The sequence below is a fragment of the Schistocerca nitens genome, unplaced genomic scaffold, assembly GCF_023898315.1.
Source record: "Schistocerca nitens isolate TAMUIC-IGC-003100 unplaced genomic scaffold, iqSchNite1.1 HiC_scaffold_375, whole genome shotgun sequence".
NCBI classification, from domain to species: domain Eukaryota; kingdom Metazoa; phylum Arthropoda; class Insecta; order Orthoptera; family Acrididae; genus Schistocerca; species Schistocerca nitens.
In genome coordinates this window covers 393,533-515,428 of record NW_026045909.1, presented here as the reverse complement: position 1 = coordinate 515,428, position 121,896 = coordinate 393,533, and the positions used below count along the sequence as shown (strand labels likewise).

The following is a 121,896-nucleotide window of genomic DNA, read 5'->3' as shown; positions in this document are numbered from 1 at the left end:
ATCTGTGTGGCTTGTTTTGGAAAATAGTAATTACTATTTCATTACATGGAATGACAAGTCGCAGGTAGTTCACACTTAACTGTTCAAAACCTAAGAATTTGTTTAGCACACCTTCTCGAATTTATTAAGTATGTGTCAGATCACATTAGCAGGGATCAGATTTTCCAAAATACACTGTTCTCCTCATATCTTTGTGTATTTTGCAATATCTTTATGATATTCTTTCACTGCAGTTAGTCTCAGCCCCTCCCCAAAAATATGAAGTTAAATTAGATAATTTAAAGCATAAGAAATGAAAAAAATGAATTAATACATTAATTTATAAAACTTGAGATTGATATTTTACGCAAACAAATGAGAAATGTATTAAGATGTTTCAAAATGACAGAAGAGGGTACGTGGCATGAAAGAAAAAATAAGAGAGATGAAAGTGCAAAAATAATGAGTGAGAGGAAGGCATAGGGTACAAAAATTCAACCAAGGGAAGGGAAAATTTTCAAGATATGTATATCTTTCCTTTAAGATCTCAATTTCTTGAAGTCATTCATATTGGTATTACTGAAATACACAATTTCTCACCAATCTTACATTTCTCACCAATCTTACATTTCTCACCAATCTTACATTTCTCACCAATCTTACATTTCTCACCAATCTTACATTTCTCACCAATCTTACATTCACTGTTCACATGGTTCTTCTAAGTGTTAAATGAAGCTTAAAATAGCTATTCTCAACATGCAGATGGAAATTACAATGTATTTTCTCATTAGTTTCCTATTGTTGTGAAAATTTATCTACTACATTTGGTGAAAGTTGGAAATAGAAGGATCAGAAGGACAAAGACAAAGTTGATGGCACAGCATTCTTACATGCCACACGAACCTTTTTCAGTGAATAATTTACTTACATGGTGGAACTGGATGGGTGTACACATTTATCGTATCTACATTTTCTGTACATAGAATTACACAGAGATATAAATTACACAATAATTTACTTCAACTCATCAACATATGGAACACAATGCAGCTGACCAACAGCACCCATAGACAACTTGCCATTTGCAATTTTCTTCGCAACCTGGAAAGAAAAAAAATGTTGTGTAATTGTAGGAATACAATACGGCTAACTACTTACCAACTACTTTCCAGTTGAAGCATGGACAGTGAGATATGTGATTAATAAACAGATTATTTTAGAACTAGAACATTGTGTGTCACTAAACAGTTTGCGTACGAGCAGTTTCACTCAACACCACAAATCACAGCACTATCAGATACATGCATGTGCCATGAAACTGTAATAACCACATATACCCAACAATGTAAGTACAGTAAAACTGTACTTTCAAACTACAACAAATAAACAGAATAAAATTCTTTCAGGAATATAAAATAGAGAATAAAAAGTATACACAACAACTAACATAAAATAGAAGACAACAGTTCCTCTAGTACTTTCTTATGGTATTACCCTCTAAAATTTAAAGATAAAAAGTGATGAGACAGATGGTTCAGAAGTAACGATACCATGCAGTACACAGAAAATGGAGGATTCAATCATATTATTCATCTGCAGAACTGGTTGCTTCAAAAACTTTGTGTTCTGAAACACAGTAAAATAACTATTCAATCAGCCAAGCAAATACCTGAAGGGAACATGTTGAAGCACAGTTTTTCTTTATTTTCTGAGTTGGAAGAGTGTCATTCTATTGAATAAAGTAAAAGTCACTGTTACTATTTCATTTCTGTGCAGCTTTATCTTCAGTGTTTGTGGGAATGAGATGGGAGTCAACAATGTGAGAGACACTGCATAGTTAAACTGGACTTCTAGTTTCTGCATGGCAACTACAGTGATGTAATCGAAGAAATTACCCCGCGAGCATGCACTTCTGCTACTATGGCATGCAGGTGAGCATGCTCAATGCCAACGTTAAGTACTGTAGAATTGTGTGTAGAATCTAATAAATTAAACATCTCGGAGGCGTTCAAATTCTAGACACATTCATACTGAATATAACTAGAGGTGGGGAGGGAGGGAGGGAGGGAGAGGAGAGAGAGAGAGAGAGAGAGAGAGAGAGAGAGAGAGAGAGAGAGTTGGCACTCTAACACTGCTCAGTTACAGCCACACCACATGCTCACATGCTTTGACTGACAATGCTGGAGGCAGTCCTCTTGTGTGTTAAATTTCTGGTTCTGCCGCTTTCTTGAAAAATTTACTCAGAAACAAGGTACAGTGTTGATGTTCTATGTGTAACTCCAGGAGTGGTTCTATAATGTCACCCTTAATTACACTAACTAGAGATCTGCAATCATATGGGCACTGACACAAAACACACAACAAACTGATCAGCTACATCAGGAAATGCATGTAATAAGTGGAATCCTCAGAACGGTTCTCCAGGCTGCCATTTCATTCCAGGCTGTTAATCTGCATCTCCCTACCATTAACCTTCCCATATGAACATTACTATATTAGGTTGGTATTACACCATCATATTTCTTTGTCAAAGTTGATATATCAAATATTTTCGTCAAATAAATTTGATAGTGCAATACAGAACTTTGTCAGATCTCACCTTTCGCCACAGAAATATGATCAAATCTAGGATTTCACTTTAGATTTGATCACGAAAGTCATTCGTCTTCTGTTCAGTGTGAAATGTGATCGCTTGGAGTGCTGGCATCGCTACAGCTATCTGATGCCTGTAGTGGGTTTGTAAACATGGCTGCAAAGTTTAGTTGATGTGATCCTTCGACTCTTTATAATAACCCTGCCTCGACAGGGTGGAGGAGTGAGCAAGGGACACAATGCATGCTATTAATCATGTGCTGGTGGGTTATGCTGCAGTTGACTTCAAAGCCACCACACAACTGCAGCCATCAACCTCTAAATTGGGAAACACCAAGGCAGCTTTTCAGCGAGCCGGAATAGAGAATGACACATATTAAAATAAAATAAAAAATTCTTAGTCCTCCATTCTAGTTAGTCTATGTTTGAACTCTGGATGCCACAAGTTAAAAAGTACTTCATCTCTTTCATACTTTTCATTAATTTTGAAGTAGTTCAAACACTAATTCTGTTAATTAAATTATTCAAAAATAAAAATTGTTCTTAATATCCACCTAGTGCACTAAACATTTATCTTCAGATATTCCTTCTTCAGTGCTTTATAAATCACTTCGCACATTTGTGGAATTATTTTGGTTAATGTGCACTGTGGTATTCAAGTTCCGCGTAGTAAATTACAGTAGCTCTCTCCCATAGCAAGAAATCAGTGTTATAGTGAACCTGTCTTCCGCACACACAGCATTACTCAGGTGAGTATTCTGCTTTGTAATATTTTACTGAGAAAATACTGAAATGCACATTCTTCCATTTGTGAGTAATTTATAAAAGACTTGACGTCCCACACTTGCAGCACTTGTAGCAAATTTTGATGACTGCTTTTATTATCTTGACGTTCAACCAAGTAAGTTTCCTTTCTTTCCGCCATTGCTCTTTCACATGCATACACAATGCAATCGTGGTACACATAATAACCAGTTATTGTTGTCCACCATCCTGAACTTTGACAAAAAAATATGATGACAGTGTAATACCCCTTTTTAGTGTCACGTCAAATATCTTCGTCAACAAAATTTTACAAATATTTGATCATATTTCTTTGTCAAAGATAGTGTAATACTGCCCTTACTATGGTACAAAAAATACACATTCCAGATGCCTGGCATACAATAATATGCACATTCTTAGAAGAATAGCAATGAGGTCACTGATGGGAACAAATGAAATAGAAGAAGAAATAATAATAATAATAACCATTATCATCATCATATGCATTACAACAAGAGAGTGATTTTATGTATTTAACCAAAAAATACATGTTGTCGTTGTTGCGGTCTTCAGTCCTGAGACTGGTTTGATGCAGCTCTCCATGCTACTCTATCCTGTGCAAGCTTCTTCATCTCCCAGTACCTACTGCAACCTACATCCTTCTGAATCTGCTTAGTGTATTCATCTCTTGGTCTCCCCCTACGATTTTTACCCTCCACGCTGCCCTCCAATACTAAATTGGTGATCCCTTGATGCCTCAGAACATGTCCTACCAACCGATCCCTTCTTCTGGTCAAGTTGTGCCACAAACTCCTCTTCTCCCCAATCCTATTCAGTACCTCCTCATTAGTTATGTGATCTACCCATCTAATCTTCAGCATTCTTCTGTAGCACCACATTTCGAAAGCTTCTATTCTCTTCTTGTCCAAACTATTTATCGTCCATGTTTCACTTCCATACATACATAAGTTCTACTATTTACAGTATCAAAACATCGAATAGCCCACACAACACACGAATGTTGGGGAGTCAGACAAATGGAGTGCCTCGTCTGATTCTTCATGTAGGCTCTTCATACTGCCAGGGAAATGTCTGTCAGAACACTCATTTACAATGTGGCTCATTTTCTGAATATCACCACAGTTAAACATAGTGAATGTTGTATTTGCATATAACTTCTCCAGTCCATCATTCACCAAGTTGTACTCACACCTCCCTAGGATGACGTAAGCCTGGAACTGAAACAGTTGAGTTGTCAATAAATTCATGGTTCTGTGTTCTCACTGTTTGTCACTCATTCCATTCAGTGGCCAAGCTGAACCCAGCAGTATTTGGAATCATTCACATGCTGGTCTTCTGTATTTGAGGTGTTTCTCAGGAAGCGACAGTAAATCTTCAAGAAAAGGCATTGATTCATTTTTAGAAACTTACTGACAAAGATTTCAATCAAAGTGAGCTGGACAGATGTTCGATAGTACCGATGGCCAGCACATGATAATACTGATGGCCAGCACATAAATATCGATCTAATTGTGCCACTAATGGTCTCATAGCTGCATTCAAGTTAATGTCAACTTTCTTCATGCGTGATGTGAAGCAAACAAATTGGTGCACAATAGTTTGTGGTGAAGTACATCAACACAGCAGATGCTCTGCGGAGGGGATGGGAAAGGGGAGGGGGGCGAGGGGGAGCTAGAAGCTACTCATAAGTGGTGGGATTGACAAAATATCAGTCAAAATGGACCTCACTTCAGGTCATGGTTTTAGGAAGTCATAATCCTGTCAAAGTAGTTGATTAATACAAGGTGGTTATAATTAAACTTTCACCACCTGAGCCAGTGTAGATCGAAAACTATTTACCTTATGGGTATCCAACTTCAGAGGAATGGTGTTCTGACTGCGTGCAGCAGGATTTGAATTGTTGGTAGTGTTAGTGACATTACCTGCTGTTAGGTGCTGGTACTGGAAGGCAACTTACTGTTGAAACGCAAGAATCAGTGTGCATTACAGCTGCAGACAGTCAACATGCAGACATAACATGAGCAGGGCTTTACTCGTAAAGTTGTTTTTATCACAACAACAGCAATAGTGCTCCTGCTCTTCAAGAGCAACGCCACATTCAAGGAAAAAGAAGAGATCCCCTTTCCTCACCAGGGTTGAGTAACATGATTTGGAAATTCAAATTAGCTGGAGATTTTGGAACTGGTCCTGCGAGAAGCTAATAGTCAATTGCGCTACAAACTGTTGCAGTTATTGTTTCCATAGCTGAGAATGCTGGACGCAATGTGCTATCTTCGAGCAGAGAAAGAGCTGTCACAACAGCTGAACATTACATGATCCACCATTCAAAAATTGCTGCGAACAATCTAGTACAGTTCCAAGCCGTCATGGATGCAGACAGCCATCATACTGAGCAACATTTGTGGCCTGGAATGTACACATGGTATGCAATTAGCACACGTTAACCTTTCATGTGGAAATTAAAATACATTTCTTTCAATGGTTTATTCATTATTTCTCATCCACTTGTCCTTACAAATGTTTCCACCAAGTTTCCCTGTCCTACAATCCCTCTCAAGTAGTGGAAGTTTAGTTATAACCATGCTGTACATTCAAGACCACGACAGTACTGAAAAAATACTAATCACAGAGGAGTTACTTATGCAAATTCGTCACAAATTGGTATTCACACAGGGATCAACATAAATTGCAAAATTGTAAACTTTGGCAGCCTATGTATGAATGTGTGATGCTGCAGCACAATTTCACCATGCAGATGGCAAGGCTAGTTAACAGTGGGCATGTTGATACTAAGAGCATAAAGCCTTTGGGAATTTCATTCCGTGTACTCAGTTGTATAGTAACTATGCCTCACAGGCAGGCACATGAATAATATATGCAAATATCAGCATTTGAGAGAGGACATGAAGTGGAGCTCCATGAAGCTGGTTGGAGTAATTGGTGAATCATTTAACATTTGAATTGGAGCAATGCCACTATTTGACTATGTTGGCAGGAATGTGTGAACCATAGCCAAACAGAGCATCAAGAAGGTGACAGTCGACCTAGAGATAGATGACAGAATATGAGGACCAAGCAATCTTCAGAGAGGCACTCAGAGCCCTTAATTATTCATCACCACCACCCCGACATGCAACTGGTTTTTCAGCGATCACACTTTGACAGGCGGCTCACAGAAAGGGTCTAACCTCACTGCGCCCCTGTTGCAAATTACCACTGACTGTACACCAACAAGCCCATTTTGCACAGGTGTCTGGCGCATTTGGCATAAAATCTCACTGACTGGAGAATTGTCTTGTGATGAGTCCCGCTGGGAACTGAGCCCCGCTGACCAGCAAATATATATCTGGAGACACTATGGACAGTGGTGAGATACCAACCTGTGTCACTGCCTTATGGCCCGACAATCAGGAGTGATTGTCTGAGGCTCCATTTCATTTCATAGCAGGACCCCTTTGGTTGTCATCTGCAAAACCCCCACATCACAGCAGTATGTCGATGACCTCATTTTGTTGACATGGCAAGCTATCCTGGCCTTACATTTCAGCAACATAATGCCCCGTCCACACATGAGATTTTCTACTGTTTGTCTTCATGCTTGCCAAACCCTACCTTCATCAGCAAGTTGCCAGACCTCTCAAAAATTCAACTGAGAATGTCTGGGGCATTATGAACAGTGGCCTCCAGCCAGCTCATGATTTTGATGAACCAGATGTCAATTGGGCAGAATTTGGCACAATATCCCTCAGAAGGGCATCCAACAACTCTTGTCAAACAATGTCAAGCTGAATAATTGCTTGCATTAGGGCCAGAGGTGGACCAACACATTACTGACTTGCTCAATTTGTGAAGCTTTTTCTCTTGAAAAAAATCATCCAGTTTTTCTGAAGCTGTACTCATTTGTTTGCCTGTGCATTACATCACATCGACCAAATTCTGTCCCATTCAGGTAAGTTCTTCATGATGTATTGCTTTTATCTCACAGCGTATATTAAAAAAACTTCAACATGCAGTAAACAACTTCAAACAATACACTGTCTACTTGACAAGTGTACCTCAAATACATCTGCAACAATCAGAGTCACATTTCACAGCAGATCCTACTAATTTCGTTTGTTCTGCGACATTTTTATGCACTGTCACTGCAGTCTTCTTCCATGGAGGCTGGCCCAACTCCGAGGCAAGGGTCCACAGCTTTGATGGACCATTAAGAACAGCAAGTGTGGCCAAACACAAGTTGCCACCACATCATCCTGTCTAGTAGCAATTCTGTTTCCATTGCCTTTCAGTTAACATGCACAAACGTGGAAACCTCACACTCAACAGACGTGTTCCACCTTCCGATCTAAGTTAAATAAATTTTCTTCATTTGTTGGTCCTAAATACATTGTGCAAAAACTTTAACAAAGTGATTGTTATACTACACTGTCAAAATTTGAGTACTGCTGTTAGTAGATTTAATGCGAGCGCAAGTGTGTGGCTGAAACCTTAGCAAGGATGAGTTCAACATCAAGGAAAGTGGCATGAGATATGCACCATGTGAAATTTTATTATGACAATGCATTTAGAGATTCCAAAAATTTCAACAGGACCGTCTCACTTTGAGTCCACATGGAAAAGATATCATCACTGTATCTAAACAAAATCAGGAGCAGAAAGCTTATAGATCCCATGAAAGCCTCATGCCAGCAATCCATGAAGGGGTTCACACAGGAAGGAGCCATCCTGGTATCTACGCCACCCGATCTGTTTGTTTGTCTGACCCTCAAAGGTCTACTATCTATAACAAACTTAGCTTTCTGCTCTTACTATTTCATGCTGTCTTTTCTGGAATCTCTGTGTTGTTTGTTACCATATCTTCCACATTTAAGTTCTCAGGTTTTCAAATCACGTCCAGTGCACACATTAACAGTCAGCCTTTCCTTCTCAGCCCGTCCAGTACATCTTCCCTGACCTGTGGTGCACAATTCTTCCCATTTCCTAAACCTCATCAGTCCTCTTCCTTCATGTCTCTCTCCCTTTCCCTTCAACCCTTCTGCCAGAAGGAGCTTGGGCATTTCCAGATGTTGTGTATGTTTTCCCCTGCCGCTAATTTGTGAGTAGATTTTTTTTATCAATCCATATTATATTTTCGAACACACTCTCTTTGTTGATTTATTGAAATGTTAGACACACAAACGGTTTTATATGCTAGCTGAAGCTGGTAAAAACTGGGAATCAGTCAATGAAATACAACTATCAATTCAGTAGCTCCCATCAGCCACATAACAGAGAGTCTCGTTAAAGTGCATGTACAGTAATGAAATGTGTTATATTTGCAACTTGACTGTCGGTAAAAACTGTATCACAAGTTGCAGCATGAAGACAGGAAATGCTATGGGGGAAAGGAGGGGGGAGAGGGGGTGCTGGGTGAAATGCAACTTTCAGATCAAATGCTGAAAATGTTTTTAGCGAAATCAACACGTATTTTCCTTACATCTACTAACAAGTCTCAGGACTGATCTCAAAATTGTGCGATGGCAGATAGTACACTGCAGAAGAGTTTTCTTTCTTATCAACTAGCCTACTTACAGCTGTAACATCGGCAGGCGAGATGCTGTCTATGGTGGCAGCCAGCTGCTGGCCGGTGTGCACATCCCCCCTGAGTAGAGCCTGATAGCCAATGCTCTCCAGCAAGTTATCTCCGCTCTCCTCACTCATCAGGACAGCAGCTTTCAACTGCTTCTTCGCACGGTTCACGTCATCTGCAGAAACGTTTCCTCCTCGGAGTGTCTGGACAGCTGCTTTTACAACCTGGTCAGAAGAAAGATTTTGCAGAAAAATTGGAAAATCTTGATCTTAGATCAATTACTGTAACATAGTAATAAAGCCAGCCGAAGTGGCCGAGCGGTCCTAGGCGCTACAGTCTGGAACCGCGTGACTGCTACGGTCGCAGGTTCGAATCCTGCCTTGGGCATGGATGTGTGTGATGTCCTTAGGTTAGTTAGGTTTAAGTAGTTCTAAGTCTAGGGGACTGATGACCTCAGAAGTTAAGTCCCATAGTGATCAGAGCCATTTGAACCATTAATAAAGTCACGCCAAACTTTAAAAATATAACTAGTAACATTAACAAAGAAGAAATATAGCAAAACTTGTTCACTCAACTACTTAATGTGTAAAGGAGCTGCATAATTTATCTGCAACTCATTCTGACATTTCAAAGATATTTCATTGATCTTACTTTGTTTAAATTCTACTGGACCCCTTTGACAGGGGCACAATAGTTTATGACATTCTAGAAGTTTTTAAGATGAAAAGAACCATAACAATAAAATTTTGAAATACAAAATTTTAGAACCTAAGTAACTACAAAATCATTATGATAATGATTAATTAAAATAAGTTTTTCTATGAGATGCATTTACTCAATTGGTAAGGTATCAACAGTGCTAAATGAACTGTGCCTTTTAACCTTTTGATGACAGAAACAATACACACCAATTATCAATAAAGCAAAACAGCATAATACATTATACAACAGTGGCTGTGAAAGACAGGCAACTAAATCAAACATTATTATTATTATTATTATGATAATGATGACGATAAAAATTTATCCCTCAATTACATAATGGAGATTGGGCAAAAAGAAACTCTTCCTAAAATTAAAATTGGAACAAAATCTTCATTAAGAACAAAATGCCTGGGGTTTGTGAGTAATTTAGCTCTCAGCTTAGCAGAACTTTGTGCCCTCATCACCACCCTCCAAAAAAATTACCTTAAAAATTGAATTACAAGGATTCTTCAAGTAAACAGAGAGCATGCCCATGGAACCATGAGTACAAGTCTTCATAAACAATCAAAAAATTACCATTGTTCCACAGTTTAAACATCTTTGAGAAATCATCAAATACAACTTAAATGAGAAAGGAAGATGTATAAATAGAGCCAACAAAATGAGTTTCATATCAGCGCACACTCCGCTGCAGAGTGAAAATCTCATTCTGGAAAATGATAAATGCTCAATTTCTAACTTGGTCAAGTATAATAAGAAATACTTGTCAACAGACACTAAGGTCCAACATTACAGAAGTGTGACTCTCCCAGAAGCCACTTATGCTTGCAAAGTCCAGTCCCAATTCACAAATTAAAGAACTGATCAATTCCTCAAAACTGAACAACCCTCAGAGCTTGCATAAATCAAAAAATACCATGTTGAAGGCACCTGGAAAAGTCCCCCTCCCCAGAGAAACCACTGAGATAGTGTGTCAACTACCCTCACAATGAAGAAGAATATAACTCTTATTTCCCCCAAAACTGGATCAATTTAAACCAAATTTGGTACACACAACGCTTACTGCCTGGAAAGAAGTACTGTGGGGTAAGTTAACATCTAGCTCTCATAGGAGTGTGGGTGGTAAAGGGCTGGTAGCACCTGACATCTACGCTGCCCTGCACAACTGGCATGCTGTGTGGGTAGTATTGGAACGTGTTTCAGGGCTTATATGTGCAGATGGGCACAGCTGAGCAGAAAGAGAGGGAAGCAGGAGGGAGGAGATGGACAGTAAGAGTGGGGGAGGGGGGGGCAGGAGAATGAGGAGAGATGGAGGGAGGGCAGATGCAGATGCAGAGGCAGGGGGGGAGGGAGGGAGAGAAAGAAAGAAAGAAAGAAAGAAAGAAAGAAAGAAAGAAAGAGAGAGAAGGAGGAGGAGGAGGGGGGCAGGAGGTGATGGACAGAGAGAGAGTGGGAGGAGGATATGGAAAACAGAAGGTATGGAGGAGACATGGTCGGATGCCTATGGAACTTCTTACATGCACACATTGGCAAGTATGTAAATGTTAGAGTGTTTCAATTTTCTGTAACAGGTAAAAGGGTCACAGAGACATCTAGCATTGTTCCAGCCCCAATAGAGTATGGAAGGGGTGCACTCTGTGTCAGATTTTGAGTGATCACTGAAGGACATGGAGCTGTCATGTACTCTTGAAAGGCAGCATTATCAGCATCTGACAGCATTATCAGCCTCTGTCAGAGTTTAAAATGGGTCTCATGGTGCATTGCCACTTGGTCAGGTTGTCAAATTCTGCAGTACCTGGATCTATGAGGCTGTGGTCCAATGTTCAAATGCATGGGGATATGGAGGCAGGTACACACTGACTGACCACATCCAAGCTCTGTGACTGCCATATGAGACAAGTAATGGACTACCCACATTATTCTGCATCAAACCGCACCACTACTCAGAGACTAGCAGCAACCAGACTAAGGAATTACCGACACATAGTTATGCTGCTTTTAACCTCATAAAAGGAACAACAGCATTTCTAGTAGTGCTGTGATTGGGAAGCATGGACTGCTGATGAATGGTGTTACATTGTGTTTTGCATGTGTGCATTACGATGGATGAACGTCATCGGCAAGTATGAAGTGAGCAGAAGAAAGGTCCCATTCCTACATTATTTTGGACAGGCACAGTGGTGTTACAACAGGGAGCATGGTGTGGGGAGCAATTGGCTACAATTTCAGATCACAGCTGATACTGATTCAGAGAACTCTCATGGCACAACAGTGCATCACATACATCCTCATGGGTTACCCCTCATGTGACTGTATTGGGGTGGCATTCTTCAACAGGACAATGTTCCCCCACGACATGTGCCTCTATGAACTGTCTATGTGATGTTGAAGTACTCCCACAGCCAATAAGACCCAAGATCTGTCCGCGATAGCATGTGTGGGACCAGCTCACATGGCAACTCTGTCCCAGGGACGTATTGAAGATATCGAAGACCAATTACAACAATTGTGGGCAACATTGCTTCAGGAGAGGGTACAACAGCTTTATGGCAAGCTTAGTTCACCCACTGTCTATGGGTAGCACCTTTAACTAGTAATAAAATCCTGGCCCGCCCGGTTGGCTGTGCGGTCTAACGCACGGCTTTCCGGGTGGGAAGGAGCGCCTGGTCCCTGGCACAAATCCGCCCGGTGGTGAACCGGCAAGTCTGTGGATGGTTTTTAGGCAGTTTTCCATCTGTCTCAAGTGAATGCGGGCTAGTTCCCCTTATTTCGCCTCAGTTACACTATGTCGGCGATTGCTGCGCAAACAAGTTCTCCATGTACACCACCATTACTCTACCACACAAACATAGGGGGTTACACTCGTCTGGTGTGAGACGTCCCCTGGGGGGTCCACCGGGGGCCGAACCACACAATAACCCTGGGTTCGGTGTGGGGCGGCGGAGGGGTGAAGTGGACTGGGTAGTCGTCGTGGGGTTGTGGACCACTGCGGCTGCGGCGGGGAGGGAGCCTCTCCATCGTTTCTAGGTCCCCGGTTAAAATACAATACAATACAATAAAATCCTGTGTCCCGTGTTAGTACCTACCCACTGCTTAAATTTTCAATTAAAAAATCATCAGCACTGGTGGCCACGGACTTGTGAATAAGAAGTCACCCCGCTCTGCCAATGGCCTTGTCACAGAGGGTGGAGGAGTTGATGCAGGTCCAGGGCACTCTCTCGCCCTTGGCATGAGAAACTGCCCCTAAAAGGTGTAATCATCTTCAATGATCAACAGCATGAGGATGCAGAAGGCAATGGAAACCACTGCATTAAAAAAAAGTTCATCCACAGGACATGTCGTCTGTAATTGAAAAAGTATCATGATGATATCATCATTGGCAAAAGGTTCCAGATTAGTCCCCCATTCAGATCTCTGGGAGGGAACTGCCAAAGGGGCAATGACAATGAGTAAAAGACTGAATAGCCGACAACGGGATAACATTCTACAAGTTGTAACTTGGACTGCCAGATGTTTGAAAGAAATAGGAAAGGTAGGAAATCTGAAAATGGAAATGCAAGACTCAATCTAGATCAGAAAATTGTATACCGTATTTACTCGAATCTAAGCCGCACTTTTTTTCCGGTTTTTGTAATCCAAAAAACTGCCTGCGGCTTATAATCGAGTGCAAAGTAAGAGGAAGTTCTGAAAAATGTTGGTAGGTGCCGCCACAACTAACTTCTGCCGTCGAATATATGTAGCGCTACACAGGAATGCTTTGCAGGCACAAAGATAAATACTGGCGCCAAAACCTCTGCGTCAGTAAATATATTTAAAAAAAGGTGGAAGATGAGCTTTTTTTCTCCACCCCGAGTTTTGACCACTGCATTTTCATACATTATCCAAAGAGGTAAATACAAATTCCGTACTGTTCACCTTCGAATGTAGCAGCATTTCAATTTACTACTAAAATTCGACTGGCAGGACTGTTTGGGATGTTTGTCAATATGGCCCACTCTACGTTCTGAATTTTTTCTCTTCACCATAAGAATAATACGAATATAAAAATTTTGCCATGTATTCTTTCATGTTTGCTGCTGTCTCATTTAAATCTTGTCTGCCTAATAAACTACGAAACTAGTGTGAGACAACAGCAAACGCGGAAGAATATACATATCATGTCATGTCATGTTTATATTCGTATTATTCTTATGCCTAACAGTGATGCAGTCAGAAATGAAGCACGGCAATTGACTAGATTTTTAAATCTAAGATGACTAATTTCTGTGCAGAATGTAATGTACTAAAGAGGCGTCTGCAAAGATTTTCAAACGGAGAAACATTTTAGCTAAAGTCTCATTCAGAACATCTTCTATCATACGCAGTCTATTATTTGGTTCTTGTTGATCATTATCAAAGAAAGCAGCAGTGTAAGTAACAACAAATAGCAGTCTCTTGCCATTGTTTCGCTAATGAGACGATTCCGGCGACAGGCCGTAAACACTCATTATCAGAATGCGACAAACAATGCATGACACAGTACAGTAATGAAGTTTCAGCTTATAGTGACGTAAACACCTATAACAAAGAGAATTGCACTTATCAGATCAAAGAAAAATAAGCAATTGATTCAAACCTGACAAGCATGTGAAAAAGGAAGGGTACCCGTATAAATACGGACAAAGCGCCTGAAGCATAGCAATGGCTACCTGGTAAAGCTTAACTGCTAAGCTTACAACTCGAACCAAACTACAGTAGCTGTATCGTCATTCATTCGACCTAAATTGTGTCTCATATTACAATGGACCAACTTTGTTTCTATTTGGAGGCGCGGCCTAAAACTCTTCTCCCCCCCTTGAATTTCGAGTCTCAAATTTCAGGTGCGGCTTAGATTCGGGAAATTTATTTATTTTTCCCTTGATTTCGAGTCTGATTTTTCAGGTGCGGCTTAGATTAGAGTAAATACGGTAACCAGAACAGGAAAGTACGGCAGAATGTGTACTACTGTGAACAGTTCACTGATATGGTTGTCATCAGATTCAACTGCCAACCAGTACCAACAACGGAAGTTCAGGTATAAATGCCAACATTGAAAGCAGAAGATGAAGAGGTGGAGATAGATACATAGATAAACAGATAGAACATTTGAGGATACTGAACAGGTAATTCAGCATGTAAAGGGAGATGAAAATCTAGTCATTGTGGGCATTGGGATGCGGTTGTAGGGAAAGTATTAGAAAAAAAGAGTACAGGTTAATATAGGATTGTCTGTAGGAATGGGAGAGGAGAAAGTCTAACTGAGTTCTGAACTAAATTTTAGATGGTAATAGTGAATACTCTGCTCAAGAATCAGAAGAGGATGAAGTATACTTGGAAAATACCAGGCAACATGGGGGCAATCCAACTGTATTACATCATGTCAGACAGAGATTCTGAAATCAGGTATTAGATTGTAAGGGTAGACAAGATTCCGTCAGAATTTCAAAAATCGTTGGGGAAGTGGCAACCACATGACTAGTCAAGTTTGTGTGTAGAATCTGAGACTGCCAACGTACCATCAGACTTCTGGAAAAACTTAGAATATTATACAAAAGAATGTAAAAGAAAATTGAGGATCTGTTAGATCGTGATCAGTTTAGATTTAGAAGAGGAAAAGGCACCAGAGAGGCAGTTCTGATGTGATGTCATGCTTAATATTGGAAGCAATATCATCATCATCATTTAAGACTGATTATGCCTTTCAGCGTTCAGTCTGGAGCATAGCCCCCCTTATAAAATTCCTCCATGATCCCCTATTCAGTGCTAACATTGGTGCCTCTTCTGATGTTAAACCTATTACTTCAAAATCATTCTTAACCGAATCCAGGTACCTTCTCCTTGGTCTGCCCCGACTCCTCCTACCCTCTACTGCTGAACCCATGAGTCTCTTGGGTAACATTGCTTCTCCCATGTGTGTAACATGACCCCACTATCTAAGCCTGTTCGCCCTGACTGCTACATCTATAGAGTTCATTCCCAGTTTTTCTTTGATTTCCTCATTGTGGACACCTTCCTGCCATTTTTCCCATCTACTAGTACTTGCAATCATCCTAGCTACTTTCATATACCGTAACCTCAACCTTGTTGATAAGGTAACCTGAATCCACCCAGCTTTCGCTCCCATACAACAAAGTTGGTCGAAAGATTGAACGGTGCACAGATAACTTAGTCTTGGTACTGACTTCCTTCTTGCAGAAGAGAGTAGATCGTAGCTGAGCGCTCACTGCATTAGCCTTGCTACACCTCGCTTCCAGTTCTTTCACTATGTTGCCATCCTGTGAGAATATGCATCCTAAGTACTTGAAACTGTCCACCTGTTCTAACTTTGTTCCTCCTATTTGGCACTCAATCCGTTTATATTTCTTTCCCACTGACATTACGTTCGTTTTGGAGATGCTAATCTTCATACCATAGTCCTTACATTTCTGATCTAGCTCTGAAATATTACTTTGCAAACTTTCAATCGAATCTGCCATCACAACTAAGTCATCCGCATATGCAAGACTGCTTATTTTGTATTCACATATCTTAATCTCACCCAGCCAGTCTATTGTTTTCAACATATGATCCATAAATAATATGAACAACAGTGGAGACAGGTTGCAGCCTTGTCTTACCCCTGAAACTACTCTGAGCCATGAACTCAATTTACCGTCAACTCAAACTGCTGCCTGACTATCCATGTAAAGACCTTTAATTGCTTGCAAAAGTTTGCCTCCTATTCCATAATCTCGTAGAACAGACAATAACTTCCTCCTAGGATCCCGGTCCTATGCCTTTTCTAGATCTATAAAGCATAGATACAATTCCCTGTTCCACTCATAACACTTCTCCATTATTTGCCGTAAGCTAAAGATCTGGTCCTGACAGCCTCTAAGAGGCCTAAACCCACACTGATTTTCATCCAATTGGTCCTCAACTAATACTCGCACTTTCCTTTCAACAATACCTGAGAAGATTTTACCCACAACGCTGATTAAAGAGATGCCTCTGTAGTTGTTACAATCTTTTCTGTTTCCATGTTTAAAGATTGGTGTGATTACTGCTTTTGTCCAGTCTGATGGAACCTGTCCCGACTCCCAGGCCACCTGTGTAGCCATTTAAGACCTGACATTCCACTGTATTTGATGAGTTCCGACTTAATTTCATCCACCCCAGCTGCTTTACTGCACTGCAATCTATTGACCATTTTCTCCACTTCCTCAAATGTGATCCTATTTCCATCATCATTCCTATCCCATTCTACCTTGAAATCTGAAACATTACTGATCGTATTTTCACCTACATTGAGCAACTCTTCAAAATATTCCCTCCACCTGCCCAAGGCATCCACAGGATTCACCAGCAGTTTTCCTGACCTGTCCAAAATACTTGTCATTTCCTTCTTACCTCCCTTTCGAAGACTGCTAATTACACTCCAGAATGGTTTCCCAGCAGCTTGACCCATAGTCTCCAACCTGTTTCCAAAGTCTTCCCAAGATTTCTTCTTGGATGCTGCAATTATCTGTTTGGCTTTGTTTCTTTCTTCAACATAACTTTCTCTGTTTACCCGAGTTCTAGTATGTAGCCATTTTTGATACGCCTTCTTTTTCCTTTTACAGGCTGCCTTGACTGTGTCATTCCACCAAGCTGTTTGCTTCATCCCACTTTTACACACTACTGTTCCAAGACATTCTTTAGTCACTTCTAGTACTGCGTCCCTGTACCTTGCCCATTCCTTTTCCAATGACTGTAATTGACTACATTCAACTAACTGGTACCTTTCTGAGATCGCTGTTGTGTACTTGTGCCTTATTTCCTTATCCTGAAGTTTCTCCACTCTTATCCTCCTACATATGGACCTGACCTCCTGCACTTTCGGCCTCACAATCCCAATTTCACTGCAGATTAAATAATGATCAGTGTCATAAAAGAATCCCCTGAATACACGTGTGTCCCTCACAGCCTTCCTGATTTCCTGATCTGTTATTATATAGTCAATGACAGATCTGGTTCCCCTGCCTTCCCAAGTATACCGGTGAATGTTCTTATGTTTAAAAAAGGAGTTTGTGATTACTAAGCCCATACTGGCACAGAAATCCAAGAGTTGTTTCCCCGTTCCTGTTGGCCTCCATATCCTCTCCAAATTTACCCATAACCTTTTCATACCCTTCTGTTCAATTTCCAATCCTGGCGTTAAAATCACCCATGAGCAGAACACTGTCCTTGTCCTTTACTCTAACAACTACATCACTGAGTGCCTCATAAAAACTATCCATCTTATCTTGATCTGTCCCTTCACAATGCGAATATACTGACAATCCTAATTTTCTTGCTAGACACTGTCAGATCTATCCACATCAGTCATTCGTTTACATACCTTATTGCAACTACGCTGGGTTCCATTTCTTTCCTGATGTAAAGCCCTACACCCCATTGTGCTATTCCTGCTTTGACTCCTGACAGGTAGACCTTGTATTCTCCCACTTCCTCTTCTTTCTCACCCCTTATCCAAATGTCACTAACAGCTAAAACGTCCACCCCATCTTACTTGCAGCCTCTGCCAGCTCTACCTTCTTCCCAGAATAGCCCCCATAGATATTAATAGCTCCCCATCTCATTACCATTTGTTTGCCAAGTCATATCTTAGGAGTCCCTGGTTTGTCAGTTAGAGGTGGGACTCCGTCACCTCCAAAGGTCCGAGGCATTTTGCTCTGATTGTTGCCAGTATCGTATTTAAAGTACCAGGGAAGCGGGTTGCTAGCCCTACTTGCCCCAAGTCCCATTGGGTTTTACCCCTAACGGCTGAGGGACTAACCGGCGGATTTGGTAGTCTTTGCCGTATGAGCACAACGGTGACCATGACTCAGAATATGTCCGAGATGCCCATCCTTATTCCAAAGTAACTGGTATCCTGACTGTCGGGGCCACTTACTTGGCCACTCATACGATGCCCGTGGTTCATGAACTCTGACATGACTACAGGAACCCACACCATGAACCACAATATAGAAGAAGGGAAAAATAAAAATAAAAAAAAATCACAGTATGTTCATTGGATATGTCAACCTGGAAAAGGTGTTCAATAATGTAAAATGGTGCATGGTGTCTGAAATTTTGAGAAACATGCCGGTAAGCTATAGGGAAAGACATGCAATATACAACATGTATGAAAAACAAGAAGGAACAATAAGATTGAAAGGCCAAGAATGAAGTGCCCACTTATTTCCAAGATTGTTTATACTAAGCTGCAGAAATTTCACTGGGAAGCCCTTACATATCCTCTTTACACTTCCAATCTCTTCCCAAGCTATATCCACATTTTTGATGCCCTGAAGAAAGACATTTGTGGCCGTCAATTTGCTTCGCACTAAGAGGTGCATGACTGGATACAGTCTTGGTTCTGTAGTCGACCGCAAATGTTTTTTCATGAAGGCATTGACTGTCTTTCCTCTCAGTGGGATAAATGCATTAACAGTTACAGCAATTACTTTTGAAATAATGAGCAGTTTACTAACTATTGTCTCATTTTCATTTGACTCCCTTTTTATCACCACATGCCCTCTCAACGTGTGAAGTTTCATTTTCTTTCCTCCTTCCCTTTTGGGTACTTCTTTGTCAGGCAGTGTAGTTGGCATATTAGTAACTTTTCAAGCAGTTATCACTGTGAAAAGTGTGTATAAAGAAGTGATCCAATAAACAAATCTATTTTATAAATCACAATAATGGTCAAGCAAGTGAGAATTCCGTGCATATCTAAACAATTATTAAATACTTAAACTGCTGAAAAAAATCTTGTCACATTTCTATAATGGTTGCAATGATAAAATCTCCTGGAGTAGACATTACTTTTCAGACTCTAAGCATACAGGATTGTCAAAAAGCTTGGAGTTAAGATAAAAAAAACTGAAATGTTGCACCGTTTCCAAGTTAATTAGTATTGAGGTTAGCCTTCAGGTCACTACATGTGCAAATTCAAGCAGTCTACCAGATATACTTAATGCCAGCTGCTCTCATAGCAAAGATGATAGCGCAAGACATTGCTCAGCTTTTGGCTCAGGTTCAATCCTTACTACCATCCCATATCCAATTTTTATATCAGACTCTTGATTGGTTTTAGGAAACCAAACCAAGATCATGTTTAGTGATGGTGCCTCTAGCACGCCACTTCAGTTTGCGAGCACAACTTGAGTAACTTCAACGCCAATTAAACCAATGGCTTATACAGCTGGCTCACAGCCAGTCACAAGTTACAAGTCCATTATTACATTGTCAGCTGTGAGAATGGCCGAGCAGCTACAGCTTCTTTTTAGTGTTTCTTCTTCTCTGTTAATAGATGGCGTGACGGGATATCGTAGGATATCTGAGAAATCAATCTATTTAGTGTGTGTAACACACTATTTCCTTCGATATTTTGTGACTTATAAGCAGTTTTTTCACATTTTGTTACGTTTAACCCCCCCCCCCCCCTCCACCAATCCCATCTAGGAAAAACCCTCCAGAAATTCTGTTGTGTGCAAAGCAAGGAAGAAGAAAAGTGATACATGGTTTGAGTGTTAGAAATGTCTAGTGGCGTTGCACATGTGTATTTTTTTGGGTATGCTACACCAACCTCTAAAACAGTATTATCTTCACTTCTCATCCTTCCAATAAATGGTAAGGAGAGATCTATGAAGAAATCCTATCAAAAAAAACTATATAATTCTGATTGAAATAGTAAATGTATGGTCAACTATGGAGAAAAATATTAATAAGTCATTGGGTTCATTCTGAAAGGGGGGCAATGTACCTAATTCTTTTTCTTAACAGTTATTTCCCTGCAACACCCTTGCAAGCCTTTATGACAGTTTCTGACCACCAAGTACAGTATTGCAATGTGCGCCTCTCTTTTGTATCACTATGAACATACAGTAGTTACTTGGCAGATTTTTCCACCCTAAGATAAATGTCTCCTTTTTTTCTGTTGATAAGACTAAAGGTAACCACTGGCTGGTCATAACAGGTCACAGCGATACAAAAGGCTACTGCGACTGTGTAAAATGAACATATACTACCACTTAATCTTCATGGACAGTACATAATTTTTTTTCCAACATGTGTGTCGTCTAAGCATTCTGAACAACATTTTGTTTACATCTACATCCTCCATAGCTTCAAGTTTGAAACTTGTCACTCTTACAGTCCCGATTCATTGTATGTCCACAATTGACACTTTCCCACTGCCAAAATTTTCTGTTACCTAGATGACTTTAACCCGGTAGCCATGGACCATACGACTGTTGTGGAGGTTTCATTCACTGACAATATTTTAACTGCATATACCAGGGGTGTCCGACCCACAACCCGCATGCGGGTGAAACAAAGTATCAATGCGGCCCAAGAAAAGAGCATCTATCACACGATCGGTAAAAATATAAGTAAACGAATGAATTTCAATGACATTTCTTTTAAATAAAAGATTGATAAATTGATACAGTCAGGAAAACATCTTTTATTTTATGGCCAAACTTGATGTTATTTTTTGCTGAACACACTATATTTTTTCCAAACGTGATGTAATTTTTGCCAAATTCACTGTTATTTTTGGCAAATTCATTGTTATTTTGGCAAATTCAGTGCTATTTTTCACCAAAGTCAGTGCTATTTATCTTAGCCTTGAGAAAATTAGAATTCCAAATGTAATTTTAACACTTGATGTAATTTTAACATTTGATAACCATCAGTTACGAATATGGAAAAATTAAAAATTTTGTGATATTTTGTAAAAAGTGCGATTTCATGCTATTTCAATAAAAACTGCTAATTTTGCATTACCCCCTCAGCGATTATTGTTAACGTTATGTAAATTATGTGCAACCTAAAAACACCTGTCTTCTTCCCAATGTGACGCAGATAAGCTAAAATATTGGATACACCTGGTACAGACCCATAACGAAAGTAAACCTCCAAAGTTCTGACACCAAAAACACAGTCTTTTTCTAAAGCTCAAGCCACTATCACTTATGATGATATTGGATTCACCCATGGCCAACTGCACATGCTTAACAAGAGTACTTACATTTAGACAGCAGCCACACTTCCCACATGGTAAGTTCCCTGCCTTGCAGCCTTAACATCCAGACTAGCCTACCTGTTTGGATGCTGGTACTTATATAAATACATCACATCTCATCTCTGGTAACATTGCTAGCAATTATCCTGCCAGCAAAGATAACCAACACATTACTCAAACCAAAAACAACTATGGATTGTTTTCTCATTACCCCCTATTGTCCTGGCTAGAATATATTACGCAACTTCTTCTCCAGGGCTACCTTTTCTGAAAATGTTTCCTTAGTTTATACTTCCCTATCTTTGTGACTTCCCCAGCTGTGACTTGGCTACACTTTCTTGCATAACTACCTGCATCAGACTTATTCTGTCAAAGGGAGAGCAATCTGTGGAAAAAAGTACTGGCATGTAAGTCAACTTTATTGAAACTATTGTCCACCATTTACATTGGCATAACAACCATCACGTTATCAGTCTGGATGAATGGATACAAACCGAGAGCTTACACTCGGAATGCACACTATCCTGTAGTGAAGTACTCCTTGAAACAATATCTGTACCCTTGATCTTGTTTTATCATGTCTCATCCCTATACACCCCCCCCCCCCCCAACAACAACAACCACCACCACCACCACCACCACCACAGTTGCTCCTCAGAATATCACAAACAGGAAATTTCTCAACACCACGTATTTGGTTCTTGCCACTATCCTGCCCTCAACTTACAATATTCTTTCTAGTCTCATTTTCCTTTCGTTTCTTTCATTTTACTACATTTTTTTCTGCTCTGTAGTATTTTTCCCTCCATTTTTTGATCATTCAGGACATATATCCACTTGCATAGTGCCATCTCTATATTTTCTATGTTCTCTGCTGCATAGATCTCATCTGCTACAATAAACAATTTTCCCACTTTCAAACTGTCCCATAAGCTTCTCTTGATCCAAGTTTTTAGTGATCCCTACACTTTACCAGTATCTTTACCCCTTCAACCTTTTCTCTCTTCTTCCAACAGAAGCTCATGGTACAGAAAGTAAACAAGTACATATAAGTTTTCATCTATTATTGCTTACTCAGTAGATGTTATATCTACCTTATGTAGAAAGATCTTCCAGTTCACTAGTCACTTTCATATACTTTAGTCTTATCATAATGTAGCATTTCAAACCTAAAGAACAAAGAATCTTTCGCTACATAGCTGTATGTTGTTTTGAAAATACCTGACAGATTAAAATTGTTTGCCAGACCAAGATTTGAAGCCAGTTTTTCGTGGGCAATGAATATTCTTACTGACTGAGTTATGCATGCATGAATCTTTCTCCACAATGTCCTTCCTTTGAGGAATGCTAGTAAAGTAGGGTATGCAGGAGAGCTTCTATGAAGTCTGAGGAGTAGAGAGACACTGGCAACATGAAAAGTTGTGAGGGCAGATCCCAAATCATGTCTGGATAGCCTAGTCAGAGAGAGTATTACCCATCAAAGTTTTAATAGAAATTAATGTAGGATGACTAACCTATGAAAGTGCAAAAGTGATCAGTATCACAAGTAAATAAAATAATCACCAGACACTAAAACAGAAACTTACCACACCAATGACATTTGCTGGAGCAGATGCTATGAATCCAAAGAGTCCAGAATCAGTGAATGAAACATTCAGTGCGTTGACAGCAAATGGGTCACTACCTGCTGCAGAGGCAGCAGCTTTCTGCAGTAGAGATCCTGAAGGATTTCCCCACTTTACAGAGGGGCCCACTCCTAATGCATACTGTAGCACAGAAGCTGCCAGCACCTGCTTTGAGTCTTTTAAACTGGAAAAGTAATCCAAGAGAGACACAATATAGCAATTTATTCCATTTCTAACAAAAAATGTCAAAATTAATAATAATATTAATAATTTTCCTGCCTCTTAACTCTAGAAACTGACAATCCCTGGTTTCAAGTAAACAAGGGAAATACTGGACAATCACACGCTATCATTATTTGGGAGAGAAAGGCTGGCATTATCCCAGTTGGTAACCAGTCCACCTGTCAAGAGACAGCAACCAGGCACTCAAATTTTGGGGGACCCAGGCAAACATAAATGCTGAGACAGTCACAGTTCTCTGGTAAACTTCCATCTAGAATTCACAAATATATTGTGCACCTTCAGCATCAACACACTAACTCAATCCTCAAAATTGCACACCCTAGCTAACCTGACAAGAACTCCACACACTAGCCCTCCAAGAAACATGATTCACCAATGACACTATAGACTAGTGGCTCCCAACAGGTGGTCCATGGACCCCCAGAGGACCGCAAGCTATGCCCGAAGGATCCCCAAGATGCTATTAGAATAAAAAATATATTAAATATATTACAAATTATAACAAATTTTTTGTTTTGGCCACTTCCTGCATTAGTGAATGCTAACTTCTGCATTTAGTGTCTTCCTAGAGACAACTGACACTAGCACACTCTAGTGTTAAACTACAATTAGATAGAGGCAAATAGTTCTGCTGTATGCCGTTAGACTGCGCGTGCTGTCTCTTTGCAGCTGACAACTGACAGTCACTTTACACAGAAACTCACATTTCAGACGACAATCGGCCATTGTTAATTTACTGCCAGTGCTTTCACAGACCGTGTTGTTTGCATATTCAATATTCTGTATTAAAACAATAGTGTTTGTAAAGCATTGTTTTTCGCGGAAGCTACAGTTCGTGTGGTTAAAAATGGATCGTCGGTTAAAAAGTGGTTCGTTAAAACAGGAAAGGCCTACAGATGAAGAGGAAGATAATGCATTTGATGTTCAAGCAAGTAAGTCAGTGACTCTCGAACCGAAGTTGTCAGTGTCCATCGAACCTAAATCGTCGGTGTCCCTTGAACCTAACCCTTCCCAGATCAGTGTTAAGCTTACTGGAAAAATTAGAAAATATAACTCTGATTACATGTACATCGGTTTTACGTTCACTGGACCTGAGCAACAGCCTAAACCTCAATGTGTAATTTGCTATGAAAGCCTTTCGAATGAATGTATGAAATCAGCAAAACTCCGGCGCCATCTTGAAACAAAGCACTCAGAGTTCAAAAGCAAGTCTCTAGATTTTTTCAAAAACAAATTAGGAGAGCTGAAAACATCTCGTAAAACAATTACCAAACACTGTGGTGCAAATGTAAATGCAACCCTTGCATCTTACGAGGTGGCTCAGCTTGTTGCTAAATGTGGGAAAAACCACACAACTGCTGAGGAACTTATACTGTCATCAGCAAAAATACTTTGCAAGAGAATGTTAGGCGATGCAGCTGCTAAGGTATTACAGGAACTGTCTCGCTCTCAAATAATACTGTTCAAAGGCGAATTACTGATATGGCAGTTAACATCAAAGAAACATTGCTGGCTAGACTTTTACATGAGTGACATGTACACTCTACAATTGGATGAAAGCACAGACATATCAAAAAAAGCTACAATGTTGGTTTTCGCACAATTCTTATGGGAGGACCAAGTGTTTGAAGATTTTCTTTTTCATGTGAACTACTGCATACAACAGCAGACGATATTTTTACTGCATTAAATAATTATCTCAATGAACAAAATGTCACCAGGAAAAGATGTGTAGGCATGTCGACGGATGGAGCAAAGTCAACGGCTGGCTAAAAAAACAGGACTTCTAGCTCGTGTCAAAGCAGTAGTCACTGAGGTGAAATGGACTCACTGTTGTATCCATCGTGAAGCCTTAGTAGCCAAAAGATTGCCTGAACCTTCGAAAAAGATACTTAACGAAGTAGTTCAAATCATCAAATACATTAAAACTCAACATCTGCAATCCAGATTATTTTCTTCATTGTGTAAAGAGATTGGCAGTGAGCATGAGCAACTTCTTATTCACACAGAAGTAAGATGACTTTCTCGAGGTAGGATTTTGTCAAGATCTTTCGAACTTAGAGACAAAGTTCGTGTCTTCCTTCTTGACACAAAGTATGCAGATTTTCTCACTAACTTCTCTTGGCTTTGCTCAGTTGCATACTTAGCTGATGTGTTTGAATACTCGAATGTGTTAAACTTGAGTTTACAAGGAAAAAATGTAGACATGTTCAAAGTTGAGAATAAGATCAGTGTTATGGTCAAAAAGTGTCAGATCTGGGCATCAAGGACAGAAAACGAGTCACTAACTAACTTTTCTACTTTAAAACAATTCTTGGAGTCATCAGAGATCTCTGCCTGACCAGATCAAGATCAATGTAGCCAAGCATCTATGCAGCCTAGCCACCACTTTTAGAGAGTATTTCCCTGAACCTGATCCTGACGACAGATGGATTCGAAATCCCTTTAGCTGTGAAGAAACAGGCAAAATCCAAGGCCTCACAGAAGAAGAGCAAGATCAACTTGTGGATCTGTCCAGCTGTGGTACAATGATAAACATTTTCATCGGTGATAAAATTACACACTTCTGGGCATCAGCACGCAAGGACTACAAGAAACTCGGAGATACAGCAATGAAAAAGATCCTTCCATTTGCAACCACATATCGGTGTGAGCAAGCATTTTCGTCCATGTGTTTCATGAAAAACAAATATAGGAAGCGGCTCAACATGCAGTCAGATTTCAAAGTGAAAGTTTCAAGTTTGGAACCTAATATTTAAGAAATAATGGACTGAGAGGTCAGATGAAGTCATCTCACTGTATTTTTTCAAATAAATAATACCTTGTATGAAATTAGTGTTTTCTTATTTTTCACACGTCTACTCAATGCAATCTCAAGTGTAGTACACTTAAGACCAATACAATCAGTTTTAATGTTTTCCTGTCATTTTCAGTTCATACTCAATTTTTATTTTTTAAGGAGTTTGTTATACTAAGCACCCAGATTTGAAGACAAAGATTTTGAGCAATAATCAGAAATTTAACAATAACAATGATAGCTAAATTGAAAAAGTTTTAATCTCAATATTTTTTCAGTAATGAATATGTCATTGTTTTTTCTAAGCACCAGAAATAGAAAACGTATAAAAAGACTCTTCATTTGGCGTTTTTAGGTAAATGATACTGTGATATGACAAGGTAACAATCATGCTCAATGAGGGGGTCCTCGAGAAAATTTTGTTGGGAACCCCTGCTACAGACTATAGTAACTATTGTATTTTAAAACAGAAACTGAGTTACCAATGGCACTCCACTTCTGGGCATGGTCTTTGTGATACATAGAAGCCTCCCCATAAACAATCACCTCATGACTATGCGCATACAATCTGCCAATAAGAAATTCACATTCATCAATGTTCATATGCCCACTAACAATAACAACAGAAAGACCCACAAAACACTGAAAACTCTGGGCCAAAGTCACGAGTGTCGTGGCACAAATCCCTGCAGAAGAAGTGAAGATTCTGCTGGGTGGCTTCAACAGGCAAATCGGCAAAGAAAGAAAATAACAGAAAACACACGTTCACAAACAAAAATGGCCCAAAGACTTGCCAAAATTACAATTTAGAAATCATATCAAAATCATTGAGAAAAGTTCCATGAAAACAAAAGACTTGGAGCATCCACATACAAGAAATTGGTGAGTATCACATTGATCATATACCTGTTTCCTACCCAGTACAGAAAGAAATCTACAATGTTCCAGTCAGTGGAGGGGCAAACATCTGTTACGACCACAATTTAACAAGAATAAAAGTCAATTTACTCTGAAGGAAATGAGTCAGAAAATAATCATACCCACCAAAAAATCTGACAAGCAAAAGAATGGAAACCAACTTTAAACAAGAAGAACAAGTTTACACCTGAGAAAAATTCCACAGAAATGGCCACAGAATTAACAACACTGGAAAAGAACTTCAGACATGCCTGACGGGATTCAAAATATGTAAAAGAGCTGAAAGAATGCAAAGAAGTTTTCCTCAACTATAAGAATAAGAAAATGCTAGAAAATATGCAACACCTCCATGAAATCAGGAAACAAGTGATGAAAATCATTAGCCAAACCACGAGGAAATACATGAAAGAACAACTGGATTCCAGCAAAGAAAATTTTTACCACCTACAAAACACAAGATTTCTATAAGATTTTTACAAGAATAATTTGAGAACATACCCCTAAAAATTTAGGTTTCAGAAAATTAGAGGTACGGCTAACCCTGAGCAATCAGGTAAACTGTCAGGAAATGGCAGAGTATTTTTCTGAACTCCTCAGCTGCTTCTATGAAGCTTGAGAAGCATTAGAGATACTGGCAGATTCCCAAAGGATATCCCCACTTACTTCAACACCTAATCCATACCACCCTCATGAGAAGAGAGCAATTACAATAATAGCGAATATTAGTAAACGTCAATCCTGTAGAGAATACTTCATTAAGTATAATATACTAACAGTGTATTCATTATATGTTCTAAGGACTATACTGTTAGTAAAAGAAAATATGGAGCACAGTATAATAAATAGTGATATCCATAGTTACAATACAAGGAAGAAAGAGGATTACCACATAAAATTCAGAAATAAAAAAGCAACCGATCATAATCCATTTTCTACTGGAAGATTTTTTTTACAACAGACTGCCAAACACCATAAAAATGTTAAAAGGAAACATATTTAAAAATAAAATTAAAGCAGCTGTTAATTGCTAAATGTTTTTCATGTTATATGTACTTTATTTCTACTACTAAACTATTATTATTGTTCATGTATGTACTGACTGACTATGTCCATGACTGTAAAAGTTATTATGGACAAATAAGCCATTATTATTATTATTATTATTATTATTAGAAGAGATTCACAGGCATATCCTTAAATTCAAAAATAGGAGAGGCAACGGATTTACATAACTATCAAGGAATATCCTTTCTGTAAATTACATACAAAATTCTATCAGCATTGCTCCTCAAAATATTTCAGAAGCAACTTTATTACAAAATTTATGCTGGCTTCCATCATAAGCTTCTTTGTGAACTTCCAAGAAAAAACAAGATTCAGTCGATTGGCAACGCCTTTCTATCATCCTTGAAGGACATGGACTTCACCTGAAAATTCTAAACCTCATCAAACAAGCAGTCACCAACACAATCTCCATGGTAAAATTCATGGGTGAGGTGTCAGAACCATTTCTGGTCCAAATCAGTCTTTGGCAGGCTGATGGTCTGTCTCCTCTCCTCTTTAATCTGGTTTGGACTGTCATCTGAGAGTGGGGAAAAAAACTTAAAAATCAAAACTACTGGAAGACCTAAAAATTACATCCATATTTCTTGCCTAGCTTTCACAGATGTCCAGCAATACTGGGGGACAATAAGGCAACAGCAATTAAATAGGTATAAACTCTTAAGGGATGCTCTGAAAGATATGTTCTTGAAATATTCTTCCAGAAACCCAAGTACATCCACCCAAAACAATCTACTGAAAAAGAAATCAGTCCTTCATGAAGAGAAGATATCGGACTCTAAGGTGTGCTAAACTCAAATTGTTTCAGCTAACAGTTTTCTTAAAAATGGATGATAAATATTTCATAGTCGCTGGCAAGCCTGAATGGGTGGAGTAGGGTGGGTCACACCTGAGCATCCGCCTGCTATAAAACCCTACATGAACAAAACAAAATATAGTTCTGCTCTCAATTTTAAATAAAATTTCAATATCTTGTCTACATTTGATTCACTGCTATATATGAGCTAAAATCAATCACATGCAAAGTTTACATGATGCATTTTTACCTCTGCAACTCTTTACCATTTCATGCACTGTTTTACTTAATTTGATACAGGGCAGTAAGTATGATGGATAAAAAAAAGGAATTCAGTTTTTATCAAATAAAGATATCAGACTGTAAGATGTGCCAAAACAAATTTTTTTCACCGAATAGTTTTCAAAAAAATCAGCTGATAAGTATTTCATTTCGCCTGGGATGCCATCTCTCAGCACAGGCACTAGCATTTGTCAAACAACAAGACATAAGAAAGGCGCCTCAGCACGGAATGCTACAGCACATCTGTAGCAGTGAAAGGGTTAAAAAAATGTTGATTTCCCTTCCATAGATGTGAAGTGCACTGGTCCTCATGGGTGCAGAACAAGTCAAAAAACCTTAAACATTTTCATTTAAGAGTTAATAACTGATCTGTCACTGTAGCCACACATCATCAAAGAGAATGTGTTTACAATGCTTATTTACACTGATCACATTACAGCACTGAAGATGGAGTAAAAGGGGTTGGCCACCAATAATTCCTTTAAGCTCCTCTTAAATTGAACTTCAGAGAAACTATTTTATGGCTGAAACTTCCTGGCAAATTATGTCTGTGTGCCAGTCCAGGGCTAGAACCTGAGACCTTTGCCTTTTGTGGGCAAGTGCTCTACCAAATGAGTTACCCAAGCACAATTCATGACTCATCCTAGCAGCTTTACTTCCTCCAGTACCTCATCTCCTACCAATAGGAACTTCACTTAAATTCTCCTGTGAAATTTTCAGCACTAGCACTCTTGGAAACAAGGATACATGAAATACATGGCTTAGCAACAGCCTGGAGGATGTTTCCAGAGTAACTTTTTCACTTTACAGTGGAGTGTGCTTTCTTCCAGAGTGCTGGTCATGTAACTTTCCTAGATCTGTAAAATTTGGAAGATAGGAGATGAGTTACCGGTGGAAGTAAAGCTGTGACAACAGGACGTGAGACGTGCTTGGGTAGTTCTGTTAGTAGAGCACTTGCACATGAAAGGCAAAGATACCGGGTTCAAGTCCAAAGCCCACACACAGTTTTAATCTACCAGTAAGTTTAATATCAGCACACACTCTGCAGCAGAGTGAGACATTCATTCTGTATTTTACAGCTGCTGCCAAGTTATTGAAAATGTGTTGCTGAATATAAAAGTCTGTCAAAAGCACAATTGTCAAAGACAAAGGTAGTATTTACAAAATCTTTTAGTGTGACAATAAAATACGTTGCACTTTTCTATTATTCTCATTCTCTCATTTTAATGGCTAAGTGTACATAATATAAACCATTGCAGCTGCCTTCATAAAACAAAATTACACTGTTAAAATAGATTACAATAATTATTTACCTAACTCCTTCCGCTGCAACAGCAACATGCGCCAAACCAGATGTGTTGTTATGTCTAAGTTCTCCACCATGGTAAGTCCCTGATGACTGGGGACCTTCACCACTTTCCAAACCAAGCGACTGGGCAAATGGGAGGACTGTGTCATGGCTAACTCCAACTCCAACCACAGCAGTTCGATTTGTAGTAAAGTAACACTTTACATAGTGCTGCAACTGTGAGGAAAGGAAGGTAGCATATCAGTTCTGGCACAAAGTAATAGTAACTCACCATATACAGGAGACGGTAAGTCACAGACAGGCACAATGAAATGAGTGCTATATATTTTAGCTTTCAGCCGAAAGTCCTTCTTCTAAAGTAGGGAAAAAAAGAAAAAACACACAAATCCATTGTGTCTGGCCACTGTGGTGGCCCCAATGGTGGCCCTTGTGTGCGCATGAGCAATTTTACTTCAGAAGATGGCCTTTTGGCTGAAAGCTAAAATATATCTAAAATGTATATATTACGAGGTGTGATAAAAAAGTAACAGGAATTTAATTTAACAGGCTTTATAGATTCATTTTTAAAACTTTTTTATACATGAAATTACAATGAAATACAGACCTTTAGCCGCTTACAAGCATTGATAAATATCAACGGAGACAGTTGAAAATGTGTGCCCCAACTGGGACTCAAACCTGGGATCTCCTGCCTACATGGCAGATGCTCTATCCATCTGAACCATTGAGGACACAAAGGGTAGTGTAACTGCAGGGACTTATCTCTGGCATGATCCTTGTAAGACCCACATTCCCAACGTACTGTCCACACACTACATTTGTAGTGCCCCTGCCCACTGTACTCATTATTCACAGCAATCAATCTACCGATTACCATAAGAGTTCAGGCAATGTGAGTGCATCCGCACTGAAGAAGATCATTGGCCGATAAGCCTTATCTATATGTCCGAAGAACAGATACCATCTTCATATAGATAAGGCTTACTGGCCAACAATCTTCTTCAGTGCGGATGCACTCACATTGCCCGAACTCTTACGGGAATCGACAGATTGACTGCCGTGAGTAATGAGTGTAGAGGGCAGGGGCACTACAAATGTAGAGTGCGGACAGTAAGTTGAGAATGTGCCAGAGCGTGCCAGAGATCATTCCCTGCAGTCGCACTATCCTCTGCATCCTCAATGGCTCAGACAGACAGAGCATCTGCCATGTACGCAGGAGATCCCGGGTTTGAGCCCCGGTCAGGGCACACATTTTCAACTGTCCCCATTGATATTTATCAATACCTGTAAGCAGCTAAAGGTCTGGATTTCATTGTAATTTCATTCTTCGAGAGCTGCAAGATCACCAATGGTGTCCGTTCTTTCGGACATGTCCGAAAGAACAGATACCGTCTTCATATATTTTTTATATATTGTTGGTATACATGTTTCTGATGTACGTCTGAATTTTCAACCATTATGAATATTTGGTTTATTGTTTACAGGTTATACATGTTTTCAAGTGCTTAGCGAATTTTCACTTGTGAAAAACATGGATCAAAGAATTTGCACTAAATTTTGCTTGAAAAACGGAGTGAAGTGCAGCATTACATTCAAAATGTTGATTGTGGGTTTCGGTGAATCTACGACAAGTAAGACAAGAGTTTACAAGTGGCATGAACGTTTCAAAGAGTTGAGAAGACGTTGAAGATGACGACTGCCCTAGTACATCAATTAATGACAATAACGTGGAAGAAGTAAAGAATATGGTTCTGAAAAATCACAGTATCACCATCAGGGAAGTTGCTGATGATGTCTGCATATACTCTGGCTCATGCCAAGCAATTAACTGAATGTTTTTAGCATGAAGCAGCAAAGTTTGTTCTGAAATTGTTGGATTTTGTCATAAAACAATATTGCATAGACATCGCTCAGGAATTTCTGAATGAAGTTGGTGACAATCCAGAACTTCTTTAAGGTTATAACAGGTGACGAATGGGTATACCATACGACACTGAAACCAAAGACTAATCATCCCAATGGAAACTACCTGAAAAGTCAAGATCACAACAAATTTGACAAGTTCAATCACATGTGGAGGTTATTCTAACTGTTTTCTTCAATTAGAATGATATAGTGAATCATGAGTTCTTACCTTATTGTTGTAAGGTCAATAAGGAATACTACCTGGAAGTTATGCACCATTTGCAAGAAGCAATCCCAAGAAAACAACCAGAACTGTGGCAAAATCACTTATAGGAAACTGCATCATGATAATACTCCCACTCACACCACAAAGCTGGTTCATGATATTTTAGCAAAAAACAAAACTTTCATGTTCCCTCAGCCACTTTATTTTGCTGGACAGACACCCCCCCCCCCCCCCCTGCAACTTCTGTATATTCCTGAGACTGAAGAGCAGTATGAAAGGAAGTTGTTTTGCCATTACTGATGGCACAAAAACAAAATTGCTGAAGACGCTGAACACCATAATGGAAAGTGAGTTCCCGAGTGCTTCCAGGATTGGAAAAAGTGCTGGCATAAGCGTATTGTATCGGAACGAACACACACACACACACACACACACACACACACACACACACACACAGTGCCCATCCATTTCTTGTCATCAGCTAATGATTGTGCATTTGGAGGTAGTCTGTGACTACCACACTGCGAATCCCAGAAGTCAATACCCATAGCTTTCCGGTACAGGAGACCTTTTTTGTGCATTTTCATCCTTTGTCTAGCATTGTTTCAACTGCTCTTTTAACTCTAGCATGTAATGACAAATCCTTGTTTCATCTACTGTTATGAAATGTTGAGGGTTGGGGGGAAGGGGGGGTGCTTTAATGGAAATTAACTCTTCATTTACATTTTTCAGGATTAAACCTTGTAAAAGGAGTACACTAACAAAGATTTTCATTCAATTTTACCATTTTCAGGAAAATTTTATCATCAGATTATTTACACAATAGTAACAAACAAGCAATTTAACATGTGTGTCTCTAGGTTTTAGGCAAAGACCTTTCCAAGGTACATAGTATTTAATCTGTAATGATGCCATATCTTTTTTAGGTTAAAAACTTTCAGAATGTCTCTAGTAGAGGATAGATTCACTGATGCATTAATATCTAAATTTCCTTGCTACAATGCTGTATTTAGCATGTAAAACTGTATGTGTGCCACAGATCTAAAAAAAGGTACTGCAATAATCTCAATGCAGTGATATTGCACAAATAAGCACAACATCAATGGGTCTTAATAAATTACCGACAAGAAGAAGGTGTTTTACTCTGTCACAGAGACTCTAGTAACTAGCAACAGCCACCAGTTAGTTCCACTGTGGAGACACTACACATCTTTGGTTCTGAGTGTTACTCATAGCCTCCTCCTCCTCCTCCTTCTTCTTCTTCTTCTTCTTCTTCTTCAAGAGCCATCAGTAAAAATGATTTCTGCATCTTCATACTGTCAGAAGAGAAAAACAAAACAATACTGAAAACAGGGGCGATCAAGATTTTAGAGTCTTGAAATAGGTCAAACTGGACCTTGGGTCAGGGTACACACTAGATGGGCGCACATAGTGGTCACCTCGTATGTACCTTCAAGTGAAGAAAGATTAAGTCCCTACGAAGACTTCCAAATGAATTCCAATTTGGAAACCCAACCTGGATTGATTGTCTTGGAGCTGACACTCCTCAAAGGAAGAAAGAATCTGATAATGGATGGCTAAGAGACTGGCAACTAGATGATTGATGAGTTGGAGGTGTTGCAACCATAGAGGCAGGTAGAAGCTCAACTTCCACCACAAGAGTGCCAATTGAGCTTGGAAAGATCGGTCCTTGGAGTTTACACCCAACCAAGACCACAGACAGGGATCTGTATAAAATGCAAAAGTCATCAACATGAAGGACAGGAGTAACCATCAAGCCCACGGAGTCCACAAGTCCAATGTTGGCTGTAAATTGTAGTTCACACCAGAGTGAATGGAAGAAACAAGCACTCGTAGACAATTCACCAGTGTTCACTAAAATTCACTTGTACCTATTAACAAGTCTTTACAATGGCGGAAACTGAAGAGATCACAAGATAATGAGAACAATTTTGCCAACTGTACCAACAGAGTTGTTGTTTTATGTTGCCAATAACCTTCATTCAGGCTTCACCAGATGCAACACTAGTTAGAGCCACACTGGAAAGCTTTGGTATTCAGACAGAATTATTTTGCATGGTGAGCACACAGTTTTCGATGAAGCAAGCAAAATGAGACAGAAAATCAATTTAGGTGTCTTAATTTGTTCGTGGGCATTAAATGCCTGCACTGTAAATGCACTTAAAACTGAACCATGACTTCAGCTTTCCTTAGCATTATTCCAAAACTATGCCCATGTGTCAGCTGACACCTTTCACTGGATTCTGGTTACAACTGAAGAGGAAATATAAAAGCAGAACACTAGTTACCAATGATCAACATAGCCTGCCGACAGGCTAGCACTTATGTTCTGGTTATTAGCAAATAGTGATATTTACACTAATACTTGTTACACATTTCAATACCCGTTATAGCTCAGATAGCTCCTAATGTCAGCAGTGACATACGCGAAGCACTCCAAGTTTGCGTAAGACAGAGAATATCAATAAAATATAATTAACAAAATGTGAAATTACATAAACCTGTCCACACAGGCTGCTCGATAAAATCTGCTACATATTTAGTTACAGGGCAGTTACTGTGTTCATGGGAAAATTGCTTTTATTAATCTGCTTATTGCATACAAAATCTGTAACATAACAGTGATACACTGAAAAGCCAACGAGACTGGCACATCTGCCTAATATGTTGTACGGCCTGTGCATGCTTGCAGAAGTGCCACAACATGACGGACCATGGACTCGACTAATGTCTGAGGAAGTGCTGGAGGGAACTGACACCATGAATCCTGCAGGGCTGTTCATAAATCCATAAGAGTACAAGGGGGTGGAGATCTCATCTGAACAGCTCGCTGCACGGCATATGCTCAATAATGTTCATGTCTGGGGAATCTGGTGGCCAGTGGAAGTGTTTGAACTCAGAAGAGTGTTCCTGGAGCCATTCTGTAGCAATTCTGGATATGTGGGGTGTCACATGTCCTACTGTAACTGCCCAAGTCCATTGGAATGCACAATGGTCATGAACGGATGCAAGTGATCAGACAGGACACTTACATATGTGTCACCTGTCAGGGTCGTATCTAGATTTATCAGGGGTCCCATATCACTCCAAGTGCACATGCCCCACATCATTCCAGAGCCTCCACCAGCTTGGAAGGTCCCATATTGACATGTAGGGTCCATGGATTCATGAGTTTGTCTCCATACCTGTACACTCCATCTGCTAGATACAATTTGAAACAAGACTCGTCTGACCAGGCAACATGTTTGCAGTCATCAACAGTCCAATGTCGGTGTTGATGTGCCCAGGAGAGGTGTAAAGCTGTGTCGTACAGTCATCAAGGGTACACGAGTGGACATATAGATGATGTTTTGAGTGGTTCGCAGCTGACACTTGTTGATGGCCCAGCATTAAAATCTGCACAATTTGGGGAGGGGTTGCACTTCGGTCACATTGAATGATTCTCTTCAGTTGTCATTGGTCCCGTTCTTGCAGGATCTTTTTCTGGCCGCAGCGACATCTGAGATTTGATGTTTTACCAGAATCCTGAAAATCACGGCACCTCAGAAAATCCAGTTATAATGCATGGTTCAGATGTAGTGTTGCCAGTCAGTATTGTTCACATAGTGTAACTTGGCAAAAAAAGACAAGATGGTGCTTGATGCAGGCCTGCCTCATGTCTGTTTCCCACTGCAGCAAGTGGATGGCAAGCCATCAGAGAGAGAATTGCAAACTTGTGGAAAAATAGCACCAGACATGAAATTCTAAACACAAAATACCTTTGAGGTATTTCATACCCCTTGGATAAAGTAGCGGGTTTCCATTAGAAGAGGAATGTGTGACAATCTCAACTGACTACGGGGCATTAATGTAGCTGCAGAGCTACCGAACAAAGTATGGAATACCTTTCAAAGAATTCCCCGTGTGGAAATGCACAAATTCCCCAAAATTTTACAGACACCACAGCGTGAGCACTCAAATGGGTACAGCGGGTGGATGTCTAATTGCAGTCAATGCCCGAGTACTGCACTTTTATATATTATTATTATTTTTAATGTACCTGTTGTTCTGCTATATGAATAAAAAAGTTTTGCATAAGCCACATCCGTTTTATATGTCCATTTTTCAAACTGCTCAATCTTCACTTACCTATAGTGTTCAAATTACCAATGAAACTCAACTGTTGTGTAATGGTCTGTTGTAAGGTTTTCAAAAGGTAATACAAATTTCCACTTTTCCAAAAAGTGCTCCTCCACATCTCCTCTTTCAAGCTGTGTGTGGTGGTGCATCATCTCAAACCATTTATTGGAGGTTCAATGGAATCTCTCTAAAGAAATGTATTCGAGAATATTTTGTAAGTAGAGAATGCTACTTCTGAGGATTCAAAACAATGCCCACACAGTTCCTTCACTTTATGGAAAAGAAAAAAATCATGTTGGGCTAATTCTAAGCTGTAACTTGAAACCAAAAGCATCAGAAAATACTCTCGTAATTCTAAGTATCAGCAGTTGCTTATTACCTGGGCAAACTTACATCTTCATGATAATTTTTTCCAGGCAAGGTGAATAATGCCCAACTGCCAAACACAGACACTCAAAGCGTTAACAAGGAATCATCCGACTTTACATGTTGACACTAGCCAAGATTTTTTTGCTACTCTTGGCGAACAACATTTTAAAAACAAAAGTCAAATTTCATAAATATACAAAATAAAAATGCTGATTGATAATTTCTGCCTCAGAGTGGACACAAAACATGGAACTGTTTAAGCTTTCCTTCACAAAAATTGCGACTTCAACAAATGCTGTTGCAGCTCAGGAGTGATGCCAGCACAACGGTATGAAAGTACAAAGTAATAACTTACTGTCTCAGAGCTAAGTTTTCCCACCAAATGCGGTGGACAGAATATGGAATTTCCAAGACCCGTTCTGTAGGCAGCTGTATGCAGAAGGTCAAGTGCTCTGACAGGATCTGGAATACTGGCCAGCTCATATTTCAGGCGAGGTAAATTGTCTGACAGTTCCCACGGTTTGAATGCTTGTTTGGTAGCGACATCTTCCAAGTATTTTAAAGTGTCTTCCCTGAAACAAGTAGGAAATATTAACATTGCAAGGTAAGATCAAAAATTTAATTTATTCAAGAAAATTAGATTACATAAAGATCCTAAACAACACTAATTTCAAAATTAATTACAATTATAAGCAGCAGTCCTTTGGCATATTTAAATGTTTTAATGAAATTAAAACAACATAGGCAATACTGCCTTCACAGAAAGAATTTATTGTCAGCATTTAGTTTTTGCATTGATATGAACTTCATAATTTCTGTCAATTCATCCATAATTATCAACAAATATCATACATTATTTGTGTGTTCAATCTTTCATTCCTTCCTTCCAAGTTTCCACAAGATAATCTCAGCCAATGTTACTCTCATTAATGAAACCAGTGACTGTGTGTTCAGTTTAGATGAATAAATCATCTCAGTCAAGTATAAAAAAATTTTGTTGTTACAATGTGTAGACTACATCATTTCTTTATGCAAGGTGACCATTTTCAACCACACTTCACAGCTGTTGTCCAGACCTAATGATAACACACAAAGAAAAATAGTCAGAAAATGCCAATGGGTTAAAATACTACATGCAATAAAGTACTCACAACACAACACTGCTGTTACTGCAGTAACTCATCCCTTTATTTAACTACAGCCTGCCATACTGAATGGTGTACAGACAAGTTGTGATTTGCAGTAAAGGCTATTGAGGTACGTTTCATTTATTTTATGTAGTATTTTAACCCATAGACCTTTATTTCTCTTTGACTGTTATCACTATGCTTGCAGATGACCAGAATGTGCGATTGAAAACAGTCACTTTATATAAATAGTAGTGATCCAAATAATATTGAAGTTTTTTATGTATATACTTCTAATAATGCTGATTAAATAAGCAAAATTTGAAAGCAATATATTTGGCATCGTGTGTGCATGTTTTGAGAACAAGAAACTTTTAACTGGAACAAAGTATAATGTTGCAGCAAACATCTTCAACTTAGAATTGAAATTCTTAAAGTTTTCTATTAACATTTTTCATTTCTGCTTACAGACCATTAAAAGTACGAGGGCAGTTCAATAAGTAATGCAACACTTTTTTTTTCTGAAACAGGGGTTGTTTTATTCAGCATTGAAATACACCAGGTTATTCCCCAATCCTTTAGCTACACAACACTATTTTTCAACGTAATCTCCATTCAATGCTATGGCCTTACGCCACCTTGAAATGAGGGCCTGTATGCCTGCACGGTACCATTCCACTGGTCGATGTCGGAGCCAACGTCGTACTGCATCAATAACTTCTTCATCATCCGCGTAGTGCGTCCCTCGGATTGCGTCCTTCATTGGGCCAAACATATAGAAATCAGTCGGTGCGAGATCGGGGCTGTAGGGTGCATGAGGAAGAACAGTCCACTGAAGTTTTGTGAGCTCCTCTCGGGTGCGAAGACTTGTGCGAGGTCTTGCGTTGTCATGAAGAAGGAGAAGTTCGTTCTGATTTTTGTGCCTACGAACACGCTGAAGTCGTTTCTTCAATTTCTGAAGAGTAGCACAATACACTTCAGAGTTGATCGTTTGACCATGGGGAAGGACATCGAACAGAATAACCCCTTCAGCGTCCCAGAAGACTGTAACCATGACTCTACCGGCTGAGGGTATGGCTTTAAACTTTTTCTTGGTAGGGGAGTGGGTGTGGCGCCACTCCATTGATTGCCGTTTTGTTTCAGGTTCGAAGTGATGAACCCATGTTTCATCGCCTGTAACAATCTTTGACAAGAAATTGTCACCCTCAGCCACATGACGAGCAAGCAATTCCGCACAGATGGTTCTCCTTTGCTCTTTATGGTGTTCGGTTAGACAACGAGGGACCCAGCGGGAACAAACCTTTGAATATCCCAACTGGTGAACAATTGTGACAGCACTACCAACAGAGATGTCAAGTTGAGCACTGAGTTGTTTGATGGTGATCCGTCAATCATCTCGAACGAGTGTGTTCGCACGCTCCGCCATTGCAGGAGTCACAGCTGTGCATGGCCGGCCCGCACGCGGGAGATCAGACAGTCTTGCTTGACCTTGCGGCGATGATGACACACGCTTTGCGCAACGACTCACCGTGCTTTTGTCCACTGCCAGATTACCGTAGACATTCTGCAAGTGCCTATGAATATCTGAGATGCCCTGGTTTTCCGCCAAAAGAAACTCGATCACTGCCCGTAGTTTGCAACGCACATCCGTTACAGACGCCATTTTAACAGCTCCGTACAGCGCTGCCACCTGTCGGAAATCAATGAAACTATACGAGACGAAGCGGGAATGTTTGAAAATATTCCACAAGAAATTTCCGGTTTTTTCAACCAAAATTGGCCGAGAAAAAAAGTGTGTTGCATTACTTATTGAACTGCCCTCGTATATATAATGCCCACTTTCCTGTAAAATGGGTTTTATAAATCTTTTCTCTGTTTAGTGATTAATGAGTCACTCTGTTCCTATCATCAAACATTACATTAGTCCAATGAAGGAGTATAACTATGTACCAACATGGCATAGTTAAACAAGGTGTAGTTAGAACTCCTGAGGAGCTCAAACAGTAAGCTGCAAGACAACACATTGCTTTCTGGTTAAGACCTTCCTCCGTGCTCAGGTAAGGTCATCCAAAAATATGATAGCTTAGGATATAAGTAAACAAGCTTTTACATTTCAGTGTCAATGACTGGAGATTATTATTGTGGTGAAGATAATAGCAGTCATTTATTGCCCATGATCCTGAATTTAATACTCACAAGAAATGTTTCAATCTGTCTACAATCCCACAAAATTTAAAATGTTCCAACTTCACCACTGTATCATCAAAAATAATAAAAAGTCACCTTCAACATGGTTGTATTTATCTAGTATAGTTTAATACTACAATGTACAATACATTTCATGACAAACTTACAGTGCATCTCTGTTTGCTTCAAGAGTGTACATCACAACTTCTCTGTCAGCCTGGACACTCAGGCTACCCCCAACTTGTTGAATATTACGTACAATTCCAAAGTGGGTGGAATTCTTTGTTGATAGACCTGTTGCTATCCGCAGAACATGGGTGCTGCCATAATTATCCCACGTCTCATTCCGGGAGCCAGCCCTGTCAAAACATAAATAATAATGATAACTACAATAAAATAGAAATCAGTTAACAAACTTGTAATCAGAAGTACACTATGTCCAGTTCTCATCATAATGCTAAAGAATCTGCTGCTCAAATGCAGCAATGACAACGCTTGAGAAACAAAACAATAGCTTTCACCTTCAATGTCAATTAACAATAATACAGCATCCAGTCCAAGCTGCAGGAGATGGCAGTCGTGTGTGAGGTGTGCTTGCTTGTGAACGAGATTATATATATATATATATATATATATAAAAAGAAAGATGATGAGACTTACCAAACAAAAGCGCTGGCAGGTCGATAGACACACAAAAAAACACAAATATACACACAAAATTCTAGCTTTCGCAACCAACGGTTGCTTCGTCAGGAAAGAGGGAAGGAGAGGGAAAGATGAAAGGATGTGGGTTTTAAGGGAGAGGGTAAGGAGTCATTCCAATCCCGGGAGCGGATTGGTCTTTAAATATGTCTGCTTGTGTCTGTATGTGTGGATGGATATGTGTGTGTGTGCGAGTGTATACCTGTCCTTTTTTCCCCCTAAGGTAAGTCTTTCCGCTCCCGGGATTGGAATGACTCCTTACCCTCTCCCTTAAAACCCACATCCTTTCATCTTTCCCTCTCCTTCCCTCTTTCCTGACGAAGCAACCGTTGGTTGCGAAAGCTAGAATTTTGTGTGTATATTTGTGTTTTTTTGTGTGTCTATCGACCTGCCAGCGCTTTTGTTTGGTAAGTCTCATCATCTTTCTTTTTAGATATATTTTTTCCACGTGGAATGTTGTGAGTGTGAGTGTGTGTGTGTGAGAGAGAGAGAGAGAGAGAGAGAGAGAGAGAGAGAGAGAGAGAGAGAGAGAGGGAGAGGGAGAGAGAGCGCTTAGTGTATAACAGTCTTATTGTTGTGACTGTCTGCAATTTAACATGTCATCTTTATGGTCAGTAGCAATATATGTTTTTCTTACATCATTAGAATACACTATGAGCTACAGATTGCAGCAATAAATCTATGGAAAACAACATTTTTTTGTAAACACTGCTTACAGTGTCCAAGGGCAGTAAACAATAGGGGAATATGAGTCACAGCACAAACCACTGAGGCTTCAACAAAGGAATTCATGGACAAACAGTTCAATAGTTATTAAACTGGTACCACATATAGCATTGCTCTCGCAAATGTGTGTGCCAATAGTCCAAATGACTGTCCATCACTACCAGCACCCACTGTGAAGTGACTGTAATACAGCACATTCATTTTAACTGATGGCTAGAACTACCATCAATTCATCATAGTCTTCTTGGTAGAACAGGGATCTACCTTGGTTCCAGCACCTCAAAGACCGCTTTAGCCAATATAAACTTTTATTACGGTTCCACAACCAATCAGTCCCAAGAGCATATCCCTCATGCTGCTGCACAAGGGCAGTGTGAAAGTCACTACACACCTATGTTAATTTCTAATACTACGTGTCATTTCCTGTCTCCTACCAACCATATCAATGTACAACGTACCAACCTATATACAAACATTCTTTAAGGGGACTGGTTCATGAACATAAGAGGAAATCTTGAAATAATTGTCGGTCTTCAAAATAGTGTGGCTCAAAGAATAAGAGCTGTAAGCCCATGTAATGCTTACCATCTCTGAACAGAACTTTCGCAGACATTTTGATGTACAAACCACAGCTTTTGGTCTCGTACTTTATTTCTGAATTGTATTTTGCATTGCAAGTACAATAAATCGCAAAAATTATTTATTCACAGATTAGGTAAATGTATCTCAGAAAAACAACCAACTACAAGACTGATTCTTTTTTCCTGGAAGTTCTTTACACTATTTTCTTTAAGGCAGATCTTTAAAAAGGTGTTGCTGCCATAAATTATGGCTCACAAAATTTATTAATAATGACCATCAAAAATTTCAATAATTACCTTCTAGTTTTTTCTTTAAAAAGAGCTTAGTTTTGAAATTTAAGTCATAAGGATAGTCTACTTTTCAGTTAACTATGTTCCATGACAACATAAAAAATTTCATCTGTGGTGTCACCGCCAGACACCACACTTGCTAGGTGGTAGCTTAAATCGGCCGCGGTCCATTAGTACATGTCGGACCCGCGTGTCGCCACTGTCAGGTTCGCAGACCGAGTGCCACCACACGGCAGGTCTCGAGAGACGGACTAGCACTCGCCCCAGTAGTACGCCGACTTTGCTAGCGACTACACTGACGAAGCCTTTCTCTCATTTGCCGAGAGACAGTTAGAATAGCCTTCAGCTAAGTCCATGGCTACGACCTAGCAAGGCGCAATTTGTAACATTGCATGTATCTAAAGAGTCTCACTTGTATCGCCACAATCTCCAGATGTCTCATCAAGAACAATGTATACAAAGGATGGATTAAAAGTTAAGTATTCAAGAAGCTACGTACTTTTCTTTATAGCATTCATTACGTATCCTGTTTCAGACCTCACTCCATCCTTCGTGAGTTAGCGTGTGCATCTTGGCCGCCTCTTTCAATTAGTGTGCGTAGTGTTGGGAAGTCTGCCGACACTACATCATCTTTTTAACAGCTTTTAACCAATGTGTATCAGAACATCACAAAAGTGAACTTTTGTGGAATTCAAATTAAAGTCAAAACTTGTTTAACTACGTAATCTGCATAATACCAATACATCCCAGGTCCATATTAATCTTGTTTCTGATTTCGTTCTTCCTCCCTTTTCTTTTACAGACTACTTATTAATATTCTTGCTTCTCTGGTGACTTCTAAAACTGATTTCTCTGTTTTAAAAGAGTCTCCTGCTGTCAATGGTGATTAAAGCTTTTTGCACACCTAGTTCGCCTGGCACTTCCATCAAATTCATAATATTTAAGATTAACAAGGTTTGATGATTTGAGATGAGGGGCACTCAACATCATGGTCAGCAGCGAATCTTGACACTGCACTATCACTGAAATATAGCAGATCATCCAGCACGCCTTTTTTAAAATTATTCAGTCCTATCACAAGAGTTTCTGGTGTCCGTTCCCATATACAGTTGTTAAAACTCTCATTTGGGTCTTTATCCTACCATTCAAACACTTCTCTATTTATCTTCAGTCAAATGGCAAAGACGCTTCTGTTTTTAACAGTGCTGTCAGCATGACATGGGGCCATTGTCATGTGCTACTTTTAAATTTCTTTTATTTTGGGGCTTTCTTCAACACGACCTCCTCAAGGCAAACTACTTCTTGTTCAGAAAATCACACAGAATTTTTTAAGACAAAAATTTAAAAAATCAATATTTTCGAGACTTATTCATGTACTAGCCACCGTAAGTGTGCAGTGACTTCTGTGCTGACCTGTATACCTCTTATTTTAGGAATTATTCTAAAAATCAATTTCACATCTAACTGGGCCAAATGAAGATACTCACTAGCTGCAACACTCAAAATTGCTCCAACTGTTTCACAGCTAGCAATAGGAATAAAGGTCTCAATACAGTCAATGCATTGTTGTTCACTAAATACAGGAAAAACTAGTCTTCTTTATAGTGGTCACTTTTACCAACAACTTTATGCTTAATTACAAAATAATAATAATAATAATAATAATAATAATAATAATGGTTTGTAATGGGCTTACAATCTTGTGACAGAGGTTCCACAGCTCATGTAGTATTTTTCTCCAATGAAGCCATTTCTTCCTCCATTGCTTTTCTGCAGCACTCATGGCCTAGAGACTTAATAGCCTCTGTATAATTCTAAGTTGTCTCATTTCCTAATCTAATACCCTCAACATCACCCGACTTAATTCGAGACCAAGAGATGAATACACTAAGCAGATTCAGAAGGATGTAGGTTTCAGTAGGTACTGTGAGATGAAGAAGCTTGCACATGATAGAGTAGCATGGAGAGCTGCATCAAACCAGTCTCAGGACTGAAGACCACAACAACAACAACAATTCTAAGTTCTTATTTCAACTGGTATTATTTCAGTAAGATGATCTGACTTCTTCAGTTGTTACTTATTTAATTCTCTCTCACTAGAACTTCCTTGTAAACGATTTTTCATCATTCATTTTGCTTGCCATTGTCCTTCCAGTTTCCTTGGACTCACAGACAGCATCCTTGCTCTAAATAACCTGTTTTTTCCTATTCAATCCAGACTCTAAAGCCACCAGTTCCACTGAAGCAAGCACTGAAGATTCCTTCTGGATCCCATATATTTCACCTTCACTTTGGAATATGAATTAATCACTTCGTTCCAAAAATATAACTTTTTTGTGGATGGCTTGCAAAGTATATTGCCACTCACATGACTTTTACTAGTTCTATTTAACACATAAACAGCCATGTTTATGTTTCTGCGGTTAAAAGCTTAAGCCAATCCTGAGCTAGCAAAATGGTTCAAGCTAGTTCCACAATAGTTCCGCTGGTACACTCAGCGCATCTGTTCAGCTCTGCAGTTTGAAGATTTACGTCAATATTGTCAAATTCCTAATCGCCATCAAATTAAATGCTTTTGGTGATTGTCCACAAAAATTCCTCACACTGTTCAGCATTTCCGCAGTCTTCTCTGCAAGACTTCTGCTTGATAAAATGTACAATTTGCTGTTTTGAAAAATCACAGGTAAAAAAACAAAAAATATTCAGCTCCTCTTAGCAATTTACATTCCTTAGCTACATACATGTCAGCATGAATCACTTCTCCAGGTTGTGTAATACACTGCCTTCATGACCAAACACTGCTCTGATGCTGCTTTTCCATAACACACGCCTCACAAAATTCTTCACCAAAGTGTTCCAATTATACACTTCATTGATCCAATAATTTTTGAACAAGGCATTTGTTCTGATGACACAGGCGTTCATACCAAATCTGCAGAGATTCCTTTCGACTACAAGGATTAACTGGTATTGTCATTCATATCCTTATCACCTTCAACAAATCCCCAATGCATATGCCACATGCCTTATCATCATCATTGTGTTGGATGTCAGGCTCGTCTTTTGATGAATACAAACCTAGCCCTTTGTCCATAGCAAATGATACAGAAAGAGTTTTGTTGTTACATTAATATATTTTGTCACATATTAATATATTACAAAGTCTTTTGAATTTTCACATTAGCATAACCTGAAATTACATTGTTCGCCCAGATACAAAAATACGTCCAATCACATCAGAGGCATGCTTACCACTACTGCATTATGCGGTAATAACAATATTTCAAAGGGTTCACAATTTTTCTTGACAAATGAATTTGTATTAATTTCGATTATTATTTCATAAATCAATGCAGAAGGAAACACAATAAACAGTCCCACATTGTGTAATTAATAATAGAAATTTTAAGTGTGCCAAATAATTAATAATTTTAACTGTCATTCAGAGCTAGCACTTATTGATTGTAACGTTGAAAATAAAGTAATTCCTTCTCAAAAATATTAGCTTGAAATACAACATACTGTGGATAAAATTATATGAAAATTTTCAGAGAAGCAGCTGTGATAATATTGACCTGTCCAAAATTCAAAAAATAATACTGGTATCAACAACCACTGATGAGGAAAAGTAATGCTAGAGGAGGATATCCTGTTACAACCTGTAGTGGTTTTGTGAACTTAACCAACAATGTGGCCACTCAATTTTCTTAGTCATGTGATTCATCACCTCACAATTAGTGGCCCACAAGTCCTCATCCTATTCTGCTCTTATTAATTCACTAATGAAAACCTGGCCAGGTAGTTCATTTTTATTTTATTTAGTGACACTTCTTTGTTTTTGTTTAGCACTGACTCTTTATATGGCAAATACACCAAAAACAAAACAATTACTCTTATTTTTGTTTGTAGACTTATATATTTGATCATTTAACTTCCCTACCAGTGGCATCATCTGCATTTCTCATTTCTTTAGCATTTTCTTTGATAGCCAATAGAGCTACTAACTTGTCCCATTTACCCCTCCAATAAGCACCATGATTTTCATCACATGCTAACATGTTCATTACATATTTTAGTGTCTTATCTTCAGATCTGGCCAAAACAACTGTCATAGGCTCTCTCCACCATCTGGCAATGTGTCAAGCAGTCACAACATCAGGGATATTCATCAGATTTCACACTGAGCCACTGCACACAAAGAACCAAGTCTTCAAGATTAGTGAGATCTGTAACGATGTCATCACCTGGATCCATATGAAAACTGAAAAATTCTGACTCTAAAGAACAAGCAATTTGTTTTGTTTTCTCTTCAAACACAAAATGTAGCTTGCTCGACATACCTTTCGTACCCACACACATAACCAACAACACCATTACTTTCGCTTTAGCAGTTCTATCATCTGACTTTCCATGTTTTTAGCACTGCATTAAACATGTCTAGTTGAGCTTTTGTTGTATACACTGTCAAAGGCTCAGATCTTTCGTACATTGCCAATAAACACCTCGTTTGCATCTTCTGATATACGTAATAATTTTCTTACTGCTAACTTCTGTATCATCCAGTTTACACCCTCTCACTGTTTCTCAGTACCATGGAAATCCACTTTAGCCCCATAAAACAAGTCAGATTTACAGCTGCAAAAAATTCACACTAGAATGTGCCAGACAATTTACTGTGTAACAATATGAACCATGCAAATAAAGCAACACATGCTAACATATTTCTGGTATCACGAGATGCAAAATGATAGTCCCAAATTTCTTTCTTTGAAAGAGCTACAGACTGGGTCCCATAACATACTGTAAAAATTCAACAAAAAAGGCACAACATATATTGTTATTGTTAAACTACAAATGTTGGCAATAGAAGCACACTGTGAACGCTTGTGTACCAAAGTCTTATGATACATTTTGAGAACCATTCCTGCAATGAAACACACACACACACACACACACACACACACACACACACACACACACACACACACACCAAAAGCTTTCAATTTTGTCAAGCAGGAGACAAAAAACATGATTGCTAATATTCCCCAGTTCTTAATGTAGTCCCAGTTTTGCATAATTATTTTGCTAATTGTAAGGTGCTCAGCCTAATGCCAGAAGTTGTAAAACCAAATTATTTCTAGGCATTATTGCTCCTATGGCCTTATTCCATCCTCAAAGTTTTGTAGGTTTAGTAACTACAGCGTTTCCCTTGAGTTAATTTTGAACAGTCACATGTCAGCTTAAAATGAAGTTCAAATGGCTCCGAGCACTATGCGACTTAACTTCTGAGGTCATCAGTTGCCTAGAACTTAGAACTAATTAAACCTTACTAACATAAGGACATCACATACATCCATGCCCGAGGCTGGATTCGAACCTGCGACCGTAGCAGTCGCTCGGTTCCAGACTGCAGCTACTAGAACCGCACGGCCACTCCGGCCAGCCTAAAATAAAGTGTTCAATCTTTTCTGGTTATAGAGTCATATCATATTGAAAATTAGATATCACTAATGGATAAAACCAACATTTCATAGTCTCTGTTGTGCACCGTATCACAATTTCAAAAGCTGTTCGTTTGTTTCACATGTTGAGCGGAGTCGGGAAACTTAATTTGTTGATGATGGGAGGAGTAGCAACCTGCTGTTGCCCATTGGCAAACACTGAGAAAACTTTTATATTATCTCATTCAAGCTGCATAAGCCTACACACTCAGCATCGAAATTTTTAAAACATTGTGTAGATTACTGAATCTAACATAATGCTTGCACCTTAATAAAACAATTATTATGTCCTGATTTATTTGGCTGAAGTAATCAGTCCAAAACACTGGACAGTCAAACCTGATTCTTTAAACATACTTACCGAAATAGAACAGAAACTCTGGAAATTGGAGAATAGTTCTCCAATGATGCCACAACCAGTTTATTCGGCAAAACTGTTGTCTTCACACCTTCCTTTGGTGATCCTGGGCTAGGGTGGGTTGCGGCTTGTGCAGCGAAAGTTCGAACCTACAACAAACATTTTCAAAATTAGGTGTGCGACAGAGGCTTCACACAGAAGGCAATGCTTAATATACCTGAGCATCTGAGACAGAATGGGATACAACTGTGGCACTGGTTTGGACTGAAAAGTTTACTGATGTGTGCTAAGGTAACTAACAGGTGCAACTTCTAAGTTTTGAAGTCAGAATAATTACAATCATTCCCAACTTCAGGAGACCAAAAGCCAACATCCACTCATTAGTGACAGCAACAAATACTGTCATAATTTTCAGCTCACCTACCATGCTATTGCATTTCAACATTGCATGGTGTCAGTGGCAGATGCAGTGTGATGGTACCACCTTCTTCCCCGTCCCCTAACACATTTTGTACTTATGTGCAATAAATGTTCATATATGCATCAAAATACTCCGAGAGATTTGTTAATTCTCTGTCTTTTCTGGACTTACCTCGCCATTTTACTTTTTGTGGCAAGAAGTATGTAAATACGACAAAATGTATTAATTATGCCGTGAATGTACAAGCAGTACTGTCAATAATCAGCACATTATGGCTGCCAGACTACAATCATTTCCCAGAAATAACAACAGTCTTTCCTCTGCTCAGTATGGTTTCTAGGAAAATAAAAACACAACTCACAAAGCCTTTTGAGATTCGTAAATCACAATATACTTTTGCAAAATTATGTCAAAGACCAAGCACAGTACGTTCATATAAGTAAAGTCAATCAATTAGGAATCCTAAATAGGGTGCATTCATCTACACAAGTCATAGAACATGCCGTGCCTAGGCCTCAGTTCTAGATCCTTTGTTATTTCCACTTTATATAAATGACCTCCACTCCTCCCTACCTATTAGTAAGGAGTTTCAGTTTGCTGGTGACACAATTTCCATATCTCAAATACTAAGTCCTTATCTCAAATACAGACGGATATACCCAGTCAGTAGTTAATAGAAACACACCCCAAAAAGACTCATGGCTTGTGTCAAACAGACTACTCCTCAACGCAAAAGGAGACATTATGCCCAACATTACACACTGTTCAGATCAGAACTCACCACTTCCAACAGTAAGCTGCAAAAATGTTGAATTGTCAATGGGACTAAATCCTTAGGGATTTACATCACTGACATATTCACATGGAAAAATCACATTGACATTATTAGGTGCAAGCTTAGCTAAGTCTGTTTTACGCTCCACCCAGTGAGGAATGTGGTGAATTCCAGAACATTGCAACGCATGTATTATGAACTTTTCCATTCAGTACTACACTATGGAATTATTTTTTGGGGTCATAGTACTGAATCAGTTAAATTATTTATGGAAAAAAATAATCGTGTACAAACAACAGAAACCTTTAAACCACTATTTAAAAAATTAAAACGTACTACCTGTCTCTAGTCAATATATCTTTCAACTGCTCTGTTATATGAAATAAAATATCAGCAGATTGCACAGGATTCTGGACAGCCCCCACTGTGACAGGTCAAAAAAGGTAGTCAAGACTCATTCCTCATTCTACTAAACTGGGTAGTAATGGTGATAAATAAATGTGAATCAAACAATACAAAATCTCTTGAAAGAAGTAGAAGACATTCAAGAACTAGCAAAATTTTTAATAAAACTTAGACCCTTCCTAACAGAGCATTGCATGTACAGCATTAAAGACTTACTTTAATGTGACCCATCATAAATTATATTATATATATTTTATCTTTCAAAACTCTACTCTTTTATAAGGGCAAAATATTTATTACTATTTATTAAAATTATTTTCAGGACATATTTAATCATTTCAGTGTGATGTACTCTGTAAGAAACATTACGTCTGTAAATGTTCTCATGTCATCTGTTTGACTATGCACGTAACGTGTTGTACGCTTTAGTACATCAAATGACGGAGTGGATCAATAAAGATACAGTACAAAATAACAGATCAGTCTGTTACCCCAACCTATTTTCTGCTGCTTATATGCTAAAATTGGAACTTTTTTAAAAACAGCAGTTTTGCTTAAATTTTTTTTTCTTTCTTTTGTATTATATACCAGAATCTTCAACAATTTAAAGTGGTAAATCACAGCTGCCTGCTTTCTTAAGACTATGAATGGATGAACACTAACTGAAACTGGAAGTCTGTATGGTTGTGCAGAAATAGCCTGAAGCAGCTGCTTCCACTTGTTAATGTGTAATTTCATTCGTTAGACTCATGTTGATACTCCTTTCTTATGGTGTTTACAGAACAACCAAGTGAGTGAATAGATGAGCAGTGATCTCTGAACAAGAAACACATTACTGTCAATTGTTGAGGTACTACTCGGCTAGCAAGAATTAATTGTATTGCTATTCTGTCAACATATTTAGTGTCCGTCCATTCGGTGCACTGACAACAATATCTTCAAGCATACAGCTATTTAACCTTCGAGGTCGTGAGGTTAATAATTTCGGTTTTGACCTGGTATACTTCTAGTTTCCTAGAACGAAATTAGCACTGGCAAAGTTTCCACAGGAAACAAAAAACGTCTTAGTTTGGTGAGGGGTAAATATGAAACACTACGGTAACTTTTTCTCTTGCTGCATCGTCTGCAACCTCTCCACTGTATTCAAAGTCACAGGTTAAAAATGATTCAGAAGGAACAGATTCCCTTCTTCTTCGCTAAGAGCACATACACAATAGCCTATTTAATAAACTGATATAAAACTTACTGAAGCTACTCGTAAAATCGGTTTTTTCAAAGCGTTGCTAGCCATTCTTTGCTATTTTACTGCCCCAGCCGCTAATGATAGAGCTAGAGCAGCGTTATTATAGCACGGAAGAACACCTTACAGATGCTCTTGCACAAAGCTCTTGCTAATCCACCAAACGCTTTCGAAAACCTGCAATTTTTTCAATGAATATTCTTCAAATTATTTGTAGCGTGCACTGAATTTTCTTTAACCATTCATTGGTAGTGCTTTCGTCGGAAACTTCGGGTTTTTGAATAATACAATCTTTACCGAAAATACTCGAGCATCACACCGATGGAATAAAAACTTAAATCGCTTTCAGTAACAAAGGAACCAAATTTAAAATTTATCAATTTATAAATGTATAGGGGGATTGGGTCCAGTAGTTAAGAAGAAAATGCGAAACAAGAAACTGGAGAAGCAATACGTAGAGAATTTAATGAAATTATAATCTTTGCCAGTGTCCCATGTTAAATAGGAAATGTGATCATGACTCTCAAAAGTAAAACAGGATATGGGCTTAGTAACATTTTCAATAAGACCAAAATTTGTTCATCCTATGATCTGTAACGTCCGTAATCAGTACATTTGCACCCACAGTCTCCAAGCTAGTGTTCGGAATGTAGGAGATAAGGAACTGGCGGAAATGAAACTTTGAGGTCTGCTCGTGAGTCTTGTCGGTAGATCACTTACCCGCCAAAGAAAAAGATCCCAGTTTCAGTTCCGGTTCGGCGCACAGTTTTAAGCTGCCACGAAGTTTCAGGTCATTCTGGTACGAAATTTATCACAAGGATACTTCCACAGCCAACTTTACGCAAACTACACTCATGTAAAGCGTCAATTCTGTAAAGACGGCCTACTAAGATGCAGTACCCATCGTGAATGCCGTATGAGATGTAACACTTTTGAATTCAAATGTTGTGAGAAATGCAACGTTTGGTATACTGTTTCCTTAGACGTCGACAGACCACGGATCTGTCTGTCAAGGCGACTTTCCTTGCTGACTCGTTATCATAGAAACTATATTTACAGATATATTTTGCTGATATCGAGCCAATTTGTAACTGGGAAAAATGGAAATGAAGATGTGATGTAATTAAATCAGTAGAAAAATTAATTGGCTCCAAATCAGAAAATTCTGTGATTAAAAAATAATGGACTTAATATCACCCCTGTCTACACACTTATGAAGTGGATGTTTGTTAATATTAGTTTTCAAGAATGTCTAAAAAAAGGCAGTAGTCATTCCATTACACAAAAGGTTGATAAATCCTGCACTAATTACTATTGTCAAATTTCTCTGGTACCTATGTCCACAAAAATAATTGAATATTGCATACAAGAGTAAAAATTAGTATGCATTTGTCAAAAACCATATATTGATTAAAACCCAATATCGTTTTAGGTTCGATTTGTCAACAGTTCAAGCTGTTGAAAATGTTGTTACATTGTGCAGTCTCTTTTAATGTGCAGCAGCTGAAGCCACATAAGTCGACCTGAGCAACACATTTGGTTCTGTAAACCACAGAATATTTTTCTGGGGAAACTATGGTGTTACAGCATTTGGGACTTGGTATTCTCCCTCATTAAATTCTATCTCAGTAACAGGAATCAAATTGTAAGCTACAATCATCACAAGTCAAAGTCACCGAATGTTCTAAGGTATTCCCCAAGGATCACTACTTGGTCCACTACCTTTTATAACATCAATGACCTATGCCATGCAAAACTCTGCTTTACACAGATGATATGATTTTCTACAATTCTGAGAAGATGTAAAAAAACTGAAGAAGCAAACTAAAGATTTCCTCGGATTATGTAATATATGGTCTGAAGCATATACCTACAACTTGACTTAAAAAACACAGTTCAGTTATGAATAGATAAAGCTTTTCAATACTTTACCTGTACGGATACATGCTTCTTCACTTAATATCCTTAAAAATAAGAGCCAAAAATCGCTGACAGAGAAAGCTCTTTACACACTTAAACAAAGGGAAAACGCTTCAAAAACAGACCTGTTGTACTAAATAACTCATAATACTACCAATTTTTATCTTATTTCTATGCTTTTGTCGCTTCTAGTATCCTGTCTTATGTTCCAATATATAATGAGTATCCAAGAACTAAATAATGTTCAGCTGATATTTTAGCATTAAACACTTTGGGAAATTTCTGTGTATGTTTCGTATTCTTTTACTGTCTATAGCTTAGTATATAACTTAACAATGTTTAATTACTTATTTACCTATTTACTTTGTGGAGAAATCTTCATGTATCAGCTTCATTGTTTTGTTATGTATGTTTTAACAATTTTTTACTTTGATCATTGATGATACTATAGCATACATAAGTATAATTCTTAATGTGTCATTCATAAGTTATAACACCTCTTGTGCATTACTTATGATGGCATCAATTGTATGCAAATGCAATGTGGGATGGATGAATAAATAAATAAGTAATTGAGGCACGTTATAAATTGCATACACAAAACATGTATAATCTCCTAGATAAATAGAAGTTTTATAGAATTGATGAAATAGCCAACGAATGGATAGTATCATATCTAACCAAAAGAATGCAAAAAGTTGTACTTAGTAATTCAATCAGTATAGTCTGGGGACATAATTTTGACTAGGAGGAACTCACATATGTGGTTGCCCAAGGTTCAACCTTAGGTCCACTATTGTTCCTAATATATATAAATAATCGTCTATATAATACATAAAAAGCAGAATTACTTCTTTTTGCAAGGACACCTGTATAGTAATAGTCTAAGTGAACCTACAGAAACATAAAAAATGGTAAACAAAATTCTAAAAAGTGACATTGACTGGTTTTCTGCGAATGGTCTCACCCTGAATTTTAAAAAGAAGTAGCATATTCACCTCTGCACACCTAGGGATACAACACCAATGGTAAGTGTGACACTTGGCGGGGAAATAACAAATAAGGTGGAAAATTCAAAAGTCTTAGGAGACCCTACTGATGAGAATTAAAATTATGAAAAGGAGATTTAGAACTCCTGAAACAACTTAGTTTAGCCACATTTGCAGTTAGAATCATTTATTATCTTGAGGAGAGAAAAATCAGGAAGTTGACATATTTTAATTCTAAAACATCATACAGAATATTGTTATGGGGTACCTTATCTATAAGAAGGAATCATATAGCGCTCTTAGAAAAAAGTGATCCGAGACTGTTACCTGAAATGCTCCTCCATGATACTGTCAAGAGGGAGATTGAGTTAATAATTAAATCACTAAAGACCAAGAACTCTCATGGATATGACGGGGTATCTAGCAGGATACTGAAGTATTGTTCTGTGCATGTTAGCCCAGTACTTAGCCATATCTGTAACTTTTCTTTTAGGAGTGGTCGGTTTCCTGACTGATTAAAGTACTCGGCAGTGAAGCCCCTTTATAAAGAGGGAGACGGGGATAATGTTGACAATTTTAGACCTATTTCTATGCCATCGGTGTTTGCTAAAGTTATCGAGAAGGTTGTATATACAAGGTTACTGGAGCATAATTTGTTGTCAAATGTACAGTTTGGTTTTGGAAATGGTTTAACAACTGAAAATGCTATATTCTCTTTTCTCTGTGAGGTTCTGGACGGATTAAACAAAAGGTTGTGAACGCTAGGTGTTTTCTTTGATTTAACGAAGGCTTTTGACTGTGTTGACCACAAAATATTACTGCAGAAGTTGGACCATTATGGAGTAAGGGGAGTAGCTTACAATTGGTTCCCCTCTTACTTTAAGAACAGAAAGCAGAAGGTAATTCTCCGCAATATTGAGAGTGGTAGGGATGCTCAGTCCCAAAGGGGCACTGTTAAGTGGGACATTCCCCAAGGAAAGGTGCTGGGGCCACTGCTGTTTCTTATTTATATAAATGATATGCCTTCTAGCATTACAGGTGATTCAAAAATATTTCTGTTTGCTGATCACACCAGCTTGGTAGTGCAGGATCTTGTGTGTAATATTGAAACATTATCAAATAATGTAGTTCATGAAATAAGTTCGTGGCTTGTGGAAAATAATTTGATGTTAAATCACAGTAAGACTCAGTTTTTACAGTTTCTAACTCACAATTCAACAAGAACTGATATTTTAATCAGACAGAATGGGCATATTATAAGCGAGACGGCACAGTTCAAGTTCCTAGGCGTTTGGATAGATAGTAAGCTGTTGTGGGAAGCCCATGTTCAGGATCTTGTTCAGAAACTAAATGCCGCTTTATTTACCATTAGAACAGTATCTGAAATGACATTTCAACACGAAAAGTAGTCTACTTCGCATATTTTCATACGCTTATGTCATATGGTATTATTTTTGGGGGTAATTCTTCTGATTCAGAAAGGGTATTTTTGGCTCAAAAACGGGCTGTTCGGGCTATGTGTGGTGTAAGTTCGAAAACCTCCCCCTATTCAATAGTCTGGGAATTTTGACATTGCCCTCACAGTATATATTTTCTTTAATGTCATTTGTTGTTAGCAATGTTAGCCTATTCCCAAGAGTTAGCAGCTTTCACTCAGTTAATACTAGGCATAAATCAAATCTGCATGTGTAATGCACTTCCTTGACTCTTGTGCAGAAAGGAGTGCAGTATTCTGCTGCATCCATTTTCAATAAGCTACCACAAGAACTCAAAAATCTTAGCAGTAGCCCAAACTCATTCAAGTCTAAACTGAAGATGTTCCTCATGGGTCACTCCTTCTATTCTGTCACCTGAATATGTTTTTTATATTTCATTTTATCTGTTTCTACTACCGTGTTATAATTTCATGTATTGACTCGTTCCATGACCATGGAGACTTCTCCTTAATTTAGTCCCACGGAACAATAAATAATTAAATAAATAAATAAATATAAAGAAAGTCCTTAATGCACAAAAACGTGCTGTAAGAATAGTATGTGGTGCTGACTATCATCTTATAGACATCTGTTTAAAGAGTTGGGCATTCTGACTACCATTTCACAGCATATTTTTTCTCTCATGAAGTTTATTGTAAATAATCCATAATAATTCAAAAGGAACAATGATGAACTGTACTAAATTACTATACCAGGAGGAAAAATGAGATTCATTACTCCATGTTAAGGTTGTCTTTAGCACAGAAAGGGAAATAAAAAATGCTGCAACAAAAATTTTTGATCACTTACAATAAAATGTTTGAGAGATAACAAATTAATATTTTTAAAAAACTGAGAAAGTTGTTTGTTGACAACCTCTTCTATTCCATAGAAGAATTTGTATTATTGTAATTTGTACAGGGTGGTGGGTAGGACTTAGTAACTCACATATATATATATATATATGAAAAACCTTAGAGATATCCAGAATGGAAACATATGTCCAAATTAATTTGCTATGTGGCTGTAAAATGACTTGTTCCACACCACTACGATCTATCATGCCAAATGGCCCACTGAACATGAAACCAACTTACTAACTAGTAAAAAGTGGTCTGTTATACTATTTATAATAAATGTGTATTGTTATTCATTAAACAATATTTCTTAGATTACAGGCAAATACTGTGTCTCAGGTTGAGTAAACAGTTATCATTACAGTATTAATAAGAGCTGCAGCATAGCATATGAGATCCCAACTGATATGGACAAGTATAGAACAATTCTGAGAAAAGACTGGATAATTACCAAAAGAACCATGGTCTACACAAAGCTTCTTGAGGAAGAAGACATAGCAACAATTGATACTTTTAAGATATGCATTGACATTAGACGAAGTAACTATGAGTTTGGACAAAATTACATGTATGTGTGAGGCTAAGAATATACATCTACACACATAATCTATAAACCACTGTGAAGTTTTTTCTGATTCAAGTTTTAACACATTGGTTCTGCTTATTAAGAAAAAGGGTCATGAAAGAGCACAAAGTAAAAATTATATCACTTTCAAACAACACCATACAAAACCATATCCTAACACAAAACTCATAAAACATTTATTTAAAGAGATATTGTGTTCACATTGCGCAATTTTTCCAGTATTCTCTTTCTCTCAATATTTTTCTTTCAGTAACTGCCCCCAGAAATATAGTCACACAGAATGAATCTATCAAAATAGCTCATTAGGTATATGTTGTTTCTCAAATGAGACATCTCACAAGATTTTAAGGCTCTTACAAATGATCAAACTTGACAGTCACATTCTCTCTTAGCTGCCCAAAGATTTGTCAAATAAGCTGGTACTTGTATCAACAAAGTTTGTCGATTTTCGTGTATATTGTATTCTGACACTAGTTCGAATGACTACAAATGCAGATAAAGCATTTCTAACATTGACTCTGGCACTGTGTCTAAACAAGAAGAAGAAAACAAGACGCTGATCTAGGGAACTGTTTAAAATATACACATGAAAACCTTTTAAAGGAAACATTCAACTTTCTCTCAATGGACAGCGAAACGTTTAGTAACTTGTGTAGAGTTATGTCGCTCTCAGACTGAAAAAGAAGATACAAGTACGCGAAAATTTATTCTCTTCCTCTTGGTTCTCTTATGACTGTGCATTAAAATACCCAGTTTGGGAACATATTGCCTACGTCGTTCGTTTGAGGATGGTAGAACTTCGACTATTTTACTCTATTCCGCTCCCACTTGTATCTTGTGAGTAAAACATTGATTTTCTTCTTAATCTCTTTCTATGTAATGAAAGTCTGAGAAAGAAGCGACACTTAAACCATACTAGTAATTCAGGTATTGTTTATAGTCTATGTTGCCAGTGGTACTATGTTTATATATTTGATCATGTTATCCATAGTTGTGGAAACCCACGATGCAGTGAGGTAAATTGTTTAGTTCACTCATTTTGAGAACCAAGGGGCGATCAATGATAATACGTTAGAGAAGACAAACTTCTCTGCCAAGATCTAATGGTACCATTCATTTTCAGCAACTAGTTTCAGTAATCAGTGCTACAACCTGAAGATGGAAACAATGATTACTGAATCTGGTTATGGAGAATAAAGGCTATTATTGGTCATCTTGACAAAGAAGTTTATCTTCTCTAATGAGGTAAATTCTAATGAAACTCCTTTTCATTGAACATAAGTGGCAAACCATTAACACAAACAATGTCTGACATCTTGTCAAGTTGTCAATTAGTAAAAATTTCTCTCAAACACGTCAAAACACACTGTATGGTGACAAAAATGTCAAACAGCACCACACACAGTCAAATAATTGGCAAACATAATAAAATTTGACAAATATTTTGATGATTTACAGGAGGAGCCTTTACTGTTTTCACTGGGGTAATTGATAATGAAATTCCTTTAAATTAATGACTGTATAACAATGTTGCAAAGTACTTGGCTCATTTTACATTTAATAGATGGCAGTGAGTAATCGTTTTTACTTCTACTGGCGTTGAGAAATCATTTTAATGTGTTATGCTGGTGTGTAGTACACAGTCCTGGTGTCCTATTATTGATTGCAGCATCCTGTTTTACTTTAGTTTATCAGAATTTTCATCATTTTTTAAAAATCCACAGTGACCATGTAAATTAGAATGTTCACACAAATTCGTTCTTGTGCCTATGTGTTAATCGTTACATTGCTCTTACATACGTGCATACAACAAGTCCCATATTATATTTGATGTGAAGATATGAGAGATACATTCTTGTGTGCATAGGTTAAATATACAACAGCACATAGTAAAGAGTAAAACAGCTTTCTCTTAGACATGTTACAAGCTGTCCATTCTGGGAGGCCCACTGTCTTTTTGACAACTGTGGAGTCTCACACTGAAGGGTCTGGCTTGAGTAGAGTAGGCTATGGCCTGTTTCTTATATATAACAATTTCTTTGCAGGATCAGATTATGGAAGCTCTCTGCCACAAAATGCATGCTAGCGGAACTCATATAGGAACTTGCAGTAATATGATAATGGTTTCCTGCCAGGCTACTCGAAGCACTGCTGATTTATCAATCCTAGAGACCCTATATAGGCTCTTAATCACTCCATCATCTTGAGTTCTTATTGGGTGATTAAAAAGTCTTCCATATTCATAGTAAACAGAACTTGGTTGCATTGCATTATGTTCCTGATTACAATTTCTAGAACTGCACTGTAAATTTATTGCTTGTATTCTGCTGGGTTTTGGCTCATATCTGTAATATTTGAGCACTAAATGACGCCATGTTCTAAACTCTCAAGCACATTTGTTCCTGCCTATGAATACGTTTATGAAATTCTCAATTTAAATGCATTGCAAACATATTGCTCATATTCTACTTTGTTTTTGGTCTCATCCATCTTTTGTACTTTCTTGCATTTAATAGAGAATTCCATCTTAGGAGCTTTTGACTGTATTACATCTTGTCATGGAATGAATACGTAATTCTGCTTTGTATGCTGTTGCTTCTTGGCAATTAATAGCCTATACTTTCTAGTATTAGTGACCAATTCTGCAAAAGACATTAACATGTTGGAAAACCCCCTGGAACGCTTTTCATGATTGGCAGCACAAAAGGTCGAACCACTAGACTGATGTACAAATTTGCAGTCAGGGTCATGGGATAACCACGAGAGTACTCCTGCTGTTATACGAAATCATAACGCACACCATACCTCCAGGTGTAAGTGCAATGTATTTAGCACATAGATTGATTGGTTGTAGGCTCTCAACTGGCCTCCTCCTAGCCAACATGCAACCATCACTGGCACTGAGGCAGAACCAGCTTTCATCAAAAAACACAACAGACCTCCACTCTGCCCTCCAGTCTGCTCTCACTAAACACCACTGAAATCGCAAATATCATCAGTTCAGGGTCAATAGAATGCACATTAGAGAACATTTGTTTTGGAGCTGCCCTTGAAGTAACCAATTTGAAATGGTTCGTTATATTACTGTGGTATCAACAGTAGTAGGGGGGACTGATGACCTCAGATGCTAAGTCCCACAGTGCTCAGAGCCATTTGAACCATTTGAACAGTAGTAGGGTAAAGAGAGCTCTATGCCACTTTGTTTGTGCAGGTTTCATACATTCAGCAGAAACATATATTCAGGGGCAAATTAACCTTCTTGCTTAACCTATTGTTATGCTAATTGATTTGTGACCTCATGAGGGTTGATTTATGACCCCTGGGGATAATTCCTTCCCCTTTTAAAATTGAATATTTTCTAACAACTTTTATCTTCTGTCATATGTTTTGTGTTCTCATATAAGCTGCATATTAAGTAGTGTTTGTGTGAACAATTCATGACAAAAATTGTACACTTAACTGAAATATTTCTCTAGGATGTTCAAATATTGTCTGAGAGTTATTTAAAACCTGTTCACAAGTATGAAACAGTCACAGAAGAAGAGAAAGCACAATTAAATTTCTGATCGACATCCATTAGGATTACACCTCTCTCCCTACCCTCCACCTCCCCATTCATCTGGGAAATGCCCAATCCCCTCCCCCTCATCGATACAAGCATACTTTTGATATCAAATTAATGGACTAAAAAATTAAATTGATCAATAATTAATCCCTTCCCCTCTGGGAAATCTGCCAGCCATGCCCACTTGTATCCCATTCCCCCTCCCTATATGTAAATTGGTGGGGAAAAGACACAGTCTGTACTGGAGAGGCAAGAAATTCTAATCAATGTCAATAATAATATACTGTTTCATATTCTTTATTTAATCACTTTGCTGGAGATAAAGCTCTCCCATTTGGTTAAGGCTCATATTCGTACCCTCTTCCCATGGTGTAATAGCTCTAAACACTGAGGAATGGAATGAAGTGCAGTATATCAGCTGCTGTTTGAGGTCTCCCAAACCTGTGTCTGTCATCCAGGCACAGGGGACCTCATCTGCATACCACAGCAGGCAGGGCCCTACTGGGACCCTAGTTCCCTGTGCTGCTGCCAAGTTGCAATGGTGTTCCAATTGGCTGCCATCCCTAAATTCTTGTCTGTTTTGAACTGTCAGACATCAAGAACTCACTATGGAGCACTCGTGTGATAACTCAAAAACAGAGAGATGTTGTGCTATAGTATGCATTATCCTTTATACTTTTGCTCAGTTCAGAACTATGTGACTGCGGTGTCTTAGTAAGTAGTGTCCTCCTGGAAAGTGTTTGTCACAATGTGCTAAACTGAGGACATGTTGGTGTAGGAAAGAGTTTAATAAGTGTGTTACCTGTAAGTATACGGCTGAGACTGTGTCCATAGCGTTCTACACAGAAAATGGAAGGAGGTGATAGTGGACGAGCTTGGACTGAATACTTCCCAGAAAATAATAGTGATGAAGTGCAGTGGGCTGAAGATGCGTTTTGCAACTCTAAGAGAGGACTACCTCTACTAGAGCTGTTTGTGATTCTTTGAAAAAACCTGTCAATCCAAGTGCAGGAGACAACTTTGTCCTACTCCACTACCCTGGAGTGAATGAATTCGAGGTGTTCACCTTTGTGTTTGGCCCTCGACTGATCTTGTTTACAAAACTGCCACAGAGTGTGCTTGAAACAGGTCCCCCCCCTCCCACTCCTCTCAGGAGGAGAGGGCTGGAGGATATCCCAGAGGGGGAGCAGTTAATTAATTAGTCAATTAATTTGATATAGAAACCCAATGAGATGTAAATATTATTATTGAAAAGCTCATAAAATTTAAGAGACCACAAAAATAAAGGAAGGAATATAAAATAAGAAAATTCTTTTGAAGACATCATTGTTATTGGCTACGACATAAGGTAAGGCAATATACATTGCTCATTCAGCTGTAGTAGTAGTCCCAGCTTCAGCAGCAGTAAAATCTCCTTATTTGACACAGAAATCTTGAAAAATTAACTGTGTGTAAAAATTTGTGACACATATGTAGTTTAAACACACTTTTTGTAAAAGAACCAGAAGGTGGTGATTACATGCAGCTAAGTGCTTGCAGTTTGCAGTAGCGTTTTGAATTTGTTTCACAAACAGTATTTTGTAGTGCAGAGCTGTGCCCAAATACTATCTGTGAATTATTTACAAGTTAGATCTATTATAATAAGTAAGAGACTTGTCAAACTGTGTTGTGTACTACTATAATGATAACCCATCAGAAGTTTAGAATGTGGGGTTCTTCAGATACAGAAACTGAGTCTAATCAGGCACCAGAACGTGTATTCGCCACTGAAAATTTAAACGACACAATAGGTGGGACAAGTGATATAATGTCACCAGCTACAGATGAGAATGTTACTTAACCTATTAGTATAACAACAAATCCAATTATACGTATACTCTTGGAAATAAAACTTGAAATGACTACTATGAATCAAGGGTTTAGGAACTATGGCCAATGGTTTTACGTAAACAAAGCAACTACAAAACAATTTGTCTAGCCATGTCACATGAATTAAAACCGATGTTGCAAGTCATGTGATCAACTGTGTTGCAGCTGATGCACCAAGTGAGCTTGTATAGTGATTAGCACCACAGGCCATTATTATTATTAGCACACTGACCTCACATTTGGGAGGATGACAGTTCAAACCCACGTCCAGCCATCCAGATTTAGGTGTTCCATGATTTCATAAATTGCTTGAGGCAAATGCTGTAATGATTCCTTTGAAAGAGCATGGCCAACTTCTTTACACAGCCTTCCCCAATCCGATGGGACTGATGGCATCACTGTTTGGTCCCATTCATCAGTCCCATAAATCAATCAGTCAATCACTCTACCTGATGCAGAAACTACAACAACCAAGAGTACAGAGCTGAAAATCACCGTTGCAGGTATTCCTAAATTTGTATTGAAACTGACTGAAAACTATAGTACTTCACAACTAGAGGAAGAAACCTTCAAATCCATCTGTCAACTTGTAGTACCCCAAGCAGAGACTCTCTTCACTGGTCATCAAAAGAAATTAGATGAATTTTTAAAGGAAAGGGATGAACAAATTACAAAGGTTAAATCAGAATTAAAGAAAGCTATGCAGCAAACTATGACCAAAGTGTATTCCAAACAGAACACTTCATCACAAGCAGTTAGAGATATATTAAGACACATACAGCCAGTTTTAACGCAAAATATCCTAAAATATCAAGAAAACCTCCAAATTTACCTTAATCAACAGGTAGGTAACATAGAAAAAGAATTAAACACAGTAAAAACAGGTTAGAAATGACGATTGCCAGGTAGCTCAGATAGCTGGGACTTATGATGTTTATCATAGCCCAGTATGCAATGAAAATACTTATGTTGATGAAGGGCATTGTAGTAATCTGTTGCCACAAAACCATACAAGTAGGAGTATGGCGGCAGAGCCATCTTTTTCTGTTATTTTGCTAGCCAAATGTCTACTCAGACACAAACAGCTTCAAAAATCCATCTTCAAGACAAGCAGCGTTTTGTTGCAATGCTGCATCACAAGATGGAGGTGTCAGGTGAGTGATGCAGTGATAACTACATTATACACTGCATGCAGAGTGCGTCCTGTATTGTATCAGTAAAATGAAACTGATGGAAAGCCAAATGGTTACCATCCTCCTGATTATGACACATTCGTGATACATGATATATGCCATGACACATTACACACATAACTAGAAGGGATGAGGGCAGCTTAATTCCAAATCATTTACTTGTCAATGTATCCCAGTACTAAAAATATTAAAGGACTTTATTCACATGAAAATACTTTCACCCAGTACAGAAGTATAAACTGAACAACGAGGTCTGAAATTACAATTCCTTGTATTACTTATTTAGCCAGGTGCCACTGAAAGCTTTCCAGTGAAGGCTGAAAAGGCAAAATAAAAGTTAACAGGTATTACCCTACTCTTGTGAAGTGAATAACGTCCCAGGTTGTCTCTGGGATGCTTTACCTATATTTTGCTAAATGAATCTTAGTACTATTTTTTAAGTAACTAGAATAGAATGGTGGCCAGTTGCTGTTATTCCATAGGTACGCACTTGGTGAGTAAGTCCAGGTATACAACCATTGTAATTCTTGGAATTAGTTTGTAAAATGGAGATGGAGTCAAATGACATGGCCTAAATAAGTATTTATGTGCAGGTTTGTAGAGAATATGTAACACTGGGAAGGGACAAATAGATCTACCTTTCATGAAGAATGCAGTTTAACTAATGGACACATAAAAAGGTGTGTAAAGATTTTTATGAAATATGTTTATAATCAACCAGATACTGTTTCATGAAGGACAGGTAAGGTAATCTGTCTATGTTACCTAAAATATAAATACTAACTGTCTCAGAGGCCTGAATGAATAAGAGATTTAATAACTAACACCTATATGGATCTAGGTTTAACTACATCAACTGATAAAATAAATATGAATACTATAGTCTGAAGTCTTGATCACAAAACTTCAAGTATTTTCATTTTCAGCCTTTTTTCGAAAATATTCCATGTATATATTAGAAAACCAAGGCAGCTTCTCACTAGATAATGATAAAAATATAGAACCAAGTACAACTGGGGTAATTTAATTATTGCAATTCAATCTTGTATTGCTGAGGATCTCTTTCTCTAATATACATAACTACCTTATGTTAACAAGTGACAGATGTAAAAGCATATTTAATGAATCCTGACAACAAACCATTATTAGTGGTAATCTAATTGAGAGTGTAAAGAGACTTTAGGCTTTCTAATGACGAAGAGCAAACTCTGCTGTAACTAGAAGATATAGCTACAGTATTATATAGTATGAACTTAATAGGAATACACTGACTGAGTAACCTATTCTTCAGTCCTGTATGTCGAATACATAATAAAGGATTTATCATTTGGTGTTAATAATAAAGAAAATTTAATATAATGCATTGTATACCAAGAAGAAGTCTCTCATTGAGATGTTATGATAAATTCAGAGTTTTGATGAGTGATCTATCTCTTACTTCCATGAGTTATTTCTTTATTTACACATCAAGTACTGTAGGACCAAATTGAGGAGCAAATCTCCAAGGTCACAGATCGTGTCAGTACATGAAATTACAGATAAAAATGAAATGTTTATAAAACCAAAAATGTCAAGCCATAAGTTTCAGTAAATGCAGTCAACAACATAACATGAGAATCAGCTTAAGTTTTCAAGGAACTCCTCAGCGGAATAGAAGGAGTGATTCATGAGGAAACTGCTAAGAGTTTTGAATTCTTGTGGTAGCTTATTGAAAAAGGATGCAGCAGTATACTGTACATCTTTCTGCACAAGAGTTAAGGAGGTCCAATCCAAATGCAGGTTGGATTTCTTCCGATTATGAACTGAGTGAAAGCTGCTTTTTCTTGTGAATAAACTGATATTGCTAACAAGAAAGGACAGTAAAGAATATATATATATATATATATATATATATATATATATATATATATATATATATATTCTTTACTGTCGTTTCTTGTTAGCAATATATATATATATATATATATATATATATATATATATATATATATATATATATATATATATATATATATAGAGGCCAATGTCAAAATATCCAAACTAGTGAACAGAGGTTGACAAGAGGTTCACAGACTTACACCACTTATTGCCCGAACCACCCATTTCTGAGCCAAAAATATCCTTATAGAATGGGAAGAGATATCCTAAAATATAATACCATATGACATAAGCGAATGTAAATAAGCAAAGTAGACTAACTTTCGAATTGAATGATCACTTACTTCAGATACCATTCAGGCACCATTCAGATTTTGAACAAGATCCTGAACGTGGGCTTCCATGACAGTTTACCATCTATTTGAACACCTAGAAATTCCAACCGTTCGGTTTCACTGATCATATGCCCATTCTGTGAAATTAAAATGTCAGGTTTTGTTGAATTAAGTGTTCGAAACTGAATCTTACTGTGATTTAACGTTAGTTTATTTCCTACAACCCATGAACTTATGTCATGAACTGCACTATTTGAAACCGAGCCGATGTTGCAAACAATATCCTTTACTAGCAAGTTAGTGCCATCAGCAAAGAGAAATAGTTTAGAGTTACCCACAATACAAGAGGGCATACCATTTATATAAGTAAGGAACAGGAGTGGCCCCATCACTGATCCCTGCCCCCCCCCCCATTTGACTGTACCCCACATCACACTCATTCTCAACACTGTGAATAATGACTGTTGTTGTCTGTTGTTAAAGTAAGAGGTGAAGCAATTGTGAGCTACTCTTCGTATTCTGTAATGGTCCAAATTCTGGAGCAATGTTTGTTAAATGTGTACATATACATTCGTAATTAATAAGTAAATGATGGCACCTAGTAGATGTATTAGATTATCACATGTAATTTGTAAGCAAAGGACTAAACTTTGATTTTAAAACGCAGACTGGATATAACCAGATGAAATAAATTTATACTAGTTTTTCCTACTTCATTTGATAAACAGGTGAGTACATGAGAGGTACTACGAAATTCCATTTACAGGCCTCAAATAACTAGATTTTATTTCTTCTAGCTCCATGGCTAGAATTAATTGTCTTTGTCTCCTTTGACGACACCAGTTTGATTGTGATGATTTCATTCACATACTACCAATTTAGTGTCTTTAGTTTTCAGTGAATGAATGGAAGATGTACTTTTTTACAAAGTACAGTTGATGAGGACATCATGTGTACTAAACTGTGTTCCCATCTGAGTGGAATTAAAGCATGAAATATTAATACTCTGGTCACTCTCGTGATCTCCCTGCACAGAAAGAGAGAGCTGTAAATGTATAAAGTTTTGTAACATAATGAAAAACATCAGTTGAACTCTTGGCTAAATAGTAGTAAACTACTTGTGAGCGAGGCCTAAATATGTATCAAGTGACATCTTGGGTTGTCGGGTGTTCTGCCGGATATCAGCGTCGTACTTGCACGATATTTCGGTCACGTAGCTCGTAACCTTCATCAGGTGCGACCTGAGACTGCTCCTCGAGTGGACCTGGTCCAGTATTTATGCCTATGGCCTTCCCCCTCCACCAACGGCTGCAGGTGCTTCCTCTGTGGTCCGCGCCCATTCCTTGCAACCTGCTGGAGCGTTGCTGCTCCGTTTTCCGTCCGCTGCGGTTATAGGTGATCCCTCTGCGGTCCGCACCCACCAAACCCGCTCCTGAGGGTTTCATCTACGGTCTGGGGTACCAAGCGTTCCCCCTGCGGTCCGCACCCGCTCACCACGACCTGTTGAAGCGTTGCCACTCCGTTTTTCATCCGCTGCGGCTCTGGTGAGCGGGCGCGGACCGCAGGGGGAACGCTTGGTACACCAGACCGTAGATGAAACCCCCAGGATCGGGTTTGGTGGGCGCGGACCGCAGAGGGAACATCTAGAACCGCAGCGGACGGAAAAAGGAGCGGCAACGCTCCAGCAGGTCGCAGGGAATGGGCGCGGACCACAGAGGAAGCGCCTGCAGCCGTTGGTGGAGGGGGAAGGCCATAGGCATAAATACTGGACCAGGTCCACTCGAAGATCCCCCATCTCTTCCCCTCCCTCCCTTCTTCAGGTCTCCCTCATCTCCTAGCGCCTGGCAGATCCTCTGTATTGCTCTTCATCAGTGTGCCACATCAGTGTTGTTTAGTGCTGTTTCTCGTGTGCGTCAAGAGGTGTGCTTTTAATTGTGTCCTGCCTTGAGGTTCGCCGTCAGTGTTACATTATGTGCTATGCCATCCGTCGCTACCTTTCTGCTCCAGTCATACTGTGCCTTGTGTTCTTTTAACCGTCGCAGTGTGTGGCTTTTTGTGTGTGCTACTTTTAAACAGTTTTTTATCTCCATTTTACAGTCACCCCGTTTTTTGTCTATTGCCTTCCATGATGTTCCCCTTTTTTATATCTATGTTCACCTTATTCTCTCCTTTGCTGTTTTTAAATGTCTTCTATTGTTTTGTTCTATGTCTTTCGGCTGAAGAGCAGCGCCTATGCTGCTGCCAGCCCGCCCCGATGGGGAATTGAAATACAATAAAGGAAAAAAAAAACACTCGAAGAGCACTCTGCCCTGTCTTACAAATGCCCCCACAAACCCAAGGAACCATCCAATCCTGAAGTCTGCGCCCCGATCAAAACAATGGACGGGCCAGAACACCCTCCTACAAAAAAAGACGAAAACGGAGAGTCGGTCTCAGCGAACCACATCGTCTTCCAGAACGACCTGATACACCTCATGACCACCATCCTGATCGATCTCTTCCAGGACCGACGCGAGGACGTAAAGAAAGCCATCGACCGCGCGTCCAAAAAAATCATCGAGAGGGGGATGATAGCAACCCAAATAAGAAACACACTACACATCACCATCACAGAGGCATGGGACCCAGAAAACTACATAGACACAGAACACTCAAGTACAAACATACCTCACCACTCCACCTCATCCCACCCGTCCCCCATCCACCACTCCACTCCACATCATCCACAGCAAGAAAGCAGCGCCGAAAGACAAACACAACAGTAAACACTAACGCGCACTTACACACACACACACACACCACCACCACCACCACCATGGAAAGCACGGACGACAGAAACCCCTTGAAACTTCTCTTTGCAAATGTGCAAGGGATAAAAAATAAACGGACTGTCCTCACACACACACTTCACCACGAGAAAATACACATCGCTGCAATTGCAGAGACCTGGCTCCGCGACCATGACAAATGCAACTTCACAAAATATAACACCTTCCGCAAAGACGGGCAAGACGGAAGAGGAGGCGTTGCAATTTCTATAAGCAACTGCATAGCAGCCCAGGAAATTGCGCTTCCACAGGCATACAACAACATTGAGGCCATAATAATTAAAATTAAAGACAGGGACAGAAGGACTCTCCAAATAGTTTGTATGTATAACCCGCCAGGCACAGCACTGCCAACACAATTCATACAACACATCATGACACAAAATCGTACCATCCTCCTTGCAGACCTAAACGCCAGACATCACCTACTAGGAGACAGACTAGACAATGGAAACGGCCGACTACTATTCGACCTCTTAACTACCGAACCCATACTCAGACTACCAGTTCATGAATCCACTTTCATAGGCTTCCAAGGCACATCAAACCCAGACCACATCCTCTATAGCCCAGATCTCCACGACACCATTACTGAACCCAAAGTAGGCGACTCCATCACAAGTGACCACCTCCCCATCACATTCACAACAACAGCCACACAACCACCTCCCCCACACCCGACCAGCAGAACCATAAAATTATACAGAAACGCTGACTGGGACAAATATCAAGACATACTAACAGAAAAACTAACCGCCCCCGTCAGTGTCACAGACCCAGATGACCTACAAATTGTTGCCCACAGACTCGAATCAGCCTTCCAAAGAGCCATAACAGAAGCAGTACCAACAAAAACAATAGAGAACTGGAAACCCTCGATCCCTCCAGAAGCATTAAATCTCATTAGACAGAAAAAACTACTACAAAGACAAATGAGACGTGGAGACAACCCAGACCTTAAACGACAGTGGAATAGACTAAATGCTAGGGTCAAGAGAATCATCTCAACACACAAACAACAGCAATGGGACGACACCTGTGCTCAGTTAAACTACAGGGAGGGCAGAAAGTTCTGGAATAGATTCAAGACCCTAACAGGACAACGAAAGACGACTCAATCCACACTACTGGTAAACAACGAGCCAACGACCGACCACAAAGAACAGGCAGAAGCTTTCAAACAAGTGCTGCAAGAAGTCAACTCATTCCCAGCTGACGACAAATTTGACGAACAATTCAGACAACATGTAGAGTCCCAACTACCTCGAATCCTAGACCCCCAGAACCGAAACAGAAGAACAACTAACCCTCACTAAAGACATAACAGAGGCTGAAATAGCAGACGCAATATACACGGGACGAAACTCTGCCCCTGGTGAAAATGGTATCCAACGACTCCACCTCCAAAAAGCTCCCTTACATATCCGCACCCCTCTACTATCCCTCATCTTCAACTTCTGCATGACTTACGAAACTATCCCGACAAATTGGAAAACCAGCAGAACAATAATGATCCCCAAACCCGACAAACCAAGGACTGACCCCCGTTCATACAGACCAATATCACTACTAGACGTAATAGGAAAGACATATGAACGGATACTGACAGACAGGATACGGAAATACACAGATGACAAAGGACTAATCCCCCCTATACAGGCAGTCTTTCGACAGAAGCACTCCACCAACGACCCCCTACTGAGACTGACTGACAGCATAGCGAAAGGGTTTAACAAAGGACACTGCACGCTCGCTGTACTCTTGGACATCGAGCGCGCCTTTGACAAATTATGGCACAACGGACTACTTTAAAAATTAACAGAAATATGAATTCCAACGAAAATGACAAGAATTATAAAAGCTTACCTAACCGACAGAACCTGCATAGTACATGTAGGAAAAGAAAAATCCGAAGCCTTTACCCCACAAGCAGGGGTACCCCAAGGAGGAATATTATCGCCCCTACTCTACAAGCTATATACAGCCGACATACCCACTGTCAGGACACGTACCGAAACCGTAGGACTGTATGCAGACGATACAGCTTACTGGTGCACCGAACTAAGAACAAACACTGTACAACGAAAGACGAACGACTACCTTACACGACTAGAGCAATGAATGACCTAGTGGCGAATTCGGCCCAATCCCAACAAAACACAGGCAGTTCTTTTCAAACACAGACATTTGACAAAAAAACGACAACAAGACGACAACGACATCCGACTAAGACTATGGAACACGCCACTCACACTGACCAACTCAGCCAGATACCTTGGAGTATATTTAGACCGACACCTGAACTGGAAAACGTACCTAAATCACCTTCTGAACAAAACACGACTACGACAAAACTTAATAAGACAGGTTCAAGGACGCTTCCACGGATGCAGCGACGAAACAGCCCTACATACATATAAAACATTTATAAGACCAATACTCGAATACGCAGTCGCCCCACTCGGGGGAATACAGGCCCACGTAGCGGAAAAACTGTACAAAACGGAAAGGAGGTTAATACGCAGCATCACCAAGTTACCCCCTACAACCCCCAGCAACGAAGTATATACGAGCTCTGGTATAGAACCACTCCAAACCAGAATGACCAAACTGAGGGCGAGATATGGAAACCACATTATCCACAACAGACCGGACATGGAGGACATTCTCACCATAAACGCAAGAGAAAACAGAAAACCGAAATACAAATACATTCCCCCATCAAGCACAATAGCCCAAAACACAGCCAAAACATTCCCTGACCTCACCCCGATCCTACTACCCTTAACCGCAGGCACAACAACACCAACTCACCTTGACAACAAATTATAAAATTGCACTTGCAGGAAAAATAAATTGTACAAAATTAAAAAATAACCATGTAAAAACCCAACGGCTGAAAAGGGACGTCAGCATGCCCTCAAACAGCCCGCCCTCCTCCATCAGAGGAGGGAATGAAAAGTGCAAAAAAAAAAAACACTGGAGGAGCAGTCTCAGGTCGCACCTGATGAAGGTTACGAGCTACGTGACCGAAATATCGTGCAAGTACGACGCTGATATCCGGCAGAACACCCGACAACCCAAGATGTCATTAGATCGCCGGGAAAGCCTGAAGAGTTACATGTATCAAGTGTTTTATAAGTACACTACGTGATCAAAAGTATCCAGACACCTGGCTCATAATTTCTTACAAGTTAGTGGCGCCCTTCAGAGGTAATGTTGTAATTCAGTGTGGTTTTGGCCCACCCTTAGCCTCAATGAAGCTTCAGATCTCGCATAGTTCAGTCAGGTGTTGGAAGGTTTTTTGTGGAATAGCAACCCATTCTTCATGGAGTATTGCACTGAGGAGAGGTATCGACGTCGTTTGGTGATGGCTGGCATGAAGTCGGCGTTCAAATCATCGCAAAGGTATTCTATAGGATTCAAGTCAGGACTGTGCGGACCAATCCATTACAGGGAAGTTATTGTCATGTAACCACTCTCCCCCAGTTCATGCATTATGAAAAGGTGCTCGATTGTGTTGAAAGATGCAATCGCCATCCCCGAAGTGCTCTTCAACAGTGGGAATCTAGAAGGTGCTTAAAACATCAATGTAGGCCTGTGCTGTGATAGCGTCACGCAAAACAACAAGGGGTGCAAACGCTCTCCATGAAAAACACGACCACACTATAACACCACCGCCTCCAAATTTTACTGTTGGCACTGCACACTCTGGCAGATGACGTTCACCAGGCATTCGCGATACCCACACCCTGCCATCGGATCGCCACATTGTGTGCCGTGATTCGTTACTCCATAAAACATTTTTCCACTGTTCACTCGTTCAATGTTTACGCTTATGACAGCCGCTCGACCATGAAATCTAAGTTTTCTCACCTCCCACCTTACTGTCACAATACTTGCACTGCATCCTGATGCAGTTTGGAATTCCTGCGTGATGGTTTGGATAGATGTCTGCCTATTACACATTATGACCTTCTTCAAATGTCGGCGGTCACTGTCAGTCAAGAGAAGAGGTTGGCCTGTACGCTTTTTTGCTCTACCTGTCCCTTCAGGTTTCCATTTGACTATCACATCGGATACATTGGACCTAGGGATGTTTATAAGTATGGAAATCTCGCTTAAAGACGTATGACACAAGTGACACCCAATCACCTGACAACGTTCGAAGTCCGTGAGTACCACGGAGTGCCCCATTCTGCTCTCTCAAAATGTCTAGTAACTACTGAGGTCGCTGATATGGTGTACCTGTTAGTAGGTGGCGGCACAATGCACCTAATATGAAAAACGTATTTTTTGGGTGACGTCCAGATACTTTTCATCACATAGTATAAGTCGAGGAGGAGAGGATAAATTTGTTTGATTCAGTTTTGATGATTAATCGTGTTAGGTGCATCTAATATTGTTTGTGATGGATAAAAAGTGAAACGGTGATAGGTGGTGGTGCTGAGTAACTGTATCTCACTCTGAATAAACTATGTGAGTGTGAAAGTACTTTTCACTTATCTCTGGGGAGACATTGCAGAAGGGAGCGGAAATTGCAGTAAAAAGAGGAGTCTTCACTTCATCCAGTGAATAATGTCAAATACCGTGAATTGCTAGCGATACACACACTGTGAACGTTCACTAAATCGATGGAATGTGTGTAAGTGCCAGTCACTGTGGCTGCATGTCGCAATTCAAAGTCATTGTGGAGATTTAAGACTCAACAGCTGTTGGTGTTCTGATTCAGACTCCTATGTTCTTAAAGCTTAATGGACAAACAAAAGATGTTTTAATATGACAAAATATCCATAAATGCACTGCATGCTATTCCTATTTTTAGTTATCTCTAGACAAAACATTCACTAATGAAAATGAGCTCAGATCTATCTACAGTATATCATTAATGAACTGCATTAAAGCAAGACTGGCATAGTCAAGCAAGTATATAGTGGCCACAAATTTACAATCATGAGAACTCCTTATAAATAGACACCGATGCGAATAATAACAAAAAAATTAACTATACCCTAAATGACACTTTTCTTGTCATACACACAGGTATCCTTTGTGCACAAATGTTTTAATATGCATATATGTATTTTTTTCATGTAATCCACCGAACGTGGACGCCATTGTAATCTCCATAGAAACTTGTCCTGAATGGCCTCAAGGCATCCTGTCCATTAATTCTAAATAGTATTCCTGTATGGTCCTGGCTTCTCATGGTGAGTCCTGAAACATGACTTCATCATGTTTACTGTCCTTCGCACCAGCTCCATTGTCTGCAGTGCACACATCACTGGTCCTAACCCACTGAATCACCCATTTAAAATTCACTTGGATGTTATGATTAATCAATTCTTATCCTAACCTTTTAAAGAAAAGTCTAAAACAGTAACCAATCCCTTTTTGTTTTGGTGTTACACCTGAACAAACCTAAGAACTAATTGCAGTATAGAACTATTACTTGCGATAATTTTGTAACTGATATGACTCTTAAAAATTTAAAAACTGTTGAATGCATAATTATCCTTTATGCATATCATCCTTTATCTACACATATCAAGAAAATTTATGCATCACCCCAGTTCCCAAAACTCCTGAAAATAGATGTTGACTGTGGATGTTGTATCACAGATACAGTCCTTTTGACAGTTCAGAGATGTCACTAAACCAGTCCAAAGGTTTAAACAGCCATTGCGCGAGCAGTGCCTATTAGACAGAGGGGGTCCGACAGCCAATCAGTTCTAGTCATTCCACCAGAAAGGAGGTACATGGATCGTGTTGTCTGTAGCTCAACCATGCCTAGACGGTCAATACCGCTGTTCCATCGCTTCTGCATTGTTACATTGTGCCAGGAAGAGGGCTCAACAACGGAAGTGTCCAGGTGTCTCGGAGTGATCCAAAGTGATGTTGTTTGGACATGGAGGAGATACAGAGACACAGGAAGTGTCGATGACATGCCTCGCTCAGGCCGCCCAAAGGCAACTACTGCAGTGGATGACCGCTACCTACAGATTATGGCTCAGAGGAATGCTGACAGTAACGCCACCATGTTGAATAATGATTTTCGTTCGTGCAGCCACAAGGCGTCGTGTTACGACTCAAACTGTGCGCGATAGTCTGCATGATGCGCAACTTCACTCCCGACGGCCATGACGAAGTCCATCTTTGCAGCATGGTACAGATGGGCGCAACAACATGCCGAATGGACCACTCAGAATTGGCATCACTTCTCTTCACCAGTGAGTGTCACATATGCTTTCAACCAGACAATCGTCGGAGATGTGTTTGGAGGCAACATGATCAGGCTGAATGCCTTAGACAGACTGTCCAGTGAGTGCAGCAAGGGGGAAGTTCCTTGCTGATTTGGGGTGGAATTATATGGGGCCGACATACGCCACTGGTAGTAATGGAAGGTGCACATCTTGTGAATGAATACCTTCAGGATAACGACATCACTCAACTAGTGTGGCCAGCATGTTCTCCAGACATGAACACTATCTAACATGCCTGGGATAGATTGAGAAGGGCTGTTTATGAACGACGTGACCCACCAACCACTCTAAGAGATCTACGCCAAATCGTCGTTGAGGAGTGGAACAATCTGGACAAACAGTGCCTTGTTGAACTTGTGAATAGTATGCCACGACCAATACAGGCATGCATCAATGCGTGAGGACGTGCTACTGGGTATTACAGGTACCGGTTTGTACATCAATCTGGACCACCACTTCTGAAGGTCACGCTGTATGGTGATACAACATGCAATGTGTGGCTTTCATGAGCAGTAAAAAAGGCGGAAATGATGTTTATCTTGATCTCTATTCCAATTTTGTGCACATGTTCCGGAACTCTCAGAACCGAAGTGATGCAAGACGTTTTTTGATGTGTGTATACATTTTAGAACGAAGTGTGGATTTGATAAAGAAAATAGTGAAAAACTTTATTTTTGCCAGCAGATAAGCACTTATTTGTACTGATGGTCCATTTGGGATACTAAATGTGTATCATTCCTGAACATTAGGAACTAGTGAAAGATTATTGGGTTTGATCTCGCCAAGTAAATAGGATCATTTCCTAGCCTCAATCAAAGGGGGCTATACAACAACATATTATTAACTTTCTCTTTTTTTCTTGTTTTAATAAAACGATTTTTAGAGCGAATATGACTGTCTATGACTGTAATGACGAAAGAACTCATGTATGTGGAACATACTGTATTAATGCATAAAGCCTGGAGTAATCAGTCCAGTAAATGAGTTGTCATTGTAAGGCAACATCTGTATTTTGTCTGACATACTTGAATTGTTACTTTCTCCTTCACCTTTTCCTCCTCTAAGCCATGATCTGTTAAGACGCATGTGTCAATCTACACTCTTTTAAGTAATGATGACATTGAAGTCCCATACTCCTTGACAGAGTGTAGTTGAACGATGCGGCATACCCGCGCCGCCACATTAGGCAAGGTCCTAGTGGAGGTGGTTGGCCATTGCCTTCCTCCAGCCGTAATGGGGATGAATGATGATGATGATGACGACACAACAACACCCAGTCATCACGAGGCAGATGAAAATCCATGACCCTACCAGGAATCGAACCTGGGACCCCGTGCTTGGGAAGCGAGAACGCTACTGCGAGACCATGAGCTGCAGACCCTGTAAGTAAGATTCCGGTCTGGTTAATCAGTAGAAAAATTTATTTGACAAGAAACTAAAACATGAAAATATCGTATATGAACACCAGAAAAATATAGGTACAATTAATAATACATGTCCAGTCACCCACCGTGTCGATAATTGTTCAGCATCACCGAGTCATGCTTGAAACCAAGTTTTCCACTTACTGACATGGAAGAGACCTCCAAATGTGTCAAAATTGCTATGACACCTGTTTCAGTGTGAAGTCTGCTTGCACTTGATGTTAAGACTGGGTTGCCCAGAAAGAGATTAATAATAATTTTTTCACTTTTGGAATCACTTTAACGATTGAGCCAAGTTCTTCAAAGTCAGCCATGTTTTCAACTATTTTATAGCATGTTACCGAATTTTATATAAATGAATTTGATTTCCTCACACATTTAAACGCTGTGGTATGACTCATTTTCGTACGTTTGGATTGGGTACAGAGAAACACAGCCTCAAAACACGATGTGTAAACTGCATTCTTGTCTCTTCTTGTGTATCTTACAATCATTCAAGAGTTCAGAGTGAACTAATGTTTTATGGACATTGCCTGAAGAACAAAGGTTCCCTCTATTGGGATGTGAAAGAGCTAAGGTGATATTTTTTACAATTTGTGTGTAATGCTGATTACTGTCATTTCTTTACGTGAGGATAATCACTGATTTTTGTCCGAACATTGTCTTACATTCTTTTATTTGAACTACTGTTGACCATAGTATGTTATTGACAGGTTTTACAGTGGAACTGTGGGTGAGTCTAATTATATGAAACCAACTAACCGGCTTGGGGGATGTCTGCTTAGTTACTGTTATGGCTTTCTCACTGAGATCGCTACGAATTGTAATAATTATTATACGGGACCTGGTACTACTTAGTTTTGGGAAGTCCAGTTTGCTAGTGCAAACAGTACTGGTTCATTTGAGATTTTCAAAGCTGACATGGTCTCAAAATAAGAAACCAAGCCAGTTATTCCCAAAACACATAATACTTCGTGCTAACTGGAGATTTTTTTATTCATACTAATCTTGTTTGTGAAACATCACACAATACTTATATAAGTACTTGCATTTAAGAATAAGTTATCGAAATGAGTCGTATTAATCATGAAAAAATACTTAATTGGTGGAGTGTTTCAGTGTTTCAATCAGAAAATTTTGAGCAATGAAGGAGAAAAAAGATGTCAACTAGCGCCAAACAACAAACGAGAATCACGCTTTCAGATTTGTTTCCACAGACATTAATTACTTGCACATGTGTTTTCCCACTATCAGTCACATAAGTCAGCTTACATATGGAAGCACCAAACATGTACACTGTTGTGCCAACTTACCCATAAACTACAAAAATTAAAATGTGTTTAACTGTCTTGCACAATGTCGCCTACAGTTTCCGCAACTCTCGATAGGTAGAACTGCTCTAATTGTCCTCTGATGTGACTAACACCACAGAACTAAAACGTTTGTTTATGTACGTGAAAAGTTAGTGTCATGATAAAATAATGGTCTTAGTCTTGATCTAGGTAAATAACTGCTTCCTAAAGCGACAAAATGATATTAAACAGTGCAACAAGAATATCTTTCTAGCATTTATGTAACAGAATAACACACAATCAACAGATGAAACAGATAAAAAGTATTGTAAGTGAGAGTGAGAACTGAGTAAGCTGTTATAACTGTACTGCAGAACAGTCAGTATTGTAAAGGTATTTTCATTTATTAAAAAATTAAAAACCCGCCTCGATTGCGAAAAAAGCACCTAGTGTTAACCTAGGTTTCGGCGTAGATAACGACACCTTCTTCAGAATAACAATAAAACCCACAAGCGCCTAACAAGACCTTTGTCAATGATTAAAAGAACACGATAGCTATACATTAATAAACAAAAAAAGGAAAACACAAACAGTACATATGTACAAAGTCAAAACCACTACTTAACTTGATGGTGTACACTCCACCTCACACCAGCCTCAACCGAACCGAACTCATTTCGAACGAAACGTCGTCCTCACCAGATAACTACCTCACTAGTGTATTGTATGATCCCATGCGATTCCTATCAGATACCCATTGACATAACCAACATTTGTCTGACCATTTTTTCTTTGTCAATGTCACTTTAAAGTCATCAGATAAAAGCTGTGCAACTCCCATACGAATAATTTCACCTGACACCATCTTAAAAGTCCCAAAATTAGAGCTTCCAACTTCGATGTGCGGAAATGTTAACTTCTGTGGAAGATTAGTGATAGGGGTATGGATGGGAACAAAAATGATGCCTGTGGAAACCTGGTTTTCTAGAAACAGAAAGGTCTCATTATGATCACAACAATCACAAAGCTGTGCATCAGCAGTAGAGACAGTTTGGAAATGGTTGTGATTCGTCATGATAGCTTTATTAGCTTTACACAAACTGACCTAATACATTGATTGCCTGAGGCCTCATATTGAAGTATTGTCACTACTAGAAATATTGAAAAGAAGTATTGATGGTCCCCAAATATATTCTCCATATTTTCGATAGAAATTCAGTGTGCGAGTTAAGTTTGTGGTACCCACCTCTCAGATGCCAGTTTAATTTCATGAGTCAGCCTCGTGGGGTAGCATACTCTATTTACGTATGCAGTGTGCGTGACACCTAATTCCACAGTTATGTTCAAATTACCACCGAAATCAGCAAAGAAGTGATGATTGAATTTAATATATGATACCAAAGAAATTAATCGTTCTGGAACTTATCCTCAATGGGATATATGGACCAAAATAAAAAAGTGCCACCTATGAAGAACTGCTAAAAGTGTACCATATGTGCCTTGTTTATCTGAAAGACATAAAGAAGAAAATTCAATTGACTAACTACCAACTTCAGAAAAGAATATGAGATACTTTAGGATAGTAAGTGCCCCACAGCTGTAGCCTCAGATGCGTATTTACCAAAATGGTGGACTTGCCAGGTGCAATATTTACATATTGCCACTGACAGTTGTATGACCACGCCAGTTTCGTAAGAATTGGCATGCTATGTTAGAATAAAGTTATGCCTCAAAATATTTGTTTATTTCACTTCAGATAATTTTATTACAATACTTTGAGCAAGCTTTAGATTACTTAATTACCTACTGCAAAATGACATTACTTTGCCAGGGAACTTTACCCTCATTATAACTAGAATATGTTTTTCTAATATCCTTTGTGGGATACTCACAATCTGAAACTCTCTTTTGCAAGTGCCAAAGATCTCTCCTCGCTCAGTCGGTACCTCTTGCGATATTGCCAGTTGTATGCTCTTCAATGGTTAACAATCAAAGCAGGTGGCTTTCTGGAGTTACCTGTATAATGTGGCTGTGCAGAAGACAAGATGTTATTGTAATTTGCTTGTGCTTCAAAAGCGTTGTCAGTTACTAATACAAATGGGAACTTATCAACATTTTTTGGGAGAAAATTGGGGCCACGCTCAAATAGTTCCCAAAATTTTGTGTGGTGAGTGACAGCACCATCAGAAATTTTGCCATTCACCCCAAAGTAAACAGACAGAGACCTATACTGAGTGCCCACTGCTGCCATTAACACTACATTGAAATAGCCCTTGAAATTGTGGTAATGAGAACCAGAGTTCAGTGAGTGTCTAAGTCTTATGCGTTTATTACGTAAAATTATTGCTTTATATAGCAACATTAGTTAATGACATCCATTTATTCTTTCTAGTCGACAGGTCTCTGAATTAATAAAGTTGACAATTGAGAAGGAACTAATGGCGAAGGGTGTGGCGCAAATTGCAGTGGTGCCAGTTGAGTCTCGCTCGAGGCAAATGCCGGGATGGTTCCTCTGAAAGGGCACGGCCGACTTTCATCCTGTCCTTCCCTAATCCGACGAGACTGATGACCTCGCTGTCTGGGCTCTTCCCTGAAACAACCCAACCCCAACCCAGTTGAATCTACCAATAGATTGAGTTTCATTCCGCACAGACTGCACCTCAATAGGTATGGGAAGGAGAGGCTGGCGAAGCTTATAGGTAACAGTGTAGTGGGTGGTGGTGGGATCACTCACGAAAAAATTCCTGTAGTTGTTGGTGTTAGAGCTGCACCTTTTTTGGACTGAAGGTAGGTATACCTGCTTCAAGGAAGTCCCTCTAACAAAGGAATAAAGGAATCACCTTCAGGGAAGGTAAGGTATCCAAGCAGAGAAATGATTATAATATTTCATCAAAATATAAGAGGTATTAGAGATAAAGTTAGTGAACTGCTTATAGATGTTGGCTCTGACATTATTGGTGCAAAGGGAGTTCAAAAAGTTTTGCACAGTCATCTCTAATTTCTTTATTTTTTGCAGGAGGAGAACGAATTTTTTTGTGGACATACTTGGAACATTTAGCTATAAGTTGGTATATAAAAGTATTTTCTTTTATTTACAGGTGAGCCATAATGGACCGTGGAGTAGATGTCAGGTTCCGACAACGGTCGGTGATGGAGTTCCTCTTCAAGACTGGCGATGACTCTTCCACATCGATTCACATAAAGTTGCTCCCTGTTTATGGGGAGGACACTGTGGATCGCAGCAGTATCCAGCCGTGGTTGCAGAGGTTTAAAGAAAGTGATTTCTCTCTACTGGACAATTCATGATGCGGTAGACCATTGGCGGCAGTGAGTGATGTGAATAAGGAGATCATTGATCCAATCATCCAAAGTGACAGATGTGTGACGACATGACAGCTTGCAGAAATGACTCGTTTGTCATTGGGTAGTGTGGTATCACTGGTACTGTCACTAGGGTGCAGATAAATGTGTGCCGGTTGGCTGCCTAGATTACTGGCAAGAGAAATGAAAACGATGAGGAAGAATGTGTGCGAGGGCCCATTAAGACCTTTACTGAAGAGTGGAAACAGTGTTCTGATGGCGTCATTACCTAGGATGAAACATGGTTCTTTTTGTCCGAACCTGAGAGCAAAACCCAATCCATGGAGTGGCGTCATCTGGGTTCCCCTCGGAAGAAGAAACCAAGACTTTCACGAATAGCAGGCCTAAAGGTGATGGCCTCTTTCTTCTGGGATCAGTGTGGCGTCATTTTCATTGACTTTTTGAAACCTAGCTCCACAATTAACCAGGACCGTTACTGTTTGTTACTGGACAAGCTGCTACGTGCCATGAAGACCCACAGACCACAGCTTCAGGGTCAGCTCATCAGACTACGCAATGACAATGCCAAACCCCGTACAGCCCTTACAACACAGGAGAAAATCAGGAAAATGGGTTGGAAAACCATTCCTCATCCTCCCTACAGTCCAGACTTAGCTTTGTCTGATTTTTACCTCTTTGGTCGTCTGAAGGCCCAGTAAAAACATTTGATAGTGAGAAAGACCTTATTTCCTGTGTCAAGCGATGGTGTAAATGTCAATCCCCAGAATTTTACCAAAGTGCATTTACATCATGGAAAGAACGTTGGGCCAGATTTGTCACAGCCTATGGAGACTACATTGAGTAGGCTGGATGTATAGCTAAATGTTCCAAGTACGTTCACAAAAAAATTTATTCTCCTCCTGCAAAAAATAAAAAAATTAGAGACGACTAAGCAAAACCTTTTTGGACGGCCTTTGCACATTGGAGCACAACATAATAATTTGACAATTCAGATGTTTCCCTTACCAGGATTCAGATTAGCTGGCTGCTTTTCTAGGTGTTATTTGCATAGTTAGGGAGTGGCTATATACTTAAAAAACAGTATTCCATTTGAGTCCGTAGACATTTCACGGCACTGCACTGAACAGATATTTGAATGTTGTGCAGGGGCAGTTGAATTTAGTGAAACTAAACTTCTAACTGATGTTTTTTATAAGTCCCCTGTCTCTGACTTCAGAGCACTTCTGCTCAAGCTAGAAAGCGTTCTTGGTTCACTTCATAGGAAGTACCAAAAATTAGTTATATGTACTGACTCCAATATTACTTTTGTATGTGATTATGCAAGAAAAAGGAAGTTGGTAGATCTCGTAAACTCATACAATCTGATGCGGACTGTTTTTTCCAACAAGGGTGCAGGGGAACTGTTGCACAGCCGTAGACAATATTTTTATTAATTTTTCGTTACTAGATGGGCACTCTGTTAACAAAAGAGTGAATGGCCTTTCAGATCATGATGCACAAATTTTAACATTAAAATGCTTTTTTACTCAAACGGTTGTTATGTACAAACTATTCAGGAAAGCTAATACAAAGGCAAAATAAAGTTTTTTAAACCTAATTCAGGAACAAGATTGGCAGGATGTTTATAGTATCAATAACATAGATGACAGATATAATGCTTTCCTGAACATATTTCTCTTGCTGTTTGAGAGTTGCTTTCCATTAGAACATTCTAAATGGGGTACTAGCAGTAAAAGGCAGCCTGTGTGGCTGACTAGTTGGATAATGATATCATGTAGAACGAAGTGGGAACTATATCAGAATGTTAAAAGAAGCCACAATAAAGCTACAGGAGCCTATTACAAACAGTACTGTATGGTGCTTAAAAATGTTATTAGGAAGGCTAAGAATATGTGTTACGCAAACAGAATAGCTAATTCACAGGATAAAATTAAAACTGTATGGTCAGGTGTGAAAGAAGTTGTAATCTCCCCACGGAAAATTACCCTCTACCACGCAATAATTAATAATGGTCAATCAAATCATCTACATTTATTTACGTTTGAAAAGTATCTCATCAGATTTCCTAGTAATATATGCGCCGACAGCTCGTCGACGCCAAGGTATTTTGCTAGTACGTTTATTCCTTGGAACAACAGAGGTACGAAAAATGTATGCTCCATGGTTATTGTAGTTATAGAGAGAGAGAGAGGAACAGCTTCGAAAGTATTCGTTTGAAGATTATCGGATTGCTAAAAGAGTTTTATTTATCCTTCTTCGCGCTAAAGCGAGCTAGGAAAGAGTAAAGTTTGTGCCGTTAGCGCGATAGTAAAGAGAAAGATAAACTTGTACCCGAAAATTGCAAGAGACTTGGAACCAACACCAAACGGAACATGTATGGAAATGAATCAATATAATTTTGCCTCAGAAATAAGGTTTGTGAACATTTTATTCTAGAGTGAATGACGAATGAGTTCTCTGTCTGAATCATTGATGATTGTCTGGGCCCTGTAATTAATTGGGAAGTTTCAGCTGTGACGAAGAGAGCCTGCAATCTCTGAGTTTAGAAATCGTCCAAAAAGGCTTCGTCCACATCTGAAATTTTAGATCCATCGTAAACTGAACGAATGGTTCAAACGATCGATTTTCCCAACTGAATGCAGCGCTTAATAATAATAACCAATGCAAAGATCTTTTCTAGCAAGCCAGCCGCTGAATATTAAGACGAAGGGCTCCACCAGAGATTCTACTAGGCTGACTTCAAGTAATTAATATAGTTTAAACTGTATACAGATAAAGAACATTTCTGTGTGAGAGTGAAAGAGCGATAAAAGCGACAGATACACTTCTGTACAGACAACATATTACACCGAGTTAGCGGCAAGCTGCATTCACCACATATAGACTTTCATCATTTACACAAAAGTAATCAAAGAAATTCAATTATAATGGCCAATCCGTGACAGGACACGTTTTTGGACGTTGTTAAAATAATTTTGTTCTCTGTTTCATGTGAACTACGACGAGACAACTTAACTTGGAAAAGAGAAGAGATACTCGCAGGCGAATTAGTTGGATCTTCAAAGAAAAGCAGCACGCTGGGCGCAAAATAAAGGCCAGATCTATAATTTTGTATTAAAGCTTGCTAGTATTGAGGAAGTAGACGTAGATTTGAACATTTACGAATTGTGTGCATGCTACATGTAGATTGGTTGAACTGCCCTAGTTGCATTTACCTGAATAAGTACTATAAGAAAGTAGCCACACAGAAGTATTATTGTGTGAAAGGAGATATATATACATATTGACTGTAGAATATTTATATGGTTTTAACTAGAGCAATGTTTAAGGTGAGTCAAGCAGAGCAGAGCAACACGCAACAGCCTTCAGCTGTGAGCACGGATGATAGTGATGTAGTAAGAAGTGTGGTAGAACCGATCACTACAGATAGCGTAATAGAACGCCCTGTAGACACGGCTGGAGAGGTAACAGCAGGTACGCAACATGGATTAGATCCATTGGTCATTATCATGAGGCAGATGCAAATGTTAACTGAGACCATGAATAATATGAATACGAAATTAGCCTCAGTTACTGAAGGCCAAGAAAATATGAAAATTGACATTAATGCGAAGTTAGCCTCAGTTACCGAGGGGCAAAATGATTTGAATTCGAAGTTAGCTTCAGTTACCGAGGGGCAAAATGATTTGAATTCGAAGTTAGCCTCAGTTACCGAGGGGCAAAATGATTTGAATTCGAAGTTAGCCTCAGTTAATGAGGGGCAGGAAAATCTGAAAGCTGAGATTAAGCAGCAGTTACACGACAGTTTTTCCGAATTAGAGCAACGGATAGAGGCGAAGACAAAGGAACTTAAAGATCAGGCCGAAGAGACGGAACGAAAATTAACTGCACAAATAGAATTGGTTAAAGCTCAATGTGAGGAATCTACTCACCGCGTACGTGTAAAAATGAAGGAGTATGTGGCTATTAAGATAGACACCGTACGGGAACAGGTGGAAATGGTTCCGCAATTAGTACAGAAGCTAGATGCCATGTCATGTGCAATTGCGCAACTTCCTGAATTGGCACATACGCAGACGAACTTAAAGGAAAGTGTGGAACATCTGACAGAACGTCAGGACGTTATAGACCACCAAATTAATGTATTAACGGGTAAACTATCCGAAATCACATTAGAAAACAAAAGGCTAATGTGTGAAAACGTTGAGCAAAATGTTAAAGCAGCATTCCAGAGTCTATGCGGCAAACAGGAAGAGAATTTGTTTGCGAAAGGACTTCAGGAAGTGCGACAGCAGTTAGGTGCTGATTTTGAGCAATGGAAACAAACGATAGCAGAGTCGATACGCGTTTCACAACAAGGCTCAGAACAAATGAATACCGGCCAGCAGCAGAAGTTGCCAGCGACTATAGAGCCAGTTACTGCACATTCGCACACGATACCGACTTGTGTGAGTAACTCGAATATTAAATTGCCACGAGCTAGTTGTTCGCGCGAAGTTTTATCGGACGGAGATTACGAAAGCCTGTGCCATGCCGAAGAAAAAATGATAAAACATCGGCAATTTCAGATTTTTAACACTGACAAAAGGGGGGTCCATCCGATTGTTTTTATCAGGAGTTTTAGAGGAGTGCTACCCAGAAATTGGTCGGAGTGGCAGAAGATCAGTTTCGTTACTGGGTATATACAAGGTTCGGGGGCGATCTGGGCCTCGGACATGACGTCTGTTTGCTCGACCTATGATGATTTTGAGAAAGCGTTTTTAGCAAAATTCTGGTCAGAAGGGGTACAGGAACGCCTAAGGCAGGAGGTGCTCTATCCAGAGCCTTTCTCTTTTTCGAAAGGAAGCCTTAGGAAGTATTTTGAGAAATATAAAATAAAACTAGATATTGGGACAGACCTATGCCTTTGCCAGATATAATAAACATACTTGGAGTCGTTCCTCACGACGTTAGATCATATAGACATTATAGAAGAGAACAACCAGAAAGCCCGCAACAATAGATTCCAATATAGGGAGATAGAACCTCCGCCAAATGGTAGGCAAGGGAACGCACAGAGATCGATAAATAGTGGAGAAACCCCTCAAAATATCAACAATAATACCGACAATAGTCTTGCGAGGGGCTATCCAAGGAACAACAGGAATGGGAAACGATACAATCCCGTATGGGGGAACGAAAGGAATTTCAGACCGCAAGCATGGAACAATAACGGTAATAGAAAGTGGAACCAACCGGGGGGAATAAACTCAAATAACCAACATCAGTGGGGACGGACATCTACGAATCAACCGGTAATTACCGAAGTGACGGACGATGTCAACCACCAGGCGAATCAAAATCCAACAAACTAGTAAGGACCCACTCGTGCCACGGAGGAGCGGTCAACAATAGGTTGAGGGGCAACAGGATATGGGTACCAATGCTAACGTACAATGATGGACGATTACTGGCAGATGAATTGACCGAGGACTTAGAACCCAAAGATGAGGATAAGGAACAGGTGGCAGAAGCCGAAGTGCAAGTCATTTTGGAGACTGTACCTATAACGGCGGTTTTAGACACAGCTGCAACCACGAATGTTATTTCGGAGGCTCTATTCAACAAGATCAGAAATATAAGACGAGTACCAATTTTTCCAGTTCAAAATTGTAGAATAATAGGCGCCGTTGGGGCCAGATCGGCTAATGTAAAAGTGCAGTCACTACTTAGTGTAGAAGTAGGAAATGTAGCAATATTAAGCACATTCCTTGTTGTGAAAAATTTGGTGGTAGACTGCATTATCGGAGTCGACAGCCTACGTCAATACGGATGCAGAATAGATTTTAAAACAGGAAAAATTTGGTTAAATGTAAATAAACAAGAAATTGAGTTGGACTTGTTGAAAAAGGAAAGCCTTACCAGAAAATATGATAGTGGGATCAGCGTGCAAGTAATCAGGACTGCACAGAATTCTAAACAGCACGTAAATAATGAGGTCCAAGTCAAAGGGGATTTCGGTCAATTAGTGTATGAGAAATTAAATGAATCCGACTGCATTATTGAAGATCAGAAGAAGCAGCTCAAAGAATTATTATTAGCGTATGAAAACGTGTTGATGAGAGGCCAGGAGTTATTAAGGGATACATATGCCATCTCTACGTTAAGCCGCATGAAACATATTGTAGAACTTTCTATCCTGTTCCCTGGAGGCTAAAGGCTCAAGTCCAAAAAGAAATAGTTCGCATGTTGAAATGGGGTTTGATCGAACCCTCCACAAGCCCCTACTGCTCCCCACTGTTGGTCGTGCCAAAAGCAAATGGAACTGTGAGACTGGTACTTGACGCCAGGGAAATAAATAAAATCATAATTCCAGTGAGAACACATCCGGAAAACATAGACGAACTGATACAACGGTTCCGGGATGTCCAATATTTGACAAGCATCGATTTGCGGAGTTCTTATTGGCAGGTCAAGCTGGATGAGGTATCAAGGAAATATACAGCTTTCATTTATGCCGGAAGAAGTTACCAATTTACTGTCGTTCCTTTCGGACTCAACATTAGTGCTGGAATCTTTATAGCAGCTCTAGATTATGCACTAGGCCCAGAACTAAGAAGCAGGATAACAGTATTTGTTGATGATATGCTTATTGCATCGAAGACCTGGGAGGAGCATATTACTTTACTGAGTCGGGTGTTGAACGTGTTCAAACCCATGGGAATAACTGCTAACCTACAGAAATCCCATTTTGCACTAAACAGAATCAAATTCCTGGGGCATATAATTGACGCAAAGGGAATTTTACCAACCAAGGGGAAGCTAATTGCGATTAGTAAGTTTCCAACACCGAGAAATAGGAGGCAATTAAAAGGGTTTATGGGTCTTGCCTCATTTTTTAGAAGATTTATAACGAATCAGGCCATGAATGCAGCAGCTCTAAATAGTTTGCTGAAGAAGGATGTACCCTGGCTCTGGACAATAGAGTGTCAAGAAGCATTTGAAGAGATAAAGAAGCAATTAGGAAATGCACCGCTTTTATACCATCCCGACATGCAAGAGGAATTCTACTTGTCAACAGATTCGTCAAATGTGGGTCTTGGAGTGTGCCTTTTCCAAGTACGCAAGATAAATGGACAGCTTACCTTTTGTCCTATTGCGTTTGCTAGTCGTGTTTTGTCCAACTGTGAACGAACGTACACGACGACGGAATTAGAGGCTCTTGCGGTCGTCTGGGGATTTAAAAAATTTCATTATTATTTATATGGGTCGAAGACTATCGTATATTGCGATCACCAATCATTAACGTTTTTGCAAACGTGTAAACTGTTACACCCCAGACTGGCTAGATGGACGCTCGCTCTGCAACAATACCAGTTTAAGATCGTACATGTCTCAGGGCAGCAAAACATTATTGCGGACGCTCTATCAAGGTCACCGTTGGGTTTAACAAAAGAGATTGATGTGAATACTACCTCAGAATTCCCTGTATTGCTGCTGCAGGAAAATCCATTTAAGACATACTACGTCAATTTGTGTGTGCATATGGCCCAGTTACAGAAAAAGGATGCTCAATGGGGAAGTGTCATTCAAAGGTTACAACAGCAACCTTCAGATCAGATGGCAAACTATTACCAGCTGGTAAATGGCGTATTATTTTTCCGCTGTGTAAGGCCAAACAAAGTCCGTTGGTGTGTTTGTATACCTGAGGCACAAATAGAGAAACTTGTTTGGTTCACTCATTTAACCTGGGGACATTTCGGTGCGACAAAATGTGCAGACAAAATAAGTGGGTACTGTTATTTTCCCAATATAAAGCGCAGAGTGCATGAGATCTTAAAGAGGTGCATAATCTGTCAAAAAACAAAGCCGGACTCAAAAGGGACTAAGCATCCATTATGCTCTATATTAGTACAAAAACCAAAAGAATTAATTTCGTGCGATCTGTGTGGACCGTTACCTACTTCAAGAGGTGGTGTTAAATATGTGTGGGCATTTCTCGATGTGTGTACGAAATATGTGAAGCTATACCCGATAAAGGCGGCTACAGCCAAAGTCATTGTATTAAGATTGATAAGGGATTATCTTCCACATGTTGGTACACCTAAGGCGATCATAACTGACAATGCTAAAATATTCACGGGACTCCGATGGAAGCAGACTTTGTCTCAAATCGGTATAAAACACATACTAACATCATTTTACCACCCACAAGGCAATTTGGTTGAGAGGATTTTTAGAGAATTCAATCGATTTATGAGGACGTATTGCCATAATAAGCAAACTGCGTGGGCAAATTATGTGGAAGAGTTTGAACAGATATACAATAATATGCCCCACTCCTCAGCTGGATGTACACCTTGTGAATTGATGTTCGAAACCAAAGAGGAGAACTTCTGGACTGACCATATCCCCAAAACTCAGGAAACTGAGATGCCTTGGGAAGAAAAGATAAGACAAGCTATCATAAATATGACGAAAAAGGCGGATCAAAGAAAACAACGATATGACAAATTAATAAAAAGGGTACAGACATACCACGTCGGAGAGAAGGTACTAGTTAAACGACATACCAAATCATCCGTAATAAAGAAAAGTATCAAGAAATGGGAGTTACTATATACTGGACCATACATTATCCTACAAATTCCGAATCCGGGGGCTTATCTGTTAGCATACCCGGTGTCGAATAAAAAAAAAGGATTATTTTCTCATAACGACTTAAAAAAGTATAATGAAGATTAGAAGATAGTGAGTAATGGTGTTCCGAGTGACAGAAATGAACGCTCGTAAAAAACATAATCATAAACTCTGTGTGTAGTGATAGAAACCTTTAAATTGAAATAGTTAATCAGTAACATAGAGTATAGAAATAGTGACTAACTATTATTATCGAGTGTTGTAAAGAAGATAGTGGAGATAGGCTTCACCTGTGTTGGGGTGAATATAGGACTTTAGCATTGCTAATGTCATCAAGAATGATTAAGGATCTGACTGAACTTCAAGAAAATGAAATTTTTCACGCAAATGACGCTGAATAATCTAAAGAGGTTCCGAGTGAATATTCATATATAATCTCATGTGAACGCTTAGATGTGTAAACGTGTGAAGGAATGTGTTGTGGTAGTGAATTGTGAGTGACGGTTAACGCCGCAAAGATAATTTCCCGCGCAAAACAGTTGACGTCGGCGCGAGAATTAAAATCGATATAGACGATACAGAGATGCTTTGTAAGAGACTCGCACCAAACGCGAGGATAAACTGATTCATGTTGCACTTTAAAAGGAATAGGTGTTATAATTAGAAGTTAAGAGTTTTTAATTTATTAATGAATGATTAAAGAAAGGAAATATTCATAGATTCAGTAGTAATGTAATGGTTCGTGTTTGTTTGAGAATTTTTTTGTGAAAAATCCATTTCCATATATGAGCATGGATGAACAACGTATGAATCAGAGAGTAAATGAAAGAGGTGAATCCGCATTTCTCAATGATAATAACTTTTACATTTCAGCGCTCAAACGTAAAAATATATGGATTTAAAATAAAAGGTTTTGAGTATAGCTAAATTATATGACTTATCAAGGAAATATGGATGATGTCTTGGTATAAAATGAACTACACTTTCCATTATTCGATGATTTGAATCCAAAATCTATAGTAAGTTACATGAATCCTTTAAATTACGAAGAACAAATCAATGATAGAAAATCTATGAAAACTTTTGGACTTATAAGCACACGTGGTGAGGCAAAGTAAAAAAGAGTATTCAAACGAAAAAATCGGATGATGCTTTTGGCAACATCATTAAGTAATCATTGAATTCCGTGAAGTATGTCGTAACAAAAAGGATCCATGAAGCCATAAGGATTTTGCTTTCAAAAAGGAGAATCTTGGACGGTGCAACCTAATCAGTTCTCTTACAGGAAGAGTTTCCCTTTTGGTCATTGCTAATTCTTTTGGAATGAATGTTGCATGTGAATTCGAGTATCCCCGTTCCTTCTAATCTTCCCATTGTGGGCCGCGTAGAAGATCAACTACCGAGTGGGCCGCGTAGAAGACCGACTACAAATGTGGACGTCGGGGACATGCAAGACCCGGGGGAGTTTAGCACCGCAAGATATTGTACTAGAAGCAAGATTGTAAAACGCGAATTCACGTTATTTATTGTAAAACGTTTTTTTTGCTAGAGGCACAAACCACTCTTCTCCAAATTGTGATACAAATTGATCCCCGTCTTTCCTTTAGAGATGAATTTCAAAATTATTTTTGTTCTTCTATAGGCTTTCCTATCTTCTATGTACCGTAGGCTGGGGGTCTAAGCTTAAGAGGTTTTCCAAGGTTTCCCTGCTTAAGAAAGTTCCCGAATGGGTAGACCCTGACATCAGTTCATAAAAGATCATCTTCCTTGGTTGTGCACAGCAGACATAACACCTAGATGCACGTAAAAGCAATACAGCCGCGGTACCTGTCTCTTCATTTCTTCTGTCTTCAACATTTCTTTTCTTCGTCTGTCTCAAACATAATATTCTTTTTCAGTCGGAGGACTGACAATCATCACTTCCGGGTTATCCACGCTAATAGATAGCTCGCGAAGTGTGTTCGGTGAATCAAAATTGAGCTCACAAACTTCGCTCGCTGCGAGGGGCATTGTAATCTCCCCACGGAAAATTACCCTCTACCACGCAATAATTAATAATGGTCAATCAAATCATCTACATTTATTTACGTTTGAAAAGTATCTCATCAGATTTCCTAGTAATATATGCGCCGACAGCTCGTCGACGCCAAGGTATTTTGCTAGTACGTTTATTCCTTGGAACAACAGAGGTACGAAAAATGTATGCTCCATGGTTATTGTAGTTATAGAGAGAGAGAGAGGAACAGCTTCGAAAGTATTCGTTTGAAGATTATCGGATTGCTAAAAGAGTTTTATTTATCCTTCTTCGCGCTAAAGCGAGCTAGGAAAGAGTAAAGTTTGTGCCGTTAGCGCGATAGTAAAGAGAAAGATAAACTTGTACCCGAAAATTGCAAGAGACTTGGAACCAACACCAAACGGAACATGTATGGAAATGAATCAATATAATTTTGCCTCAGAAATAAGGTTTGTGAACATTTTATTCTAGAGTGAATGACGAATGAGTTCTCTGTCTGAATCATTGATGATTGTCTGGGCCCTGTAATTAATTGGGAAGTTTCAGCTGTGACGAAGAGAGCCTGCAATCTCTGAGTTTAGAAATCGTCCAAAAAGGCTTCGTCCACATCTGAAATTTTAGATCTATCGTAAACTGAACGAATGGTTCAAACGATCGATTTTCCCAACTGAATGCAGCGCTTAATAATAATAACCAATGCAAAGATCTTTTCTAGCAAGCCAGCCGCTGAATATTAAGACGAAGGGCTCCACCAGAGATTCTACTAGGCTGACTTCAAGTAATTAATATAGTTTAAACTGTATACAGATAAAGAACATTTCTGTGTGAGAGTGAAAGAGCGATAAAAGCGACAGATACACTTCTGTACAGACAACATATTACACCGAGTTAGCGGCAAGCTGCATTCACCACATATAGACTTTCATCATTTACACAAAAGTAATCAGAGAATTCAATTATAAAGTGTCTGGTCAGCAGCACAAGGTCGATGATGTAAAGTCAGTTCATAGTAAAAACATTTCCGTTACTGACAAGTCAGATGTATGAACAGTATGTAACAATGATTTTCTGAGCATTGCTGGTGAATTAAATAAAAACTTAGTTTCTACAGGGAATCACATAACTCTTTGGAAAATGTCTTTCCGACATTGATGTCTGAAATACTCCTCTGTGATACTGACAAGGGGGAGGTTGAGTTAATAATTAAATCGCTCAAGACTAAGGACTCTCATGGATATGATGGAATGCCTAGCAGAATGTTAAGTACTGTGCTGCACAAGTGAGCCCTGTACTTAACCATATTTGTAATTTTTCCCTTAAGAGCTGTCAGTTTCCTGCACGATTAAAGTACTCAGTAGTAAAGCCGCTTTATATAAAGGGAGAATGGGACAATGCTGACAATTTTAGATCTATTTCTATGCCACCAATGTTTGCTAAAGTTATTGAAAAGACTGTGTCTGTAAGATTAATGATCATTTTATATCACATAATTTGCTATCAGATGTACAGTTCGGCTTTAGAAGTGGTTTGACCACTGAAAATACTATATCCTCTTTTCTCTGCCAGCTGGTGGATGGTTTAAACAAAAGGCTTTGAACGCTGGGCATCTTTTTTATTTAAACAAGGCATCTGATTGTGTTGATCACAAAATATTGTTTCAGAAGCTGGACCATTATGGAATATGGGGAGTGGCTCACAACTGAATCATCTCAATAGACAGACAGCAAAAAGCCATTATTAACAATGTTCAAAATGGTTGTGATGTGAGGTCTGAGTGGAGCACTGTCAAATGTGTGGTGCCCAATGATCAGTGTTGGGGCCACTCCCATTCCTTATTTATTTAAATTTATGTAAATGATATATTTATACAAATTATATATTTATATTTATATTAAAGGTAATTCTAAAATATTTCTGTTTGCCGATGACACTAGCTTTGTAGTAAAGGTTCAGTATTGGTACTGTTTCAAATAGTGCAGTTCATGACATAAGTTTATGGGTTGTAGAAAATAAACTAACGCTAAATCACAGTAAGACTCAGTTTCTAACACATAATTCAACAAAACCCGACGTTTTAATTTCACGGAATGGGCATATGATTAGTGAAACTGAACAGTTCGAAATTCTAGGTGTTTAGATAGATAGTAAACTGTCGTGGAAAGCCCACATTCAGGATCTTCTTCAAAGACTTAATGATGCCAATTTTACTATTCGAATGGTATATGAAGTTAGTGATCGTTTGACACGAAAATTAGTCTAATTTGCTTATTTTCATTCACTTATGCCATGTGGTATTATATTTTGGAATAACTCTTCGCAGGCTAAAAGGATATTTTTGGCTCAGAAACAGGCAGTTCAGGCAATAAGCAGTGTAAGTTCGCGAACCTCTAGTCGACCTCTGTTCGCTAGTCTGGGTATTTTGACAATGGCCTCTCAATACATATATTCTTTACTGTCGGTTCTTTTTAACAATATCAGCTTATTCCCAAAATTTAGCAACTTTCACTCAGTTAATAGTAGTCAGAAATCTAATCTGCATTTGGATCACACTTGACTCTTGTGCAGAAAGGTGTGCAGTATACTGCTGCATCCATTTTCAGTAACCTACCACAAGAATTCAAAAATCTTAGCAGTAAACCACACACTTTGAAATGAAACTGAAGAGTTTTGTCACAGGTCATTCCTTCTATTCATTCGAAGAGTTCCTTGAAAAATTAAGCTGATTCCTATGTTATATTGTTGATTGCGTTTACTTAACACGAGATGTACCATGTGGGTCATTTTTTATCCACAAGGGTTTTTCGATGGCCCTACCCACCTCCATAATCATCGCAGGACCAAATGCTCTAGTGATATTACATCATATATGGCGTTGTACAACTCACCAAAATTTCGTTCCTCTATCCCACCAAAAACTATGAAAAATTCACCTGTTATACAAGTAGTACTATGTTGGTCATTTTTGACCTATACATATTTTAAAGCGATTTGATATCAGTAACACCATAACAAAATTGTGCACAGCGTTTATTTATCAGAAAACATGTATCTTGTTCCATTTGTTGGGACATATAATTAGCATATAAAATGAACATAAGAGTTACATAAATTTTACATACCGTTATGATATGCATGAAGACACTGTCCCAAACATTGACTCAAGCTACAGAACATACTTTAATATGAGAAATTAAATAAATTTTGTAGTAGGGGCAGTAGCTGTAGAACAATGAGAAGTGATTGTTGAGCTACTTAAAGTGTAAACAGGATAAATTACTTTATTCAGAGTTCAGTGCCAGACTAGATTTTCTTTTTTTATGCAAATTTTAAACAATGTTGTATGTGGTCACTGTAGTACACAATCAGAAATTGTCAGTGCAAAAGGGTACTGTTTTTGGGCTGCGGGATTATAATCCAATGTGGAAAAGTATATCTACCTTGAAGATGTAATGTAATGGTATAAATAAAAATCTACTCACCAAGCAATGGCAGAATATATTGTTTCCTTATAACCAAGTTCTGTTTGTATCATATGAGAAATTTTTCTATAACCAATAGGTGTGATAGTGGAGGTATCTACTAAGCTAGCACATTTCGTACACTTGTCTCTAGCCAACATATAATTAATTCTTTGCAATTTATAACAGCAGTTTTTACTCACGAGTGCACTAAATGATCCCTACATCCACAATGTGTTTTACATCATTCTGCTTTCATAATTATGATGTTTTTTGTAATTAAGCCTGAGAAATATTTATAAAGTGATCACATGTCGCGACGGGACGAACGAGATGTGTGTATCATCACGTCGTTAGATACAATAAAAAATTGTTAGTCTTCCCTTAAATTTTTTTTATAACACGTAATGTGTGTCATGACATTTTTACCTGTTATATCGTGACATATATTGTATTATTATAACTATTTATGTATTTGACTTCTTGGTTTCAACGTAATATTTTATGTATATTAAGAACTTTGTATATCTAATGTCCTATGCCTGATGGCAGTTACTGTGCTATAACAAATTCTGTTATATTTGATGTCATGTTATTTGTATATTTTTCTTGTTTACAAGTCCTGTAATCTGACACCATATAATTTTAGCTGTTGATTTTTATTCTTGCACGTTTTTTAAGTTGTTTGAAAATAACACACCAGTGTATGTTGGCAAGATGTGCATTTCCCCCTTTCTTTTTTGCTATGCGTTTTTTAATGTATAGCTTTAAATTTGAAATATTCAGTTAATGATTTGTAAGTGCACTTTGGTATTTTATGGTAATCTCTTGCCAAATAAAGTATTGTTATGTCTTCACATGACACATGTCACATAGAGGGGGGTTCCAAGACCCTGTCACACCGAGGTCTGCTGTATAAATGAATGTAAACAGTGGCTTCAGTTATTGTGATCGTTTCATAGCTTTGGTTACTGATAATAACTTGATACCAGTGCCTATGAGTTTAATTTGTACACTACAGGTATGTTCTTTCCAACACTTGGTTTATACTCAGGTGTATTTGTGGACTTTTGTTTCTTATTCACTGAGCGCTATGTGAAAATTTTTAACTTCCAGCACTGAAGATGATCACTATGTGATTGAAAACCGATTTTGCTGTCAATAAACCATCAAAATTACGGCCAACACTGACCTTCCTTCTAATTTCATATAAAAGTAATTAAAAACCATACACTATACCTTCTGCTATATTATAACTTATGCCATAAATGTAATTAAATATCTTCATATGTGTGTTCTCCTGCTGCCTCTTGGTATTTGTCTACTTCAGTGGCAGACATCTGCAGCTTAGTCCAAGGGCTAGGTTAGGCTGAACAGTGACAATTTGGTTTTCAGTTGGTGGTTTCCAAATAAAATAGTGGTAACAGATTTACCAGTAGCTCTTTTCATCATAAAAATTAAAACTTCAAGGTAAGATCAGAAAAAGTAACTAAAAATGGATAAGCCTCTGATGAGTATTTTCATATGTATCATGTACATACAGGGAGAAACCATAACTCTAGCAACAAACTTTCAGAGGCATTAGGATGGATAAAAAAACAAAAAAAGCACAGTGTTTAGTAAACACCAACTCTAATGTGCACCTTAAGAGCTAGGAGCACTCTTTGATCTTCACTACTGTGAAACACATCTCATCTACTGAAAATGCCCTCTGAGCTCTTTAGGGATGCAGTTTAGAGCCCAGGCATAAACTAGACATTTATTCTTGTTTTGGTCCATATTATCTCCTCTGAAAGTTTATTGGTGGAGTTCTGATTCACTCTGTATATCGTACATAAACTACAAAAATTGCAAGAGTGGCTCCATTAAGTAACTTTTACCAAATGAGATAGTAAGGAGGTATGTGAAATGCATGTCATTGTCATCAATTCCTCACAAAACGTAAACAGCCTTCCACATTTATTACCAGACTATATCCTTACAGGTGAGATATATTTGTTCCACAGGTTCCCAGAAAAAATTTGCTGATTGTGTTTGCTGATATTACAGCATTAACCTTCGGGCATTTAAATCACCTTTCCGTCTCCAGAAATCTCGAAGGCAGTCACAATGTTTCTTTCATGAACATATTTTGATTCTCTGTTGTATCTTATATTGACATTAACAACTCGTAGAATGTAGAAATCATGTGAAGTTAATTTATGAAATCTTTGAGGTCTGTGGTTTTGATTTCAATGAGTAAATTAAAGTGTGACTAGCCGCCCATTTTGTTTTCAGACACATTTGCTTTTTTTTTGTTTTCTGTTGTTTCTAACCAGCTGTAGTTAGGGATGGTTCCTATGAAAGGGCCTGGCCGACTTCCTTCCCCATCCTTCCCTAACCCAATGGGACCAATGACCTTGCTGTTTGATCATCCCCCCCCCAAAAAAATCAACCAACCAAAAAACTATCCAGCTGTAATTAATATGCGTGTGGCACAAACATTCCTTAGTACTCCAAAACGAGACGGTAAAGCACTTGCCTAAGAAAAGAAAAGGTCCAGAGTTCGAATATCGGTCCAGCACACAGTTTCAATCTGTAAGGAAGTTTCATTCCTTAGGAGTGTTTGATATCTTAATCTTGTAAGATATTAAGCTAGTAAAATAGCATTTCCTGCTAACAATATTGTTGACAGTGTGAGGTCGCTTCAATATATTGAAGGTTTGACAAACTACAAGTAGTATTGTCAACTAAAGCAATCATGCCTCTGCATGGCTCACTGGTCACACAAGCCTCGCTGAGCAGCATCATCTTCTAGTCTATGCTGGTCTACAAACCGATGTCTTTGAATGAGATATGCCAGGCAGAGTCCAACCAGTGGCTGCCTTCACCTGTAAAACCAGCCTGTTTCTGTGGGCAATAGGTTTAACTTGGAGCTCCTGCACGTAGTATATAACCTATCTTTAATAAACGAGCCATCTGGTCTTGTACCACTCAAGTTGACCTTCTGCTTGGTCAGCAAAGATGTTGATTCTGCCAACTGCTGTTGATATGTCGGCATTACGTCAGCATTCTGTATTGATAATGTCATACACTATCTGGAGACATGGGCCGTACCACAGCAACTACCACAGTTTTGCAATATAAAGTGTATCGATCAATAAATAAAGTAAATTGCTTATTGAAATGTGCCTGGCATAAAGTCATCTCACTTAACTCTTACTCCATTTATCATTTTGTTGCGGTGTGTAGCTCAGCGTTATGAAAAATTTTTGGTGAAATATGCCTGAGGTTGTTAGCAGCATTTTCAAGACAAGGTATCAAACAATCTAATTATGATCAGAAACCTGACACAGCAATTTGGCATAGTTTCTTCACATACTCGCAATAAATCGATACAGAAGTGCGACTTGTTCAGGAATGACATTCAAAAATCAGTATTAGATTGTCCCATTGCGTCTTCAGTCATGTCCCTTAAACAACCTTTCGGTAATCCAATACATAATATTTCATTATTGGAAGCATAGCTTTAATGAATCTGCAATCAATAATTCATGACTTTATCAAAATCTTGTGAACATTAATTAACAAAACTACAAATATAACTTTTTCTTCTAATGATCTCATGAGTCATACAAATATATTACATAAAATTGTATAAAATTGGGTTGTCAATCATGTTTCAAGTTAATTTTAAAGTTGTCACTAATTTACAGTGTGAAAAAATGCTAACAACAATTTGTAATATTCATACTACCAGGAATGTTTACATCCTTACAAATTTCACGTTTCCTTTACTTGTACACAAGTTGTTATAAATAAATGTTATCATCAGTTCTGGAGCAGATATATATACAAATAATTTTGAGAGCTGTCTACTGTTAATGTTAAGAATATGTGATATGGTGTCATATTCTTGTGTTGATGTAGTATCAACGTATTTCAAATATTCCAGTTCTGCCACATTACATTAATCATTCCTGATACCTGCACAGTGTGGTACTTCAGAATGGATTTCCCACATGTAGCACTAGGGTCAGAAGTGGCTGTTCTAAAACTCTGGTGCCAGAAGACACAGTACCTGCATGGGACATCACAAAGTGACGAGCTCCAGTGTCACCCCAACATGCTGAGTAGAGGTGAACTGCTTCTAATCTGCTAAGATTGTAGATGCAGTGTATAAATTGCGTAATTGATATGCCATTGGGCCATTGGATGGAAGGATTACATTGAGAGTTCGATTTTTAAAATAGAGTTCTGTCAGTGATTTGATAGAGGACACAGTACAGAATCAAATGAGGTCTAGACCTGGTTATGTAAACTCAATGCAACTGATTGAGGCAACAATGTTTTATGCACTCAGTCATACCATGTGATTTGGTTTAATTGTAGGAACCCTGGACAGTATGACAGGAAGTGTGGGCAGTGCTCGTGGTAGGCACTGAGAAGTAAAAATACGAGAAAGATGCGTTCAGTGGCAAGACAAAAATTGTTCTGTTGGTGATTGGTTCCTCCAATTTTCCTTCTTCTCAAAGAAACAGGTTTTGCAATGGAAGAATATGAGACTGAGAACGTTACCACCACAGAGATGATTGAGACGTTATTACATGGCACAAATGTAGTCAGATAATATAGAATTACACAAGTGATTGGGTGTATTAAGGGAAGATGAGAGGGACCATCCTTATCTAGTATGTTGATACCTTTTGAGTACTGTAGTACTGCCACCCTAGTCTCTCCTTTTCAAGGTTTAGCAGGAGAGGACATGTTGGTATCCATAGACAGCATGTTAACAGCTGGAAAGATAGGGTGTTGACCAGAAGATTAATATTATCTCACTCTCTTCATGCAAACTATTAGTCTCAGAGAAAAAATTAATAGGACCTTTCTTGTAATAAATTTTATGTAGTGCAATTTCGTACCAGGATATATTTTTGTTAAAGGCCACTGATTTTTGAGTTATTCAGAAAAAAGTACAAAAGTGACCTTCAAATGTTTCAAGTGTTCCCACACTACCACACTCATCTCCCCCCTACCCCCCCCCCCCCACTGGTAAGGAGTAGGGTAAGTTATTGATGGCACTCCCTCCCACCATAACTCAAAAGTTTCTGACTGTACGAATTATTTCCCATACAGTTTTCGCCCTTTATGTTATTTATTAACTGGGCTATTACGCCACTGGCTTCATCAGCTATTTCGTTAACATCATTGGTTTAAAATTTCACATAAGTTTAATGAAAGAAAAAAAGACTTTCGCAAACATTATGCAAAAACTATTGACATTTTCAATTCGATCTACACTTAAGCCCTCCAAACACAGTAAATTCGTAGTAAGAATGTCAGACAAACAAACTGAGCTACTTCTTAATTTTATATTGCCAAATTCTCAAAACCGTGAGGTAAAATTTACACAAACGTCAATTTTACAATTTTTAAGTGAACAAATAAGTTGGTGGCATAGCATCCAGCAAACGAAGACAAAAACAATTTGAATGCAGGAACTAATTCGCGCAGTCGTAAATTTTTGACAATGGCAGGAGAAAGTGACATGAACAACAGAATAAAAATCCTAACTACTGGGAAGTTAGTGTGAGTGGGGGTGATTTTGAAGGTCACTTGTGTACGTTTTCTTTAATAACAAAAATCACAGCCTCTAACGAAAACGTATCCCAGTACAAAATTAAACTACATAAAGTTTCTTAGAAAACAACTGTTCTTTTCCCTTCGCGCGAAGAGAGCAAGAGAATATTGAAAATCTCTCACAATGCACAATGCACATGCACTGTAGCGTTGTTGGTTTTTGAAGCCTAATATTATGTAGTTTGTAGACTAGATAGACCACAAGTGTCATATATCACGTACTGGCTGTACTTATATTCATTGCAAGCGCTGTGTGGCGGCTCTGAAATTTCCATTATCGTTTAAGAGTGTGTTACTACCCCCATCCCACCACCTTCTTGCCTGTGGTAGACTTTTGTATACATTTCCATTCTGGAGGCCCTATTCACATGCATTTCCAACACTCTGATGCTGTCACAGTAGCTATAGCTATCATTAACTTTTTAAAGAATTCTGCCCACACTTTTCCAGATAAATCATTGGCAACCCCTGCAAAAATGTGTCTAATGCTCTCTGTACTGCTTGCCGAAGGAGGATAACACTGGTATCATAGTTGATAGCAACACATATCTGTTGAAGTTTAACACTTTAATCCTGTCTACAGAGTTCTCAATGAACTCCATATGTTTTTGAAACACATTGTTTAAGTGGTCTCTGTATTGCCTACAGGTATTTTCCTTCTGTAGCAATGAACCTAGCCTCATTTCAGAATTCCAAATACTTGGAAATTCCATAATTCTTCGTGATGCATTACATAAGTGTCTATCACCAAACAAACATAAAATTTACTACGAAAAATGAACTACTCATTTTCTCTCTCAGACTAATAGTTTGCATGAAGAGTGTGAGATAATATTGAAAATATCACGTAACACGCAAGAATTGTAGCTTAGGTGGTTTTTGTGCAATTTGAGGCAGTTACCTGACTTGATAGACCACAAGTGTTCATTATCAAATGGTTTGTCTCAGCTTACTCTACACCACTGTGGTACATTGTGAACATTTATCATCTACACTCCATATATACACAATCTCGCGATTTGTAACGTTTAGGCGACACTTTTCCTATTGTTTTACTTCTCATCAAAACTTCATAAAAATTAGTTAAGAATATCCATTATAAAATTTGCTTTGACTATTAATAAAACTTCACTCTTTAGTTCTGGGCTAAGTGACGAGTCATTGTGTAGATGCTCCATCTAGTGTGTATACGCCACAATTTTATGATGACGTCGTCATCCATTCTGCTGATGACAAAGAGAATCTTCGAATATTCGTAATTTTTATATCACAGACTGTGTCTAAAAAAATTAAACTCACAGATCGGTACTGTGTTAAGTGAAGATATATTGAGTTCATATTCATGTCAGGTGAACACACCACCTTTTGATGTAGACACCAGCTTTCACTGTTCTGTTCACTGTGAAAGCTGATGGCTGATTCACATTAGATAGCAGCAGAATAGAAAATACTAGCAGGCGACATCGCCATTGAATGATGATGTGTTCACCATGGGCTCAATGTGAATTTCCCACAGAAAATGTAGTAGAAGATGTAGGGACATGCAGTTCAAGAGAAAAACCAAAGCAATAAGTTGAAACAGGTTGTTGTTCTTGTGGTCTTCAGTACTGAGACTGGTTTGATGCAGCTCTCCATGCTACTCTGTCTGTACAAGCTTCTTCATCTCCCAGTACTTACTGCAACCTACATCCTTCTGATTCTGCTTAGTGTATTCATCTATTGGTCTCCCTCTACGATTTTTACGCTCCACGCTGCCCTCCAATGCTAAATTTGTGATCCCTTGATGTCTCAGAACATGTCCTACCAACCAGTCCCTCCTTCTCGTCAAGTTGTGCCATAAACTGCTCTTCTCCCCAATTCTATTCAATACTTCCTCATTAGTTATATGATCTACCCATCTAATCTTCAGCATTCTTCCATAGCACCACATTTCGAAAGCTTCTATTCTCTTCCTGTCCAAACTATTTATCGTCCATGTTTCACTTCCATACATGGCTACACTCCATACAAATACTTTCAGAAACGACTTCCTGACACTTAAATCTATACTCGATGTTAACAAATTTCTCTTCTTCAGAAACACTTTCCTTGCCATTGCCAGTCTACATTTTATATCCTCTCTACTTCGACCATCATCAGTTATTTTGCTCCCCAAATAGCAAAACTCCTTTACTACTTTAAGTGTCTCATTCCCTAATCTAATTCCCTCAGCATCACCAGACGTAATTCGACTACATTCCTTTATCCTCGTTTTGCTTTTGTTGATGTTCATCTTATATCCTCCTTTCAAGACACTATCCATTCCGTTCAACTGCTCTTCCAAGTCCTTTGCTGTCTCTGACAGAATTACAATGTCATCGGCGAACCTCAAAGTTTTTATTTCTTCTCCATGGATTTTAATACCTACTCCGAATTTTTCTTTTGTTTCCTTTACTGCTTGCTCAATATACAGATAGAATAATATTGGGGAGAGGCTACAACCCTGTCTCACTCCCTTCCCAACCACTGCTTCCCTTCCATGTCCCTCGACTCTTATAACTGCCATCTGGTTTCTGTACAAACTGTAAATAGCCTTTTGCACCCTGTATTTTACCCCTGCCACCTTTAGAATTTGGAAGAGATTATTCCAGTCAACATTGTCAAAAGCTTTCTCTAAGTCTACAAATGCTAGAAACGTAGGTTTGCCTTTCCATAATCTTTCTGCTAAGATAAATCGTAAAGACAGTATTGCCTCACGTGTTCCAATATTTCTACGGAATCCAAACTGATCTTCCCCGATGTCGGCTTCTACCAGTTTTTCCATTCGTCTGTAAAGAATTCGTGTTAGTATTTTGCATCTGTGACTTATTAAACTGATAGTTCGGTAATTTTCACATCTGTCAACACCTGCATTCTTTGGGATTGAAATTATTATATTCTTCTTGAAGTCTGAGGGTACTTCGTCTGTCTCATACATCTTGCTCACCATGTGGTAGAGTTTTGTCAGGACTGGCTCTCCCAAGGCCATCAGTAGTTCTAATGGAATGTTGTCTAATCCCAGGGCCTTGTTTCGGCTCAGGTCTTTCAGTGCTCTCTCAAACTCTTCACGCAGTATCGTATCTCCCACTTCATCTTCATCTACATTCTCTTCCATTTCCATAATATTGTCCTCAAGCACATTGCCCTTGTATAGACCCTCTATATACTCCTTCCATCTTTCTGCTTTGCCTTCTTTGGTTAGAACTGGGTTTCCATCTGAGCTCTTGATGTTCATACAAGTGGTTCTCTTTTCTCCAAAGGTCTCTTTAATTTTCCTGTAGGCAGTATCTATCCTACCCCTAGTGAGATAAGCCTCTACATCCTTACATTTGTCCTCTAGCCATCCCTGCTTAGCCATTTTGCACTTCCTGTCGATCTCATTTTTGAGACGTTTGTATTCCTTTTTGCCTGCTTCATTTACTGCATTTTTATATTTTCTACTTTCATCAATTAAATTCAGTATCTCTTCTGTTACCCAAGGATTTCTACTAGCCCTCGTCTTTTTACCTACTTGATCCTCTGCTGCCTTCACTGTTTCATCCCTCAGAGATATCCATTCTTCTTCTACTGTACTTCTTCCCCAAATGCTGTCAATTGTTCCCTTATGCTCTCCCTGAAACTCTGTACAACCTCTGGTTTAGTCAGTTTATCCAGGTCCCATCTCCTTAAATTCCCACCTTTTTGCAGTTTCTTCAATTTTAATCTGCTTGTGGTCAGAGTCCACATCTGACCCTGGAAATGTCTTACAATTTAAAACCTGGTTCCTAAATCTCTGTCTTACCATTATATAATCTATCTCCGGGATTCTTCCATGTATACAACCTTCTTTTATGATTCTTGAACCAAGTGTTAGCTATGATTAAGTTAAGCTCTGTGCAGAAATCTACCAGACGGCTTCCTCTTTCATTTCTTAGCCCCAATCCATATTCACCTACTATGTTTCCTTCTCTCCCTTTTCCTACACTCGAATTCCGGTCACCCATGACTATTAAATTTTCGTCTCCCTTTACTATCTGAATAATTTCTTTTATCTCATCATAGATTTCATCAATTTCTTCATCATCTGCAGAGCTAGTTGGCATATAAACTTGTACTACTGTAGTAGGCGTGGACTTTGAGTCTATCTTGGTTCACTATGCTGTTTGTAGTAGCTTACCCGCACGACTATTTTTTTATTCATTATTAAACCTACTCCTGCATTACCTCTATTTGATTTTGTATTTATAACCCTGTATTCACCTGACCAAAAGTCTTGTTCCTCCTACCACCGAACTTCATTAATTCCCACTATATCTAACTTTAACCTATCCATTTCCCTTTTTAAATTTTCTAACCTACCTGCTCTATTAAGGGATCTGTCATTCCACGCTCTGATCCGTAGGGCGCCAGTTTTCTTTCTCCTGATAACAACATCTTCTTGAGTAGTCCCCGCCGAGAGATCCGAATGGGGGACTATTTTACCTCCGGAATATTTTACCCAAGAGGACGCCATCATCATTTAACCATACAGTAAAGCTGCATGCCCTCGGGAAAAATTACAGCTGTAGTTTTCCCTATCCTTCAGCCGTTCGCAGTACCAGCACAGCAAGGCCGTTTTGGTTATCGTTACAAGGCCAGATCAGTCAATCATCCAGACTGTTGCTCCTGCAACTACTGAAAAGGCTGCTGCCCCTCTTCAGGAACCACATGTTTGTCTGGCCTCTGAAAAGATACTCCTCCGTTGTGGCTGCACCTACGGTATGACCATCTGTATCACTGAGGCACGCAAGCCTCCCCACCAATGGCAAGGTCCATTGTTCATGGGGGTTGAAATAGGTACCGACATACAATTCAATCATATGGAAGTCTCACCCTCTCCTCCCTATGAAATTAAAAAATATATATATTGTCTTAAAAATAAACTCTCATCTGGATTTGATAGCCTTCCTAGCATATAAATAAGTGCTGTCTTTTCTGCAATAAATGGGCATTTTTCCACAGAGATTGAAATATGTCACTGTAAAATCCGTCTTTGACAATGATGATAGGAGAGATGTCAATAGTTACTGACCTGTTTCACAATTGATATTATTTTCCAAAATTTTCATGGTGGTGATGCTTTCTAGATTAGTAACCCAACAGATCAACAATTACATCTTCAGTAAATAATAGAAAGGATTGCAGAAGCGTTACTCAACTGAGACCTCCTTTTACAAGCTCATACATCAAATTTGACAAGCAGTAAACAGCAAACAGTAAACTCTCTTGGTATCTTCTGTCACCTATCTATGGCATTTCACATTGTGAATCATGGTATTCTTGTAGGTCAACTGAGGTTTTTTGGGAGTTTCGATTATAAAGCCAGTGATTAATATCATATCTTATCTACAGAATGCTGAATCAACCAATGCAAGCAGGTGAGAATCTTCCAAAAGTGGAAAAATTACTTACGGGGTTCTACAAGGCTCAGTCTTACATCCATGATTATTATGCATACATATAATCGACCTTCCATCTAATAATCAACAAAGAGGCTTAGTTAATTTTATAGACAAGACTAGTATTGAAATTAATCAAAACATACATAAATTAAGAAACTAAATGGTGAATAATGTTCTTAAAAGTATTAGTGTTTGGTTTTCTGCAAATGGTTTCACTCAGAATTTCAAAAAGGCAACATCTTAAGTCATACACATCTAGAAGTATTATACATCTGATACATGGAACACATGATTACAAAATAATAAACAGAGTTGAAACATCAAAAACTTGTAACTTCATTTACGGATGAGAATTCAAACTGAAAAAAAGTTTTGGAACTTCTAAAATGACTCGCTTCAGACACATTTTCACTTCGAATAGTTACAGATCCTCAGAGTGAGACAAATCCATAAGCTAACAAATTTTTCATGTTTTCATTCATTAATGTCACACGGAATAATGTTCTGTTCTGCGAAAACTTCAACTTAAAATACATCAAGTGCTATGCCAGTAACATTACATTCTCTTCAGTGATGGAAACAGTACCATGATAGTAATATTACAGACATAACTTCTTAGTGCTTCTTAGTGAGGACTCCCATGTACTTAATATGATGGGCATTGTAATACACATTAAGATGTTGTGTCTGTATCATGAGCATAGCATTCTTTCCACCATTGAAGACAGTGTAATATTATGAGTGTGGCTCTGCAAGTGTTAAGAAATAAATAAGGTTAGGCATTTTGACTACTGCTTCACAGTCTATTTCTTCCCTATGAAGTTTGCTGTAAATAAGCCATTAAAATTCAAACAGAACAAAGATGTACATAATTACATTACCAGTAGAAAAAATGACATTTGTCTTTAGTACAGAAAAAGTTTACAATGCTGCCACCAAAGTTTTTGATTATTTAGCCAATGATGAGTTTGTCCTTGAAAACTCTTTCTGTTCCATAAAAAATTTCTATTTTTCTAATGTGTAAACGATGGTGGGTGGAAATTACAAAAATCATATCTGTATTCATGGAAAAAACACTTGTAAATGGTCAGCGTGTAGCTATATTTACATGCTTGCAATATAACACATTCAACAACATTATGACTAAGTGTACAATTGATCCAAGGAACATGAAACTAGGTAACTCGCTTTGTTTCACACAGGACCAATCAGTAGAAGTTATGTCATGAGGTACAACCCATAACATAAAAGTATGAATATAGAATCAGAATTAAGAATTAAGGAACTAGTATCGGTCGCCAGGTCTGGATGGGACCCAATTGGCTTTTGCTGAGAGTACTCTAATGAACTGCCTTATTACTTAGCTTGCACATGAACCACTTGCCCAGGGCAAGGTCTGAAGCTAATGGAAAAAATTGCAGGTGACTCTATATAAGGAAGGTAAAAGAACAGACCCACAAAATTACAGGCAGACGAGACTAGTATTGGAATTAAACAAAACATACAGAAATTAAGAAACTAAATGGTGAATAATGTTCTTGAAAGTATTAGTGTTTGGTTTTCTGCAACCATAGGTGTGCTGCAGAATTCTTGGGTTAGAATTTAATAAGTTTCCTTGAGAGTGAAGAGCTTCTGTAAACAAATCAGAACGCATTTAGAACGCTTAACTCATGTGAATCTCATCTAACCCACTTCTCACATGATATCTTCTGAAGTGTGGATGAAGGGCAACACAAAGACTCCTCATTCCTAGATTTCCAGAGAGTGTTTAACACGGAGCTCCACACCAGACTGTTAACAAATGTACAAGCACATAAAATAGTTCACAAATATATGAGTGGCTCGAAGATTTTTTAAGCAATAGAACCCAGTACATTGTCCTAGGTGTCGATGAGAAACAAGGAAATCGTCAGGAGACCCCCAAGTTAGTGTGACACGACTGTTCTTATTCTCTACACACACAAATGATCTAATGGACAAGGTGAGCAGCAGTCTGTATCTGTTTGCTGATGATGCTGTACGAGAAGGTGTCATCATTGAGTGACAATTAGAGCATACATGATGACTTAGACAAAATTTCTTGTTGGTAGGATGAATGGATGCCTCCCTAAATGTTGAAAAATGTAAGTTAAAGCAGATGAATACAGTATTAGTGGTGCACAACTTTACAAAGTCACATTGATTAAATATCAGAGCAAATGACTGTAAAGTGATATGAAATGGAACAAGCACGTAAGGATATTGGTAGGGAAGGCAAATAGTCAACTTCAGTTTATTGGTAGAATTTTAGGGAAGTGTGGTTCCTCTGTAAAGGAGACTGTCTACAGAACACTTGTGCCTCCATTCTCGAGTATTGCTCAAGTGTTTGGCATACTCACCAGATCATATTAAAATGAGGCACAGAAGCAATTTGTTACTGGTATGTTCGATCAACACATGAGTGTTATGGACATGGTTTGGGAACTCAAATGGGTACATTTTGTGGAACATTATTGAGAAAATTTAGAGAACCTGCATTTGAAGCTGACTGCAGAATGATTGAGTTGCTGGCAACTTGCATTTCGTGTAAGGATTATGAAAATGAAATGAGAGAAATTAGGGCTAGTGCAGTGGTGTATGGGCAATCGTTTCTCCCCCATCCTGTTTGCAAGGGATCAGCAAGGAAGTGACTAGTAATGGTAAAAGGTACCCCCTCACACAATATATGGTGGCTTGCTTTGTGTGTCTGTAGAAGCAGATGTAAAGTTTATTGAACTTCAAAACGGATGTTAACGAAAAACTTCGCATGGCAAAATGCTGAGAAATGGAACAACAGAAAAAATGCTGTACAAACGTTTGAAAACATCGATATTTACTTCTTAGTAGATATATATACATACAGATACATTATACAATATTTATATAGCAATATGTAGCATCTGTGTACCATTTCCATTGTGTTTTTTTTAAGTACGAAATAAGTCAAAAGCAACTGAATTTTTATAACAGTTCTGACTTTTCACTATATTAGAGAATTATTTAACAAAGTCAGTTCATCAATTTATGATTGTTTTCATTCACAGAGTGGACTTTTCCTCTATCTGGGTCTCATAAAAGCTAATTATTTTTTGGTTTCAGATATTAGGGATCCCTTGTGGAGAAGACTTCAATGGAAGACATTCCAACTCGAAATGGAACATCTGCATTGTTGCAAACGAAGGTAACTCCAGCATTGGTCATATACATTTGAAATCGTTTGTCTTTTATTAGTGCATATCGATTTCAATCATAGAGCGATCATCTAGAGTGCAAGACTAAGTCCAGTGGACTCATATAATCATGCACAAAATATAACTTCGAACATAGGTGTTCATAGCAAAGAACATGTCAGCTAACAGGTAAGACCATACCTAATGGTTGGCATATTCTTCACTATGAACACATATGTTTGAAGTTATATTTTGTACATGATTCCAGTTCACACTGTCCATCACATGATAGCACTTCAAGACAGTTCAAATCACATGATTTCAACTCGCATGGTTGTCCTCAACTGTTTTTTCCTTTTTTTGTTTTTGGCGGATATTGCGATCCTCACAAAATGATTTTTAACTGTTGTTTTGTACGAAGTGCACATACACAATATGGTAGCTTATATACGCTGATGCTGGAGTCCACGTTTGCATGAAAATGACATTTATTTGACAATAATGGCTTGCAGCTTGCAGGGACAGTTTGTGTATTAGAGTCGAAAGACAGAAGTGCAAACAACGCAAAAGAGGGTGTGCGTCCAAAAATTGTTATTATGTGGTCCAGAAGGAGAATTCCATACACTACACAAGATGTCCAAGGGTAGAGAAATTTGCATTTTATATTTTTGAATGTCAAAGGATCAGTTTTTTTCATTTGTAATGATTAAATTGCACTCAAATTCCTGAAAGGAACACAGTGTTACGAGATTCCATCACATCCCTTGAAAAATCGTTTGTTTAAGGTTAAGTTTCTGCTAGGCCGCTGCAAATTTTCGTGCAGTGGTCATATCTCCCTCAATAACTTTCCCTTCAGATTTATGGGTTTTCTTAACATCTTGTATTTGGCTTTTAACAGTTCAAGTGCCTTATTTGTACGGATATTAGCTATTGAAGTCATATAAATATTGACCACTGGTAGCTCATAAAACTATTTCACACACATTACAGAGAACGACTTAGCAGTATATAAGCATGCCACAAACCCTGCAAGTGCATCGCAACGTGCAAATAAATTCCAAATTCTAGTCAATCTGATTCTATCAATAGTGTTTTTCTCACTTCAAGTTGCACCCATATTGCAATCCATTGCACTGTAATATCTTAATTAATGGCAGCGGCATGTATAAAAATCCACTTTATAAATGTAGTAGATGACAAGTAATCTAGTACTCACATGTTGTACAATTCAGATTGCTGCTTCAATTCATCTTTCATCATTTATTATAAGATTGCAAATTTTAACAAAGAATATAACGGAAGAAAACAATTTATGGCAACTAAAAAAATAACCAACAACTGATATAAACCATGAAAACCACGACGAAACGAAATATGGAGATTGTAGCATTGTTCTTGGGGGGCGAAAAGAAAAAGAATTGTTATTTTATATTTTTTTGAAAAATGTAGAAAATGTGAATATTTTGGTGGGCCACTTGGCAACAGAATCGGGGACTGATTACCCTATTATAATAACATACATTGAGCATTAAATACCTGAATAAGAGTAGCAGATTGATTTATTTGAGATTGTTTGGAAGAAACATTGTCATTTCTGTGCATTTTTATAGTCGCAATGTAGTCATACCCAGAACAACACTACGGGACCAGAAGATTTATAGACTTTAAAAGAAATGCAACACTACACAATTAAAAAAAGAGTTGACTGAGAAATAATAGGAAAAGATAATGTTTCTTCTGCCTCATGCTGCATCGGCCCATCAGCGTGATCGTAATTTCTGGTGTTGAACTAACACAAAATAATTATCATTCAAGTAAATGAGGAGATGGAAATCATCAAGGTTAATTTAGTAAAATAAGCACACTTATCTTTAAAACAAGTTTTTTTAATGCTACGTATCTTTTCATATTAAATTACAATAGATGACCATTGTGGTTAAATACCTTATACATAACAGTCAAAATGTCCTCTTGATGCTGTCTGGTCGTAATCAATTAGAAGAAACTACATGTTTTCTGATTGGAAAAAATAACAGTTAGCATATTTACTAAATATTTTCACATAAAATATAAAATACCGATGCAGAACGCAGCAAGTCCACATCCGCCTTTCATGGAATACAAACAGTAAAAGGTGAGACGCCAAATGCCTCATTTGTCTTGAAAAAACAGAATGCTTTTTTATATCATTAATCGATACATGTAAATAGAGATTTACAGGCACCGCGCAAGAACAGCAAAGATAAAGAATAATAGATTCTGTCGCTGCTATGCAATGGTCCATTTCTTTTACTTTACAATTGTTCGATAACATTAGGCCATCAGGCGTTTACTATTGAGCGTATATTAATGTTTGTGAGGCGAAAATTACTAATATTACAAGATCTGCTCATGGCCATGTATCAGGAGGATGCGAGTTTGAGGAGCGTGATCAGCAACATGTGGATGGATGTCGTCAACTGTCAACCATCAAAGCCCTTCTTGCCATGATGGTGCCATGACGTGATGTCATGGGATGGCCAATGTGGATGCCGCCATTTGAAATACATTGCAGAATGTTTTGAGGGATGGGGTGTGACATGATGTGGTGGCCAGTAGGATCACTCAAATAAAGTTATCACAACCGAATGAAACCATTCTCAAACTGTTTCTACTGCACATGCGCAACTCCATGAGAGTTTCGATGATGAGAACCCTTTGGGTTTACTTGAATGTATATTTCATGTGTTTTCACACAGTCACAAACCACAGGAACTAGGAGAATGCCTGCATCAAAGACATTTGCGGTGTCTTAACGATTGTACCTGCAGGCTCCTTCGAGTGAAGCCATCACAACTGAGAAGAACTGTATTCAAACTGTCTCTACTGCACATGCACAGCTTCATGATAATTTCGAATGTCACAACTCTGTGCGTTTACTCGAAGGCATTATTTCGCGTGTTTCGTTTTCTGACCATCTGTAGCGCCGGTTGGTACCTCTACTCTCTTTGCGTTGTTCAAATGTTTCTGGCTTAAATATGGAAACAGTGAACCGAAGTATTGTTTTTTAATGCTTAGGACTATGCGTTTCTAGAATTTATTGTCATTGTCAAGTGAAAATACTTACGTAAGTATTTTGTGTGTTATTTGTATGTATGTTGTGCTCTCGTTCCAGAATATTGTGTCGTCTTTTGGAGGTTAAGGTACCGTACTGTGCTTACTACATTATGCAGACAAAAACACATACTCCGTGAAATTTTGTAAACAGTATGAGTGATGGTGTGCTTGTGTCTTATTTTCAGAATAATGGAGAAGGCAAAGTATCTTATAACCTCAAAAAGATAGCTAGACAGGTCGCAGAACACGAACACTAGGGACTGGCCGCAGTGAGTCCACTGCTTAAGAATCTGGTACGCATCTTAATTTCACTAACGTATGTGCAACAGGTTAGCATGTTTCTTTGTACCTATTTCGCCTCTCCTCTAAAGTGAGCCAACTTTATGTGCCTATGTGTCATTGGTAGCAATGAGTAGAGTATGTGACCCCAATTATCAGCTGTTGTGATTTGATCGTTGTACGGAAGCGAAAAATTTATTCATTTTGAAAGTGACATTTAAGGACAGGGAGATCATTTTATTTTTGATACCCCAGCATTTCTGCAACAACTTTCTACAGAAAAACCCCTTAAGGTAATAAAATTACACTAGGATGTATTAAATTATGAGAAGTTTGAGATATACAGTTCATTTAAAAGAATAGCAGGAACTTAAAACTTATCTTCAACGAGAATGCTACGGGAAATAACCCAAAACGCTCTGCACATGTGTGTGCTGCTCTGTTTGGGGCAGGCTTATTACAGGCTTTGGAGCCAGTCAGAAGAATTTCCTCTGATCAGTCCTCTGATCAGTCCATTGGCGGCAACATGAACATCTTTCACCCAGTCACAGACCATGGGAACAACGAGAATGCCTGCGTCGAATGCATACGTGTCGTTGCAACTAGGTTTGTTTGAGCAGTTGCCAGACAGCACCACAACATGCTGTACTGCGCATGCGCAGCTACGATGATGTAGGCAGCCCATACTTGGTGCTTTCTCTGCTCATACGCTTTTGTCGTATTTCTGTGTGGAATTTTTGCTATGTGGTGACTTTGATAGATTTTTTTAAATAATTTGTACTCTGCTACTCTGTGTAGCATTTCCAATCAGGTTTACAGCTACACAGCACTGCAAAAAGCTAGAAAGATGGAATATAAATTTCTTGCAAAAAAATAACAAAAACATTTTCTTGTATAGCTTACACCAGAATAAAGGACAATAAATTTCATGATTATTTCAATATGTGTAAAAACTTAACAAGGTTGTCTGTGAGGCAAAGAGACTGTACAACTGACAGTTTACATTCTGCGCTAGGAATAAATATAAGGCCATGTGGGTAGTTAAAAGGATAAAACACGGTATGCTGCCAGTCTACAATTTACCATAGAATGGCATTCTATAAATTTAAGATGTAAATACAAATTAAGAAATAACTTCAGGCCTAGGGGAAGTACTAGACAAGTGCCTTGTGATCGAAAAACACTGTTTCACAGAAAGCAAATTTGTAAAATACCGCTACAGCTGTCAATATATTTGAAACAAAATATTTAGGTCAAAACTACTGACAAAATTTGCCTACTTAGTCCACTTCAAGTCAATGTTTATGCATGTTCGTACGTATATAGATAACATTAAGATATGTTACAGTGTCATAATAGGAACAGGACATCAGAGACTACTCCAGTAGCATCGGAATTTCGTAAACCATACTACAATGCTTCATTCCGCTCTAATTGCACATTTCAATATCCAGATGTACACTGAAGTACCTGATATTCAGTTTTTCTATGTGATTTTCGTGATACCAATTTTCTTGGAGGTCCAGTACTGTATTCTCACGTTTGGTTCTCAATTACAGTATAATGTCTTTCGTCCCAGAAAATGAAAATTTGCACTTGAAATTGAACGAGGTTGAAAGTAGCCAATAGCGCGGAATGAAACATTTCGTTTCAAATAAACTAACTGCCTCAGCGGAAAAAATTAATAGAAGCAAATTTCTCTACAACGACAGAAATAGCTTACTTAAGACATTACTGGTTGATTGCTAATAATGTGGAAATAATGTAAAATCAGAAAACTGGAACTACTAACTTATTGTAGTCTTTCATGATTATGTGAATATATATTAATTCACTTGATGCCTCCTGGCCACAGAAATCTGTTTTGTTTTCATTAGACATGGGAGCTGTAAACGAAGAGACCAGCAGTATCACGAAACATATACAAGGTTAACGTGGAGAATGAACCCCCCCCCTCCCCCCAAATATAACTCAGCTTTCTCTGTGCATGCGCAAATCTGGCAGCTTGGGCGCACTGGAAAAATTTTTCCGGGTAGCATCTGGCTACTTGCTGCTACTGCTCATACGGCAAACAGCTACGCTTGAAGTAGCCAGAAGCGGCAGAAGGCACTGCGCATATGGGAATTCATTACTGCGCATGTGCACGAGCCCGCTGGTGACTGCTCAAACGAACCTAATGGCTCTGTTCTCACCAAGAACGTCAACTTCAAAAGTTTTTCCTTAGAAACCTTGACTTTACTGTCTGTTCCATTTCATCGAGGCACTAGGTTCGTTTGAGCAGTTGCCAGACAGCGCCAGACAACAGGCTGCACTGTGCAAGTGCAGTTATGATGACGTAGGCAGCCCATGCTTAGTGCTTGCTCTCATCATACGCTTTTCTGTGTGGAATTCCGCACGTGGTGAGGCATCATGTGACCATGTGCAGCCCAGTGGCATATTGTTAAGAGAACATGCAGAGTTGTACCTAGAGCAATTGTTTTATCATATCCCACTGAGATAAAGGATGCAAATAAGGAAGCAGTTCTTGCCATAATATCATTTCAAAATTAGACTCTACAGGTCGAAGTACCATAACATTTTGCTATGGTGTGACTTTGACAGGTTTTCTTTGTTAATTCGTACTCTGCAACGTTATTGTGTAGTATTATCAATCAGGTTTACATCCACACACCATTGCAAAAAGCTAGTAGGATGGAATACAAATTTCTTGCAAAAAAATGTTTCATGTGTAGCTTACACCAGAATAAAGGACAATAAATTTCATGACTATCAAAATGTGTAAAAAATTAACAAGGTTGTCTGTGAGGCAAAGAAACTGTAGAACTGACAGTTTATATTCTACTCTAAGAATAAATATAAATCCATGTGGGGAGTTAAAACGATAAAACACGGTATGCTGCCAGTCTACACTTTACCATAGAATGGCATTCTACAAACTTAAGATGTAAACACTAATTAAGAACTAACTTCAGGCCTAGAGGAAGTACTAGACAAGTGCCTTGTGATCGAAAAACACTATTTAACAGAAAGCAGATTTGTAAAATTCTGCTACAGCTGTCATTATATTTGAAACAAAATATTTAGTTCAGAACCACTGATAAAATTTGCCTACTTAGTCAGCTTCAAGTCAATGTTTACGTATGTTCGTATGTATATAGCATTAAGAGATCTTACAGTGTCATAACAGGAACAGGACATCAGAGACTACTCCAGTAGCATCGGAATTTCATAAACCATACTACAATGCTTCATTCCGCTCTAATTGCACATTTCTGTGTCCAGATGCACTCTAAAGTACGTGATATTCAGGTTTTCATGTGGTTTTCGTGATACCAATTTTCTTGGAGGTCCAGTACTGTATTCTCATGTTTAGTTCTTTATTATGGTATAATGTTATTCCTCCCATAAAATGAAAAATTGTACTTGAAATTGAACGAAGTTGAAAGTAACCAATAGTGTGGAACAAAACATTTCGTTTCAAATAAACTGCCTCAGCGGAAAAAATTAATAGAAGCAAATTTCTCTATAAAACAGACAGAAATAGCTTCATTAAGACATTAATGGTTGATTACTAGTAACGTGGAAATAATATAAAATCAGAAATTTGAAACTACTAACTTATTTTGTTCTTTCTTGGTTATGAGAATGTATATTAATTCACTTGATGGCTCCCGTCCATTTTTTTTTTATTTGACGTGGGAGCTGTAAAAGAAGACACGAAACATATACACGGATTACGTGGGGAAGGAGCTCCCCCCCACTATAACTCAGCTTGCTCTGCGCATGCGCGAATCTGGCAGCTTGGGCGCGCCAGAAAAATTTTTCCGGGTAGCTTCTGGTTACTTGCTGCTACTGCTCATACAGCAAACAGCCACGCTTCAAGCAGCCAGAAGCGGGAGGAAGGCACTGCTCATACGCGAATTCAGTTTTGCGCATGCGCACGAACCCGCTGGCAACTGCTCATACGAGGTTCGTTTGAGCAGTTACCAGAATGCGCCAGACAACAAGCTGTACTGCGCATGCGCAGCTACGATGACGTAGGCAGCCCGTGCTTGGTGCTTGCTCTGCTCATACGCTTTTTGTCGTATTTCTGGTGGGGCATCACGTGACCATGTGTAGCCGACTAGCCGTGCCGCCCGTGAGAGGATATACTGAATTGTACTTATAGCAATTATCATATCCCACACAGATAAAGGATGCAAATAAGGAAGCAGTTCTTGGCTTTTGAGTCATTTCAAAATTAGACTCCACAGCTCGAAGTACCATAAAATTGACAGATTTTTTTTTTTTATTCGTGCTCTGCAATGTTGTTATGTAGCATTTCCAACACGTTTACATCCACACATCACTGCAAAAAGCTACTAGAATGGAATACAAATTACTTGCAACAAAAAAGAGAGAGTTTCTTGTGTAGCTTACACCGGAATGAAGGCAATAAATTTCATGACTATTTCAAAATGTGAAAAAATTAACATGGTTGTCTATGAGGCAAAGAAACTGTACAACTGACAGTTTATATTCTACTCTAGGAATAAATATGAAGCCATGTGTGGAGTTAAAACGATAAAACATGGTATGCTGCCAGTCTAAAATTTAGCATAGAATGGCATTCTATAAATTTAAGACGTAAACACAAATTAAGAAATAACTTCAGGCCCAGAGGAAGTTCGAGACAAGTGCCTTGTGATCGAAAAACACTTTCACATAAGGCAGATCTATAAAATTCTGCTACAGCTGTCATTATATTTGAAACAAAATATTTAGTTCAAAACCACTGACCAAATTTGCCTACTTAGCTTCAAGTCAATGTTTACGTATGTTCGTACGTATATAGCATTAAGAGATCTTACAGTGTCATACAAGGAACAGGACATCAGAGACTACTCCAGCAACATCGGAATTCCATAAACCATACTAAATGCTTCACTGTGCTCTAATTTCTATGTCCAGATGTACGCGGAAGTTCCTGATATTCAGCTTTTCATGTGGTTCTCGTGATACAAATTTTCTTGGAGGTCCAGTACAGTATTCTCATATTTGGTTCTTTATTATGGTATAACGTCACTCGTCCCAGAAAATGAAAATTTGCACTTTAAATTGAACGAGGTTGAAAGTAGCCAATAGCGCGGAATGAAACACTTCGTTTCGTTTCAAATAAACTAGCTGCCTCAGCGGAAAAAAAAATTAACTGAAGCAAATTTCTCTATAAAACAGACAGAAATAGCTTCATTAAGACATTAATGGTTGATTACTAATAACCTGGAAATAATATAAAATCAGAAAATTGAAACTGCTAACTTATTTTGGTCTTTCATGGTTATGAGAATGTATATTAATTCACTTGATGGCTCCCGGCCACAGAAATCTGTTTTGTTTTCATGTGACGTGGGAGTTGTAAACGAAGACACGGCCACGGGTCACGTGAGGAAGGACCCCCCCACTATAACTCAGATTGCTCTGCGCATGCGCGAATCTGGCAGCTTGGGCGCGCCAGGAAAATTTTTCCGGGTAGCTTCTGGCTACTTGCTGCTACTGCTCGTACACCAAACAGCCACGCTCCAAGTAGCCAGAAGCGGGAGGAAGGCGCTGCTCATACGCGAATTCAGCTCTGCGCATGCGCACGAGCCCGCTGGCAACTGCTCATACGAACCTACGAACCACAGTCTAACATAACAGTCGCGACACTTCGCCCCGATTTTGTTGCCTTCAGCGCCAGCAGCGCTCCAAGCGGCCGGTAGGTTGAACTGTGAGTTTGGCGCGATCGTGAAAGCGAACAGTGATTGTTTATTTTGATTTATACAATGGTTTTTACCATCGGGAGCGTTTGTAACGCAATAAATTGCAGCAGCAGTAGGCAGAAGACATCGCAGCTGTCTTTTTTTAGGTTTCCTAAGGATCCTGGGAGGTATATACCATCATGTTACTAAACTGTATCGTCAGGATTCACTTGCAAATGTATGTGTATAAATGATGAATGTTTCGTTTTAGGAGCAAAAAAATGGCTAGTTAATAGCAGACGAGAAGACCTTATGAAGAAAGACCCGGTTTACCTGTATAATAATACTAGGTTTTGTTCGCTACATTTCGAACAAAACCAGTTCATGAACGCAGACAATAAGAAACACGCGTGGAATGCAGTACCCACACTGTTTGACATTCCAAATAAGCCACCTCAACTGACGATGAAAAGGAAACTGCCACAAAGATTTGACAGTCAATCTAAAGCTGTAAAACAGTCCAATGACACAGAAGCAGCCAGTTCAACTCTCCATGTATTAGTGCCAGATTCGTGAGAATAGTCAACACAGACCTACATTGACGATGAACTGGCTAGATTAAGTGCAGCTGTTCGTGTCTTACAAAAGCGTGTGAAGTGTCAGAATGTGCAGATCGCTAGACTTCTAGCGAAACTATTATGGGACAAGGAAAGTGCCTACAGACAGATTGTTTGAAAATTATTCAAATATTTGGTTTTTCGTGAAATGTTATGTAATCAGCTCATTATAATGTTTTCAGCATATTTCTCCCACTATTTGTCAGTTGCTTGTCACACTTAGAATAATACAAAGATGAAGGTCGTACTTGTGGCAACAGGCGACAATGACAAACACAGTAGGCCTACAGAACGATAAACGAGCTGTTCATCGCTTTTGCATGTAGAGGTACATGTCTGTGTTTCTTACATGTGAATCTGTGTATTTATATTCTTTTGATATCAATGTGGTAAGCTGCAATTCTGTCCAATGTCACAAGTGTTCTATTCATGGTTTTTGTCCATACTTGCGCTTGTTTTAGAATCATTTTTAGAAACATATATGCCTTCTGATACTATACAAACTCTTGGATGCAAGAAAATAACCCGAATAATTCGGAAATTACGTTGGAAATGGATGCAAACAAACATTATGCTTACGACGCGTCTGACGTTCACCTTACCTGCCGCTTGGAGCGCTAGTGTCGCTCCATCTGTCAAACGGCAACAACTTTTACAGCAGTGAGTGTCGCGACTGTTATGTTAAGCCCGGTCCACACGCAACGATCTGTCTGCGCAGACATCGGTGCAGATGTCTGTACATGCAAAAGATCGCTGCAAATGTGGTGTGTTCACACGACACGAACCCCAATCTACTACTCGCCCGCCATCTGTCGGTGTAGAAAAGAAATATCAGTGGCAAGCGACTACGCTCCCCGTAAACGTCAAACATTTAATTCAGTTATTTTGAAATATAGAAATGGAGGAAGTTCTGTTGTGGTCTGTGTTCGCAACTTGTGTTGCAAAAAACATTCAGACCAACCGCAGGAAACAGAGAAAGCGGGCAAAATGGCGTAGACAGTGGCTGCTAAAGCGAAAGCAGTTTTCTCACGTAAATTTACTGAGAGAGTTGCAGGACGAACCTAACGACTGGCGAAATTATTTGCGGGTGGATGTCGAAACTTATAATTATCTCTTAAAGCTTGTAACCCTTCATATTATGAGAAAAAATACTTGCATGGGAAGGGCAATTTCTCCTCATGAACGGCTGGCGGTAACATTGACACTCCAATTTCATCTTCAATTGTACTCCTGCTTGGTCTTGGTGTTTCTTGATCGCTAAGAAAGCCAAGCAGATCAAAATACCATAACGTTGGCTGGTATACTTGATCTACTCCTACACCAGATCTAGATTTCTGAACTTTGGATAACTCAATTAGAGCATTGTATGCTGCAGTCTTTTTGTCTCGGTCACTATATTCTTTACTTTTAATCTTCCACAAACATGGGTGGTTTCTACATATTTCAATGAATTCACTTACAAACTCTCGAGAACACTGACGAGTATCAGTCAATTTAATGCCCGGTGTGCACAAATACAAACACTAGACTGAGCAAACAGCTGTTTCGCGCCAGATTTGCGGCGATCTCCTGTCCACATGCTCCAACTTGTCTGCGCAGATGTGGTTTGAACCCACAGATTTGAGAGGTTTCGCTCAAACCTCCAACTCCAACTTCCAGGTTTGCACACACCTCAGGTTGGTGCAAATCTTCTGTCCACACGCAACGATCTGTCTGCGCAGATGTGTTGTGCTCAGACATTTGCGCAGACAGTTCGTAACGTGTGGACGGGCCTTTAAGGCCTTTAAGGCCCGTCCACACGCAACGATCTGTCTGTGCAAATGTCTGCGCACATTACATCTGCGCAGACAGATCGTTGCGTGTGGACAGGAGATTGGCACCAACCTGAGGTGTGTGCAAACCTGGAAGTTGGAGTTGGACGTTTGAGCGAAACCTCTCAAATCTGTGGGTTCAAACCACATCTGCGCAGACAAGTTGGAGCGTGTGGACAGGAGATCGCCGCAAATCTGGCGCGAAACAGCTGTTTGCTCAGTCTAGTGTTTGTATTTGTGCGCACAGGGCATTAAAATGGCTGATACTCTTTAGTGTTCTCGAGAGTTTGTAAGTGAATTCATTGAAATATATAGAAACCACCCATATTTGTGGAAGATTAAAAGTAAAGAATATAGTGACCGAGACAAAAAGACAGCAGCATACAACGTTCTAATTGAAAAATTGCGGGCAGTTGACGCCTCGGCAAACAGAGAAACAGTAATATATATTTTAAAAAAATTCGTTGCGAACTGTTTACCGTAAAGAGTTATCCAAAGTTCAGAAATCTAGAAGATCTGTTGTAGGAGTAGATCAAGTATACCAGACAACGTTATGGTATTTTGATCTGCTTGGCC

The 121,896-nt window shown here is 38.8% G+C and overlaps 1 protein-coding gene across 1 annotated transcript; it reads right to left on the bottom strand.

Moving 5' to 3' along the window:
* Nucleotides 1-886: 886 nt before the first annotated feature.
* On the bottom strand, nt 887-51,825 carry LOC126229551 (cytochrome b-c1 complex subunit 2, mitochondrial-like). The gene is made up of 8 exons (XM_049942315.1): nt 51,676-51,825; nt 48,832-48,977; nt 40,837-41,028; nt 37,711-37,927; nt 30,720-30,931; nt 23,270-23,492; nt 8,932-9,153; nt 887-1,083 (listed from the first exon to the last, which is right to left on the bottom strand). The coding sequence occupies exons 1-8, from the start codon at nt 51,718-51,720 to the stop codon at nt 997-999; spliced, it is 1,344 nt and encodes a 447-aa protein (XP_049798272.1). The 5' UTR covers nt 51,721-51,825; the 3' UTR covers nt 887-996.
* Nucleotides 51,826-121,896: the final 70,071 nt, after the last annotated feature.

What these genes read in the sequence shown, in the direction of transcription:
- LOC126229551 (XM_049942315.1), bottom strand. Translation starts at nt 51,720, where the DNA reads ATGGCTAGCAACGCTTTGAAAAAACCGATTTTACGAGTAGCTTCA. An exon ending in AGAGTTTCTGTTCTATTTCG is followed by an intron (nt 41,029 to 48,831) that starts GTAAGTATGTTT and finishes ATGTTTTGACAG; the next exon opens with GGCTGGCTCCCGGAATGAGA. An exon ending in CGCCTGCCGATGTTACAGCT is followed by an intron (nt 1,084 to 8,931) that starts GTAAGTAGGCTA and finishes TTTTCTTTCCAG; the next exon opens with GTTGCGAAGAAAATTGCAAA.